This window comes from Vanellus vanellus (assembly GCF_965231255.1).
Source record: "Vanellus vanellus genome assembly, chromosome: 6".
In the NCBI taxonomy this organism is placed as follows: Eukaryota; Metazoa; Chordata; class Aves; order Charadriiformes; family Charadriidae; genus Vanellus; species Vanellus vanellus.
In genome coordinates, this window is record NC_138911.1 from 13,956,600 (window position 1) to 14,100,778 (window position 144,179).

Sequence of the window (144,179 nt, forward strand, 5' to 3'; positions counted from 1 at the left end):
CAGCGAGGCCCAGGGCCCGGCCCCGGCCCGCGGCGAGCCCGGCCCCGCATGGCCCGGGAACTGCTTACTCACGGCCCTGCTCCCTCCTTCTCGCCCTCCCCCTTCCCCCCGAGCTCGCTCGGCAGCCCGGGCAGAGGGCGCGGGGGTGCCCTGCCCCGGCCCGGCCGCCCCTCACCATCCTCCTTCCCCCGACGGCGGCGTGGGCTCCGGGGCAGCGAGGGGGGACCGCTCCCTCAGCGATCGCTCTGGACTGGAAGCGGCCAAGCAGCGCTAGTCGCACGTCGACTCATCGATCGAGCGCACAGAGGCTCGCCCCGCCCCGCCCCGCCCCGCCCCGCCCCCTAGGCCCGGCGACGCGCGCGGGTCCTGCCCCGCCGGCGCATGCGCGGTGCCTCAGGGACCGTTGGGCGGCCGTTGGCGTAACGGCCATTGGCGTAACGGGCGGCCGCCGCTACAGCGCGCCGGGCGCCCTCAGGCGCGGTGGACGCGGACCAGCTCTCGTTTTATGGCATCGTCACCTCACAATTTACAAAACCCCGGCAGCTCCTCTGGGCGAAAGGTCCTGAATGGCTTTCTTCAGCCTGCTCCGCCTGCGTTTTTCCTACTGTTCGGTATCTCTTACTTAAGACAATGAAGCGTGTCTCTTAACGTTGATTCCCGTGTGCAGTACAAAAATTTCATTACTTGAGGAAAACTTGCATTGGGTAATTTGAAATTCAGTTTTTCTTACTAAATATCAACCGTAGCCATTTTACTGGTTTTGAAAAAGCTGTAGGAATTTTAAAACTGCTGAAGATAAAGGCACTGACGTAAAATAGGATGCATGTGCTATTGCTTGCCTTTTCTTTGTGCTTTGAGAAAAACTCCTCTTTGTTCTTCGTATTCACAGGATATGAAGAGCATGGGAACAAACACAATTGTTACAGCCACTGTTACAAGTATGTTTTACGTTACATCAAAACCTTGGCTATGGATAGGAGTATGTATGGATAAATCCAATCACAGTTACTCTTTAAAAACTGATTGGAAAAAAACCCACCACTGTCAACTTCACAAAAGCTACCTCTAAAACAGCTGTGAAAATTTGTTCTCTGAATGGTGATTTAGTGCACAGATGCACACAGGCATGAAGAATGATACTGTAGAACCATCAGTATTAGGTTTGTTCTGTTTCCCCCCTCACTTATTTTTCCACTGAGGCAAACTCCATTGCTGTTGTGAAAGGACTGTCTGTAGTGGGCATGTGCCGCACCATTCTTGGGCGCACAGCGAGGATACGAATGGGACCTCTTGCTTCAGGAGGCTACAGAGTCCAATCCTATCTCTTCTAAAACTACTAGAAGAAGGTTTTAAAGCTGTATTTCAGTCATTGCCCTTTTATCACAAGCATGCCGTTTATGAATTGGTGTGCTTCCCAAAACTGCAGTTAAGTTTTCGTACAGCGTCCAGGCTAGTAAAAGTTATAAGCTTAAACAGCTCAAGGTAAAAAACCAAATGAAGACAGTTTGGTAGGAGTAAAACAGCAGCCACTGTTAATCAGATGTAGCAGACTGGAAATCCTCTTATATTTCTGTTTGGAAAAAAATAGGGTACGGGAAGTCTCTGAAATTATATAAAGCTAAATGAGAAGCACTGTTATGAATTATAGTAAAGAAATATTACTATGTCTTAATTACAGCTAAAATGTGATTAAATTTCTAAATGGGTCTTTTTGCTCTCAAAGATAAAAAACTACAAGAGCTTAATAAAAATGAATTGTTTACTGGAGCTCTTATTTTGTGCAATGTAAAATATTTTTATATAGTTGTAACTGAAGTGAGTTAAAAATTACTATGAGAACTCTTGTATAGGATTGCATGACTCAGGCATTAAAACAAAAGAGAATCAGTTAATACTGTATTGATGTGTTTTAATTTTTCAAACAAGCATACAGTTTCTGAAGTCACAGTCATTAAAGTCAAACCAGTATTCTAACACCTTTTGATTATTGCAGGATCATTCACGCGTTTCTCTTACCACTGGAGAATTTTCTATTTTTCCCTAGAGGGCTACAGTGTTGTCTGGGGGTGGGAGGTGGGGGGAGGTGGGGTGTAACCTAAACAGACTAATTTAAATTATCTAACTTGTTTTGTTATTTTTAAGATTTCTGATTAATAAAACCTAATTTGATCTGAAATAACTTCCTTTCTTCAATATTGTTTGGTGTGCACTGAAACAGGATATATAAACATTTTATTAAGTGAGCTGAACAGCTTTCAAGTTTCACTGAACTTTCAGTAAATATTCCCATAGTCTCTGGTATAATGCTATTCTGTAATAACTTCCCACAGCAATAAGGGACTCCCTAAAGATCTGTTTTCTCCACCTACAGTAACAGAACAATAGACAGATATTTCCTCTCTTTTGGCAAAAGCGTGTTAGTTTTGATAGAACACTACCCTATGCCAAGACTCTCTATTGTTCTGTATACATACAGGAAATAATGTTAGGAACCATGATTTTAGTGATAAAAAGGCAGGATTTGTAAAATTTCACATAGAAAAATGGTAAAAGCTGTATAAAGACCTTTTGGAAGCTATATGAAGTATTGTATAGGTTTATTAAATAACAACTTAATTATTTCCCTGAGTAATCTTTTTGCTTTTGTTACATGGGTAGACAAATATATTCAAAACCAAACTAACCAGATGTCCAGCTATTAAAAATTTATCCTAAAGCAAACCGATTTAGGTCATGTGACAGCAGGAAGGGTGACATGGAATGGAGTTCCAGCTGCTCTCCAGTGCTCCAGGCAGCATAACGGTTACCATATTTCCAAGGCAGCAGCACAAGAGGCAGGAATAATCTCTAGAAAGGGGAAATGCTCACAGTGGAAGGAAGTCATTCAGTTCCTTCTGCATGCTCCTGCTTGCCCTTCAGGCTCAGTATGAGCCCTCTCTAGGCAGGGCTAAAGCCAGTGGGTTTGTCATGTATTTCTGATGACATCTCAGTGCATTGGTGTGAAAAAGCACCCAACCTATTCCCCACTGATGTATCTGAACTAAAAGTATAATATTTAAATACAATATGAGAGAAAAGAATGAACAAGGCAAAATCAAATAGCTCTTTTTCAGATAACAAAGGCATCACATCGGAAAGGAACCATTTTACATATATTTTGCCCAAATGTGGCAAAGTTACTGAAATTAGTGATGTGGTTTGTCAGTCATCCAGAGTTCTTAGAAGGTTTGAATGAAAGCCTTAAGTGACAGTTTCAGTAAAAATTAAGTGATGCATAAGCATTATGTTGACCTCTGCACCTGAGAAAATGTCACCCTTGCTATATTTAATGGTAGTACAGTGGCCTGCAGGAAATGATCTGATGGTTTGAGACAGCTCATAGGAGATAAGATCCACATGACAAAAGGCTAGGGTAACAGACGCAATTGATAGCAGAAAAAACGGTGCTGAGTGACCAAGATGGTCAGAGAACTGCTGTTTTCTCCAAGCCGTGATATGAGACTCGGCGGTGTGGCAACGTGGGACACAACTTCACATTGATTTTGCCACTGCTATATCTGAACCATTATCAAATATCTACAAAACTATCCCAATTATCCATGTCACAGGTATTAATTTTATAATACTAAAAGCTATAGGAAAGTGCATCAAATGTTTTCTTTGGTAACAGTCCTAACACCAGCATTACGATATGCTTGCATAGGTGTGTAGAAGGTTTAAATTAACAGAAAAAGAGGATTAAAGAAATACAAATTTAATTGTGGAGAAAAAAGTGAATGACAAGCAGCAATCAGCATATTGCATCAAGAAATCACACTACAGAAGACTACAGGACTGAAAAACTACAGGACTAAAACTATCCTCATATTTAAATAATCTACTTATAAAACATCTGTTACGAGAAAATAGTACTTTCTCACTTTTAGTTTCACAGTTGGCAGCCTGATAATCAGGATCACTTCAGAGAAATGAATACACAATTGATAGCTCTATGAAAACATGTCCAATGCTCAGTAACAGCCAAATTAAATGTTAGGAATTATTAGGAGGGGGAACAAAACGTAAAGCGTTACTATGCCACTAAACCCATACTGCATCTGACACCATTCAGCCTTGAATACTGGCTGGGATTCTTGTTTCACACCTTAAAACAATGTGGCAGTACTAAAGGCACTGGGAAAAGTGGAAAGAATGATTCAAATTATGGAATAGCTTCATATAAAGACAAACAGTAAGGAGTAGAAGTCTTCAGTCTAAATAACATAAACAAGGAAAGGTGACAAATGCTTGTTAAATCACAACTGGCACAGAGATGCTGCATAAAGACAATACTTCTCTCTGTCCTCTAGCACTGGTATTGGGTGTCGTTAAAAGCAGCAGGTTCAAGTAAAGACAAGGCGGTACTTCCTGAGGCATGTCATACCTGTGCTGTGAAAACTTTTGCCACCTGAACACGCTGCAGTCTTTTGGTCATGTATTCAGAGAGCAACTGGACAAATTCACAGACAAAACAACTTTTCAAGCCACCTTACCATGCTGCTGATACAATGTTTAAACTAAGTGCAGCAGTGAAAAAATAGCTAACCTAAAACATGCATATACAGTCTCAAGAGAAATTAATGATACTATTTTGTTCTATGTTATGTTTCCAGTGTAGTTATAAACAGCATCTGACATCTGAGTGATGGCAGGCATTGCTCTGGAGAGATTAATATACAGGAACTAAAAGGCAAGGCCATTATGCCTCCTCTGCTGCCGATTCACTAGAGGAAACAACATTCCACCAAGTCGCCTTTGGGATACCACTCACCGTCAATCTATGTTAACCACTGTGTTGCTGTGTACTGTACTCCTGTAGTTGTGTGGAGTTTTTCTGGTAAAAGGTTGGCTCCACTGGAGCCAGTGGTAACACTCCCAGGGACTGTGTGTTTCATGCTACCTAGGCACAGCAGATTGCAAAAGAAGCAGCATCAAGAAAATTCCGTTGTGCCAGAGTAAGAGACAGACTAAACAACGGCAGCATCTCCATCCCTGTGGAGAAGGGAAGGACAGGTCCGAGGGAGATCACGGAGCCACTCCTGTCAGATGGGCTAGTGGTTACTGGCAAATAGCAGCGCTGTTACTGCTGGGCAAGTAGGAATGGGCGTATTACTGTAACATTCAAATACCCTACTTTAATTTCTTTGGCCTGTATTTCATGACTCACGTAGTGTAGCTTCCTGCAGTAAGCAGCTGTTTATAGATAAGAATAAAAGTGTTACCAATTAATCTCAATCTCCCTCAAATTAAAAAGAAATCCATTGCTTAATATCTAGCAATTGTTGGGAGTTTGACTATTACTATTGGGGGAAAGAAGTGGTCAATACTAGCCTCAGGAGACTTGAAGGTACTACTTGTGCTAAAGAGGAAGGATGAAGTAAAGCTCACCAGCCAAATAAAAGTCAGACTGCTCCTAGAATAAGTAGCATAGGCAAGGACGTGGTAACAAAAAGTGAGCTGCATTAGGCAAGTAACTCTCAAGGGTTTTATAACAATGCTGTCCCTATTTAAAATAAATGTGGGACACTGTAAGAAACTAAGGACAGCAAAATCCTGAGACAGAAAGAATATAATTTGTACAGTTAGCTCCCTTTTTTGTATTGTATAGTGAATGCCCATTTGATGATCAATCATCTAGGCCAACATGAGAGGAGGTGGATACCTTCTTCTGGACAGAGTACAAGACTTAAAAATGATAATCAGGAGAATGAACGACAGAAGAGAGACCTTAAAATGGTGGTGTTCTTGTCCACTGTAGTCTACAAATACTGTAGGGCAGAAATGGCAATGACATTTGTTTCAGAAGACCCTTCAATTTGACATGCTGTATTTAGTTTGACTACATTTACAGCTAATTTAGTCTCAAGTCACCATGGTCGATAATCACTTTACATTAAATGCCTCTTACACTTCTCAAGTCATTGATTTGTGTCTTTTAACACCACAAACCTGGATCTTAATCTCTAAAATAAAACTAGGTTTAAATAGTGGCCCAAACACCCAAATTCCAGACATACAAACATCTCAGCTTCAGGTGCACAGGTTGGTTTCGTCAAAATAAGATTACTTAAGATTAGATTAAATTGGATGGTGTCATAAAACATTCAGGACTGAACATTTTGACTATATTTTTTTGAGAACTGTCTTACTCTCTCGACAATGTGAACAGCCCATATTTGGATTTAATGCAGGTAATAAATTTACTTCATTAATAGATATAAGGTGAAAAGGCTACTTAATTGTAAGCATTCATGTACAACAGTGGTCATATTTGATGACATTTTCATGAATTAGGTTAAGACTGAGGGCAAAAATTTGACAGCTGCTATAATGTACATACTTCTCTTTAGAATCATTTAAAGATGATCTCAGAAGTGCTCACAAAGAAAAAATAATCTATTCTTTTGTATTTAGTACTGTAAATAGGAAAAAATAACTTGTCTCTATAAATGATGCCAAATTCTTTTCTTATTCTTTTGCACGTTCTCAGTAGGGATGCAGACATTTCTTTCTCTACAACAGCCTTGCATTCATGTTGCCAAAGGCATTTCTTAACAATTTTTAAACTACTGACCAATTTAAAAAACTGGAATATTTTGTCATGAAAAATGTTAATTACACAAATTTTTAAAGTCTATTCCTAATTTTTTAAAATCCATAGTTTTTGTGAACTGACATTGTTTGCCCTTTTCAGGACAGGCCTTCAGGGCAACTAACCGTATCTGATCATCAAAGCTGGCTGGGAAAGACCCAGCAATGCTGAAAGCAGGCTAAAATAATCCCTGTGGAAAGAGAACTGCAGAGAAGAGTCTGGTTCTTTTTGTCCAATCCTGGAACAAACAAGGGGCACAAGGTTCAACACAATAAAGCCATATCCTGGTCATGGAAATAGTTTTTATTTGTAAGTTCTTGTTTGAATAAAACAAAAATATATTTAGAGAAACATTCACATGGATATTACTGCCAGTAATTTCTTGGACCTGAAATTTATTTCTTTGTTCTAAGTGAGGAATGGTTTCCGTATTAGATTAATTCTACAAGAAAAATATATTTTGAGCTGTAAATTGCTTGCTAACCTAGAAGTTCTGATTTAAACAGTGTACATAGTATTGTCTGAGTCATCAAATGATAACTGAAGAACTGTTATCAGAACTTATGGGAGTATTATATATTATTGGAGTTTTATGAAAATTTGTTAAGCTTTTTATTTCAATAAAAAAGAATGGCAATTATTATTTTAAGGTTCTGAGGATAAAAGATTAATTTCAATGTGCACATAGCTGCATAAACTGTTTCAAATATATTAATCGCTACTGTTGATTTGCACTGTTGGAATTTTTTACTATAACTGAATCAAAACCAAAATGTCATAAAACACTCAGCAGTAGATATGTAACATCTGAGACAGACATCTATGAATGATACACGAGTTCATGAACAAATACTATATCAGTTATATTAGTGACAATTTTTTTCAAAATTTCTACCCATGAAAGAATTAAGTATAATTGTCAGCAAAGGTTGGAAATCACTGATAGAGTGATACAGAGATAAAGCCTTTGTAATCCATGAGACCACTAATGGATCCCATTTCCTTACAACAGACATTATCATCATATTAAATTAATGGCTAGACACAGTATTACCTTCTTAGTTATGCATTTATACTCCATAAATATTTTACAATGAGTACTTGTATGTAGATCACACAATAAAATGTTCACAATGTGTTTCTGCCCCATCTATTATTGCCAAAAGTTTCTTCTTGAAAAATGGAAATACATTCATATACAGAAATAAATTTGCCAGAGGCTATTAAACTAAGTACTTAAAAAAAAAAAAAAAAAGAAAAGAAAAGACACGAGAGAGAGAAGACCCTAGGAATGACTTACTATTCCTGGCAAGACATTAAGAATTTCTGTGACACTTCTCTTTACAGGCATTTTCAAGTTCTATGGGAGCGTTAAACTTTCTGTAATAGTCAGATCCTATTTAGGCAACAATTCTGGTATTTGTGGACCCCACTTTTCAAAAAGTGACTCAGCCCATTCTTAGCATGGATTCAGTTTTTGATTAGGAAAGACTACAATGCAGAATTAATATGCACAAAAAAAATAGATGTTCGAGTAAACTTTAGTCTTAAAAAGTCCTGCTGTCATCAGCCAGTTGTTTTGGTTTTGGTTTTCTTTTTTTTTACTGTTTGCCAAGCTCCTAATTTTGCTACATGGATTTTAACAGCTTTGCTGTCATGCATATCCCTGTTTTCATAGTACAAATTTTATTTGGCACTGCCATCTTTATTGCATATATTCCTAAACTAACAACAATGCAAGCAGAAATCTAAGCCTGTCGACAAATGTGAGAGAGCTTTTGGCAGTGTAATGTCCATTGTCTGCAATCGTTCTGACAGATCACTGAGCTCAGACAGTGCATCATACATGCTTAAATTATGAAGAAATTCCATTGATGTAAGGATAATTCTAAATCCAGAGTATTTGGCACAACCCTTGGCTTCTAAGCCTGGTGCATGGAAGGATTCAGTGATGGGCCTGAAGGGCTCTATATTAATTCCAGACAGCCTTGATATAACCCTGCCTTGAAACTAACTAGTGAGTATCTAAAAAATCCCTGCAGTAGCTATTAGCATATCACTATATAGTCAACACATCTGCACATCTGTTTTTGATTTTAAGACGTATATATCAAATAAATTTGTGACTACAGATGTCTCATTCACAACAGATTCTGTGGCACCAAAATATTTTTAAGCTGTGTTTATCACATCATTAAATGAATAGGAATAATAATTCTTCAGACGAAAGTTATTACCCGATGGAAGACTTCATACTTGGAATAGGGAAATTAAAAAAAAAAAAAAAAAAGAAGAGAGCGAGCATGAAATCAGAAGACTATCTTTGCATTTGCATAGACCCTTTCAACTGTATTATAATAATTAATAAAAACAGGAAGATATTTTCCAGGTTGGAAATTGAATGCATACCTTAAGATTTTGAAAAGTGACCAGTAATAAAAGGCTATCAATTTATTGTTATGCAACTTGAAATGTTTTAAGGTAATACAATTACCAGAAAGCCCTGAGTACCTCCTTGTTTCATAGCAAGCACTGAATATGAATGGATTTATATTTCTTCTTAATATTGTGCAAAATTACATAGGTGTAAGTTGCAAAATAAGCTACTCTCAAACAGAATGCTCCCTTTATCAAATTATGTATTCTCACTATTAACTTTACACAATACTCAGCACACATTATTTAGTTTCAGGCAAAAATAGTCTTCTTACCACTAAAGCAAAACGTTAAGTTAATTTGTTTGGGATCTTATCCAAAACCCACATATACAATGTAATTTGAAGTATGCCCTGATACTGCTTCCTTATCAATAATTATCAATCTTCACTCAGGTATACAGCTTGCCCTCTCATAATGTAGCTTTCTACTGAAGTGATATCAATACATATTTCTAATGCAAGTCTGACTAATTAAACATTTCTTCAGAATATATTCAACCTGAGTTTTAAATTCCAGGTTTTGAGTTACAGTGTGTTTACATCATTATCAATGATTTTTTTTTTTTCACTGACTTCAGCATAGCCATAGTTTTACTGTGATCTTGAACATGTACTCGGTACTGTCAAATTTAAACTAGATTAAGAAACTATATAAAATACAGTTTATTTCTGTTTTTATTGAAAACTGGTGGGTATGTGTGTCTATATTCAAATTTCACATCATAGCATTTGCCTTGTGAATTTAAAGGATTAACCTAGATACTGGGTATCAGCCTGCAGCAACATATTTGTGAATGGTCTTCTGGGTTTTGGCACGAATCTGATTATCCACAAAGAATGAAAGAAATTGAAAAATATAACAGCAATTGACAGAATAACAACTTTATTAGGCACATTAGTATTTCTACAAAAGGTTTCAATAATACAGCATTGTGCAACTGTAGCATGCAAGTAAAATGACAGCAGTACTTCATTGCTGAGGAATGGTTTACCTCTCCTTTAAGAGACTTTTGAGCATTGGTATCAAATCGACCAACTTTCTCTGGTTTCTAGCCAGGGATGAACTCATTATACGATCACTTCTACAAAGTTAAGTGAACATGAATTTCACAGAATGTTTCTCAGCTCAGGAAATGCCATTTCTTAAGTTGCACTGCTGTGCATATACATATCACCATTTTAAGGTCTTTTCTTTAAACAGTTGACAACAGTTTTTATATATATCTAGCTTTGCATGGCGTTGTTCTTCCATGCTTTTTCTTTCTCAATGCATACCTCTTTACAAGAGGAGTGGAAGTTATGAAGGACCTGTGATGAACATTCACAAGCACTTTAAAGCTCAAGTACCATTTCTGACCACTCAAAAAGTGTTCAGAAACAGAGGAAACAACTGTGATATTCAGATCCTACTTGAAAACTAGTACATAAAAAAAAAAAAAAATATATATATATATCAATAAACCCTTCAAGATACAATTACTATAGTATCAACAAAAACAAAGAAGCCACCAGCCTGGAAGTGCAGTGCTGAAACAACTGCCAAATTGCTTGAGCTGATAGAGGAACCCAGCACCAACTAGGAAATAGAGCAGAATTCCAGACAAGGAGGCCAAGTCAAGGAAAATTGTTTTTTGTGTGTATCACATGGCAAATTACATCTACTTGGCCAAATAAAATTGACTCATTTTTAATTCTATTAATTAGGGTACTTCTCTGAAGCAAAAATAAAAATTTTCTGGGCATTTAAAGAAAATGAACTTCAATAATGAAGCTGATCAGAGAAGTTCAGCAGAAAAGTTGAAATGATGTCAGATCTGCCTTATGTTCATCCTTAGCTATCAGAACGATCACCATTATCCTATTTTATCTTTCAAAACAACTCTGAAGATTAGAAAACACACGCATGGTTGACATGAATGCATCTGTCTCTTTTAACAGTTGATTACAAAATGGTCTGGAAGGCACTCTGGAGTAAAAATGCCAGCATTTCCTATTCATGTCTATGGGAAGAATAGGTCTTGGTTAACCACATTGTTATAGAAAAATCTCCAGAACATTGTCATGGACTTCCCGCTTGTGCTAGGGTTGCTTGAAATTACCTAATCTGTTTTCCAGCTCATTCAAGAACCCAGGCATATTACTATCAGAAACAACTGATACATGATATACTACACTTCTGGGGAGGAGAGCATACCTCCTTCTGATCTCAAGTCACCCAAGGACAACTTCTAGCCAAGAAAGCAAGCATGTGTTACAAAGACCTGGAAGAATGGGTAATCAGAACATTCTAATAAGAATGTTGCTCAGACTCAGCCACAAAATGTCTACACTTCAAAAAAAGGGCAAAATTTCACTCAACAACCAGTAGAAGAGTAAGCTATTTCCTACCACTTCTCCTTGCTTCTGGTATGATGTTCCAGCTTACACCCCTTTGTGGTCTGTAAAGCTCCTTTGGAATGGATGCTAAAGAATCTCTTTCTTTAGATGTGTTTTGTTCTCCCTGGAAACACAGAAGCCAAGAAAATCGCCTAAGAAATAAGGAGGAGGTGAAACCACAGACTGCTGTCCCTGCTGCATCAAGTGAGGCTTGCAGGATTGTTCTAGGTGACATATGACCCTCAATAATTGGAGTGTCAAACTTTTGGCAAAAATCTTTGGGCAGTAATCTGATAAAGGTCACCAGATGGTCAAAGATCTTGTGGATATAGTTTGAGAAGCACACAAGGTAGTTCCAAACGTGGAACTGAAGGGAGGCTGAAGAGTCCAGTCTTTTATGGAGCACAAGTAACTCAGAAGTTCTTAGAAAAGCAGCCTTGCAAAGTACTTGTGAAGCACTGAGGGGAGGTGAAGATCTAGATCACATGGAGATCTTTTCCTTAAGAACATGCTAATATGGTAATAGCCTGTGTTAGGGCTTTCTCAAAAACAGATAGTGTGATGCTGCAGGTCTGACAAACTTCTCCAATTGCCACAATGGTCATGGAGCTGACCTGCTACTAAGGTCTTGCTCAGCAATCAGATGGTCCCAGGTATGGGGTTGTGTCTTTGTCTGGAGTACAGCCCTCTCCCATCCTGACTGAAACAGGGTGTTCAATTCTCTAGTTGAGTTGATGGGATAATAAGCTATTTTGATGCTACTTGGTCCTGAAGAATCCACAAACCTAATTAACAAATATTCCTGAAGCTAGTGCTAATGATCTCAGCGGGCAAAAAGAAAAAGTTGCCCAGGAATACGGGCTACCAAAGCAATGGGAATAATTATCTGCAATTAAAAAACAACTGGCAAGAACAATGCCCTAAGCAGAACCTAAACAAAGTAGAATAAAAATACCAGCAGTAGCTAAAACTCTCTTAGCTGTAAAAAAACTAAAACAGTTAGATCAGCTTATAAAGACAATATTGAATCCTTGCATAATTCAAACAAAGCTTACTTTATGTTTAGCTTACTATTAATCATCAAGGAAGCTGTTAAAGAAAGCTAGCGCTTAGAGAGTCCCACAGCCTGACTATATGGAACAAAGGAAAAAAGGAAGGGGAAAAGGGGAAAAAAAGGTGGGGAAGTGTAAACAGACGACATTTCTTACCAGAAGAAACAGCTTTTGACTCTTGGAACTTACTGTTTGCATTCCATGTCTAAAAAATCACATTTGCATTTGTGAACTATGTTCAGTGTTTAAGTAATTAACTATACATGGAAGGTACCTGATTCTATTAGTTAAGGTCCACGTAAGTTAACATAAGTTAAATTTCTGCAAGTCATTTTGTCATTTAAGACTAACTTTCTGAGTAACTGGGAAAGCACGGCCTGACTTCACAAACATCTTACAAAATGTCAAGTCCATTTATAAAAATAGTTTAATTATGTTTCAGATTAACACAAACAGAAGACAAATGTACTTGTGCATACTGCTCAGGCAACTGGAATCTTGTTGCCTTACATACAGTAAAATAAACTATTATATACTTACTTCATTTATGTCCCAAGTCAATATATTCCTGTATCTGCTATAAAACCAAAGGCTTTTAGCTAGACCTCTCAGAAGCAAGATCCTGTTTATAGATCATTATTGCCTAAAGCCTCAATAGAAAAAAAAATATATATACCAAAGCAGCATTCCTGCCTATCCTTTCTAAGGCTCTTTTATTTTGCTGGGCAATGTACAGATTGGGCCTCTCACCTCAAAACCTAAAGATTCCTTAGTTGTTTTAATTTACAGGCCAGATTTATATATTTTACAGCAATTCAACGTTTTTCTATTCAGAAATATGTTAATTGCACCGTTAGATTTGGTACAGACCTATTTGTGTAGGAGACCTGGCCGGGGAGGTAACCAAATAGGATCCATCCCAGGATTTCAATTAAGACTATAACTGCCCTGTGTACATTTTAACCATTCCTAAACTATAAAGTATATAAATTGAGTCTGGAAAAATATTATCTTTTTTTCACTAATGTATCAGAAAGCATTAAAATTTTAACTAAACATTTCCTTAATACTGGAATGCTGTTTTTCTTCTTCCCTCTGCCCCTTTCAGAACTTGTACGAAAAATGCATCAATCATGGGAAGGGTACGTGTTAAAGGATAGATTCCTCACTTTCACCATTAAAGAAAGCAAACATCTCAAGTACGTAATATTTTAACAAATAGGGCGATTTAAGTAACTTCACAGTAAGTAACCAAGGCCAAAACTGAAGAATGCAAATTCTTGTTTAAATCCAACCCTTTAACAATACTACCTGACATCTGATGTTCGCTTTTTAATATAGAAGTGCCTCAGCATTAACAGCAGCAAGTTGACTACATGATATAAGCAACTTCAGTTAAAGTATGTCACTCAGCTTCTTTGGACTTGGCTAACCCCCTGGTACACAGCTTTTTTGTAATTTTTATATATCTGATAATGAAAGCAGTGTGTCACGTTTTAAATTCCAAAGGCTGCACGCATCTAGGAGACCCACATTTAGGAAACTACTACATTGCAATAAACCTTACAATAATTAAGTACTAAAAAACAAAGTGGCCAAGAATCACAAACTTTCAAACCATTATCAAGCACACATTGGTACTAAGCAGTAATTATTATGAATCTTAGAGTCTTTGTAATTAGCAGCAGTTGCAGAGAAACAGATTACAAATCAGCAAATTTTACAAATCAGCAAGCAAGTAAACAATAATAAAAGGTAATATGGGTACATGTTCACTTCATTTACTAATTGTACTGTTTGTTCACTATGCTTTTTTCTCTAGTAATATATTGGCATAATGTTCACATTTAATAAACATTCCAATTCTAGTAAAGAAGACCTTTTGAATATAGCAATACAAATAATCAAGTAAACATAGCACTGCAGTTTGTTGTAGATCAGCGCTATGTTTATATAGCTGTATCAGTGAAATTTATTATGCAATATCTATTCCTCTTGAAAAAAATTACTTGCATGCTAAGTAAATAACAACCTCTGTAACTCAGTTATGTTATGGTCAATGTTACGCTAATAGTTATAATAAAATAAGATACATGCATTTCATGTAACTTGCAATCGATAGAACATTTCTTCCAAATGTAATTAAAATTCCATCAAGGTTGAACTCGGCAGATTTTCAGGTCTCAAAAACCCCTCAAGATTTTTTCCCATGTTTCCATAAACTCTTACATAATTTAAACAATCACAACAGGAATCATTATGGAATGGTATAAATGATATTGCAAGTACATGATAAATAAGAAATCAGTTAATAATGTAAACTTAAACGTAGTTCTTCACTGATACAGTGTTTGAGTTTGTTATATTAAGCATCAGTCATTGCTACCTAGTTATTACTAACTGAGCATAAGTGCAAAGATATCATAATGTAAACTTCTGGTTTCATTAATCAGCTCTAGTAAAACCTGTTGCCGTGTCCAGTTTGCTCTCCTTCAAGGCCCTTTCCTCTCAGATTGTTGTTAACTCAAACACAAAAACTCCAAAGCAACGGAAGAACCCTTCTAAATGTGTTGTTTTTGTTTTTGCTGATCAATTATTATTCTTTCATTGCAAGAAAGATCCAACAGGTGCACATGACTGATTGTTTCTGCATCATTACTTTGTACCCCAGTATGCTGGACACATTTTAGCTATAAATAAGCACATAAAATTCAATCAACTGAAGTTAATACACCTGCATTATCTAGATTCAGCATTTGTAAAATTTCCATAGCATACCCTCATTCTTGCTTACATAGTCAATTCAGGCACATTAGCAGTATTTTCTAAAAGCTGCTATTTATTCTTACTCATAAAGAATATTGCCTAACAAAAATTAACATCTTTGAAATATTTAAATACTTTTTCACATCGAACTGTTCTTCTTCCTTTTACTGTAGCATCATGCCTGAAGGTAATAAGCACTAGTTTTGAGCACAAAAATAACTGATTTAAATGATCAAGCCACTTTTCTGGTACTCGACCTTGTGAAACTGCTGTCTGTTTTACCTACATTTGTTTGCCTCTGGCAACTAAATACAATCCCTCCATGTTTGTAAATAATCACGATGTATCATTATACCATACAGAGGAGACATAAGCAGCAAACCCATCAGTTACAAAAGCATTTCAAGTCTTTAGTTGGTGTGCAGTTTCTGATGTGGTAAATTCAGGCTGTGTGTTGTCTTCAGCCCAAAGCAAGCAATGGGTACTGCTTCCAATAAACTGCGAATGGTGAAAGGGAGTGGGAGCTTCAGCTAAGATGCTAAGAGCAGGCCGATAAATTACTGCAATTGTACGCAGTATTGATGATGAATGCTAAACAGTCCTGTTGCATTACACGAGGAAGTAAAGTAACTTTTAGCTAAATAAGTAGACTTAAATACGAAAGATTACTGAGCCAAGTTGGTTGAAATTGGAACACTTTTCACTGTGTGTCATGACTTCCTGGACAACACATAAGGCTCATATTATGTATGATGAACAACTTGGTCTTAACAATTAATAAAAATAAAATTAACCTAAGAAATGCTGGTGCCGTGCTTAGGTTTTAGAGGACAAACATAAACCACATAAATTTATCATTTTAAAGCCAGACAATTTCTGTCTCCTACCACAATTTATTCTTGTCTGCTTTTTTACTCAGATGAATTCCTTCTGTGGTTCGAAGGACAAAATACTTCCACAATAATAAGCTGATTATCTTAATTGCATAATTTTGCTATTTTTTTCATCTCATGTTGAATCTCCAGAAGTAGTAGTTACTACGTCACAATTACAGGATTCTGCTACATTTCTCCTTCTTTTGCGCAGAAAAAAAAAAAAAGTTTTGTTCTGGAGACTTGCTTACATAGACTGTCTTATTAGACCATCATTACTTTGGATGCTAAAACAAAATTAATCTCCAAACATTTTAGAAGTCAAGATAATGAAACAGAATAGTTTATGATAATTTTGAATGCTTAATATTCAACATATTTTTTTTGTATTCAAGAGGCAAGATATTGTACATATTTCCACATATTTTCTGTCAAAGCACTATTATTCAGACATCTGCAGCCTGATACTTCAAGTCAAAGGTTTCAGTTTTATTTAATTACAAACAAAACAATTAGTGAATATGTTAATACTATGTTCTTCTAGGCGCAAGCTTTTACAATACTTACCATAAGAAAGCATTAAGTATGATGAACTTCTGAATACATTAAGGCCTTTAAGGGTTTCATACACACAACTGAATGAAATAAAACTGCCAAACAAAATAGTTGAGATTATACTTAAGCATGTACTTAAACACAGGCCAGACCCTGAAGAAGTATAACTCAGCACAATTTCTTTACTGGGTTGTTTTATGCCTGCTGACAATCTAATGTAATTTTAGCAATTTAACAGAATTTAAATACATGTTAATTAACAAGGACCCGTCTTAATGATTTGGGGTCAGTAAATTGGGTATCTGAAAGACACGTAAATGTGAGAAGCTGACTGAATGATTCAGCTCACTTTTTTCCCCCCTCTCCTTCCCAATAAATGACCTGATGGACTAATTTTGATCTTTTTCAGAATATATCTATGTGTCTGATGCTCATGCATTAAGTCAGACTTCTCTGAAAAAGCAAGTTAGATTTAATCTTTAGTACTATTAATGAGCAGAGGCCATAAAATGCCTCTATTTCAATTCAAGATAGAAATTTCAATTAGCAAGTTAAAGACTGAATTGCCATAGAAATATCAGTATGCATTCTTGAGTTTAATGCTATTTCACTGAAGTTGTAGATTTTATAATAAAACATGATTCAGCATGAAGTACACTTTTTACAGAGATGCTACAGATGAAGAAAGTCACCCGTTTTCTGTTTTGTTGATTAATCTTTAGTTTTGCTCATACCATAGGATGACATATTATACTCAAATAATCACCTTTGGAAAGGTGAAATCTGGCAAAAAATTCACATTTGACAAGTTCCTACATTTTTATTGTAAAAAAATTAAACTGTTCCGCTATTTTCCAAATAAGCTCATGTAAAAAAATCAGTACGATATTTAATTACACAATTCTCTAATATCTTAAAGACAGAATTTGACAGCTATTTCTTGAACTTAATAGCCCATTATCTTTATTTTTATCAGGAGATAAGCATCCAAATTCACAACACCTTGGGGAAAAAAATTCAGCCACAGAAATCCTCATTTATTTGAATGGGTAATTTCCAAACCACTCACTTCTTCTATATCGCATAAAAATTATGTATTAAAAAGTTATGCAATTCTAAGAAAACTTTCCATAAAGCAAATATGAAGTGTTACACTATTAATGTTACTTGAAGGAATACGTAGATTTTACATGGCCTGACTATTGAAACTGCATCAGCATCAATGGATTCTGCTGGCAAAACACTAAAAATCGTTGCCTATTGACAATTTTACCTTTAAAGTCAAAGCTAGGATATGACCAAAATATATTTGAGCTGTAGAGGTGCACATCATTACGTGCTTATCAGGAGATGCAGATGTTGGTCCATTTGAAGAGAGTCCAAGTTTGTTCAGATTAGGAGGCTGATTGCTTAGATTTGAAAAAATATGGTAGTAGAAGCATTTGGATACCGTATCAGAAGTCAGCACGCTGCTGCTTCTCGTCATAAAACCAAAAATATGGTCACCAGAAAAAACTCGAGAGACCAGATAAAGACTTGTGTTCTTCCAGTTTGTAAAGTGTTTAACTAGCTTGATACAATATTTATGCTACTCACGGATTGTTCAAGTTTGTGGCTGCTGAGCTACAGCTTGGAATCTGCCATTGCGCTGTTACTTCTGTTCGTCAGAAATGGTAAATCTCATCTAATAATGGCATATCATAGGAGCTCCATCTTTTTAGTGCTATCACCCACGTTTTTTAAACTGACAAGTGCTATATCCATTAGAGACATCTTATCATACAAGGAGCAATTTTTTTTCCACTACTCCTTTCCAGTTTTCTTTGTCATGTGCCTGTTTTTGACAAATTAAACTAAAAGACGTAATTTGCAGTAACTTTATCTTTGCTGTGATAGGTTGAAAATCAAAATATTGTGACTTACCTTTGAAACTGACTGCTTTGCTTGTGGAATGCAACTGGACCTCTTTCCCACCCTTAGACATGTAATGTCTAAGGGTGGGAAAGACATCATCACAGTCATCAGCAACACCTTATTGCAAGTACACTGACATCAAGCATAGTGAACCCACTTCCATAAGAAGCTTCTTTTACCTGTGTTTTTTCTTCCCTTAGTAACACCACCTTGGTATCCTTCAGTCATTTGTTTCCATTACATCTAGTTACCTACAAACCACCACAGATCTCTCTAGGCCTTTAGCGCTGAAGACATACCAACATCTTAGCAGTTGATATCATAGCCTGCTTTTAACGGACAGCACATTACACGCAACTAAATCTGAGATCACCCAGGCAGTCCTAGCTGCTAGCTGCAGTACATGTTTCTACAGTTTACCAAACAGAGCAGCCACAGTGTTTGCCACAATACAAACTTAGGAAGATAACAGATAATGCTGGTGTTTCTCCAAACGTTCATTCAAGTTTGGTTACGAATTGATTTCCCTAAGTGAACTACACTTGCATGGGTTTTCTGGAAGTGTAAAATTTGTTTGGTTTTGGGTGGGGTTTTTTTTGCTTACTGAATATGGCTGTAATAACGCCATTTCTTTATTTATTCAAACATCTGATGTAAAACTGGTAACGAAGTTGACGTACACACAGTTACTGCCTGCACCACCTTAATTGTCTTTATATTAATTTACAAACTAATTTCTCAAACTGTAGTATTCAAATAAGAAATAATGGAAAACATGGTATTCAAACATCAACTTCCTCGTGGATATGAATGAAAGAAAATCAGTAAGTGCAATTAACTCAGTGCTCCAACACAAGATATGTCCTCTGTTCTCACCTTTTTTTTTCCACACACGCTCTACACCATACCAGTAGCCAGGTAGTAGAATATTGTTCCCTGAACAAGGCATCAATTCACCCATTCTTCAGTTATACACAAGAATTTCTACTCAAATGATCCCAGATTATGATTAGAAAGCCAAGCTATTTCAACCACATAGCTGGTTTAAATTTCTTCTGTTTCCAATTTCAAAATATACTTTAAGAACTTGATTACATCTAAGTCTATTATTAAAAATGAATCTCAAATACAACAGATACATTTTGGCGAATATAAAGTTCATTCCTCGAGAAAGCTATCAACCGTATCTGAGACAATTTTGTCACAGAAATACACAAAAAGGACAACCTAGAAAGCACTGCTGTGTCTTATAATTTCCTGAAATATTACCCTGTGAGTGTCCAAGTTAGGCACTGTATTGTTAATCTCTTTCCCCATGTAAAAAAGGCAAGAATTAAAGTCAGGGCACAATTACATACAATAATTATTAGATCTAATTACTATTACTTTGATGAATACAGTATGGAAGGCTTGAAGAGAAACTTTAAAGACAACTTCCTAGAATTTGATTAACCTTTCCGTGCTGATACAAGTGAAAGCACAAAATGGTTTTCTGAAGCGAAGAGCTGGACAACTGTGTCCAAAGTTATTAAACAGATGCAAAAGTTGTCCACATGGTGAGAAACTGATGGGAATCGCAGGATTAAATTAGAAAGGAAGAATCAAATGCTTGCATTTGATGTAGTTGAAGAAGATAAGACAACAAAGGTACTTAGAGGTGAAAAACACAGCAATTTTGAACATAGCTGATCCCTGCGCATACCAAGATTACAGGACACACAATGGCCAGAGCATTGACAAAAAAAAAAAAAAAAAAAAATGGGCAGTGCAAACAGAAGGGAATGATTAAAACTTAGAAATATTCAAGTGGATGTGGTAAGACATGTTCTGGATGTGTAGGTCAAAAGAGAGAAACAGGCCAAAGAAGATGCCAAGATTACAGCCTTGATTGAAGACAGTCGTGGTTATACTCTCTGTTCTTTCTAGTTACTCTGTTTTGGAATGGAGAACAGACAATGAAAAAAGTAATTCAGTATTTTGAAATACTATATCCCAATTTTCATTTAGAAACTTACCAAACAGCAACTGAAGACATTTATTGGTACGTAGAGACCACAGTATCAATAGCCACTGTTAAACAGATGCAGGTATTATATCATATGGTACCTTAAGAATCAAGCAAAATCACTGAACTATCCATTTTCTTTTGTCAGTGAAATTGGAGGATGACAAAAAAATTACATTACCCTAAAATTAATTTATTTATTCCAATTTAAATAAAACACTTCCTATTTTGCTTTTTTCTTTTTTGTTTAAGGAATATGGATGTACCAGTAGCAAATGAAAAGGTATTTCTTTATTCTTAAAACTATTCTGTCACAAGGAGAAATTTAGTTAATGCTCTTCTAATTTATGATAGATGCTATCCTACTCAAACCAAGTTTTCCTTGTACTGAAATTGTTCATCATTAGATTGTAAACTTCTCAGGACAGGGGCCTATTCACAGCCATAGCCTTTTACAATGGAATATGCTAGGAACAATACTGTTAGCAACAGGGATGCTACTAAAGAACAACTATTTTCCCATTACATTTTGGAATGAATTGCGTATACATTTCCTCAGGGTGTTTTTGCACAGACATACCACTGAAATAAAAGGTAATTATTTCATGATAAATGATCTGAAAACAAATAAACAGTAAGGTGGTGAAGTATGCTGTTGATACTAAGTTACTGAGGGTAGTAAAAATAGAGCTGGCTGAGGGAATCTGCATCCAGCCTCACAATCCTGAGTGCATAGGCAGGTGAAATTTAATGTAGATAACCATAACATAAACACAGAAAAAAATCCTGTCTTTACCTATAAAATTATCTAGTGGATGTAGATGTCAACACTCAGAAAATACATACTGGGATCTCTATAGTTAATGCTATTAAAACAATTTTCAATGTTTGTTCAATGTTCAACAGAACAACATTCAACAATGCTCAGTCTGTCTGCTTTCTGCTTCCTTAATAAAGCAAAAGAAATAAATGACAGGAATTATAAGGAAAGAAACACATAATGACATGAAAACCATTATTTTGACTGCTCTTGTATCCTGAATACATTCTCTGAATGAAGTGTTTAACTCCTGGTCTCACCTCCAAAAACATACAGTAGCACTCAAAAAATATAAAAAAAGAGAGATTAATAACAAATGTGAAAAATCAAATAGACCTAAATTCTTTAGCTTGGAAAAGATGAGACTGCAGAAAGGTATAAAATCATGAGTTGAAGAGAGAAGGTGACCAGAGAGCAACTGTTTATTGTTTCTATCAAAACAAGAAGACAAGCACCCAAGACAGATAGAAAACTGAAAAAAAACAAACCCAAAACATTTTACACAATGTATAGTTAACTTGCATTGAGCAAGGACCTCCTCTTGTAGTACACTGCAGATGCCAAAAGCCTATGTGGACTTAAAAAAGGAGCGAATTTTTTGAATAAAAATCTACTGAGAACTGTTAAAAATAAGATACCACTTCTGATTCAGAAAATGCTAAAGCTGCAGATGGTCGGATTCAGGGTATTATAGGAGCATATGATGTCCTGTCTCTGTACTCTTCCTTAGGCACTTCCTAGTGTCCACTGCTACAGACATCTATACTCAAATATGGTATTTTAATGAAGACTACACTATCTAATTATTTCTGAAATGCATTTATTTGTAGCTGAATTCAATGGAATCAAAATATAAAGGATATGCATAACATATCAGATACATCTCAGTCTTGAAAACATCTACGTATACACTTGATTCTGGTCCAACTGATGTCAATAACGTATGAATAAAAGTAAACGTAAGAATATAATCCCCAAAGGAACTTCACATTTTCTCTTCTGAAAACTTTTTAACAAGGATTCTGTACTATCACATCGGTACTATATGTACCAAGTCAGGAAAGAATTTCTTTTTCTTTTTTGCGGAAGCGCGTAGGAGTATTTCTAAGAGAGGAAGGTGTACAACGGTATTAAAGTTCCATCGGTTTGGTCTGTCCTTTGAAAAGCTTTGAATCTCCATCTTCTTATGTACAGAAGTTACTTTGTCACCGCATGTTCTATTTTCTGTTGGTAATCACGCTGGACGATTTCTACACATTGTCAACTTTGAGGCCCGTAGCCTGCAGCACCACTTCCTGCTACACCAGGGCCGCCCCAAAGCAACTGCTTCTCCGCGGCTATTCAAATGTCGCACATCACACAGTCATTTCAAGAACTCCTTGTTTCACTAAGCAAGCAAAAACTGCAATCCCCAACTTACCTGATCCGATTTCTAAACAAATTTAAGTAAAGCAGTACAATATTATGCGGAAACATGGCTCAAAGGGCATTTATTTCATGTAACGAGGTAAAGAGGCACAGAGTTATAATGATAATTTCTGAAGTGCTAAGCAGTTACTCTTCCAGAAACAAACAGGATGAATGAGGAAAGGCATTACTCAAAATCCCATTAGCCGCCTATTTTCACTTACAGCAGTCTAAACACTTTCAATAGGCTGGTCCGAAATAATTATTTTGATCCATTCCGAAGGGATTAGCTGTGCAAATAACCAAACCTGGTCGAGCAATGTGATCTAATCTGTAACTCAGTTAACAAAGACTGGAAAAAAGTGTAGAAAATTATTCTAATCCATACTTACTTTTCAGGTGTTTAGAGAAAAAAAAAGAAAAAAAGAAAAAAAGGAAAAGAGAGAGGTGGTCCTTAAAGGGAAAATACTCCGATACTCTTTGTGTGCTTTAAAGCCCACATTAGCAACTTTTCCGTGGTGTTAAAACAAGAAGACGAGGGGAAAAAACGAGAAAGTTAAGGCAGCTCTGCCTTTCCGTCCCGAAATCGCTTCACCAGATGTCCCCTCCCGCAGCTGCGGCGCGGTGGTGAGGGCGGTGCGCGGCCGCCCGAGCTCGCAGCAGCCCGGCTCCCCCGCGGGGACGGCTTACTGTCGCGCGGGATACATATATACATACACATTATTGTTATTTTTAAAAGATCTGTTTCATACACACGGCAAGCGCGGTTCCCTGGGGCCCGGGCGCCGCGGCATTCCTCCGCTGGCCGCGGCGGCAGCCGCTCCGGAGGGAGCGGGAGGCCGGTGCCGGTGCGAGCCCCGCCGGTCACCTCAGCCGGGCAACCGCTGGGCACAGGGCGGCGGGAAGGAGCAGGCGGCTCGCGCCGGGCGCGGAGCGCGAGCGCGCCTCCCCGCCCCCCGCGCTACCGGGCGGCCGTTAGCGCGTGGCAGTTAGCGCGCAACCGCTCCCGGGGCGCGTGCCGCCGCAAGGGCTTCCGCGCGCGCCGTGTGCAGCGGCGTGAGGGAAGGCGGGCGGGCGGGCCGCCGGGCGGGGGCTGTTCCTCGCCCCACTCCCACTCCCGCCGGGGCTTCGCCGGCGGCAGCAGCCGCCGGCGAGCGCTGGGAGGCGACAGCGAGTCCCCACCGCTGGATCCGTTCGGGGAAAGCGAACGAGACTTTTACCTTTTCTCTCTTTTTTTCCCCGTCTTTACCCACCATGCTGCGGACGCCGCTGCCCGCCGAGGAGAAGCGGCAGCTCAGCCCGGCGCCTTTCTCCTGAGGAGATGAGGGAGGCGCGGCCGGGCCGGAGCTAGCGCGACCCGCGCCTCTGCCCCGTCCTCCCCTCTCCCGCCTGCCCGACCACCATGAGGGAAGAGAGAGAAACCGCCGCGGCCGCCTCCCACCACGGACCCAGCAAACCTCCGCAGCACTCCCAGCAGCCGGACGGCGGCGGGGCGGCTGCGCCCCTGGCGCTCCCCGGCGGCGGCGGCAGCAGCCCGGAGAGCCTGCGGAACGGCTACGTGAAGAGCTGCGCGACCCCCCTAAGACAGGACCCCCCGAAGAGCTTCCTCTCTCTGCTGCTGTTCCCTACCGCCGCCGCCTCCTCCTCCTCCTCCTCCCGGGCGCTGCTCAGCCTGGGCGCCCTGGCCGCCGTTGTCCTCTCGCTCCTGGCCTTTCACAGCCGGGGCAGCGCCGGGGGCCAGCAGGACGGGAGCAGCTGGCGGAGCCCCCGGCTGCTGCACGCCTTGCTATGCCTGTCCCGCTGCCTCAGCCCCCTCTTCAGCATCGCCTGTGCCTTCTTCTTCCTCACCTGCTACCTGGCCGGCGGCAGGCGCGGGGAGCACGGCGGCGGGGCGACCCGCTGGTGGCTACTGGCGCTTCCCGTGTGCTGCTACTCGGGGGACTTCGTGGCGCTGCAGTGGCTGTTGCCCGCGGAGGGGCACGAAGAGGAGCCTCAGCCCCCCGCCGAGCCGCAGATGGTCCTAGGCAGACTCCTGACAGTGCTGGGCTCGGTGGCGGCGCTGACCCTGCTGCAGACTTCCCTGAAGTTGCGTCTGAGCCTCCTCGTGTTGGTGTTCACCAGCCTGGTGTGGCTGGTGTCTCTCAGCAGCCTTTACTCGCTGCCCCCAGTCCTCAGACCGCTGCTGGCCGGCTCGGTCGGGGTGGCAGGCTGCCTCCTGGCACTCTGTGGCGGGGAGCGCGGCATCTTCTCGGCTCAGAGCCGAGGAGAGCACCACCAGCATCATCACCACCCACGGCTCCCCAACGTGGAGGAAAAAGTGCCTGTGATCAGACCCAGGAGGAGATCTAGCTGCGTATCCTTGGGGGAAACTTCGGCCAGCTACTATGGCAGCTGCAAAATGTTTAGGAGACCCTCGTTGCCTTGCATTTCCAGGGAGCAGGTAGGTTTCTCCGAAACTGGAGGGAGAAACTTTCCGAGGAATGAGCGCCGCTTGCTTTTCCTAACTGCTGTATATTTCTGTGCTGGAAGTCTGCTAACTGTCAAACTCCTGTTAGAGGAGTGGAGGAAAATGCTAGTCCCTTGGCGGGTTTCTCAACTGGGTTCTGCAGAATCGATATAATCCTTTATGTCTGTATAGAAGCTAAATCATAATACTGTATTTGCTATAGGACAGAAGGCTCGCTCGCTTTTCATACGATCTTAAATATTAAAAAGTAATTCTTATTGATTAAAACAAAACCCCCAAACCAAACATCTTCCGCTATCAACTGCCTTGTTATTTTGATTGTTTCTTTTCCAAAGCTCACCACCTCCGCTTCTGGCAGACTTTACAAGAGAAAGAAACCACAGCTTTCTAGCTGCTCGGCACTTCAGGTTCTTCCCGCTTTCTATCGACAAAATGATTGCTAAGTGCTAAAGAAAAATCAGTTTTTGAGGGATGTTAATTATCAAATGTTGGCGTTGTGTGAGTGGCAGCTGTCCTGCCCTGCAGATTACTCTCTTGTTCCTCTCTCTTTCTCACCCTCTCCTCCTCGCTCCACGTAAATTGACATTAGGTTTGGGTTGATGGGATTTAAGAAACTTCTTTTTACTGAAGAGAGAGCTGTTCAGTAGAGTCTGGAGGGATGCCCGAAACGCTCAGTTTTCTTGAATGGAACTCTGTTGGTTTCTACCTCCCGGAAAACTTTTCAATGAGTCTTGTTTTTTGTAGCGCAAACCCCCGCGTGGGAGGGGAGTTTGTTTATATTTGGGAACTTGCACGTGAACTGCAGGAACATCACGTTGCGTTGCCGGTGGAACTGGCCCGAGGCTGCTGGAAGCGGATTATCAGCCCGTTACAGGAGGGAGAGTAAGGGGAGTGTATATAATAAACGTGCAAGCGGGCAGTTTCTGGGAAGTGTTTGTTGCTGCAGGATGCCCCATCTACTACTACTGTTGTGGCTGAAATTAATGGATAGCAAATGAAATTTTCTAATTTCGCTTTGACATGTATTCCGCAATATATTTCTTGTGATTGACTGTGAAATAGGTCTGAGGAAATACGAGGTGAATCTGAAACGGTGGAGTAGTTTTCGAGCATTTCTTTCCCTTCATTTGCACAATAGAATAATACAGCAGCAATTATTTTTGCATAAAAGGTTAAAATGCAAGTGTGCTGTAACAGGCTTCAGAAATAACTCATTTAATAAGTTTCAAATTATCTAATGCATACTATGAAAGAAACATTAAAATATTGTACTAGCAGTTAAGATATGTAGGGAATATTGTATAATAATTTACTTCCTCTGTTCCTTTCTGGATAGTAAATGCTCTCTTTTGCTGTCACATTTGTCTGCAGTACAAAAAAAATCAGAAAATGTGATAACATCTTTCATTAGCCTTTCTAGATGATGGAAGATATTTACTCTTATGCAAGTTACTAAATGCTTCCTTTGATATTCGGCTCACTTCCTAAAAGCATGTGCATATTTTGAGTTAAGGCATTTATTATTCTTTAAGTAACATAATAAATGTCAACCATAACTAAATATGTAGAATTTATTGGCAGTACTTAAGTCATACGTGTTCATAATAAAATGTAACTGCTTGGTAGACTTCCAGAATTTGATATCTTTGTTATCACTAGAAGTGAACAGAAACAACAGAGAGATCTGAAGTTCTTTATTTTCCTAATAGTCTATTATGCTTTACAATAAATATTTGTGCTTTATTAAGCACAGTTTAAATGGGATTCACAGACGCATGTTCCATGTAGTATTTTATAAGTGATTTTATAAGGATGACACAGGTTAAATCCTCTGATCTCGTGTCTGACTTGGAGAGAGATCAGACATTGCAGAGCTGATAAAACATCAATTGTTTGGGCGGGACAAGTAAGCTTATAATGTGTGACTTTATTTAAATAAACACTACTAGGTTTTTATATTGCTTCCTTGAAACAGAAGGAATGTATGCACTTAATGCTTTTCAGAGACCATTTATTATGTTAATCGTCTTTAAGGATCGATTGCATGTTTTGCAGATCTTTATAAAATATTACAATGATTTTTTTTCAATATTAGTATTTTAAGATAGTGAGTTTAATAAGCTTTGTTAGGAAGATCAGTGGAGTACCAGGAACGTGCTACAGGTCCACCATGACAGGAATACTTTGATGAATGAGAGCTAAGTTGCTATTGGGATTCTATTAGATGTATTTTGTATAATTGTTATAAACCTCTTGCATGTAGAGGTTTGTATCAACCTCTGCAAGCAGGGGCACATAAGAACAAAAAAGGCAGATGTAGATTTTAGTTACTCTTTGAGGAAAATAGGGAATGCTAGTATTGACCTTAAGTTTTGAGAAATTATGCCTGACTCTCTGTCTAGTTAAATACATGAGAAAATAATTACATTGAGTTGGCTGTTTTTTCATTAATAAGCTCAAGCCAACAATTCTAAGGAGTCTGTGTGCATGAAGAGTGTGTGTGTGGGAACAGGTATGTGCACCCAGTTGTGTGTGCCCACTGGAATCAGGTGGAGCTATTGCTGTTTCTGGGCTAGAAGTGGAAAGAGGCCCTGTGAACATGATTTTGTAAATGCTTTCTAATTTGAGAATTCCTAATGACAAATATTTAGATTATTGCTTTCTTTACTTGAACAGGTATGACAACTAGAATGTTGGAAGGTTGATAAAATCAGATTACCTTTACTCTTATCTTTTATATAAGTATCCATGCTTACTTTAGCCACCAAAGTCTACAAATTTGTGCTGTGTGTGGCTTTTCTATAGTGCATATGGCTAGCAATGTAGTTTGAGGTGGGAGGAAAGAGTCTTGAATAGATTATAGCTTTAAATTTTTATGTAAGTATATTTAAATGCCATTATCAAAATATATAGACACACAGAAGGAAGCAATGTGGCTAAAACCAAAGTTAAAAATTGTGCAAATGCAGTGTCTTTTCTGAACTCTACTATATTAACACTTCCGCTCACAGAAATTCATATGATTTTAGCAGTAAACAGGCTTTTTGTATTCTTACTTTAGTATTGATCTTGGACCTGGAGAGGAATTGCTTAATTAGCAGTATGACTGCAGTATTGGATTGGTGTTACAAATTTTGTGTAGATTATGTTTACATTGCACATATTAATTGGATGCTAATCTGTTAGCTGTACCTATTGCTACTGGTATCAAAGGATTTATCTTCATTGACTATTGCGTATTTAGCACCTTTTTTCCCATGAAAGCCAAATCCGAATTGGGAATCTAAAAAGTGCTTGTCAATATTGCAGATCCTGTAAACACTCTATGTGCTGAAAAATACTGTAGTTAAACGTTTTTTTTTTCTTTAATATGATGGTGAACATGTGTATGAGATCTAATAACTATGTGTAGGAACTCATACATAGGAACTTCTCAGAATCCAGAAAGAATATGTGATAAATATACAGGATTTGTGTCTGCAAACAAAGCTGATATTTTTCCTAGCTAGCTGACTAGGTTAAAGCACATAGGAAGGCTGCAATATTTCATGGATAAAGACTGCTTTCATTTTGCACTCTGATAATTACAGGAAGAATTGTCTTGTGGTTAGTTTGTTGGATTGACTGCCACCTCTCCCCAGTTTCTGTCCCAACCTATCTTGTACCTTTGATGCATTACCTTAGGAAGATAAGGACTCAATTTTAAGAGTTTAAAATATTTATGTAACTTAAAATTAATGCAATTCCTTATTTGCTTAGACAATTTATATCTGTTTCTGTTACCTATTTGTGAAACAAATTATACTTTGTCCTTAAGTACTCAAGGTATAAACTCTCTAGTGCAGAAGCTGTCAGTTAATATGTATTTCACAGTGTCTTAGAATTGTTAACTTCTAATACTGTTTGCAGCCTAGAAACATGTGAGCCTTTACCTGTTGATTGCAGCCAATAACATAAAAGGTAACTCTTCTTGCAAATATTTGAGAAACTAGCTCTTTGAAATTTTAAGTTTTCCCCTAATGGTGACAATGACTGGAATCACAAGTGTACCTGCATGTCAAAATTTGTTTCTGTTGTTAACAGAATCTTCATATCTCTTGGGTTTTTATTGTTTGTCTTATGGGGAGAATCGAGGTAGAAATGTGGGTTTGTTGACCTGTGAATCTAATCAATTTCAATGGGATGCAGCTGAGTATGAGGAATATACAAAGAGAATGATTACACAGTGAAGATAACAGTCTTGGAAAACTGTTTTTGCAACCATATTTTGGATAAGTTATATTGTTTCTGTCTTGTTCTCTCTGATCCTGACAAAATTTTTTGCACTAGATGAAATGAGAAGACTTTTGGTAAGAGTTGCATCCGTTTGTTTTTTGTTTGTTTGTTTTTCTCTCTCTCTTTCTTTCTTTTTTGTCACCCTGAAGTTATATTCTTGAAAGATTGTACCAGAAAGAAAGGATGATTTGAGCTTGATTTGCCTATAGAGACCTGTTGAGAGGTCAGTCTAAGATGGTATCCTCTGGCAAAGTGACCACCAGGACTATACAGTGGTTCGCAGAGAATGACAAAGAATGCTATTGGGGAGACTGAGTGCAGTCAAGAGCTCTGTTAGCTAAGTTTACCTTATGCTGGTTTTTAGATATCCAAGACCTGGTGGCAATTCATGTTCTGGACAAAAAAAGTGTACTAAAAGCAGGTAAACATGTCTGTAAGTCATCAGTGTAGCAAAGGAGGTTGACTGTTTCTGCAAGCGTGGTTACCCAGAAAGAAAACATAAAAGGAGAAAGGAAGGAGGTCAAAGACAACTGCTGTGGAAATGCTGGAGACATTTGGAGGAAGGTGAGGATGGCCTATTACAAGAGTGAGGAGAGCACCAGTAGGAAAGAAAGGGAGGAAGCTGGGAGAGAAGGTTGCAAGAACTGTGTGACTGACTGTGTCAAAGAAAACTAACAGGACAAATTGGATAAAGTACTAATTTTCAGCTTTGACTAGGAAGACATTTTAAACTCATGAAAGAAAATTGTACAGATGAGGAATAAACGTTCCCAGGAGGGTCTCTAGAATGGCAAAGAGGACAGCCTCTGCACTGCAGTACTTGAACAGTATATTCTGTGAGGTTAAATATGAAAGGGAAGAGGATTACAAGGAGTCAGGTGTATTTTCCTCAGGAAAAGACTCGTTTTTTTGACACAATGTATGTGTGTGCATGTATATGCCTGACAGTACCATCCTAATAGTTGAACTTGACCAACTGAACTGATTGAATACTATGGCCTTAGAAATTTCAAAGATATCAAATTCCAGCAAGTTTTATGAAAAAAGGTGAGTGGCAAGTGAAGAGACTCTATGGAATATGCCCCAATGCAGGGCAAGTCTGCAGTGTGAGATGAACTCTAAGAATCCATGTGAGAGTGTGTCTCATGTCATGAGTGAATACCAGAACTGGGTGGGGAGAATTCTGTTAAAGCCTGGGCCTTATATGACATTTGATAGGAGAGTTATATTTTAAAAAAAGCCTTTTTTCCCCTATTTTGGTTTTCTGATGCCTAAAAATGAAAACTTCATGCAGCCTTACCCATCATTTAAACGAATCACTGAGAAAAGGTAACTGTAACTGTCAGGTCTGGTGTTTAGAAACTAGTTGATGAAGATGGAAAAGAGAAAATATTGTACCTTTGTGCAAAGATAAGGATTACAGGCAGGGAAACTGGGAGATGTAGTCTGTTCTATCATTGATGCAAAAACTTGTGGAGGAAAACAGAGGAGAAACTTCTGCCTGCCAAATGAGAAGAGAGGGCAGATCATGGGAGGCTACAGCCATAGTATTTCTTTTTAGAATCTCATCTATTTTCCTGGGATAAAACTATGTGGAGAGAAAGCCGAAAAAATAGTTTAAGATGAAAGTAAAGGGGAGTGAAAGATAACGTTGAAAACAATGCTTAGCACAATGAAATGCCACAACAGAATAAATTTTAATGGAAAAAAAAATAACGGGAGATTTCTGCAACTCAATTTATGGTAATAGTGAGGGCTTGGACTGGTCAGGGCAGACTGTGTAATATACGAGTGAATGTTAGTGAAGCATAAAAAGGATCAATAACTTTAAGGATCCAGTGGAAGTAAAAGAATACTAGAGCCTTCCAAACAGACAGGAACCACAGATACTAATAAAATAGGGTTCCCACAGTAATAAGTAAACTGACAGATGATGGTGGTATTTGGGAAAGGGAAGTGCGACAGAAACAGATCGGAGATCTGTCCTTAAGGAAGACCAGTTAGGTGAATGGCCTTATGGGTGAATGTGGCAAAACGAAGTCTTCTAGGAACTAGAGATGGCATAACAACAAATGATTGCTGAAATAAAATTATAGTTTCCAGGGCAGTTGTATATTTGAAAATGGATCATACAGCTTTGGGAAAGGATGCAATTCATATAAATACAGGCAGCTGCTGACCAGGAGTAAGTTTTGATGTATTGGGCCATCCCTACTTTTTCACAGCTTTTATACGTAGCATGTTCCTTTGAAACAAGTGCAAATTTACTAGGATAGGGCATGGTTATCCAGGTAATTTTTTTTATATCCCTCTATTTGTTTGCTAATTCAATATTTACAAAAACCAGTGCTGCTACGCAGAACATTCATGACTACCAGTGCTAACCTTGCATTGTACAGGAGGTGTGGAAAAAGATGACATATTTCTAACTAAATGACTGCTTGAATGGTAATCCTGATAAGTTTTGTTACCCAGTACTGAGTTACGAGCCTTAATGTTCCTTTATGCAAACCCAAATACCTTCACTAAGTTAAAGGCATATTTGCAGCAAATGTTCTATTTGTTATTCATTTGATAAATAAAAGTTTGTTTTGTGGAATGTTAAAATTATCTTTTTCATATATAACTTACTATTTTTAAGCTATTCAAGATACCATAGAAAATGTACCACGTGAAGCTGTGTTTGAGTGCTTTGGATTTGGTTTTGAGAGATCTTCCCTCTTTTATTAGGAACGTTCCAGGCTTATTGGTATGAATTAGCAATATAGGTACATTGGTTTAGCTATATCCATGCTGGTAATAGTAATTAAGGAATATACATGGGGTTTAATCTGGGGTGAATACTTTCAGTATGCTCAAAACAGGCAGTGCTGCTCCCCCACCCCAGAGGAACTGTACCACTGCTAGATGGTGATACAGCAAGCCTGTGTCACACCTGCCTGTTTACATCTATTGTCAGTACAGTTGTATCAGTAAAGTTCATAATATAGCAAAACTCTTCTGAAAGTGGCTGAAACTTAAGGTTTGCAGAGGGAAGTTTTATCAGTTTTATGGAAGTCACAGCTTAACTATAACTCCCACCAAAGGCACGATGGTATTAGAGTGTCTGTCTTAACCTTAATTATTAGTGATGTTACATTTTCTTTTTGATTAAACCCTTTTAACAAGACAGGAGGCTAAAAGGCATTCTTATACCAGGCTCACTGTCCACATCTTTAGCATGATTTTTATTCCTATATGATCTAAAATTAAAGGCCTGTAGTTACTTTTAGGGTCTTTTTATTTTTTTGTACAGTCAGCTTAATATTACAGATTCAATCATAACTTATTTTCCATTTTTTAATTTTTTTTTTTTTTTCTCCTAAGCACTGTTGTGTGATACCTGTTTACCACTTCAGGAATTTAGTTTTGTTCCTTCTGTCTAGTAGATTTTCTGAAGGGAATTCTAAATTTCTGGGTATGCTAAGTTACTAATATAGGATAGGAAGTACAGGGTTTTTTTTAAGAACAGGTGTCAGTGAGTTTTTCTAGTACTTTTGGCTCTCCAGTTTCCATCCTTCCACACAAATTGCTGATACACCTACTGGTTTTCAACATTTAATGACCGATAAACACTAATCCTCAGATATCTCTTTATCTTCTGTGTGAGAGATATATGGTGGCCAAGGAACCTTACAATGTGTATGCTTTACAGAAGTGGACGGCCTCTTAGCTTGGCTTGTAACTTTGGAAGGGATAGATATGAACAGGCTTTTTGTGAGCTCTCTCTGAGGCAGGGATTAATCTCTCTATTTATAGGACATCATTAGTAGTTAATAAAATTCAATGTCATGCACATAGTTTAATGATGCTAACTTTAAAAGAATGTATTTGAGAGAAGTCTTAAGTGATTATTGTCTTGATTAATGTCCACACTAGCCTTCATTTCATTTGATTTGCCACCTGGACAGTGTAACGTATAAATGCACTCACAGGCTTTGATACCTGTTCTTGCAATTCCATGGTATCCTACACATTCCCACTCCCTCAGAATTATCTTCATTATGTAGTATGAAATTAAATTTCAGTTAATTTAAACTGTGCTTTTTTAGATACAAGCAGTTATGGTCTTACGTGTGGGTAGTAGGGGAGGGAAATTTGTGTGGAAACCTGAAGGTGTGATTAGCAGATTGAGAAAGTTTAGATCCTGCTGTGTCCGTGAAATGCCATCTGCTTTGGCACTCCCCTGAAGGAGTTGGCTCAGACTGGAAGAAGTAAAAGCACACTAGCACAGTTTTCCTCTTGACTAGGTGGATCTGCAAGAAGTAGGCTTTATTTTGCTCAGGGAAAGATGAATGTTGATCTAGGTTATACTGTATCCATTGAGATTGTCCATACAAATGTGCACTGAAACACAGATGTACCTACTGTGTGTTATAGACTGGGGTAAATACATCAATGATGACAGGGGCTTGGTTCTTCCTAACATGTTGGTATAGGGTAGAGCAATATATTTCATATCTTAACTAGAAAACATAAACAAGGTTGTTGTCCACCCTGCATGTGTCCCCTTTCTGTCCTCGTTTCAACTAACTGCATTTTTGAGGCAGCATAATATCCATTTGGGGATCACTGAAGCATGCTTACAAAGCAAATTTCAAATGGAACTTGCGATGAGAGAATTTCGATTGATTATGCACACGGATGTTTAACTAGGCATCTTCTAGTCTTTTTTTTTTTTTTTTTTTTTTAATAGTAAAATGCTGAGGAACATTGCCTAGAATCTTTCGAACAATTAAAGAAATGTAGTATGTCTAGTTGAAGTTAAGATGAGCGATCACCGTGATGTAAATAACAGCTTTGTGCTGTTATGGCAAAGCACAATATAAAGTATTTTGATTACAAGTACCTGTTAACTTATTTTTATGTAGTTATAGAAAAGCATTAATTAAAATGTGTATCAGAGTTTCTTGCTGCTTTTTATTGACCATAGCAGAATGTTTCCATGCCATGGCAATACTGAAAATCATATTTTTCTTTCTATTTTGGAGTTTCTGGTTGAACAAGTTTGATTAAGAAAGAAGAGTTTGGAACAGCTTTAGTGCTAATGACCAGTCTTTTTTATCATTGCTTTTAATGAACTGGAAGCCTGTTTATTAGATGTCAAATAATTTTTCAAGAAGCTTGAAAAGAATAGGTTTGCAAGTGATTTTCTATGATGTCAAGATGAAAATAAGAAAATGGGAGTAGATGAGCAGAGGCAGATGCTGGCTATTGCTTTTAAGGGTGGCCTGTTTTCAGACTCTCTGAGACAATAACTGTCATATTGGAGACATCTGCAAAATGCTCTGAAGAAGAAAACTACTTCAGTCTATGCGTGAAGGATAATTTTTTTATGAAGAGTAAAAATCAAAACTAGTTAAAAGACCCTAAGCTTCAAACAATCTTGTTAAAACTGAATAAAACTCTGTGCTTACGTATGAAATTTGCGTAGCCAATTATTAAGATCATTAAAGATAAAATTTCAGAACAAATTCATTTAGAAACTGATGTTATATCTGTAAATATGATATTGATGTCTTGTTCAGGAAAGTATCTTACAACTTTAGAAAAGATTCAACCTGTGTTTCATATAATAGAGATGCCATTTCAGTTTTAACTGTAAAAGTCAATACAGCTTTAATAATGGACTTATAAAGGTATATAGTTAGTCTTATGTCATTTTTCTTGTATGAGACTAGTTGCTGTTAAAATCTCATTGCTAAAGATTTGTAAATCTTCAATACTTGCCTTACCACGTATTCTAGTAGGAAGCTCCCTAGAGTCAGCAGAGCACTTAAGCTTTTGAGTGGAAAAGAACATGTGTTTTACAGTGTTTAAGGATTGAGATTATGGTCCTTACTTGTTTAAAAATTCACAGGGTTTGATGTAATTTATAACTTTATCTCTCTAGTAGCAAGTGTGAAAATTCTCAAATGAATACATTCATAAAGCTGTGTTCCTTTCACCTGTCTGGTGATGGACAGGATTCAGAGAATCGTAGAATAGTTTGGGTTGGAAGGGACCTTAAAATCAGCTGGTTCCAATCCCCCTGCCATGGGCAGGGACGCCTTCCACTAGACCAGGTTGCTCAAAGCCCCATCCAACCTGGCCTTGTGCATGCCCCATCCCTGGAGGTGTTCAACTGGTCTGGGCAACCTGTTCCACTGTCTCACCACCCTCACAGTAAAGAATTTCTTCCTAATACCTAATCTAAATCTACCCTCTGTCAGTTTAAAGCCATTACCCCTTATCCTAACACTACATGGCCTTGTAAAAAGTCCTCCAGCTTTCTTACTGGCCCCCTTTAGGTGCTGGAAGGCTGCTGTACCATCACCCTGGAGCCTTCTCTTCCCCAGGCTGAGCAACCCCAACTCGCTCAGCTTATCTTCATAGGAGATGTGCTCCAGTCCTCTGATCATCTTCGTGGCCCTCCTCTGGACTCACTCCAACAGGTCCATGTCCTTCTTCTGTTGGGGCGCCAGAGCTGGACGCAGTACTCCAGGTGGGGTCTCACAAGAGCAGAGTAGAGGGTCAGAATCACCTCCCTCATACTGCTGGCCATACTTCTTTAGATGCAGCCCAGAAAGCCAACCATATCCTGGGCTGCAGGCGCATGTTGCTGACTCATGTTGAGCTTCTCATCCACTGGGACCTCTAAGTCCTTCTCCTCAGGGCTGCTCTCAATCCGTTCTCTGCCCAGCCTGTATGTGTGCTTGGGATTGCCCCACCCCATGTGCAGGACCTTGCACTTGGCCTTGTTGAACTTCATGATGAGCCCACCTCTCTAGCCTTTCCAAGTCCCTCTGGATGGCATTCCTTCCGTCCAGCCTGTCGACTGCACCACACAGCTTGGTCTTGGCAAAATTGCTGAGGGTAGCACATTTTTATTTTTAATTATTTGGGCTTTGAAAGTGCAAGAAAAATGATTTCACAGGAGATTAATGTTGAGTAGTAAATTGCTTACTTGCTTGTCTTGTCTTTTTTCAAATGTCGTTTTTCTTTTTCTTTCCCTGTCCTTATCTGTTCTTAATTTTACAAGAATTTTAACACCTCTTCCTACCAGTGTGTTCTTTCTCTTTCTACATGTTACAAGATCAGTAACATAATTTGGTTCAACATTATAAGTATCTTTCAGTAAAGACAAAAAATGTTCTGACTGAAAACATTTTACCTTTTTAGAAACCTAGCAATCAAATTATTGTTTAAAAAAATGTGTAGAACGTATAATTTGTAAAATAGAATAATTAAATATTTCTTTGCATTTACAGGATAAAGAAGTTTCTAGAATCCCTTACTTCAGTACCATATAAATGTCCGGTACTGAAAAATTTTACATAAGTAGACTGCATTTGAAAAGGCACGTACATTTATTTTTGACATGCTCATACCTACCTTATCCTTTACCTTGACACTATACAATATTGTAAAGTTCTTTGGTTTTTCCTTTTGTTTTGTTAGTTCTGCAAGTTAGATGCTTCATTCTCTGTGAGCATAACTGCAAATTTATTTGTAAGATCTCTGCTCTTAATATGTAGGCTTTTATAATTAGGAACTTATTCTTTGCTGCCCAAAGAGAACCTGTATGTCTTTGGTAGTTTTGAAGCTGAAAACAATCCTCTGTTTGTTTGTTTCCTGGATAGAGGGGACAAAGGTTTTCTATGTTGGTTTGGTTTTTGTTTGGTTGGTTCATGGTTTGGTTTTGGGTTTTTTTTGAGAAGTCTAAGCTTTTAGCCGTCTTGTTTATGTTTTGCCTAACTCTTTCCTGTTGTAAGCAAGTGAGGAGGGACAAATAGGAGTAGTATTGGCTCAAGTGCTGTAGTTGTAGCAAGAGTAGCTGTCTGACAAACCATAATAGGGAATGAACCATGCCTCAAAAATTAAATACTGAACATCTTACTCCCTTCACTTCTCCTCCATTCAAAATTGATGGAAAGAACTAGAGGATTTCTATTTGTTCAGTGTACCTTCCTGCAATGTTTGAGAGGTATAAGAAAGCTTTGCCTCATCTCTACAACACTGATATTCATATACAAATTTAATTAAGGTATTTTGTTCTGATTACAACTTCGGTTGTAACAGGGTCAGTAGGAGCAGAGCAATATTTTCTGTCCTGATGTCTTGAGCTTTATTTTCCTCCACAGGGCAAACAGATTTAACTGGACTTTTGCAGAACTTTTTTTTTTTTTTTTTTTTAAATGAAATTTTGAACTTTATTTCCAATTTCTGAGTAATACTTTGGCTCAGCATGTCTGTTAGATTCCCAGCTGTGTCCCAGGTCTGTCTTTCTCTTCCCATCAGCTCTGCTTCACTTTTTGAGATGTTCTGCAGTGGTACCCCTGCAGATTTCAGGAAAAGGGGTAAGCCAAGAAAAGCCAGAGTCAAAAAGAACAGTGAGTTCCCTGCATCTGTCTTGTCATGAGCGTCATTTGGGAGGTTATCCAGCTTGGTGGACAGAGCTTTATTTTTCTTCTTGTGTCCTAGTCAGAGTATAGCAGGACACAGAGCTGGAGAAAAACTGTATATCATGATGGTGGATTCTGTAGTTGGTGGATTGTTACGAGGCAGGTAACAATTCCGAGTATTGCAAAAGTACTAAATCATTAGTATTTGGATAGACTGCCAAGCATCATAGAGGCTAACCTGTTATGCAAAATGTTCTTGTTATATATTAATTACATAACCAAAGTGGTTAAGTAATTTGGTGCCTATGTTCATATTTAGATATAAGTATTTTTTAGTGCCCTCTGACAGAATTTCTATGTGGATGTTCTTCCACTTTGTTCTAATCCAGGCATCTAAAAACCTCATTTTATCAAAGATGTCCTCAGCAACCATTGTATGGTTTAGTTTTGGAGAAGCTGTCTGAACCGTGAATCCCATAACCTAAAGCTGTCACATGGCTCATGATTTTTCTCAAGGCTGCCTGATCCATTGTTGAACAGGGTTGGGGTTGGGAGTCTTTTGTATTCCAGCATAACCCTGCAACAATAGTCTTGCTAGTCTGTGCTGGTTTGCTTCCCTCCCCTACAGAGATATTCGGGTTCCTCAACATGCCTTGTGTCATCACAGGTTTTCTGCCTGTCATTGCATCTTCATCCCTGAAACTTCTTGATCTCTTTCTGGAATTTCCGTAATCACATAGCAGACTACTTACGTTATTTTTTTCTTTCTGAGTTGGCTTTCTATTCACTTGCAGAAAATTGTCTATTGGTGAAGAAAGCATTTCTTTTTCTATTTTCTGCCTTCCTATCTACTCTGTGTGTACTGCAACATCAGAACAAAGAGTAATCCAGGTGTATAGGAAGAAGCTAAAAAGTGATGCAGAGGAAAACTATACCAATAGAGTCGAAAAGCCTGTTGACAGAAACATCTGCATTTAGAGAAAAACATCACTGAGATGCCAACAAGTAGTTAGTTGCTGACTAAGCTGAGGCATTGATCATACCGTGTAAACATGGTAGCCCTTTTTCATTTCTTATTTTCTAGATAAGTATAGCTGCCAGTGCATACCTGCATACTGTTCTTCAGAGTTTTATTTCAGGCCACTCATTTGTACCCCTGGGCTTTTTGGCCTAACACTTCATATTCTGTGTTTTGGGATATGGATAAATATGATACTAGATTTGAGCAGGAAGGCCTCCCAAGAAACTGGAGAATCCATGATGTGTTTGAAGGAAGGAGACTTCCAGTTACTGGAAAATCAGGACTGGTTTAGATCTCCTTTTAGAGCGGTTCTAACTTGATATGAACGTGGCCTCCTGAGTGAGCAAGTTTTTGTGAAAGAAATAGTGAAAAGTCCTTAATGTTGCTGCCTCCCTGCACCTTCAGCTTTTCGATACTTAGTTCTCTTTAGTGGTCAGGAAGCTGCTGTGACAGGTTGTTTTGGCTGTCTGTCATCTGCCTATTTCAGAATGCTTTAGGGGATTTCCCACTTAAAATTGCATTGGGTAGATCAGTCAGTGAAGGTGGGAGACTTTTTCTCAGCAGTAAATTTCATGTGCATTTTGCCTTGGTGGAGCATTGCCCTGAATTTTTTAACCAAACAATATTACTTTTATCTTGCCTTTTTTCTTTCTTTGTGCTCCATAACTATTCCATAGTACAGAAAAACAGTTCTGTTTTACACTGTATAAGCACCGATATCAGCACATTAAAAGCACTATGCTGGAAGTACTTTGTTTCATGTTTATTCATGTCCTGAAATGACCAAATTCAAATTTAAAGATAAACCCCAAAATTACCCATATTTTTTTTGTGCAAAATATTGTCAGAAAGGCCAATATTTGCCTTTACATTTTTATTATTGATTGATTATTTTTTTTAATTTGCTCTAGAATCTGTGGTTCCCCTGAAAGATAGCTTACTGATGAGATCCGTGCTCTCTACATTTTTTTAATCAAAATGGGACTTTTCCTTGGTGTATACAGTAACTGTTTTGTGATACATTTTTAAAACATGCTTCCTACTTATGTATGAGTACACATCTATTTGAAGTGAATGAGTAGTAGTTTGATAGATCCTCTTGATGTTTATACTCAAAGTAAATTAGATACAGTATAAAATTAGGAAAATTCTAGAGCTATAAATTTAAAATCAGAGATACAGCTAATTCAATGTTTTATGTAAAATCTGCAGGTGACTAATTTTTTTAAACTTAATTTGTGGCAGAAACTTTCAGTAGTGCAAATACAAATTAAAAGATATGTTACTTTTTTTATTTTAGATGAAGTTTTCTTTCACATGTTTTCCTTCTTAATTAAAAAGAAAATGCAGTGTGGACAGCTACTGCAAAGATATGAGAAAATTAAAAATGCATGCAAAAAACGTTGCTGTTAAAGTTAATTTATAGATATGATAGGTTAACTGCAAAGATGTCAGTCAAGGGTTAAACTGTGTTTCGCTGGCTTCTGAGTGAAACAGGATGCAGTGACTACATTGTCAGACTGCTGGTGTGAGTGCAAACAGATGAGGAAATGCTGGATCAGGCACTTGAGCAACTTGGGCTGTTACCTAGGAAACCGCTTGCGTCATACTTGCCAGCAATTAGCTTACAGTTCTTTTATTTTTGATAGTGTTGCAAGCTGAACTCGACTGTTACAAAGGAAAAGACTGGCTTCATCTCAAACTGTTCAGTTGTGACTGTGGCTATGGCGCTCATGAGAATTTGCAAAGTGCTACTTTGGATAAATTGAGAAATTATTTAAACTATCCAGCCTACTTCTCCAAAGAACGTTGTAGTTGTGCTTGAGTCTGAAAGATGTACAAGCAAATTTTTGTGATCTATATGAAAATTAAGTTACCAAAATTAAGTAGTATGCAAGTTTCACCAGTGTTTTGGATATCAACCGCCTTTTCTAGCAATTATACTGAAGTGTTCTTGTGTGTTACATATTAAAACAGAGTTTTTGAAATTAATATTACCTGGGGTTTAACCTCTAAAGCAAGCAATTCTTTTTCTAAATAGCTTTTTCCCTGTGTTGATTAAAAGTCAGTAACTTCCAGTGATGACCTAGCCATGAAAATAAACCAGTTAGTGTTGGAAGCAGTGTGTGTTTTATCTCAGAAAATCATCGTCTTTTGCATTTCACTTAAAAAATGTGAACAAATTCACAGTAGACTATTTAATATTGATGTATTTTGTTGGTATGGGTATTGAAATAAGGCTAGTTATTTTTTTTAGGGAAAAATCATGTAGTGACTGACAGGTTAAACCAAGAGTGTTAGTTGCTGTTTTTTTACTTTTTTTTTTGTAACGTAGGCAAACACACAAACTTAGATTTTAACAAACTAGTATTATAATACGTAGTTAAAGGCTAAACTTGTTAAAATGTCAATGTTAATACAGAATATACTTGTGTTCCTGTGTTTGTGTGAAGCTTAAAAAGTTAATATATTTTAAGTGTTTAAATACTAGGATTTTCAAATTACTTTGGAAGAATTCTTCCATATAAACCCCCCACATTTTCTTGCTTGTTAAAAGAATAACTTTGACAGATCATCAGTTAGAGCTGTGTTGGTATCTGAAGCTCCTGGGAAGGAAAAAACCCAACCAACCTCCCCCGAAAACATCCCAGACAAAAAAAAAAAAACACCCAACCATAAAAAAAAAAAAAAACGAACTCCAAACCCAGCTCTTCCCCCCACCCCGAACCCTTGAATATAGGCTTAGAAAAGTTAAGGATCTCTGTTCCTGAACATTTATGATAGATTAACTTGACATTAGGAGTCTAGCAGCCCGTATTTTTGAATTGTGAATCTTCTTTATCCCTTCAATTCCATGCAGTAAAACGGAGGCTGTGGTGTCATCAGATCACCATTGGGTTCCATGAGTGTATTTTCAGTGACTTCGCTGTTTATTTAGGGCAATACCTGCAAGTTATGCAATATATCAAACATATTGAATATTTTGTTTTATCCTCATTTAGTATTTTAGCCCTGTAAGCCTTGTCAGTCTTCCTTAAATGAAGGAGATGGGGGTTACATGATCACACACTTATTTTTCTGCCTAACTTTTAATGATTTTTAATTATCTGAATTTAATCTTCTTTCTGGCACTTGTTAATTTCTTTCAAAGTGCTTTTATGAGCTGACAACTTTCAGTTGTTGTTTCCTGAATGTCATATTCTCAGCCAGACTGGTATACACACATGTTTCAAAAGATAAGTCTGTAATAACAGATGGAGCTGCAACTTTGTGGGACACTACTTGTCTATTTAATCTTTGAGGCATTACAGTAAGGGACTGCATTTTTTTTTTTAGCAAGGTCTGTGAAGTTTTGTATGATTTCTGGGGAAACATTTGGTTTTTAAGTGTCGTAGTATTCTGACTTTGTAAGTCAACTTGTCTATTACTGTAGGTTCTGTAACTTTTAGAAACAGTCAGATAGGTGGGTACTATGAAAGAGAAAAAGGGTTAAGGTCTCTTCCATCTTCTTCTGATTGTGATTTTTACTGAGGAAAATAAATCAGTAAAACGTTCTTTGCAACTCTTATGCTATGATGTATTATGTAGAAAATTTCACTGAAAATATCAAGGAAGTGACTGACAGTCCATCGTATCTCTTATCTTATGGCTAAAATGGCCAGCAGTCAGATCACCTTGCATGGATAGTTTTGTGCATCAGAAATATTGTTAGGGTTTTTTCTTTGTTTTGTTTTCTCATCATATGGTTATGTTTCTAAATGATCATTAGAATTGCCTAACATGGTCAGGCTTTTTGAAAATATTATTATTCTCATTGTCTCATTTGAAAAACTGTCTTCCAGGTCTTTTTGTTTTCAAACCATCTTTGCCAGTAATGTTTTTTTGTTACATGTCATCATTAAGATCAATACAGGAAATTACTTACTTCTGTTCACCAGCCCCTTTCTCCTGATATTAAAATCTCCCTCTGTCCTCTGAATAGGAAGTTTCTCTACAGCTCCACCCTAGGACATCACAACTTCATTTAGCCTGCAGTAAACCTGTCATTGGGCTGCTTTGTTTGTTTTGGATTTTCAGAGGATAAAAGCTAGAGGGAATTACAGAGAGGCATGCCTTAGCTATCTCTAAATTTTCCTGGCATGTCACAAGTTTTCCTTTACTATTTTGTGATTTTTTCACCATTTATTTATTGTCTGTGTACAAGTAAGTAACTTGTTTCCAGTTTCTTCAGTGTCAGGCTTTTGATGTATTTGGTATCCACAAAGAATTTGAGTCCTTTAATTAATCAATAGAATGTAACAGTCCCCTAAAATCTTGTGAAATGGAGAGCTTGTTTCTCATTTTCATTGCTTTAGATGAGAGTTGCAGGTGATTTCTCTCAGTCTTCATATCCCACTACAGTTTTCTTCTGGGATAGTAATTTTGTAAACATTTCTGACTTAAAATGTTGTCCTCTGTGTACTGTAACTATTTAGAGGAAATGTTTTTGCTATGTTGGAGGCGGAGACTTCAACGGCTTTTAAGGTCGAGTGATATAGCAATATAGCAAATCTTTTCTATATCTGCCTCTTTTTTTTTCGTTGTTTTTTTTTTTTTTTTTTTTTTAATTTTGGGATACTAAACTTTTGTATTTTCCTCTGATACCTTCTATTACTTTTTTTCCCCAGCCTTCCTTATTGTGCCTTCACATTTTGATGTTTTTTTGATTGGAGGGTTGCCTTGCTTTGCTGGTAATACCAGCAGCAGAACTAATGAAAATGTGTGGTGCAACACCATCTTTTGTTGGCTGGGAAGTACAATTGCAGTGCCAGTCTTGATTAAAATTTTGAGTTCTGGGGTCAGAGCATGATAATTTTCTGATGCTAAGAACTATGTCCAATTTAGATTAATTTTTATGTTGTTACAAAAAAGGATATTTTTTTTTTTACCTTTGGATGTATCCATTCAAATCTGAACACCTCTACTCAAATGTTCCAGTTCCCTTAATGCTTTGTGGTGTTTCCACTGAAAGGAGTGGTCATTCCCAGCACTGTCTGCTCGTTCCTGTCCTGGCACATCCCCCTTTGTGCTGACACAAGCATTCATGAGACTACACAGTGAACTAAATTGGGGAACTAATCCATGTTAAAACTAATCTGTTCTTTTTGTAGATCCTTGCCACATGTCTGCATAAATGCTATTGCTTCATAACAGAGGGAGAGACACAGGGATGGGAATGAGCAGCTGAGGGAGGGCTGGACTGCTCCTTTATTTTGGCAATGCTAAGTTGTGCTGATTTAAGAGAACTAATGGCGCTGCAGTGTAAAGAATGGATGTGTTAGAACTTCCCAATAAATCAATCAAAATAGCATCCCCTCACACTCAAAACTCTCTATATTTTTTCGATGTCTTGAGTGAACTTTATATTCTGCATTTGTCTACTTGACGTAAAAGGAACAGAATGATTCAACATTGGATAGCTGAAGTATGGCAAATAAGTACTTAAAATATAAGTTGTTAAGCAATTGCAGTCAGGTGTGTTACCATGCTTGCAACATACAACATTGTATACAAAGTTTTCACAAAGACCTTGAATGGAAAGATGCAATTTAGATATCTGTTAGACTTGTACAGTAATGAGGCAGAGGGTTCTTTTGAAAAACAATTTAAGATTCTGTGGTAACAGAGAGAATCATACTGCATTAATATGTGAGAACAAAATGAACTGGGAAAGGACACAGGTGAATCAGATTCCTCCTAACACCTGAGTATTTGGCACTCATTTAAAACAGTACTTTAAAACTGTTGTGTTTGTGTGAAAATTATTCATTATTTTCAGAGTGAAATAAAATGAAAACATTATAAAACTGTAACAGCACTTTTGCAAGTCATCTTATGAGTCTTGGACTCCAATCTATCATGCTTCCATGTACAGGACTGAATATGTAATATAGTAGTGGAGAAAGTCTATTACTTTAGAATGTAGAAGTGGAAGTCCTCTCATGCTGGGTCAAGAAGTATGTCTGTCCCTTTTTGATGCTTCTAGGTACTTTGATGATTTTTATGTCCATCCTTTTGTGGGTACCCAAAGTTTCTGATGAAATAAGTTGCTAAAGTAAGGAAGCTTCAATCCAGCTCTTTGCAGTAACCCTCCTTGGTACTCAATTTTCATGTTGCCAAAAGTTCACATATATGACAGCAAGAAAAAGGAAAATATGATTAAAATGACAGTTTCTTATTAATAGTTGAAGCCCAGACTGAACTTCATGGGACAAATATGGGTCCTATGACTTTGTTCCTGCCAGTTTCAGGGTTCTATCAGGTTTACAATTTTGTATAGTAGGAGTTGTGCAATCCAATCATGTATCACTTATTTCTTTCATAATAACTCTTAGTCTGTGGTATGTTCATTTTATAGAGGTATTTGCTTATGTGTTCTGTCCATTATCCCTGTAGGATCACCAGTGTAAAAGGCATTAGCCAAAATTATCATTTTTTGCACAAGGGATTGGGAGTGGAGAAATGGAAGCAGGCGCACCACATGTCTCATTTCAGCTTTTGAATAAATTCATCTGTTAAGGAGTACACACAAATGACTTCAGGTATCTGTTTCTGTGGTGAACTTTTTGAGTTTTCTTCTACCGTATGCTGGAGGTTTGTGATCAAAGAGAAAATCTTGTGAAAACACCTGCATCCCTGCTGCTTTGAGTTGTTAGCGCTACCCCTTTACGAAATCTGAAATATTAGATCTTGCATTGTGAAACTAATAATGCTTTCTTTCCCTAGTACAAGGACAGTTTCTCATCACCTAATTAATTATTTTTTTAAAATAATGTTCAGGAAGATAAAGCAGAAATTTGCCCTTGATTAAGTTCATTTTTTTTTTTAAACCAAAACATTAACAAAATTGTTAATTATATGCATCCTTGACAAAGATAAAACTCAAAATAATAATAAACTGGAGAGCAAACTTTAATCACATAAAGAAACAAGGGTATAGAAGCATAAAGTTTGTAAGTAAAGCCTGATGTCAAGCTGAATTCGCTTGATAATTGTTTTGATCTTTTGATCACACCAATTATTCCTAGCCAGAAGGTGGAGTTATAACACTTTCTTTTTTTTTTTTTTTTATTATGTCAAACTAAGGATTTAGCAATTCTTCGGGCTTTATCGATTTGCTAGTGATTGCACAAGATAATTTGTTCTAGACAATGCTGTATGGAGGATGTGCAGGGTCCTCTGTCACTGGAATTCCCAGAATATGGTCTGTAAGACCTTTAATAAGTATGGCTGGTTGGTAGAAATATAATGAAGACCTAAAACAGTACAAAGACTTTTTAACTGAAAATGTTATTAAAAAATATTGTACGAAGCAGTTGAGGGGAATTATTCATTGACCGAGACAGTTTGGCAAGCACTTTTGAAGAGTGTAAGAGTGGTCCTTAGTAGTCATCTGCTCTAATGACTGCAAAAAGGTATAATGAACCCACAACATCTCAAGAAAAGGGGTACAGTGACTACTGTTTGTAATGGCTTTAAAACAGCTATTTCTAATGCTTCTAACAGTACAGCTGAGACAATCTGCAGCATACTGTGAAACCTGCTCAGGAAATGGGGTGAACGTGGGTGGATATTTTGTGTTGAATTCCATTCTGCTATTAATCTTTTTTGATTAATTGAACATTCGGAAAAGTAGCCCTCAAGGCGTAAATATTTTGCCAAAACTCCTTGTTGTGGCTGATGAACTGTCAAAAGTTGAACGTTCTGTGAAAATTAGCCAATGTTTTCTGCAAATGGTCAATGCTGACAAGGATATAACGCAAGGCTAGACTAGGCAATTCTAATCCGATTCCTCTGCCTTATTTTCTATGCCGCACTATCTGGGGGCCTCCAGTCAAAAACTTACCTTTCTAATATGTTAAAGGCTTTGCTGTCAATGCAAATGTACTGTGTGCTAATTTAATTAATTAATTAGCTTGGTTACAGTCCTGTATGGGTTGAGGAAGATTAAAGATTACCCTTTTATCTGTTGGTCAGAAACATGCATCAAACAGAAGCGATTTCAGAAGCGATTTCAGAATCTCTTAAGTGTTTGATTATATTGGTATTTAATACAGCTTGGTCCACAATAAGATTACAGATTTTGTTGCTATATTAGAATGCTAAAAAAGCTGTAATGCTTTTGTATTTATTAGATTTCATTATATAAAACAGAGCTTGAATATCTCTCTTCTTGGAACACTTACAAAGCCATTTACTTACAACACTTACAAAGCATTTTGACATTTAAAACATGTTGCTTAGTATTCTGATGAGTTTCATAACCTATATGAACTGTATGGTATGCTCCTGTTTAAGCAGCTGTAGTCATTTTTGGTAACCTTTTATACACACTGAGAAACTGCATTCTCTAGTTTGCAAAGTAGTAGATCATTTTCTGTATCCCAAGGCAATTAATTAAAGCTGTTTAAGTGTGATAGTGAGAGTTAACATTGTTTAAACATAATAGTGTGAGTCAGTCTTATGGTGTTTGTAATAACAAGTTTCCACATCATTTTTTTTTAAGCACCGATATGATTTTTTTTCTTTGACAAGTAAATCAATTGAACTATTCAATTCTGCAAATGAATCAGCGTTTCTTTTATAAGTAGCTTTTTCTAGTCTTAACCATTTTTGTGAGCTCCAATTGTTTCCTCTAGACAACATCTTTCATCGTTAAAGCTTTAGTCCTGAACTTGTACTACTTCTTGAAATCATAGTCCTTACAAGAAGCTAAAGCATCTTTTAGCTATGTAAATGTGTCCTAAAGTATATGTTACAAGACAAAAAGTGTTTAAGAAATAATTTTCTGTCTCCAATTTTATCTTCCTGTTAAATACTAATAGAAGACATTGTCCCGTGCTGTCAAATATCTGGGATTGGTGAGGAATTTTTGTTCCTTTACCACAGATGTCAGTTTTCCAGGTCATCTCTAAAGTACCTATTCTGACCTTTTTGGGTGTACTTCTATAGGTCAATTTATTGGCAATGTAACCCTGTATTAAATATGACCTTAACATTTTGTAAATGTATACAAATTTATGTATGCGCATGTGTATGTGTGCACACATCACAGTTTAATTCAAGGACCTCTTTGTCATGCGATCATCCATCCCTAGTATCTTTGAATTCATTGGCTTATTTCAGTTAAATTTGGTAGAGGATATCATCTTGACTGATACATTTCCTGTAAATTTCATGAAAATCAGTAGCCAGCAAGAGAACAGAGCCTACTAGCACCCTCATTACAAAAAAGAATGAGGAAGCCATAAAAGACAAATGGAATGAGTACTCTAAATACAGGAAAATGGGGCATTTAGAGCTTGCAACTCCCAGTTTCCAGGTAATCTAGTCATAAGACAAAAGTTCCGAGGTTTTCATCATTTGTGCTCCTCATAGAGCTACTTACCCCCTTTTCGAAAAAGTGTGTTTACTGTTCTGATATTCCTTGTTGAGATGTTTCATTCAAGTTTTGGGAAGATGGTCTTCTATGTCGTGAAACATGACAGTGTATTTCCTGTCATGTTACAGGGCTTAATTTACTGTTCTTCACTCTTTACCAATTGCAGAAACAAGCTGTCTAGCGATGACAGCTCCAAGATAAATGAAATGCTGTCTCATCTATTGGCTGATTTATTTATGCTCTGAGCCTTTCTTGCAGTAGACTGTAACTTTTTTTTTTGTTTGTAACAGACTACTAGGTGGAATGGCAATGGCCATTCTTTGAAGGAGGCGCTCGAACAGGTTTTGACTTAGCATGAGACATGCTTCACTGCTGTTGCTGGGATGTGAAAGCAAGTTGTCTCACTGGTATTTTATTTTGCGTTGTACCTATTCAGAAGTCGAAGGATAGGTCACGGTCTATTCTTGTGGAGCTTGAATAGTAAAATGGACAGCAGTTAAAAGTATGTAGCAAAGAAGCTTGTTTTTCAGGGAAAAGATGAATTTTCATAGAATTTCTTTTCTCGGAGTGACCAGAGAGCCTAAAGTTTTATTAATGTTGATTTCCACTCATTTTCCTCACAGTCTTTTCTGATACTCCAAGTTTTTTTTTTTCCCCTCTAAGAAAAGTAACTTATGTGTGAGTGAAGTATGTTTCTCATTCTATCTCCAAGTTCACCTTTTGTTTGCAGATAAGATAGTTTGTATGTTTATTGTTATTACATGGTTTATATGTACGTGTTGTCTACTTCAACAAGAAGGTGATTATTTTTTTAAACTAACTAGCTAACATTCATGAAGGAGAGGGTGAAGAAGGAAAAAGATGCTTACTGAAAACTTGGCTGTTTCCAAGATCAGTTATTGGAACAACAACAGAATCGATCTCCCAGTGACCCTTGCCTCTTTATGGGGTACAAAGCTGACTTTGTAGGAGCATAATTCTAACTAGAATTCTGCAAGTGTGTGCTTAGTGCATTGGCTACATTTTTGGTAACAACTGTACATTTGCTTATGGGTCTTTGCTTCCTATTACAAGTTATATTTAAAAGATTATCCAGATGGCTTCTGAATGTCTCTGTATGGGAGGTTTACCAGCAGTGAGCCTTGGACAGCAGCGTCTCCTGATGGTGCTGTCCATTGAAGCACCGTTGAACTGTGTTCTAGCCCCTCAAAAATTCTCAAAGTATAGCAGTCTGAACAGCTAGTTGTTCCCTTCAGCACCTTGATTGATCACAGATAAAGCAGCAGAAAAATGATCCTTTGTTTCCCAAGGGTATTAGAAAACTGGCAACTCAGTTCTCAGCTGTCATGGTGGGAGGTGTGATGGGAAGTGAATTCAGATTCCTGGAAAAGACTTAAGAGTCCATGTACAGGAATATAAATCAGAAAGCAAGCTGAAGCAATTTCTGAACTGTAACAGAATCAACAAGGAAGGCTTTGCTGAGTTTAATAGAGCCAATTTTTTCTTCAGATCTCTCTGCTTGATTTCCAGATAAACTACTTAGATCTTTGACTGGTGTCGGAATGTTTCAGTTTGGGATCAAATAGCTATTCTTGGCCCAAATCACTTCTGGACATTTTATAGAGACAATATTTTTTAGGGGTGCACTGAAATCACAGAAACAGCTTTCTCCCACTCCCAGTAGCAGACTAAAAAAATACTACGGGATGAATAAAACCACGCATTATCCGCTTCAGATCAAATTGATGTTACTTGCTCATTTCTTTGTTTGGGTTTTAGAGAATTTGTGGATGAATTGTGTAAAACTGTTTGCAGGTCAGGAAGTTAATATTTTTAAAAAGAGGATTATCCCTATTGACTGTATTTTATATAGTTTTTCAACTTTGCATATGGATGTTGAGTTTCTTTGGGTGGGGTGAAGGGTGAATGTTCCTGACTTTGATCACTTCCATTTGATAAAGCATATGTTCCAGTTAGCCCTCCCAAATTTATAGTAATTCTTATGTTAGCTTCAAGGAAGAGGTAGATTGTGTTCTCTTTCTATGCAATTTTTTGAATGGAGATGTGTACAGCAAAAAACTGTGATAAATGCATAGGCAGCTTCTTGTGTCTGAGTAGCTAATTATAGTTCAGGGGTTGAGAGTGACTGTTAAATGTGAGGTTTCATATTGGAAATATGTCAAAACAATATGAAAATAAGCATTCTGGTTTTTTGTAGTATTGACTCATTTTTACCTCTCTGCAATGTCCTTTTTTTTTGGCCATTCCAGTTTTAACTTCTTGCTTCGTGTTTTCTCAGAGCCGGCAGGAGGAATGTGAGTACAGAAGGTACAGACTCTCTCTGTTATGTTGTCTGACATTATAGTGCATTACTTATAGGCCCAGGTCTGGTGAGAAAACTGCTTAATTTCCATAGCCTGAAGCTGGATAATGCCTACTAGAGGTGTAATACATAAATCTAGCACTTAACTTCAAATAACATTTTTTGAACTTGTGCAAACTATGCAGATTTTTGTTCTTCTTCAATAGCTTTCTAAAAGTGTACAAGTGGTTCGAAACTTTATAATATGTTGTTATAGAGTGGAAAGTTCTAGGCTATTCAAAATTTGGCCTTTGTTTGTGAATTACCCTGGACCAATAAATAAACTTCTACATACAGTTTTCACACACATTCTTTCTAAATTGAAATTCTGTAACTATAAAATTAAGTTTATTTGGGAAACTGTCTCAAACAGCTTTGCAGCTGTATAGTTTTATGTTGTTTATTCTTGAGGATCTTCAGAATAATTTTTGTATTGAGTTATTTAAAGTAGAGCACTTGTAAATTCCTTAAATGCTAGACTTTCTAAACATTTGACTATTTAGAAAATAGCGATGGGATGATTATATCTACTGGTGCAGGTTGTTTTGTGAGATCTTTTGTTTTCCTGCTGTGGGAACAACAGGGCTTTGTCCCTGTAAACAGTTACCCAATGAAGTTGTTACTGGATTGGAATTTTTGTTTACAGATTAAACAGAAGTGAAAGAAGCTCAAAGCTTGCATTCCAAAACTGATGACTTTTTTTTTTTCGTGTGTGTGTGTATGTCTTGATCAGAGTGGAAATTGTGCCATTTAAAATATAGAAAAATAAATCTATTAATCTTGGTATTCACTGCAAGATATTTAAGAAAATAAACATTCTTTGAAAAATCCCATGAAGTTTTAGAAAAGAACATTTGTAGTTTTTATTTACAAATTTGTATCTCTTTTCCTGAAGCTATGGTGAGCCCTGCATACTGTCATTCTTTTTCAATTGTAAACATAGTTTCGGTACTACCACTTTTGCACCAAACGCTGTTCCTAAGCGACTGCTGACGTCAGTTGGTGCAGCACAAGAAGGTTTGTGTGTTTATCTGCTGTGGGCAGACTTAGAAAAGACGAAAGTATGTAACTAGATTAGGCCAAAGAGATCCTGCTTTAAATAAGCATACATACTCTTTGCAATGTCATACTTTATTTTTTCTGCATTTTATTTTGATTAGCAGTTGTATCTTCTGTTGCACGTGCTACAGTATCTAGTTTGCAGGAGATGATAAGGAGGGGTATATATTCTCTTTGCTGTTGCTTTAAAGGGGTAGCCTTTTTTCGTCTTTTCTATAGCATAGTTAGAATGAGAATTTAAAAGGAGCATGTGTTGTAGCTGTCATGTACCTGATCTCAAAGTTAGAAGTAGGGCTATTAGAAATGAAAGCAGGCATACAATTTCCAGTTCAAGTGAAATGTATTTACTTAGAGATTTTTGGCCAGAGTCTATACATTTGGAAAAACTGGAATGATATTTTTGGAATATTTTACTGCATGCCTTTGTGTCAGAGTTGGAGTGGAGCTGGCTTAATGACTTTTGTGATTCTATTTTGTCCTTGATTATACCAGCAGCAGGACACCCACACTGAATAAAAATTACCTGTAGCAAAACCTCTTTGTATGAAAATCTTTTTATGAAAGTGAAGGGAATAGTATTGGTATTGTAGTCACGGTAGGCTAAAGAGTAAGGCTAAAAGATTTATAGGAAGTAGTAGTACCAGATTGTTTAATAAGCAGGAGGAAAAATGACAAGCATAGAATCTCTTCTTCAGGTTGAAGAACAGAAGCAACTTTCAGAACTAAATAAAAGCTGAGAACAATTGCTCCAAATTAACTTAAATTAGATTAAAATTAAAGAAAATGTCTGTGGGACATAGGAGGGCATTGGCAAGCATAAAGGTGAAAAGGTCAAGCTAAATAAGGTCCACTTTGATGTGGCTGTTGTGATGGTCTTACTGCTCTGGAAGTCTACATCAATCTTTTTATGTTTCCTGTACTGTTGTATTGTGTTAGCCAGTCTGGCCTTGAAAACCTTCAAGTATGGAGACTGCATGGCCCCTCTAGGCACTCTACTTTACCTTGCTTCCCTGCTTGTGTGTCCTCATAGTTAGAAATTTTTTCCTTATATCTAGTCTGAACTTGTCTTGTTTCAATGTGGCCTCTCATCTTCCCACTACACATCACTGGGTACAGCCTGGCTTTGTGGTCTTGATAGCCTCCTATTAGACGCTGGAAGGCTGCTGCTAGGTCCCCCCAAAAGACATCGCTTCTCCAGACTGGACGAGCCCAGCTCCCCCAGCCTCTCCTTACAGGGTAGGTTCTCCAGTTCTGTAGTCATCTTGGTGGTCCTCTGCTGAACTTGCTCCATTTTATCAATATCTTTCTTGTATTGGGGAGCCCAAAACTGGATGTACTGTTCTAGGTATGGTCTCGCAAGAGCTGAGCAGAGAGGGCAATCTGGCCTAATAGCTGTGCTGCTGTGAATATAGATCAGCATAATGTTAGCTGCCTTTGCTGCCAGGCCACACTGTGGTCTCACGTTCAGCCTTTCATCCTTTTCAGAAGTGCATCTCAGCCTGTATCATTGCAGGGGACTCTTCCTTCCCAGGTGCAGGGTTTCATGTATGTTGCTGTTGAATTTCACATGTTCACGTTCAGACTCATGTTCACTCATGCCTCCAGCTTGGATGGTCACTCTGGATGGCAGCCCTGCCCCTGCTTGTACCATCTGGTTCCCCCATTTTGGTATCATCTGTAAACATGTCTTGTAAAATTCCATTGTTCAGAAGAACATAGTGGGTTTTAATTCAGGTTAATAAAAGTTAAATAGTTGCAGGTGCTATTTCTCATTTACCCTTACTGTGGCTTCTTCTAGGTCATTATTTAATTTTCATTCTCTTTAACCATATTTTCTTATTATAAGAATCTTTTATCCATCTTGCAATAGCAAAAGTAGAGTTAGGAAATGACATCTAATTCAGTAAACTTCTTAAACAAATGTTGAAGTTACTTGTGAGTTTCATTAGGAGTTCATTTATGCTTTTATACTAATCTGAGCCATTTTTAGCATAATATTCTGTCTCTAATCTCTGATCTTTTTCTAAGGTCAAGTTTAACATCTGTTTTTATCAATTAGATGTCTTTTACATCCTTGACTTGAAGAAGTCATATTAAAGAGATTTTGAGGGCCAAAAGATGGTTAGAACTTTTTCTATCTATTCTACGCATCTCTCTTGGTGCAGCACACCAAGGGGAAAATCAATAAAAACAGTAATTGCAGTAATTGTAAGTTGCTGCTTATCATCTTCCCGTCCATTACAAGGGCTAATGTGCAATTAAATGCATTAAAGATCATGGGGGGAAAAGAAAGTAGCCATAATCAGAGGACAATGGAAGGATAAAAATGTGATAACATATGATAGTCTTCCCTCCTCCTCTTCCCCCCCCATACCACCTTCCTACACTCTCCCAACTTCCACCTGTTTTCTGCTCAGGGGACTTCCTAATGTGGTTTAGCTATTTAGTTGTAAGTGCCTGTTCAGTCTCCTCTTCAACTTACAGCACTTCCTCCTTTGCCCAGTTTCCTCTTGAACTTACTTAAACTTCTTGCATCCGCAACTTCCTTAGACAGGGCAGGTTACTTACTACCTGTTAGTGAAGAACTGCCTCTTTCTGTTTTGGACCTGGCTTGTCCTAGTTCTTTCTAACGGCTTCTGGTTCCTGTGCTGTAAAAAAAAAATAGTCTATTGAATTTAACTTTCTACTGACCAGTTCCTTGGGCAGCATCTGTAACAATCATGAGTTCAGTGTAGCAATATACATGACAACTAGCACTTGTTTAAAAATCATTTTAAGGTGATTTTAGAGACTGGATTGATATGTCAAAGTTCATGGCTTGGTATATTCTTACACTGAATATATTGCAGTAGGATACAGTTTTGTTTCCTGGAGGTTGATAACTGTCTGCCATTAGGATTTTTCATTGCAGGATGATGCCACTCAAAGTTCTGTCCAACAATAGAAGATGTTCTTGTGCAAAACACCTGGAGAGAAATGAACAGCAGAAGATCTGCTCACTGAGAAATTATACCATGCTATTACATTCATGTTCTTTTGCAGGGGAAATTTTTTGATTCTGTGTTGTGTGAGATAGTTGGAATTACTATAACTGTATTTGCATGCTTACAGAGAAATGGCTTCATCTTGGATATATGGTTTGGATTTTTACAAGTATTTGTTCTACAGGTTCTGCTCATGTTCACAGAGAGCAAACTTTGTATGTTTTTGTAAATAAACGGATTATTCAAAAGAATATTCTTTCAGTGTTACTGACTTGAAAAGGCAGCCACAGCAGAGATCCCAAGTACAGTTTTATAGACAGAGAAAAGATCACTCTTTCCTTGTTAGGTCAAGTGTTCACAGTAAAAATAATAATAATTAAATAATTTTATAGAAAGTAACTCATTGTTTATGACTTATGATCTTATGACAACCCTATTCCAAATTTTAAAAGCTATTGTTCTGCGATACTGTGTAAAATACACTAAATTTCTGTAAATTTTTTTTTAAGATGGACCTGTTTAATTTGTTAAACAATTTAAACATTTACTATAAGCTTTAAACATTAATCTTAAACATTATAATTTTAAAGAACACCTGTGGGTTAACCATAATTGTCTTAAATTGAGACAAAGCAACAAGCTTTTATTACATTTCCTAATTGCAGTACAACCTATAGCAACCATTCTTGTCTCGGGTTTCTTAGTTGCCATTCTGTATGTTCTATTAGTTTGTGAAACTGTAACTGGGCTCTGATCCCAAAACTTCTCTCTTTAAATTTATAGTAGACAAGCTGAGAAGCATTTCTCTCTAGAGTTGCAAGAAATATCCATGCTGGTGCTTTATAACTTTTTGATAAGTTATTTGTTGGATTATTTTTAGCAGGCCAGTGTAACTATCCAAAAAGCTACGTTTTCAGAGCAGTATCATAATATATTAAAGCTGCATTATTTTATCATCTAGGTTTTTTTCATAGGTTTTTAATACATCTTAAACCGGCAACCACAATTTTAAAATTCTGAAACACAGTGTAGAGTCAACAGAACTTTTCCGAACTCTTTTGCTCATTTACATAGGATAATCAAGTTTTAATAAGGAAAAGGAAGATGTGTGATGTTAGTATGAGATGCTGGAAATGGAATAATCTTTCACTGATAATTGGCTAATGGGAAGATTTTGTTGTTTTGCTCATTGTTGATACAAAGATTATGAAAATGTAAATTTGATCTAACTTTGATCCTGTAAATTTCTTCTTCCTATTTTTCATTTGACTTTTGCTTTTATTCCAGATACAAAGGCAAACAAGTGTAAAACTAGTGTCTTCAGAAATATTCTGGAAAGCTAGGAGACTTCAATGGTTATAACTTGATTTTGGTTAGCATGTCTTATACAACAATTAATAGGAAAGTTGGCTGATAAGGTGCATTTATAAAGTTACAAATGAAATATATTTCTACATAAATGGTGAAGATGCTTTTTGTCTCTGTAGCCCACAGTAACCACATCTATGAGGGATAGTTCACGTATGGCTGCCAAGAAAAAGGAAAGGTTTTTGATAAACTGGGCATGATGTCTGAAAGAATTAGTTTCAACTCAAATATGGTAAAGCCTAATGTAGTCTTTGGAGGCAATTTGGACACTTAGGCTTTATTTTGTGATTTCCTTTTGAGTTATTCTTTTTTGGAGGCAATTACTTTAACGTGCTGTTTCTAGAGTAGATTCATAGCATATTTTGTGAAATATTAGTTATTCCCTTTCTGCTTTGCCTCATTGCCGTATTTCAGAAACTGACTGTTCTTTTTTGCCAAATAATTGATTCTCTTACAAGTTGTACAGCAGTGGTCCCAAAACTACTTGGGATGTCTAATGGTTACCATCCCACTTAGGGTTACAGCAGTTGGAAGGGGAATTCCACCCCTGATGTAAAATCTTAACTGCTTGTTAATATTTGGAATTCTAACCCTAGCAGAAATTAGGTTTGAAATGGAAATTATCACAAAAAGGGAAATAAAATTAGCAACTATTCCTTTTGGTATAAAGGTAAGATTAGGATACAGGATAACATCTATTCTTTCATAGAAAACATCTACTATTGACATATTATGACTCTATGACCTCTTGAGGTCCTTTCAAATGGAATTATCCTAGAAGACTATGTACCTGTTGGTGTGAAATTTTGTGTAGACATAGCTAACTAGCTCAGTTACTGCTGAGGGCATGTTTGCAGTAGCACATAATTCTTCTCGGGCTGTGAATCCTGGGAAAGGAGCTGAGCAAATATTTAAGTACTGAGTCAATGGTGAACTCCAGCCACTGTGGCTACTGAGCTAGTACTACCTAAGTATTTTAGCCTGTAGTTCCCTAGGAGTTTTCTAACATGCTCCTTGCTAGCTTGTATGAATGAACTAGAAACATCTCAGTACCTTTGACTACTACTCATAACTCTTCTCTCGTTGTAGAACAGGCCGTACAACTTTAAATGTTGATCCCTTTTCTTGGGATTTAAACTTGCAAAAAACTTGCAAAAAAGATTCTTGTTACTATAACTGGTACCTCCAACAGTCTGTTATCTTACTCTGTTAATGTAAACTTATCAGCATGTATAAAATCTATGTTTCAAAAGGTGGTGGGAGCAGACTAGATGTTTAGAGTTCTGAAACATGCATTTTAGAGGCCTGTAATATGTTCTCACTGTATAGCACAGCAGTCATAGCAACTGTGTGTTCAAATTGTATTATGACTTTAAATATCATTGAAACTTGAAAAATTCTGCTAACGTGATGTAAATCTTATGTTGCATTGATGTTTAACTTAGCATTTGGGTTGTGAATTTTGGAGAAAAATGTTCACATGCTTTAAATATATGTTGCAATGCTCTCTGCCTGCAGCATTAGTTGCCTTTAATGTCAGTGACCGAACTCTTCAAAAATTAAAACCTCTTGTTGATACTTTTAATTTAGTTCTCTTGCCTCCACACTGGTATAAACCTTTGTTGGTTTTGGATGCTGCTGTTTAATGCTGTTGCAGTAATGAATGATAGAATGAGCTTTGAAATACATTTTGTTTAAAAGCATGTCTGTATCTTCCTTTAAATAACCATGTTCTGTATGGGGGAATTATCAGAAATTTGCACCTCTTAATCTGGGGAAAGAAGTGATACCATACGATTCTCGTCCTTCAGTAGATTACATCAGCAATGTATGTAATATAGAATGAATAAAATACATACATGATTCACATTAGACTTTTTAAACTGTTTTACTCTGTAAGCACAAAATCTATTTTAAAATTTTCAATTTGTGAATCATATAAAATTTTGTTGTCTTGCATAAACAGATTACAGGTAGATTTTGAACCTACTGGTCTTTAGTTTAACTGCTAGTACTTGAGCTAAAGAAATAATTCTGAAATCCCTTTGTAGACCTGTTCTTCAAGAAAGATTTGATGCATGTTTACCCAATTAATTAGTGAATCTTGGGTTTTTTTGTGAGTGAAGAACCATGCAGCAGAGCAACCCTGGAGTAGGGAAGGTGCTGGATCACACAGCAAGCTGAGATTTCAGTGCCTGAACAGGTTACTGTCTGGTAAGGCCCTGCTAGATGTCACACTCCTCCATTAGACTGAGGTGCTGCAGTCTCTTGGGACTTTGATTTTTGAAGCTTGTTAAAAGCTTTATTAACTATTATAAGGGTTGAAGCAACTGTTTGATGGACTGGACCACTAAGAAATCATTACTAAAAATTCTGTAACAGAAAAATGTACTTCTAAGGTCTATAAGAATTCCTCATTGTATCAGCAGTATATTGGATTTATGTTGTAGGACTTTAAAAATTGGGTAGTCCCTTACACCAAGCTTTATCAAAAAAGTTAGAAATTAATAGTGGTATTATGGGTAGAAATAACACTGTAGAAAAGTATGCAAAAACTATCTTAGAAACCAGTCTGAACAAAAGAAAGAACAATATTGTTGTTTTTTACGTGTTGTCACCTGTGAGATTAGTGAAAATCTCACAAGTCTAAAGAATCCAGGTAGTTGTGAATTGTTGGATATTGAATGAGTTGGAGTTAATATCGATGTTAATTTTAACTGCTAGATAAAGAATCAGTTACATATCATGACAGTTAAAGTCAATAATCTTGGAAGCTAGAAGCTCTTCATGAAGCTGTACTGTGCAATGTCAATGCTGTCAAGAGTTATTACCAAATATTGAAGTAGATGGCTTCTGAGAGTTAAAACAATAAATGTTTTGTGCAGATAATGTGGATATCTTCAACTGAGTATACATGTGAATAGTTATGGAAACTCTTGCAGGCGTTTGTCTGTTCCTCTGCTGTCAGCTAAGAAATCAGATAAATAGCTAAGAATGTTTTTAAATGTTTCAACAAGACTTTTTCTCCCTTCAGAGATCTTGCATTTTGTGGCACCTTAAGAATTTAAAAATGACATCAATGAAATATATCTTTATGTAGATTGTTTAGGTTTTGCGTGAGGGTGGGGTGCTCAGATTAAATCTTTAGATACCATCAACGATTGTTTATTGAAGCATCCAATCAGAAAAAAACAGAAAAGGAAACACAACTGTTAACTTATTCCTGAGGAATAATTAGGAACTGCTTCAAAATAGCAATTGGAGAGCATCTCTGTAATGATGATTGCAATGTCTGCAATCATTCGGAATTCATATTGGAGCAATGGAAACCAAAACATCCGTTTCACTTGAGCTCAGAAAAATTGTTAAAATAAAAGGGGAAGGTAAATAAAGTAGAATCCCTACAGGTGGCATAGAGACTATTCAAAGACATCATACTGGAAACTTGAGACAAATGCATGCCATTTATCAAAACAAGATATAGAAAGAAAGATGTCATGATTAAACAGGGTGGTAAAAAAGCCTCATAGGAAAAAGTAAGCATTCTTGAAAAAAGTTGAGATTTTATCTAGAACTGACAGGTTAAATGTTATAGTCCAAGGCAGATCAAAAATAATCTGAAGAGCAACTTGTAGAAAATATAAAAAATTATTAGTAATATTTATACAAATGCATTAGAATCTTGAAGCCTCCCAGAATGCCTGTGGAACTGGTAGGTTCTCAGAAATAGAAGGAGCGTTGATACAAGATGAGGCCACAGCAGGTAAAGAAAAGATTCTTTTTGACGTTTGCTGTGGGAGAACCTGGAGAAAATTCCTGTGCTGGAAGTTTACAGGCAATGTTTCAGAGGGTTTAAGTCAAATGTAAGTTTTGTAAAAGAAATTTGTTTATAAGGAAAAAAACAGCAAAATGTCAGGACCAGATGACACATGCCCAAGGTTCTCAAGAGACTTGAGGATGAAACAACCAAATTGCTGAATGTAATGTTCAGCTTTTTACTTAAAATTGATTAGGTCCCAGATGAATGCAAGTTGGCCAATGCCATGTCACTTTATGAAAGTTCCCAGGAGACCTCTAAAGAACTGTTGGCCAATAATCATGACTCTCATAGCAGGCAAATTTGTAGAAAACATAACAAACATTAACGTTACTCATTTCAGAGAAAGATAATGCTTTGGGGAAGAGTCGACACTGCTTTTGTTAATGAGTCTTGCATCAAACAAGCTTACAAGGATTCGTTGAAGGAACCAGCAAATTTGTAGATAATAAAGATCAATCTGATACAGTCAGTTTGGATTTCTAAAAGGCAAGATTGGAAAAGGGAAGAGAAAGAGTTAACAGGGCTAATCAGAGCTATTGGAAACGCTTTCATACAAGGCACTATGAGGACTGCTATGGGGAAAGTTAGCTTCATCCCAGCCAGGCTCAATACTGTGAAATCATGAATGGCAGAGAAAGCCATAAGAGGCTAGGGGTATCAGATGTTTGAACCTGCTTGTGACGGTGTGTATTTTAAACTATTGAAACTTCTTTCAGTAAGACACTGCAGATGCCAGAAGATTAAGGAAGAAAATTTGTTGAGAGCTATTCAATACAGTGTCACTTTGAGGAAGCACTTGAGCTGCAGATTGCTGGATACTGGGAAGGTTCAGGAGAACAGATTTTTTAATTTATCTGTAGATTTTTTTTATATCTTCTGTTGACTTGTCAAAGACATGATACCGGGATAAGGAGGTTTGTGGTGTGATCCAGTGTAGCTAGTTTATATTCTTGTTTAAACCAGTAAAACAATGTTTGTTACTTCTTTTGTAATTTAAGTGGGTATTATGATTCTATGATTTTTTTATCTGAGTTAGTAATCAGTAAAGTACTCTGATGTTTTACAAGCATTTTATAACCGATTTTCTAAGAATGTCCGAATATTCAGGTGTTATCGTGGTAAGCACTATACCAAAGCCAGAGGAAGTGAAAAAAAAAAAATTGTTGAGTGTTTTTGAACTGCATTCAGCAAGTATGGGGCCATATACTGAATAATCATAAAATCATAGAATGGTTTAGGCTGGAAAGGACCTTGAAGATTGTCGAGTTCCAATCCCCCTGCCACAGGCAGGGACAACTCCCACTAGACCAGGTTGCCCAAGGCCACGTCCAGCCTGGCCTTGAACACCTCCAGGGATGGGGCCTCAGCAACCTGTTCCAGTGCCTTACCACCCACAAAGTGAAAAACTTCTTCCTAATGTTCAATCTGAACCTGCCCTCTTCCAGTTTAAAGCCATTCCACCTCATCCTATCGCTACATGCCCTAGTAAAAAGTCAGCTCTCCTGTAGGCCCCCTTTAGGTACTGGAAGGCCGCAATAACATCTCCCTGGAGCCTTCTCTTCTCCAGGCTGAACAGCCCCAACTCTTTCAGCCTCTCCTCATAGGAGAGGTGCTCCAGCCCTCGGATCACCCTTGTGGCCCTCATCTGAACACACTCCAGCAGGTTGATGTCCTTATGTTGGGGACTCCAGAGCTGGATGCAGTACTCCAGGTGGGGTGTCACAAGAGTGGAGCAGAGGGGCAGAATCACCTCCCTTGACCCGCTGGCCACACCACTTCTGATGCAGCCCAGGATATGGTTGGACTTCTGGGCTGCGATCGCACATTGCTGGCTCATGTTGAGCTTCTTGTCAATCAGCACACCCAGGTCCTTCACCTCAGGGCTGCTCTCCAGCTATTCCCCGCCGAGCCTGTATTTGTGCTTGGGATTGCCCCAACCCAGATGTAGGACCTTGCACTTGGCTTTGTTAAACTGCATGAGGTTGGCTTGGGCCCACCTCTCCCAGCCTGTCCAGGTCCCTCTGGATGGCATCCCTCCCCTCCAGTGTGTCTACCTCACCAAAGAGCTTGGTATCATTGGCAAACTTGCTGAGGGTGCTCTCCACCCCACTGTCTATGTTGCTGACAAAGATGTTGAACAGTACAGGCCCCAGTACCAACCCTTGAGGAACACCACTCATCACTGGTCTCCACTTGGACATCGAGCTGTTGACTGCAACTCTTTGAGTGTGACTGTCCAGACAGGTCTTTATTCACCGAGTGGTCCATTTGTCGAATCCATATCTCTTCAATTTAGAGACCAGGATATCGTGTGGGATGGTGTCAAACAGTTTGCACAAGTCCAGGTAGATGACATCAGTTGCTCTTCCCTCTTCCATGGCCGCTGCAACTGCTTTGTAGAAGGCCACCAAATTTGTCAGGCATGACTTGCTGTTGGTGAAGCCATGCTGGCTGTCACCAGTCACCTCCTTGTTTTCTATGTGCCTTAGCAGAGTTTCCAGGAGGATTTGCTCCATGATCTTGCCAGGTGCAGAGATGAGACTGACTGGCCTGTAGTTCCCTGGCTCTTCTTTATTTCCCTTTTTGAAAATAGGGGTTATGTTTCCCTTTTTCCAGTCGGCAGGAACCTCACCAGACCGCCACGACTTCTCAAATATGATGGCTAGTAGCTTAGTGACTTCATCTGCCAGTTCCCTCAGGACCCGTGGATGTATCTCATCGGGTCCCATGGACTTGTGCACCTTCAGGTTCCTCAGGTGGTCTCGCACTTGATCTTCACCTACAGTGAGTGGTTCTTCATTTTCCCAGTCCTTGCCTTTGCATTCTGCATCATGGGCAGTGTGGCTGCAGTCCTTGCCAGTGAAGACTGAGACAAAAAAGTCATTGAGTACCTCAGCTCTGTCTCTGTCCCGGGTAACCAGTTCTTGCGTTTCCTTCTGGAGAGGGCCCACATTTTCCCTAGTCTTTCTTTTCTCGCTGACATACTTAAAGATGGATTTTTTGTTTGTCTTAATGTCCCTGGCCAGATTTAGTTCTATCTGGGCTTTAGCTTGTCTAACCCGATCCCTCGCTGCTTGAACGATTCCTCAGTATTCCTCCCAGGCTATCTGCCCCTGTTTCCACTCCCTATAGGCCTCTTTTTTCCATGTCCAGGAGCTCCTTGTTCATCCATGCAGGCCTCCTGGCTTTTCTGCCTGCCTTCCTCTTTGTAGGGATGCATCGCTCCTGAGCTTGGAGGAGGTGATCCTTGAATATTAATCAACTTTCTTGGGCCCTTCTTCCCTCCAGTGCTTCATCCCTTGGCACCATACCAAGCAGATTCTTCAAGAGGCCAGAGTTGGCTCTCCCAAAATCCAGGGTGTTCAGCTTGCCACGCACCTTCCTTGCTGCCCTGAGGATCTCGAACTTGACCATTTCCTGGTCACTACAGCCCAGGGTACCCTTGAGTTTGACCCTGTCTACCAGCCCCTCCTTGTTGGTAAGGTCCAGCATAGCTCCTCTCCTCATTGGCTCCTCAGCCACTTGGAGAAGGAAGTTGTCATCAATGCAATCCAAGAACCTCCTGGATTGCCTATGCCTGGCTGTGTTACCCTTCCAACAGATGTTGGGGTGGTTGAAGTCACCCATGAGAACCAGAGTCTGTGAATGTGATGCCGCCCCTATCTGTCTATAGAGGGCTTGATCCGCTCGGTCTTCTTGGTCAGGTGGCCTGTAGCAGACCCCCACTGTAATGTCCCCTGCTCCCGATTTCCCTTTAATCCTGACCCATAGGCTTTCAGTTGGCTCTGTATCCATCCCTAGGCTGAGCTCCATGCATTCCAGCTGGTTGTTGACATATAAGGCAACACCGCCTCCTTGTTTCCCTTGGCTGTCTCTCCTGAAGAGCCTGTAGCCTTCCATGCCAACACTCCAGTTGTAGGAGTCATCTCACCATGTTTCTATGATGCCAATGAGATCATAGCCATGGAGGCGTGCACACATCTCTATCTCCTCCTGATTGTTCCCCATGCTACGTGCATTTGCATAGAGGCACTTCAGCCATATCTTTGTTGAGGCTGACTTGGCTGGAGCAGCTGTATTACTTTGCGCTGCTCTCCAGGCAGCATTCCATTGCTGTGTATTAACGGTGCCTCCCCATTGGCTCCTGTTGCCCCAGGAGCTCCTGGCTCGTCTAGGTAAGACTTTGAGCATGCTGCAGAGTAGCCAGCACATTTCGGAGCAAATGGCTGCAGGCCCTCACTAGTACCCCATTCCTCTTTGCTTGGTACCAGGCAAACCCGATAATACCCCTTTCCCCTGTTGAGTCTAGTTTAAAGCCCTGTTAATGAGCCCTGCTAATTTTTGGGCAAAAACCCTTCTCCCCTGTGAGTGAGACAACCCCCGTCTGCTGCCAGCAGGCCTGGTGCCGCATAGGCCATTCCATTGTCAAAAAAAAAAAAAAAATAAAAAAGCAGAGTACTGTGCGGTTTCTGTGGACCTGATCCATTGTATTCCAAATGTAGCAATTCACATTTGCTATATTCCTTGTTGACAGACAAAATTTCCATCTCATTTACCTATCTGTAAACCCCTTAAAACTGTCATCTTAGTATATTGACAGTGTTTTGCTTATTTTTCTATTTATACACACATTAGCATGATGTTTTCTAAACATAATTATTGCATCAAACATGAGGCTACCTTATGAGACTGCGAATTTCAGAGATACATTTTCTACACTGAATTTTGAAAAATGCTTTCCATTCGCTTGAATAAGTGATGACGAACTACTTACGTACATCACCAAAAAGGAATGTGACAGCTAATTAATTGTTCTGCTGCTATAGAACAAGTTCTGTCAGTCATGAATTGAAATTTTTGTTTCTCATACATCAGCACGTGGCAGTGGTACTGGGGTCTTAAAACATTAATCACAATATTTTTAATGTCTAGAACACTGTGAGTGCTGCTTATATATTATACAGCTCTATTACAAATATATGTATGTATATTATACATTACTGTATAGCAATTTTTATATATTTCAATTCACATATTGGAGTTTTATGTACAGTAAAGTACTGTGATGCTTTTTAAGAAACCTGCATTTCTGCTTTGCAGTTTTGCTTGAAATGTTACAATACTAATAGACCTCAATTCACTTCCATTGCATGTGGTTACGATAAAGCCTTTCCTTTACCAGCAATCATTTATCTTTTCTCCAGGTACAGTCTGGATGTGTTCAGAGAAAATAATCAGTGTAGATAATTAGAGATATTCAATAAATTCTATAGTTGATAGGACTTTTTAAGGGCTATGCCTTGTTTTGTTTCAGAGTTGAAACTATCCAGGGAGAAAGGATCATTTTATGGTTGTAATAGCTGAATGACAAAGAATCTTTGCCTGATACAGTGTTGTTATGCTGATAACCAGTCTATTTCAGCTGTCTTTGTGTCTTGGTCTGTCTTTAAAATATTTATCATAATGCTTTCATCTGTCTTGGAGAAGATGAAGAAGGGTTTTTTTTGTTAATAACACTATAGAAAACTCATTAGAAAATTGATTTGTATTCTATTCACAGTTTGGAAGGTTTATGGTAAAGAACATATGAGGTCACACTAAATGCATGGAATAAAAAGAAATATTGAATTGTTTCTTTACTTAAAATGGTCTAAGTTAACCTTTTATCCCATAATCATTTAGACGTGTGGGTGGGTATGTTACTGTGGCTTGGCTCGTTTACGATACATCAGCTGTTCTGCAGTAATTGCTGATGGATTTGCTTTTATTTCCAGTGTTAGTAATACATTCCCAGTGTATTTCCTCTGAGGGGTGATAACTTGAAGTATTTTGTTTTTTGAAAACAATAAGAGGCTTCAGATAGAGCAGCTGAAAAGTAGCAGCTTGCATCACACTAATTGCCTAATGGACAGGTCTGAGAGGACCTAATGGTTAGAAAAATGTCCCATTTCACTGGGGTAAAATTAACTCTGCGTGAAACTGCAGCAATTCTCATATATTGAGTCATGCATTATCAATCTATTTCTACCAGTTGAGAAACCAGGTAATTCCTGGAGTTGACATGTATAAATTGAGAGATTCGGATTTATCGGATTGCTTCAAAGGATTATAATAAATTTAGTGTTTTTATTACTTTATTCAAAACTTCAAAGACTTTACTTTGCACTTTAGTTACAATACTACAAAGAAATTAGGACTACCACTTGCACACACATATGAGAATGTTAAATGGGTTGATTTATTTTATTACAACATTTAATATTAGGAATCTCAGCATTTATCTTTGGTTTGAGTACAGGTTCAGCTAACATAATTTCTGTCCCCTTGACTTGACCCAATAGTTTCACGTGCTGACTGACAGTTTTAAACTGGTGATAAAAGTCTCTTGAGCTGTTTCTTCAGAATATTTCACCATTTTGCATATATTCTGAGGATTTAGGTTAAAATTGCTGAAGTCCAACAAATCCTTAGTTGGAGAGCTGTCTCCACTGCTGTGGCAGGCAATTTCTGTCATTTGCTCCAGTGGCATCCAAATTTTTATAAATTGTGAGTGAAAAACCAGTCTCCCAGCCTTTCACTGCCTATATTGGTGTAAACTTATTGTTAAGATTGGCACATTTTATCTGCTCACAATGTAGTATGCTGATTTCTCAGCAGTTTAACTTATTTTCCTTTCCCACCAGCCTGTAGCAATTTGGTTCAAGCATTTGCATGTTAATAGTATAAAAAAAGTCAAATTTGCATCTTTTACCACCAGTAATCATTTTCTAATCAGACTTATGATGCAGTAATGAACCAGTTATGAGAGGGCAACTCATTAATATAAATAGTCCCATTTTACAAGTATTTTGCCAAGGTCAGTGGGAGAGAAGAGGGAGGTCAGAAGTAGCTCCTTAGTCACAATCACATCTGGAGCTGAAACAAACTCTTCCTTTGTCTGTAGAAATTTGGCAGTGTTTTAGGGTTGCCAGAGTTTAGATGCTAAAATGTGGGACAATGTCAGAGAACTAAACTGTGCATACATAGATTAACTGTGCATGGAAAGTACAATTTATCTGCATAATAATAACTTTTTCTGGATGCCCCATAGCCTCGATTTCAGCATGTTTGAAAAAACAACTTTTACCACAGAGATACAGGAAAAGCTATATCCTATATACTGTTCAAGAGGCATCAGGTTTGACCACTAAAACATAACATCTTCATTATACAGGACATCTGGCAATCCTATGAGGTTCAGTCTGCATTTTTCCCTCATCACAGAAAAAATATTAATGCATCAGCAGAAGCATTCTTTGGATATAGTGATTATTGTTCAAGATATCACTACTGGTACTTGGTTTTGAATTCTAAACTTGGTTCTGCTTGGCAGTGACTTTCAGTATTGTCCAAATGCAGACTGGTTTCTTCTCAAAGAAAAAATATTTTTGTTTTCTCTTATCTGTCAATCTGTCCATTTAAGTAGTCCCTGTTATTGTAATATTATAAAATGCGACTCACAAATTGCCTCTGAGTGGAAAAAAATCCCCAAACGTGTCTGCAAGTTCCAAAAATTGTGGTGGTTATGTGATTCTTTTTTGCAGTTTCTCAGTTTAATACTGGATTTTAAGGAAACTTTGGTGGGAATGTAAGCTCTTCAGGAAAAGAGGGCACAAGTTGCCTTAAAAAAAATTAGAAACTCAAGAGGACAAAAAGTTTATATTACTGCCACAAAGAACACCACAACCAAGGGACACGGTGGTGGGCGTTTTCTAAAAAGTTTTTTCCAGCCAAAGTAGTCTCCTTTTTGTAATGTGTACAGCAGTTATTTTTCTTCCATATCCAAGATGTCCAACTGATGGAGTACGTAAAATTTTTCTGTAATTCCTGACCAATCTTGTAGTTTCACTGAACAAATATTTTATGTTTGACAGTCATTATACATAATCAGTCTAGAATAATGCCATAAAGAGGAATCACTGAACATATGCTTGAGGAGTAAGGTCATTGGCCCTTAGCTTTCCACTGATGAATAAACCAAGCATTGTGTCCTCATGCTCCCTGAAACATCCCCACAGGTTTGAAGTACTGTTTAGATATGGGACTTACCACTTTCCAAATTCAAGGCCTTTCACATTACAGTTCAGTGTAAAACTGTGGTGCTGTATAGTTTTGGGAAACTTGAGGTACTTTTAAATTACCTAATGGCCATGTTGATAGATGTCTGAAATGAGAGTTGTGGTAAAAGGTTTTAAATGTATTTAGTTTTTTCTGCTGCAGCAGATGAGGAATGGTTCATAATCTGCTATTATCTGAGCTGGAGTAAAGGCGGGAGCAACTTTAGCTTCCTGTGGGCATCATCTGCCCAGTGCAGTAGCCTTAGCACGTTACTGATGAGTCCAGAGAGATCATTAAGCTACTTGAGATATTTCATTTCTGGTATCTCCGATATTTTATCAGAATGGTAGCTTGAAAATAGGATACATCCTTGGACCTTTAGAAGTTTCAAATGATAACGCTGTTTGAAGTTAGTGTTCAGTAATTGCGTATAAGGTTGTGACCAGCACAGATACTACACTATGGCGCTAGCCTCAGTAATATCAGAAGCTCTGACCATTTTGAAGTAGGAAAGCTTTTCAGGAACTTCTTTGGGAAAGGCATTATTAACCTGCTTCCAAAAAGGCTCATTCAATGATGAGAAAGCCATAGTGTGAACCGTGTGGATCTAATAACTGTAAGCCATCGAGTAATTTATTTTTTTTTTAAGCTATTTTGGATCAATGCAACAAATAGTGGAAGGGGAATGGTGGAAGGAGGTATTGAAATTTTTTATTAAAATTAAGAAATTGATGATGGAGAAATCAGCCTGTAGGCTTTTTGTGTATATTTTCATACCACTGGAAGTATCTATTGGTTGCATTTGTTTGGGGTTTTAATAGCGAGTATTTATATACTCTCTTTTTTTATTTCAAATTGTAATGCCTGGTATAGAAAAGCAAACAAGGCAAAAAGCTCCTATTCAAGCAATGTGTGTGTGTGTATATATATATCAGCGGTGTGACCTCTTACATGGTGTGTCCCTATCCCTTCAAAAGATCATAACTAAGAAATCAATTTCTATCCTAATTCTAAAGTTTTTCAACATGTTCAGGTATGGACATGCAAGCAAACTATTATAACTTTTCTGCAAAATGATATGATGAAGCAAAAAAATATTGGAACTTGCTCTAAAGTTTAAAAATCTGTTTGATCTCATCTGGGACTACAGACTTGTGCACCAATCTTAACTGTGCAGTTCATAGGACCACACCATGGTTGAGGATGGACGGGACCTCTGGAGGTCACCTGCGTCGACTCCCTTGCTCAGGCGGACCCACCTAAAGCCAGTTGCCCAGGTAGAAAATGACAGCTGAACTGAATGTGGCTTTTTGTCTGGGAAAAATAATAATAGGAAAGCTATTTCTGTTGTGGATTTTTGTAAAATAGACTAAAGATTTTCTTCTGTTCATTATTTCTTATGAAGATCAAACATAACATAGCTAGAAAAACTAGCTAAATATTTTCAATCTTTATTTTAAGAATTAATACCTTTTTGTTGTTGTTACTCTATTTTAGGAATATTGTGCAACTCAAAACGTACAAAAGATAGAGCTAAACTTGTAGATTTTTAAAAAATATATTGGCTCCTACATTGAAAAACTAACTGATAAAACTTATTCAACTGGTTTGCATTGAAATGTGATAGCAAGGCTTAAAAAGTGTCATTGTAGAATAAAGTTAATTTCTAATGTAATATTTTTGACCTTCCTCTGTTTCTAGCACTTTGATTTTCCTGCAAATATCTTTGTCATTGTTTTAACTTCTTTAAACGCACAAGTACTCATCAGGGGGGTGTTAAAAAATAAAAAAGGAGCTTGGCATTATTACAGATAAAAAAAATAAAAAAATAATTCTTTAGTCATTTTATACACTTAAGTTGTATTGCTACATGTGAATCATGTAACTTGCTTTTCACTTTTCTAGTTAAACTTGATCCTTGCTCAAATGGACTTCATTACGAAAACGGATATCTTACTCTTTTTATAGATTATACAAACCACATTTATATTGCATAAAAATGCATTTTCTTTTCTTTGTTTATTATACAAAATGATTATTTATGGGTTTAAACTGCCCATAAAATCAGAAGTACTGTGAAGTGGAATGGAAAGTTTCATAGCTGTGCCCTGATATGGCTGATTAAATGTGTTCATATGGCCCTTCAAACACTTGTATTATGTTAGTGGCTGACAAATGACTTCTTGTTTGTCTAAAATGGTCACTCCTCAGCTTATACTTCATGATTCTATTACTGCCATTACATTGTTAAGTAAATGGCAGGCCTCAATATATGCATTTCTGTGCTGTCAGGTTCATTTGCTATTCCTGGCAAGTGTTTATACTATATGCATAAATAATGAAGTAATACCATGCTTACAGGAGGTTTTTCTAAACTCAGTTATTAGTTGGGTAAATCTTGTGTCATAAAAGTTTGGAGAGTTATCTATCTAAATATTTTTTAAAGGTTTTTTTTGGTTTGTTTCATTACTTAAAGGTGGCAAATGCATTTGTAAGTATTGACAGTGCACCTTATATCAAAAATTATTAAGGCTTACAAAGCTAAATTTAGGATGGTACAAGTAACAAAACTGTACTATGGCTGAGGTCAGAGATAGCTATTGTCCTTATCTGAATCTGAGGGGTAACTGTGCGGCCTCAGCACTTCTGTGTGATACGGGAATAGAAAGATGGAACAGTGGCAGGGGAGAAACTGCAGCTCCTTTACATCCCTTAAATGTTCCTGGGGAGGTTACCTGATGCTACCATGTCATTCACAGTTTTGACATTCTAGTTTCATGCAAAAGATAGATTTAAACTGTTATCTTTCATTTTTAAAAAATTAGTAGTGCAGAAAGAACAATTCCTGTAGAGAAAGTATGTTTATTCAGTAAATAGTATTGGAGGTATAATACATATTTTAGCTCAGTTTCCAACAGAATTGAAGCTTATATGATTCTGTCTTGCAGGCAGAAAGGTGCAGGAGAATGTTTGTGCTGTCTATATTTGCCTGTACCTCTGTCCCCTCTTGCCTGCTAGCTTTTGAATCTATTGCATCATTTCAAAAAAAGATTGATAGAGGAGTAGTTATTTTACTGATGATCCAGTTCCTCTAAGTTTTAGGATTGTAGGTATTAAGGATTTTGTTGTAAGCTTCTGTATGGGCTCTATTACTTGATAGAGGTTACCTGGAGAGAGACCTCACAAGCATTTTAAGTGCATGGCAATTTCAATTTCAACTTAATTTTTTAGTGTATTTTTTTGGCTGTTAATTTTTGCTTTTTTACCATCCGATATTTCATTGAATGAACTTTGGAACATTCATACTGAGATTTGTTTTTTAACTTTCTCACTTTAATAGTGTGCCATTTCTGAAAGATTTGCTAAAATTATGAGAAGCAGAATTCCTTTCTTTAAATCTTTAACTACATTGCAGGTACCAGGTAGTCAAGCAGGAGTTTCCCTTCTGCCTTGTTATCCTGAGGTTTATAAAGTTGTAGAGTTCTTTATGGTTCTGTTTTACCCCAGCTACTCCTTTTCTATTCTAAATATTTGCTTGCTACTTGTAGAACCAAGTAGCTTGTTTGAGTAGGTGTATGACTCTTACGTACCTCTTTGAAGTTGTTCGTATTGTTGGAATTAAGGTTTACTAAACCAATTTTGTTCTTATGATTTCTGATATACTACTTCATTAAATGTAGTTATAATGATTTTTTTTTATTTTTGCTACAAGTGCAAACAAATTACTAGGCTTTATGGATAATTTTATCTATTTGGGGGGGGAAACGGTAAGAAGGTAGAGAGATTACTGATTTAGGTGACTCCTCAGTTTTTCTAGTTTTGAAACCAAAATGTAACTTTTATACACTTATTTGGGTAAGTAATGTTGGGATAAGGCTTGTAACAGAGGTATAGTTGTATTCATTTTAGAGTATCTTCTTCTGTAGTGATGGTTGCCAAGCAGTGATACTGTAATAATATTTTGGCAAACAACTATTCCTGGTATGTTAGGAAACAAAACAGAAAACCACCACGAAATAAGGCATATTTACATGCTTAATAATGCTTCTGGTTTGATTTTTCTATTATGCATGTGGATTAGTGTGTGTTCCCTTATAGAGATAGTCTCCTAACACACAGTTCTTCCAGTTAATCTGTCAAAATACAAAGCGTGGACTCATGTTTTTATTGCTAACATAGTCTGACTTTTTCCTGGTGAAGAGAAGGCTCCCCAGAGACTGAAACATACAGACCTTAATTTTCATATATTTTGACAATTAGTGAAAACTTGCTGTGAACAAAAGAGCATTGAAAAAAATAATTTGATATGATACAACTGTCAAAATTTACTCAGATGTGCTCAGCTTGAATCTTGCTTGCTGTCTGCCAAAAAAATAACCCTGGCTGCTTTTCAGTTCATGACTGGAGAGGATTTCTTTATTACATTCTTAAACTATTAATTTTTTTAAAGAAAAAAAAATGAAACTCAGATGGTGATATTTGAAAGAAGATCATAGAAATAATCTTTGCTTTAATTCCCTAACATAGGTAGGGTAAAATAATGTCACTTGTGTAAATAATTATTGACTCTCTCTTCTTGAATAAGTACCCTTCGCTTTTTGAATGAAAGGTAGCATTGCATGAGTTTTGGGATTTAAGCAATTATTTAAGGTATCTTCCTGCAATTTAAATATTGTCATTTGGTTTCATGTTTTTAACAAAGCTTGCTGGCTTCAAGGTGAAATTTAATTTCCCATTTTATCTTGTGTACAAGACAATAAGAAGGAAAGATCAGGTGGTGTTACAGCATCTGTACACTGTAGCTGAATGCTGAGAGTTCCTTCAGGCTGTCTCATACTCTCTCAGCCCTGTTCTGAGCCCCAAGACTCAAAAATGCTTGCATAATTGGGTACTGTTTTGTGACTTATTAATTGCTCTCTTGGGTATATAGTTGCATGTGAGCCAGATTGGCTACTTTCCCAGCTTGCATCACTGGCAGCTGTTTTGCTTGGGGCAGATGGCTTGTAAGAGAAGCACCCATAAATTAGGGTATTGCTACTTTTTTCAAAGCATTCTGTGAGAGAGAACCTGATAAGATGATGTTTCAAAGTGTTTTTTGTACCCCCTGCTAAACTTCTTTGTAAGTGTCTAAATAGCATGTTTTACAGTGTTCTCTTTTTTTAAAAGATTTTTTAGGGCAGTACAGACACCTACAATGTAGTCAGCATGAAAATGTTAAATTCTATTAAGAACCATTGGTGATGTTTTCTATATGAAAGAAGGTTCTGAAAAAAGAATTCATATCAGAAAGAGGAAAGAGCCTTAATACCCTTTATATAATGAGAGTAAGAGCATTTTTAAGGGCAGTAGCTAGAGAGGAAATGGAATAGTATACGGTAGGAAAACTTCAATGGTCTACTCAAGTGTTTTAGGCGTATTTGTGTGTAACATTTTTCTTCTGGACTTCATGCTCACAGTTCCCATATAGAAGAAAACTACTTCTAAGGAGTAGTGTGAGACTTGTGCAATTTCCTTGTAGTTAGGAATCCTATTATTGTGCTTCTTCATCCATTCTGTAGGTGTACACATATTACTACTTTGGAGACTGGAAAATTTCTTGCATGAGCAGGATCCATGGACACATACACATACACACATAAACCTTGCCTTTCTATGTGTCTCCACATCAGCATAAACCAAAAAAATCTCATCCTAGAATCATCCTTTCTTAAAACTACACACCAATTTTAAGCCAGAACAGTTTACTACTTTTGCTGTCTGTTTATGCTTTTGTTCCTGTACTGCTCTATTTTGTTAAAGCAAATTACTTTTGGTTTTCTCTATTTTGTGCCTCAAAGATTCTTCTTTACTGTTGACCATGCCTGCGATCTTCCAGTGGTTTTTAAGGACCACCTTTATAGAGACTTCTTCTGAAATTCATGTCTCTGTGTACATCTTTGCAATAAAGCGTGCATTTGAGGAATGTGATATTTGATTTGGACTCATACTCCAGGAAATAAAAGTTTATTAGAGGAATCATCAATAATCTCCTCCAGTGAAGTTCTAAGCTTTCATGCTACAGTGGCAAGTTGAGAAGGTTTCTAAATGTAACTTAGGCCCAGTTAGGACACGCTATAAAGGATGGAATAATAGGTTCTGAAAAAGAATTGGTCTCTAACCAAATTTAGCTTGGAGAAAATAGTTTTTCCTTCTTCCCTGGGGAAACAATCCGCTTCAGTTGAACTGTGTCAGAGCTTTTGATCTACAATATTGGTGCAAGCTGCCTTCGTACATGGACTACTGTTAAATCTGTGTTTCGCTGACTTTTTGCCTTACTGTGAAGAAGTACTTCGGAACAGCTCTGCTTACAAACTGGCCACAGAATCAAAGTCTATCTAACTTTATCATGCTGTTATTTATAAATTGCCTTTAATTTGTTAGAACATTTCACGGAATCATGGAGTTTTCAAAGTTGGAAGGGACCTCTAGAGATCATCTAGTCCAACTCCCCTGCTAAAGCAGGATTGCCCAGAGCACATTACTCAGGACTGCATCCAGGCGGGTCTTGAAAATCTCCAGAGAAGGGGACTCCACAACCTCCCTGGGCAGCCTGTGCCAGTGCTCTGTCACCCTCACTGTAAAGAAGTTTTTCCGTGTGTTTGAACGGAACTTCCTGTGTTCTAACTTGTGCCCATTACCCCTCGTCCTGTTTAGCTTTTTTCGTTTATGACAAGCGTCTGTTGATTCTCCCCACCCTGAATATTTTTAATTTTCTTGAAATGCAAGATTTGTTCATTTTACTACTGACAGGAAATGCTGAAATGTAATGGTGATCTTCCTGCTTTGCTAAACTTGTTATATAATTCCTCTTTGTACATGCAAAAGATCACAGAATCACAGAATAGTAGGGGTTGGAAAGGACCTTTGGAGATCATCTAGTCCAAGCCCCCGCCAAAGCAGGTTCACCTAGAGCAGGTTGGACAGGAATGCTTCCAGGCAGGTTTTTAATATCTCCAGAGAAGGAGACTCCACAACCTCTCTGGGCAGCCTGTTCCAGTGCTCTGTCACCCTCAAAGTAAAGACGTTTTTCCTCATGTTGAGATGGAATTTCCTGTGTTCCAGTTTGTGCCGATTGCCCCTTGTCCTGTCTCTGGGCACCACTGCAAAGAGTCTGGCCCCATCCTCTGGACACTTGCCTAATTTCTTGCTCCTAGGGATGCACCTATCTTGAGCTTGGAGGAAGTGGTGCTTTAATATTAATCAGCTCTCTTGCATCATGCCTCCTTCTAGAGCCTTAGCCCATGGGATGCCTCCAAGTAGGTCTTTGAAGAGGCCAAAGTTAGCTCTCCCAAACTCCAGGGTTGTAATTCTACTTTTTGCCCTGCTTCTTCCATGCTTCTTCCACTCCACCATCTCATGGTCACTGCACTCAAGGCTACCCCAACCTTCACATCCCCAACTAGTTCTTCCTTGTTTGTCAGCATAAGGTCCAGTGGCACACCTCTCCTCATTGGTTCCTCCACCACCTGTGTCAAAAAGTTATCATGAATGCTCTGCAGAAATCTCCTGGACTGTGTGTGCCTGGCTGTGTTACCTTTCCAGCAAATGTCAGGGTGGTTGAAGTCCCCCATGAGAACCAGGGCCTGTGACGGTGAGGCTATTTCCAGCTGTCTGTAGAAGGCCTCATTGACTTCCTCTTCCTGATCCGGTGGTCTGAAGTAAGTTCCTACAACAGTGTCTCCCATATTAGCCTGCCCCTTAATTCTTACCCATAAGCTGTCGATGAGTTCTTCACCCACTCCTAGGCAGAGCTTGATACATTCCAGCTGCTCTCTCACATAGAGAGCAACTTCACCACCTCGCTCCGCTGGTCTGTCTTTCCTAAAAGGTACATAGCCATCCATGACATCATTCCAGTCATGCGAGCTATCTCACCGTGTCTGTATAGTTGCAATGAGATCATGGCCCTGCGACCATGCACAGATCTGTGGTTCTTCCTGTTTCTTCCCGATGCTGCATGCATTGGTGTACAGGCATTTCAGAGGGTGTACAGGCATTTCAGAGAGTGTACAGGCATTTCAGAGAGGTAATCAAGCATGCAGGTTTCCCTGGAGGGGAGCAAGAGGACCCACCACAGCCATACACACCCTTGAGGTGGTTGGCCTTCTGGATCTCATCTTGGGAGTCAGCTAAGGAATATTTGTCCCTGCTCTGGTTGGCCTGGCTTATTCCCCAGTTGGGTAAGTTGGGGTGAGCATTGCCACCTTGGACCCCATCCCCCAAGTGCTTCAGTTTAAAGCCCACCTCACCAAGTAGGCCAGCCTGCTGCCAAAGATTCCCTTGCATCTTCTAGACAGGTGGATTCCATCCCTCTTTATACTGTAGGTATGTGCATATTCTTTTAAAGGAGAGAAGGAAGTTGGAACCTGAAGACAGATATAAATTATCTCTTGCTGTAAGTGTTCAGAATTATTTTTTATAATAACATTAATTTGAGGAGGATGGGGTTTCTGTGCTCCTGTGTAGTCCATAGAGATGAGGTGATTTAGAGCACTCCTACTTAGGCTGTACATGAAATAATCTAGAGGAAATATTTAAAACATTCATTCACATGTACTCTCTTTCAACTAAAATTAGCTTCTTTGAAAAGACCCAGACATTATCATAAAAAATAGGCTTTATAGTAAACCACTTGGTAATTATGGGATGGGTGCAGAAATTACTACAATCTGTTCTGTCCTATTCAAGTAAAGAATGAAATTAATCCCTTTGGGCCTAATATTTCATAACTTTGTGTGTATCCTGTTTTATCTTGTGCTGTTAAAACTTATCCTGGCTGCACTTACTTCTTCAGTGTTAGAAGATACTTTCAGCAATTGGTAGCATAATTGAAGCACAGGAAACACAGGCAACTGCCATCACAGAGCTCCAAAGAAGTATATGCTGCCTGTTTGTATTAACCTGGAGTTAGTAATAGGTCTTTAATGAGCATTACCATTTCTGACTGATGCCCACCTAACCATCTGCACTGACCAAGAAAGCACCACTGCATAGGTAGACCTGGAAGGGTTCAGATCATAATGCTCTGAAGGAGAGAGGGGGTTGAATTAAAGGCAAACCGTTGTGTGGTTTTGGTTTTTTTTCTTGTAAAAATGTGAAAGCCGGAAAAAAATCAACAAAGGCTGATGGCAATTTTCAGGTGAGTTGCGTTTGGTTTTTGGTTGTTTTTTTTTTTTTTTTTTTTAAAGTCTACCTTCCTCAAAATTTGGGAGAGTTTTTTGGTTGGTTGGTTGGTTTGTTTTTCCTGCCATCTGCTTCCTACTGACTGATCTCTGGGTCAGAAACCCTGGAAATATGTATGGCAATTACCCTGTGTCTTGCTGATCTAGTTGCCCTTAGAGGCCAGCTGCCTGTCCCTGACAGAAACAAATGCAAAAAAGTTGGATAGTATGAACAGACAGATTGAAATGAGGGGTTAAAAAAAAAAGGAAAGGTAACATAGAAGCAATTCCTTCTTTCCATATATTTCAGACAACGTTCTGTCAATCTGTTTTTGCGTTTCTGAATTTATGGCTCCCTGACTTTAATCTTTTGTTTCAAACATTTGATCTGTAAAGCATCTTTATTTTCAAAAGCATCCATGACATATAAATTTACATGTCAGTGATTTTCTTTCCAGTTTCACTAGCATAAATAGAGCTTTTTTTATATAAATTCTGTTTATTTCTGTCTTAAGTACAGATTATTTGCTGTAATATAGTTGCAGTGAAGAAACAAACATTCTGTATCAATTTACCACTATTTTTCAGGGGATTAAGATGTTGGTTATTTTGATTATCCTAACTTCAAAACATTACGGCTTGAATATGAGAATAAAAGTAGTTTAACCTTACATATGCTATTTGCAGTTGGGCAAAGAAAATGCTATAGTGATAGGCATGAAGAAATCTAGCATGGTTGAAAAGAAAAAAATCTTCACTTGAAGATTTGCTGTTCTCCGCTTTCCATATCATATGACCATCTTTATTTAAGAGGACATGTAAACTTACATTTATAAACTGTTCTTTCAGGTTATTTGATCCAGTACAGTGGAATGTGCTCATAAGATCATCAGCCATCACCATCAAATTAAAAAATAAGCAATTATGTAGGTAGAGCAGATCATGGACCTTTGTATGACAATCTGAGCAGTCTGTAAAATGCATTTAAAATATGAAATAATCCTTTTGAAAGAAAAAAGCAAGTTAAGTAATGGTAATTTAGACTCTCACAGAATATTAGTTCTTCCTTATTTCTCTTCTCCTCTCCCTCAAGCTGCTGCTCATCTGCTTTTTCTCCAAGCAGTAATAGTAAAATTATTGGAGGGTGAAGAAGAGGGAAAGAACTGAACTTTATTTTATTTAGGACTGTAATTAGTAATAAACACCTTTTAATTTAAAATTTCAAATACAGCTTCTGAAGGTCACTAGCTCGTTTTAAGGAAAGTGCTAATCTCAAGAATTCTTACACATATTTTCTGAATTTGGGTTCTCTTAAGGTATTTGGTGATACAGTGTTCAGTTTCGAGGCGTATACCTTTTGCCTTTTAAAGCAAGTATAGTTACAGTTGTGACAGGGCCTGTCATCTTCAGTTAGACTTGCAATTCACTCTGATCTTCAAAAAGTAGGTTCTAATTGGATGTGCTGATAATAGATTCATCAGTGTGTTCATTTAGTTTAGTATAATTGTAAGCAAGTTCTCAGCTTTATTGGCTTGCTGTCTGCAGCTTGGTTCAGTTTTGTGTTTATTTTAATATTTTACGTTGCATTCTATTGCTTGGAGAACTGTGCTGCTGGAAGTGCTGCTCTTCTCCTTATTTGTCACTATTGAACCTTCCTGATTATTTTTAGTTACCAGCTTGATATTCACATTTTGAAAAAGTAAAGAGAAATAAAGTTGAGATGCTTGAAACGAAAAAGCAAAAGTTCTGTAGCTTACTTTTTCAATGGATTTTCTGGGCATTATGCAAGATGATATTTTAGTGTTTCTTCATTCATTTTGTTGTGTTACTGAGTTTGCTGATGCTCTAGTATGACAGAGGTGATAATACTGTTAGTGCAATTATATGTTTTAAGAAACTTTCGTAATGTGATTAGATATGTTATATACCCATTTCTGTAGAGTTTGTGTGTATACATGTATGTATATGTTTGTACAAACATGTATATACATATATATGTATATAAAAAGTCTGGAAAGGAAATGTAATAAAGGTTTTCCAAGCTCTTTGATCTGTCTTAAGTTTTGAAGAAGGTACATAGTTATTAGTGGAGGAGGGCTAGCTCATTAGTGTCTGTTATTCACCAAATGGAACAAATGGATTGTCATATTTGCTGTAATATAAACAAATCTGGTTGATAGTGTATTTCTTTTTAACTATATTTCTTTTAAAGGGAATGACTGTGTCATGTGGAGCTCTCTAGAGGGAGTGGGAGATTGCTGCTGCTCTTGGGAGCATATTGGGTGGGGGGAAGAGGAGAAGCTTCCAGATACAAGAGTGGAGGAAGAATGAGATTTACAGAAAGGTGCTGGAGACCTGTAGTTCAAAGACAGGTGGATGAGAGAAGCAACTCCATAACCAGGCCTCAGACGAAACTTTCCAAGGATACAAAAGGATAGTACAATTTCCTGCAACTAGGAAAATTGCTAAGATGGGTCCATTTTTATAATTACTCATTTTATGTTAATTGGAGATGATCTCAAACTGGTCCACCCAGACCAGGCTTTTTATCTTTAACAACAGTCAGTAGTAGCGTTTATTTCAGAAGTGGATTTTTTTCCCCTCTGGGGTTCTTTGCCATGTTTTGTCATCTTACAGTTTGGGCCATCCTTAGCTAGAGGATATGTCTGAGCTGTGGTGAGTAGCCATGGATTGATCAGTCTCTGAACTTTTTTTTAGCATCTTTGGTTACATTTAGTTTCTGTAAAAACCTGCAGCAATGACTGCAGTAATTTAATTATGTAGTGTGTGAGAAATACCTACTTTGAGTTGCTTTAAGCCTGCTGCCAGATGATATAATTACATGGCCCTCATTCATGTGCTTGTGAACAATACTGACTAACCATTCTGTATTTACCTTCTTCATAACTTTCGTAACTATAGAGCATTGTTATAACCCTCTGTTTTCCTTGCACTTGAGGGATCCCAGTCTATGTAGCTCCTGACAGTAGAAGCTGCTCCGTATCTTTGATTTCTCTTACTATCCTGTCCTTTTTTATTTCTTCTATACTTCTATATCTACATGCAGCACTCAGACTGTGGGTGTAGTATGGATTTATGCAGTGAAACTGTTTTTTCTGTATTGTTTGTTCTTCCTTTTCTAACTCTTTCATTTAACAACTTTGAGAATTGGGCTGATGCAAATGACTTCAGGATCTCTTTCCTGGTTACTATTGACGTAATATGAGCCCAGCTTTCTATATAGTTTAATTTCTTTTTTTTTTCTGAGTATTTACTCAGTAGTACTGAATTTCAGCAATATCTTATTCCCTATTTACTTTCTATATTCAGATCTTTTGATGCTTTTGAACAATCAGCTCTATTTCTGACTATCCTCAGGAATTTTGTGTTGTCAATGCATGTTGACACTTCAGACTTCTATTGCCTTTTCAATTCATTTTGAGTGGGTTGATTAAGATAGATCCCAGCTTGAATCTTTGAGGCAGTCTGTATTGGCAATTTTTTTTCTTTTTGTGAACTTTCTACTCTTATTCTTTACTTTCTACGTTTTAAAAAATTGCTAATCTAGAGGAGAGCCACCCCTACATTCCCATGTAAATGTGATTTCTTCAGGACCATTAAGGGGAGACTGCCAATTTTTTTTTTATTATTATTATTATTATTTGTTTGCTTTATTTTGTCTTGAATCAAAGTACACTTGTTCACTTCTATTGGTATGTGTAGTCTGTTTCAAAGGAGTCCAGGAGTTTTGTTGGGCATGGTATCCATGTATGAAAACCCTACTTATTTTTTTCAATGTTTCATTTAAATGGTGCATCTATAAATTCATTTTGTGGGGTTTCTGCCCCCCCTCCCCAGTTTTTGTCGATTTCCTCTGACAGTTTCCCCACATTCTTCTGTATCCCTTTAAAAGCTGATGTTATAGGTGCTAGTTTCTAGTTCTGTTGTACAAGACACAACTTGTGATTGGTTATACCACACTGTACAGATTTTACTCCTTTGAAGGTTACTATAATAAAATCTTATCTTTCATGTGTTGGATCAGGCATGATTAAATATTTGATTATTTTTTTTGGCCAGTCTATCTCCTATCTCCTAGTTTAGTTTGTATGTGCTTTACGAGGGTATTTGACTAATATATACATTTTGAATGTTGTAAGTTAACTGATACATTAAAAATACTCAAATAGAGAAAAAAATTCCAATTGCTACATTTCAGTGTAAAGATAGTAATTAAATGCTGTAGAATATATTTCTTGTGTGTATTAACTTTAGAACAAAATCTATACTTCCTGTAATGGAAAACCGCTTTGTTTTTAAAGCATAAAGTGTATAGCTTTCAGTTTAAAAAAAAAAAAAATAACAAAAACACCACGCAAAACTATACAACTATTTGCCTTTTTCATAAAGATTATGAGGTTGTTTTTTTTTTTTTTAAATGGAATAGCCAATTACAAAGGTCTGATGGGTGTTGTAAAAGCTTTTCTGCTTGCCTTATTGGGGCAGTATTTTTCTATGCAGATATTGGTGAGCATCTTGGCATCCCATCATTTTTCTATGGTTAGTGTTAGTTTTAAATTCTAGATATTTTCCCCCTTTCTGCTTGAAAAAAAAAAGATATGCAAGTTCTAGGAGATGCTAGTTAAGAGTTGAATTTAAGAACATAGAATTAGTCGAAGATGAGTGTAGACTTGGTTTTGTTGGGTTTGTCTCATTAATAGCTATTTTGAAAACATAGTCTGAAAGAGACTTGATCGCAAAGACATTAAAGGCTATTAGAAAAAGGCTGAGAAATTAAAAAATAGTGGTGTTCCCAAAGGAAAAGTTACTTTGCATGTATTTATAATATTTGATGGATTGATTGGGCATGCTACACTGCATCTTTATTGTAAATAATACTTGTCCCAAATTGCCAACAATATTCTCACTGCCAATGTTTTTCTCTGTAGGCGTTGGTGTAACTTTCACTATTGTGATGATTTTGCTACAAATTTCTTGCAGTTTAAAAGAACATCCCGATACTTTTCTGCTTGTATAGGAAAGGCTGGCAAGCTATTCTTATTATCTGACATTCAGTGGAAGACACTTGACCCATCTTGACCTCTTTCTTTCATATTACTTTCTCCATTTTAGTCATGCTGCCAAAATGAAAGAAAAAAATAATTGTGTTAAGATCAACGCAACCTGATATATCATCGGGTTTGATTATTTGGGGGTAGGGGGGGGCATTTCAATTTCACTCATCAAAATGATAGGAAAACCTATTATACAAACAAAAGTCAGTAGGTTACTTAGCATAAGGAATGAATCAACTTCACTATTTTTCATTATTCTCTTTTTGTGCCAGAATTTCATATGTCTGTATTCAGAAGCCTTTGCAATAAGAATGCCGTACATAACTGTAACTTGTGCTCTATGAACAGGATAGCGAGGTGACTTAGAGAGTAAGTCAAAACACTGGAGTGAAAACAGGCTTTTGGATATGATTTTCCATTACCTTTGCATATAGTATAGGTTATACAGTTATGTCTTCAAGTATGGCAGAGTCCCGTGATAGTTTGAACAGCAGAATGGAACATAATTTATTAAAAGGCCAATGAAGAAAAGAACCTGTAGTTTTGGAGATGTTGATTGTGGGACAAAGATGATTTTTCTTCCCTGGAAGTGTACCTTTAGTTACCATCTTAGCAGAGTGTGAAATATGGCTTATGTCTACATAAAGTTAATCAATTTCAGGAGGATGTGCTGTTAAATGTTGTGAAAAACATAGCATTTTACAATGACTTCTGGAATTTTAGGGTGTTGGGGATTCTTTTTCCCTCTTAACTGAAATCTGAGCTTGTTCATCCCTCAATCTTTTCGTTGAGAACTTTTTCACAAGATTAGTAACTGGTAACAACTACTAGAGGTGTCTGACTGCTTGCTCTCTTGCTAGACGGATGAGTTTATCATGAGTCAAGGTGGAACAGTGTATGTGGCCCTCCCCGTACTGCTAGTGGTGATTCCTTTGTTCATGTTGCACATGCAAGATAAGCCTGTCATAAACAGCTATCTATGCAGGACTTGCTGTTTGGGGGACAAAGTGGATCTCCCCAAGTAGTTTTATTTAATCTAGGCATCATCTAATGTTACAACAAGTGGGAAGTCATCATTGTTCTTTTTTTTTGTCATTTACAACAGCATCACAACATTACTACATAGAAAAAAAAATTTCTACGATTTTTCAAATCTGCTGCTGTTTGAGATTTCTCTCAGCTGCTTACAAAGCTGCCAACTAAAGTACTACTTAACATGAATACATTAGAGAAAAGTAAATTGGCACTTTCTGTAGAATGCAGCAATTTGCATTCCCTTGTTCTTCTCTGTTTCTGACAGCAATCTGTATTACGTTCTTCAGAGTTTCAGTATTTTTTCCACCAAGAGATCTCATCTCGTGTTTCCTGGCACTTCAACCAGAAACTTGTCCATTAAGAGATTTCTTTTTTAGTACTGATTTAACTTTTGCTAACAATTGCTCTTGTAATCAGATTCATAATTGTACTTTCCTATCTGTTTTTAAATTATTGCTTTTAATTCTTTAGCTTGAGCAACTGAGAATTTAGTTAGTTCAGTCCCCGGGTGTAACTTCCAACCACAGCACTGCAGCAATATTTACTTTCCTTTATGACATAATATCTTCTTTGGCTTCTTGACTATTTTCTTTCAGCTTACTTTCCTAACTTCAGTCCCTGTAATGTTTCTTTTTCGTCATCATCAAGTTGTTGAAAGAAAAAAACACTGATTTGTGTAAAGCTTGAACCTTGTGGCAATTTTTAAAATGAAAATCCTTAAGACAGTAATTAATACAATCAAAGAAAAAAGTGGTGGTGTTTAGAGAATTAGAGGTTTTGCTACTCTGAAGGTGCAGTGCCTCTGAATGAACTAGCCTGAGGGGTTTGAAAATACAGCTTCATAGTCTGAAGAAAATTGTCTTGTGCCTGCAGTTAGCTGGAGAAAAACCTTTTTTTGGCTTTTGCAAAACCAAATTGTTCAGTGGGTAGACTGCATGAATGTGTTGCTGATTGTTTGCTTCCTCACTGTACAAATTTGGCGTTGACAGATTCAGAATGAAAGGGAACTTTGCATAATCTGTATTTAACTTGTGAAATGCCTACATATATGATATTGGATCTGTCAGAAGTTTACGTGGATTCTGAAAAGATGATCAGAGAAATGCAAAGGTGAAAACTATTGACCTTTGCAATATACAAAGGCATACAACATAAGGCTCCTTGAGCTGTGTTGCTGAGGCTGAAAGAGCATTCTGAGAATTAGTACTGCTTACTTCAGAATATTCTTATTTTGAGGTGGCTGCTGTTGTCAGTGTCAAGATACTGGACTAGATGATCATTTGGTCTAATTCATTTGATGGGAGCCGTTCTCACATTCATGTTAATTTTTGGCTGAGAGAGCTTAATTTTATGCTGCTTATTTTAGAGAGGGATTTGGGGAGAGAGGGTAAATGTGTTTTTATGAGATTTTAAAGAGAGAGTAGTGATAAAAATCTTTGTGAAAAATTCGGTATCTCCTTTTCCTTAGCTCAGTGCTGATAAAAAACCCAAACGCTTATCATGTGAAATAGTTTCTCTTTGTTTGCTGAAAAGAAAAAGATCTGAGTTTCATTTTTATATCTCTAGTGTAACAGGTGGAAAAAAAACACTTCATTGAAAAATTTAAGTCAATAGAGGGGAAAATAGGTTCTCTGGTGTTTTTAGTTACTGCATTAAGAATATATCAGCATACAGTAAAATGCTCCAGTGTAAGATTTGTGCACATCCTTCTACTGCAGAAAGATAAAATTTAAGTCTCTGTTCCAGTATGATACATTAACAGTGTATCAACACGGCAGTGAAGGCTTTTACTATGTGTAATTGTAAAATAATGCCAATAGGTAAATGTGAAAAGGATGTTTTGGGCGCAATTTCTAGATTTTGCTTTTTGTAAAATAAACACAATTTTAAAAAATGGTTTTAGGCTTTGGATGACAGTAAAAGAAGTACAGAATGCCAGAACACCAAAGCAACTGTACCAGATCAGAGCAATAATCCACCTAGCACTATTTCTTTTCTTTGATGGTGATTAGAACCACATGCTCGAAAGGAAAATGCTTATAATGGGCAATTAAAGGATCTGCACATAGCAGGCTTTTTCCCTCTGCCCTCCCTCCCCCAGTTGCCATAAATTACTGGTTGGCCTTTACTCTGATGTGCAAGTCTGACAAAACCTAGAAGGAACAGGAAATGACCTAAGTGTGGTTTTAGCCAGTTTTTTTCATTACCTACATAAGAAAAAAACCCTACTTTCCCTTGATAGACAAAACACCTTTTAGAACCTTTTTGAAACATTTGAAGATCGTAAAAAATATTAAAAGGAAGATTGGAGCAAACATAACAAGCAATAAGAAAACTAAAAACTTTCTACAGTAGACAAAGTAGAAGCTGACCTGCTGATACTCCTGGTTACAAAGCAGAAGTGGCATGTGTTTTTAAAAACAAACAAATGAAACAAACACATAAAAAAGAAACAAAACCCCAACCAAACAAAAAATATTTTTCCGCTTGCGGGGGGGGTAATGTTAACTTTAAGAACCTGCTGAAGGTTTATTTGAAACAGTGGAGCATTTTTGCTCTGTTTTTGTATCTGTGCTGAGGACAAAGTTACTGAAAACAGTAACTAGACATGTGAAGACTCTAAAGTGACTTGTTAAAGTTTACTTAGGTGCAGCTCTTGTATTTGCAGGGGAGATCAGAATACTGTGGAGTCTGGTGAAGATGTTACAGTGGCCAAACACCTGTATGTTCTAGTGTTGTTCTTATGTGCCCAGCCAAGTAAGACGCAGGTACTATTCAATGTATAGAATAGTATTTACTAAAGCAATTAACTAGAAGCAAGTATCTTTCAATTGAGGGAAGATTTTAGATTTCTGAAAAAAATGAAGATAACGCCTTTTATGAGAGAGTTCAGTAGAGTCAATGACAGAGTCTAGGATAGGGAATATGACTGTTTCCTTCAGTACATGTATCCAAACCTCAGAACCATGAAAGCACACTCAGTTTCTGTTTAAAGATTGTGGCTATCTGCTGACTTCACAGCCTATTAGCCATTTTACAACCTTGGATAAATAAATTGTATGGAGTCAGGAAGTGATAAGTATTGGGAATCAAAAAATATCCTAGTTTTTTCCTGTCCCATTTATTTTCATGGGAAGGTTTAGGGGGTAGAGAAACATCATCATGATTCTAAATGCCTTAAGTATCATATTGAATGCTTTTCCAAGTGCTGTATTTTGTCTTGATTACAATAATCTACTCAAGTGGCTGTTGTTTTGGACTGCAAGATTTCACAACAGAACATTGTCTGTGTTAACTAAATATTGCTACCTCTACTTTGACAGACTCATTCTTTGGTTGTATCACCTTTAGTTTCATACTGAATACAATTTAACCACTTAATAACATATGTTTTTTCAAAATCTACCTTTTCTGCACAGGGAGGGGAAAAATCATAATAAATAAACAAAACAAGACTTCTAGCTTGTATACTACTGTGTTTGTTTATGTATCATTAAATTACGTGGGTTTAAAAAGATAATTGATTGTAAGCTGTTACAAAAGACTAATTTAGAAATAAAAGCAATGAATCTAGTATCAGTCTTGTTTGAAAAGCAGTCATGAAAAGGAATGGATATGTAATGTAAGCTTTTTCATATTTTACCATAAATTAGTTTCTCATCTGGTTGTAGAATTTTGCTTTTGAATGAGGTGATTTTTTACAGAGTTGATTTCTGAATCAAGTTGCTATGGTGTTGGTTTCATTGTTTGGTTAATTCTATGCTTGGTTGCTATGGAAATACGTATTTACGGAGCTAATGCCTAATGGTGTCAAACAGATGCTACTAGCAACTAGGAATCTTTTATATTTGATCAATGAAAGACTTGGTCAGAAGTAGAAACTAATTTTTGTACTCATTTTTTCTCCATTAAAATTTTGGAACATGTAATGTGAATGGGTGTTGTCAAATAGGACAAATAGTTTCTGAACAAGCATTAAAGCACATGCTGAATCTCCTGAATAGTATCGTCACTGAAACTAAAACTTCCCACTTACCTAGTTTAGGAAATCAGACAGCAATATTACAAATCTTAACATTGTGTAAGGCCTTAGATGGTGTGCACATTTCAGCTTAGGCTATGGAGTGTATGTAGTATTTATATTCTAGTTTTAAAATTGACTTTTAGATTTCTAAGCTCTGAAACATTTTTTTTTATAGCCATGTATTTTAAATCTCAGCATAAATATGAATATGAGTATAAGTTTACACAAACACAAGTAATTCTTGAGTAGCTGGGATGATATGATTTTGTATTTTATAAGTTAAATTATTCTGCAAATATCATTATGAAGTTACCTAGCCAAATAGAGTTTGAGTTAAGCATTAAAGCTTTTTTTTAAAAAAAGTGTTTAAAAACACTTAGTGTACTTTTATAGTAATTTTAGTGGTTCATAACCTCAGAGAAGTAAATCCCATGAGCACTTAAACCTTTAGAAGTTGAAAATACTCCTCAAACATGACTTGAGCCAAATGGAGCTGTGGCACTCATGCAAAGAAGATCCAAAAGAGCTCCACCCTCCTCAGCATCAACTCGCTTCTGAAAGACATATCTGTTACAGGCCCTGGAAACACTGGCTGCCCCATGCTAGGAAAGATAACTTTTTATATAGACAAATCATTAAAAACAAACCAAAAAACCCTGAAGCTCTGTCGGTTTTTGTTGACTGTCTTCTGCCATTTCTCACTGGTTCTAGTTTATTTAGACTATAAGCTTCTCAGAGGAGTGCTTTTTTCCTTTTTCTTTTTAGAAATTAATATTACTTGTTCCTGTTGCTGTTTGAACTATAAGCTGTATTAGGGAAGGCCTTTTTTTCCTATTACCTTGTGTACTTTTTTTAACAAATGTTTCTGATGTTGCTAACAACATGTGCTTTGCAAAAGTGCCATGCTTAAGTTTTGGTAATTCTTGGGTTGATATTCAACAATCAGAACAATCAGGGCCTTCGCCTCTTCTCCCCCCCCCCCTCCCCCCGTGAATAGATGGATTAGAAACAGTGTCAGATAAGTTGATTCTGAAATTCATGTGTTCAAGTTGCATGGTAATTCCTCTGGAGTATATGGAAATATTGTTTTCATTGTTTGAGAAAATATAAACAAAGGGTAATAGCTAATGCCTACTGTCAATTTTCCTGTGTATTTCCAGTGATATGTATTTAAAATCTCCTTAGATTTGATGAGACAGCCATATAACTGAATATATATATATTTTTTCTTCAGAATAGCTACACTGTGGAGAATTTGTTGAGATTTAACAACTTTTTTAGCCTTAAAAAAATATATTTCCAGTGATGTTAATTCTTTCTGTTGATATTCTTAGCCTGTTTTGAGTGGCATGTTTCAGTCTGAACTAAACCCATCACTGGCTGATGGTGACCAAATCAGAAAAGGTCACTTGTACTTAAAGGGTTTTTGTAAGCTGTCTTGTCTTCTTTTAACTGTGTTGAAATTTATTCCATATGCTAAATAGATTCAATTATTATAGTTAAACAGAATACGGTCCCTGACTGTTAAAGAACAAGGCATAGTACTGGGTTATGTGTGGGTTTTTGTTTTGTTTTTTATTGACTGTCCTTCAAAACCCCGATCAACTTGACGGGCAATTATATAAAACCAGGAAAGTGTGATTATTGCTCTTTGGATGGGCCTGGTAGACTCTGGGGTTGGAGTCAGGCTGTTACGAGAACTTCTCCTCCAAGCTGACTGGTAGTTTCGTATACGTGTTTAATGGGGGAGAGCTATACATTTCTTATCTCTCAGAAATTCATCTACAATATCAGAGCCTTCTGCAGTTTTATTTTCAGAGGACCTCCCAGGTGTGTGATTGTGGTGATGTTGGCACTGACAATGGATGCTCAAAAGCCAAAGCATGTGACTTGCTACCACAGAGGTTTAAGTTGTAGCTTGGAACTTCTATGACTTGAGTCCCTCCTAGGTCAGGTGTTTCTTGTTGGAGGAGGTGAGGAAGAACATTATGTGCAATGGATTACAAAATCTTAGTATTACAGAGTACAGATCTTTCTGCAACAAGTCTTATGGTTGCAAAATCAAAAATTGCTCTGCCTAAGACCTATTTTAAGGTCTGTTTGTCTGTTCACATTAAGTCGAAATAAACTCTATCATTTTTACTCCTGATATAAGATTAATGCAACTCTGGGAATACTTTCTAACTTCTGTTGATGATCCACAGTAATTAATTAAAGCTTTGACTGCTAGACTCTCAACAAAAATAATGCCAAAAATGCTGCTTTTTTAGTATTCCAGATTTAACTCCCAAGGCATGGAGTTAGGCTAATTAAACTAAGTCTGGTAGGCAGTGAGAAACAAAGTAGAGTTTCCTTACAGTTAGTTTCTGAATGGAATGGTAAGAAGTAAATTCTTTGAACAGAGAAGTTTTTGTCAAGAAGCAGAATTTGTCAGCTGTTAACCTTTGAAAGTGTCACCCCCCCCCCTTGTCCCTCAAACCATTTCAATTCTGCAGAAGTTCTGTTAAGGAGTAAGTATGCTGCTCGTTTTTGTTCCTTTCTCCCGAAATTGTTTTTGTGGGGGAAGCTTTCTGGATTTGAGTGCCATCTTGTGGTGTGTTGTAAGCATCTAAGAAAAGGTAATAACCCCCCCCTTTCATTACTAACCAGTGAGGATTTGATTAGTATAGAGATGTACCAAGTTGTATTTACCATGGAAAAACATTCATTGTATAGTGATCTGCATTTTTTCCATTGTGCTTAGTAGAAGAGATTGCTACTTTGTGCCTAAAATTTTCATTTTATTTACTTCAATGTGTGGCACACGGAACGAGCCCTGATTATCTATTACAGCTAACATAGACTGTGGTATCCTGCTAGCTGTGGTAATATACTACACCTGTTTTCTCTCAGAAGGTATGTCTTCTAATTAATGGTCATGTATAGTGAATTAAAAAAAAAAATAATCTTTTGGCAACATAGAGGTAACCTTAGGTTCTGTTATTTCAAAACTGTTTTAGTTTCTTTGCTGTAAAATCGGTGTCAGTGGAGAAGCTTAAATCTTCTGGTTTAAATGAAAGCAGAAAGTTTTCTGTCGTGAATCCAAGCTGTGAAATTTTTCATTTAAATAAAATTGTGTATAAAATGATGCCCTGCCATTTAAAATATCAAACCATTATTTGCATTGGAAGTAGATTTTGCATGAGCTGCGTACATTATTTTACCTTGTGTATACTGGGTGACACAAGATATAGCAGTAACAGTTTCCGTTGAATGTTTTCTGTCTCTGCAACTTTGAGCCTATTTCTTTACTGTAGGAGTGTTAAAGCCAAAAGGAAGGTTTTGAACATTTTTAGTCATATAGATTACCCCCCACAATTATAACAGTATAGCTTATGTGAGCTTGCATGTGTGTACATACATGTACACAAAAGCTCCCAATGGTTTAAAGGATGAATAAAGGAGGTTGTATCAGTAAATGTAGTTGCAGCTAAAGGTTTGGTACAGCAATATGCTGGAGTTAGCAAGAGCAGAGGTATTTTATTAAGATGTCATTTATGACAAATAAATAAAATCAGCTAACATACCACATATTTAAAAGAAAAATAAAATATTAGAAGAGCCTGGGGGAAGGGAAACCTCTTTTGTGTCCGCTAATGGAAGTTGCAAGATTGCAAGCAAACTGACGCAATTTCGTGGACCATTAGTATCAAAGGTTGCTAATACAACTAACTAAGCTCATGTGGACATCTGATCTTTGTTGCTGGTTGAGTCAAAAGTCAACAAAGCAGATTAATGCAGTCTCTGTGTCTGAGCTTAGGAGGACAGAATGAAATCAGAAGATTTACCTGTGTTTGATACAGTAAATAAATGTCAATCTGGAAAGAGAAACTTGAGAATGAAGAAAAACAAACAAACAAAAAAAACCAAAACAAGCAGCCCAGGTAGACAACTCATTCTAGTTTGTTATGGAAGAAAACCCCCTTCATCTTGGCAGTGATCATGCTAAACCCAAATGTATCGTGCAAAATGCATATGGCCAGATAATGTTCGTCATTATCTTAGTGCTTGTCACTGACAGGCTAAGAGTCGTCATCTATGCTTAGGGTTTTGGGGGTTTTTTGTTTGTTTGTTTGGAGGGGGTTTTTGGTTTTGTTTTCATTTTGTTTTGTTTTGTTTTTAAAGAATGAGGAGATGGTAGCTAGATTAATCACTTAAAGAAACAAAAAAACCTCAAATTCCCAAATTCTTAATTCTTGTTTTAGATCAGCTTGCTCTACACAATAGGACTTTCTGATAGAGCATAACTTGCTTGCAGTTTAAGCACATGCTTAATGATAGACCTCTTCACTTTTCATAGCAAGTGGATGTCATAACTATTAACTTTAAACATGGTTTAAAGGTATCTCTATGAAGATAACAGAAGAGAAAAAGAGCCTTTAAGTGGTGCCCTTGCCTGGGTAGTGCTGACATGTCAGCCTGTGTTCCTTTATTGACGTTTTCTGCACCTTCTGCTGGACAAGTGCCAGCCTGGAACACAGTGTTTTCTCCATGAAAGAGCTGTTAGTCCTAGAGGAGCAAAACCAAACATAGTTCTCACCTATAAAAATAAGCAGAAAAATTTACAGGACTGCAGAATATGAACTACCAAGGGGGATATTGGCACTTTATTTGTGCTTTATAGCTGCAGAAAAGAGGAAAAAAAAAAAGGGGGTTTCTTTATATTTGTTTAATTTGTGAATGTATATTGTGCAAATGAATTCATTTATCAGAGAAAAATTAGAACCTGTCAAGAAGCCATGACTGAACACTTTTGAAACAAAACAGACGTCTGAATTTCATTTCTTGTATGTTGTTTTTATTTTATGTCAGTATAGAAGAAAAATTAAGTGAGTGCTGTTGACGCACTTGAAGCTGATAGTATCTTCAGATTGTGTTGCTGACGTTCTTTTGTGGGTTTGGTGGGTTTTGTGAAGTTATTCAGAACATGTAGATTTGTAACCATATTCAAGGAAAACCTAACAAAACCTCCTGCAAGAAAATGCTTTTAATATTACCAGTTTTTTAACCTGAGATACTGGGGAGCTTTTAGCCTTTTTAAAAAATAGATTATGTTAATGTGGTGCTTTCTGCACTTTATTTACAAAATCGCTACTGTTTGAATGGTCCTGGAAAGAAAAAAATTATAAAATATATTGGAAATTTCAGGCTAGATCTGCTTTTATAGTTTGAGGTGAATAGAAGCAGGAAAGCACTTTCGCCACCTAATTTAGTGTACATGTTAAATGATTTATAAACAATCCAGAAATACTGAAATAAGGCCATATAATTATTCTGTCATCAAGATATCTGTGTTGCACGCAACTTCTTCAGACTCTTCCTTAGGACTTTTACTGGGGTAGTGTTAACTGAGAAAATGGCCTAAGTTACATATACGTGAAGGAAGAAGCATTTTATGTTACATCACAATCAAGATTTATTCCATTGTTGTTTTTCACCATTCACATATCACCTATTTATCTTCTTTTTTTTCTTTTTATTTTTTTTTCTTTACAGATGATACTTTGGGATTGGGATTTGAAGCAATGGTACAAGCCCTATTATCAGGTCAGTGTATCTAATTGTTCTTTTGTGAAATGTGATTGAGTACAGAGCTCACTGTAATCTGTCAGATTTAAATTTTTCTCTTGATGTTTTATTTACCTAAGTTGTCCTAGTACATTCTAGCTCTATATAGCAGAGACTTGATATTTAGCAGTTCTGACAAAGTTGACAGGGAGCTACTTTCTGTGGTGCGTATGAGAACAGTCTCATACCTAAGATGGGAGTGGGTTTTTTGAAATAGCCATTAGCATAAGGTTAGGAAGTGATTCCCCAGCAATATCACCAAACTCAGGTGTACCAGGTTCTCACCTTTTTTCTTGATTGCTTGTTTCTTCCCCTGTCTCTTGTATCAGCGGTGGCATCTAATCAGCTATTGCTGTTCCTGTTCAGATAATTATGCCAAATAAAAACTAATTACTTTTTTGACAGAATTGAGGATTTGTTTCAGTAGAATCAGGGTTAATAAAAGTTATGAGGCTGCGCCAATTGCACCTCTTATAACTGTTTGACCACCAACATTTCTGTTGATATTATTGGAAGAGATAAAATACTAAGTTTAGTTCTGAGACAAAGTAATGAAAAATTGAGATTAAAAAATTGGCACCAGATCTTTCTGTCAAATAGAGAAAAATAAACTGAAAGCTAATGTTGAATTCTGAAATACTTTATTTTGTGAAAACCCCTGCAAAAATTGATGTCTGTATATGTCCATATGTATATATTTTCTTTAAAAGAAAAATACATTGCATTGATTTTTTAAATGTATTTTTTAAAATTTGCAATGGATAAGATGCTTATTTAAAACTTAGAATGCTGTGAAATGTTTTTACGTGTTAATAGTTTGCAACATTTCCGTTTATTCTAGAATGCTGGCAGTGGAAATGGAGTTGATCTTTCAGTACTAAATGAGGCTCGGAGCATGCTAACAGACCTCCTGACTGACCCATCCCTTCCACCACAAGTGATTTCTTCCCTTCGAAGCATTAATAGCTTGATTGGTGCTTTCTCAGGCACGTGCAGGCCAAAGACTAGTCCATTCACACCATTTCCTGGTTTCTTCCCCTGTCCTGAAATAGAGGATCCTGCTGAAAAAGGAGATCGAAAGTTGCTCAAGGTCAAATGACTAATTTTCGTTTATGTGTGTATTTCAATTTTAGAAAAAAATTATCAAGTAAAATTCATCTGGAAAGACTGTTCCTGTATGGATAGTAGCTTCTTTACTTGAGTACCTTTGAACTATGTTTAAGATCAAAAGAGAACAGCTGTGAAAACACGTTGAGTGAAATGTAGATAGGTAGCAAAATGCAAATTCAAGTGGTTGATGCGTAGACAGGTAAAAGCACTGGTCTGCACTCTGAACATGATTCCTCGAAATAAACACAGGATTAGAAAAACTAAAAGCAAATATAGAATGTAGACGACATATTCTGATGATACAGCACAACCAGGGCTGTTCTTGATTCTCCCACATTCTTGATATGGCAATTACTGTCAGTGTGGCTTTTTCATTGATAGTTTTCCCCAAATAAATTTACTCTTGTGAACATCAAACTAGCCATCAGACAGAAACAAATCAACTATGTAGAAGGAAAAATGTGTCTTCTTTCTGTGCAGCACATCACATTATGGGACCAGTGTGTAAATCTACTGTCGCGTCTCCATTATCTAGGGTAAATAAGTGAAAGCAAGTATGTAGTTACTATATGACATGTTAAGGAACATGGTGGAAAAACATTCAAATATAGAAACTCATCTACAGTGCACCAGAGCTAATAATTCTAAGGTAGCCCGGTATTGACAGCTTACGGCCAAATTGGTCAACTTGTTGGTTTGGTACTTTGGAGCCAGATAAACTGCCTTGAGCCAGATTCAGCCAGGAAATGTCTGTTGGGAACCATTGTCAAGACAAAAGCTTAGTGTCTACAGAATACTCTGTGGAAGATCCTGCAGGATCATTGCAGTATGAAATTCCTTGGAATGTCACATGGATATCTGCAGAAATCAGTTGGGTAGGGATCATAATCATTCACCATATGTTTTTCTTTGTGGATTTTTTTGAAAACTGCTAAAGCTTGGTATACCAATGTGAAAAATATAATTTATTTGAATGTGAAAATGTAACTTACAATTTTTAAAATTTCTATATAGCTAGTCAGAATTGTTTGAAATGAAAAGTATTCATTACTCAAGACTGGTTATAAAGATTATGTGAGATTGAAAGATTATGTTTTTTCACAGCTATTCTCTTTTCCTCTTTCCTAAAAGTAATTCTTCCTTTAAGTTTGGGTTTTTTCTGTATATTAATTTACTTGGTGGATTAAACAGTGCTTGTCACTATTATTCAATTAACGTTTGACTTTGGTAGATGTTTAGGGGTAAGCCAAAAGTTCTACCCCTATGTATGTTACTGCAAAAAAGAAAAAGATTTCTCTTTCTTTCAAAAGTCAGGTAAGTTGGCACAAAGTCTAGATTATGACACACCAAAGAAAATAATAAGAAAATATTTCTTCAAAATGGGACCTTTCAGACTATATTGAAAGGTTCCCATTCCCTCTTTCCCTGACTTGGAATATAAAAGGTCTCCTCCATATTTCAAACAAGTTGTTCCTTTGCCGAGGATTATGTACATCTTTATTTCTCCTCCCTGACTGTCTTCCACAGTGCATCCAGTTATAACTGATGGGGATCTGCTGGTACTCTTTGGTAGTTTTTTTTTTAAAAAAAAAAAAGTAGTCAACTACTTGGAAATTATAAATGGCTCAGTTGGTGCTATTCACTGATCGGTCTCTTTAAATTCCTAAAGTAGAAAAAGGAAACCTTAGACAAAAAACATCTCAGGGCTGCTTTGCAATAGAAAGACTTTTCACTTCGATCATGACTGAACTGTCCCCAGATTTTCTAGAGCATAACAGTAGACTGCTTGCCAGCTTGGTGGATTTCTGGTGTTATCAACAGTCATGATTTTAATAATTTTCACACTTTAGGCAAGTAAAAGTTGTCTAGGCAAGCACTTGAGTATCCACATCCCTTGTCTCCTGGCCTTGTTATTGCTGGAAAATAAAAGTCTTTTCATAGAATCATAGAATGCTTAGAGTTGAAAGGCACCTTGAAGATCATCTAGTTACAACTCCCCTGCCATCGGCAGGGACGCCTTCCACTAGACCAGGTTGCTCAAAGCCCCATCCAACCTGGCCTTGAACACCTCCAGGGATGGGGCATGCACAACTGCTCTGGGCGACCTGTTCCACTGTCTCACCACCCTCACAGTAAAGAATTTCTTCCTAATATCTAATCTAAATCTACCCTCTTTCAGTTCAAAACCATTACCCTTGTCCTATTACTACACCTATAAAGACCTATAAAGAGTCCCTCCCCATCTTTCCTGTAGGCCCCTTTTAAGTACTGGAAGGCTGCTATGAGGTCTCCCCAGAGTCTTCTCTTCCCCAGGCTGAACAACCCCAACTCTCTCAGCCTGTCTTCATAGGAGACATGCTCCAGCCTTCTGATCATCTTCATGGCCCTCATCTGGGCTCACTCCAACAGGTCCGTGTCCTTCTGTTGAGGGCTCCAGAGCTGGACACAGTACCCCAGGTGGGGTCTCATGAGAGTGGAGTAGAGGGTCAGAATCATCTCCCTTGACCTGCTGGCCACGTGTCTTTTGATGCAGCCCAGGATGCAGTTGGCTTTCTGGGCTGCAATTGCGCATTGCCGGCTCATGGTGAGCTTCTCATCCACCAGCAGCCCCAAGTCCTTCTCCTCAGGGCTGCTTTTCATCCATTCTCCACCCAGCCTGTATTTGTGCTTGGGCTTACTGCGACCCACGTGCAGGACCTTGTCTCTCCAAGACAAGGATGTCCTGCGGGACAGTGTCAAATGCTTTGCACAAGTCCAGGTAGATGAAGTCAGTTGCTCTTCCCTTATCCACCAGTGCTGTAATGCTATCGTAGAAAGCCACCAAAGTTGTCAGGCATGAGTGACCCTTAGAGAAGCCATATTGGCTGTCACCAATCACCTCCTTATTTTCCATGTGCCTTAGCATAGTTTCCAGGAGGATCTGCTCATAACAACTTTGATTTCTGGCACAGTCTAAATTTTGTTTCCAGAGCAACTTTTCCCCTTTGTATAGTGATTATCAGTGACTTTGCAAGCATAGTGATTTGGAGTTCCTTAGTCCTTTGCTACCCTTGTGTTGTTTATTCTCTGCTTCTTTATCTAGTAGAGGAAAGTTCTGGAGATTTGTTGTATCCCCTCGTATTCTTAGAGTAGCCAGGAAGAAGAAATAGTAAGTGCAGATGCTGGGGCCATCTTTCCATATTGTGGTAATGTGCACTTCTTTCAGGGAGTGGACCTTTCTTCTCTGAAGTCAGGGATTTTCAGCTGTGCTCCCCACGTTGTAGAGAGCATGCAGGTTAGAATGCGGTCCACTAACAGAGGAGTGCACTCTAGCCTGAGAGCACTACCATTGTATGACAGCACACAGAATACACTCCTCCAGTTCTATTTCGGGTAGAGCTGGTTAAGGACTGCTGCATGTTTCTGTGGGAGATGTGGTGGTCTTATTCTGCCTGTCCAATTCCACCTTTCTGGCTGTGACTACAGCTTTGCAGCAAAGCGAACAGATTCAAGGTACATCCCATATCAAGGACTCAAAGCAGTCTGATTTTTCAGGGTAGGAGATAGGTAGTAGCTCTGTGAGTTAAGTATGATCTTTGACCACCTGACGAAGCTTAAAATTGCAAAGTCGTTATTTCTGCCAGATTTTTGAAGTGGTAGTATCCAAGGGTCACCAGTCCTCACACATGACCCTGTAGACCTTACTCAATACTGCAAATATTGCTTTGGATTTTTTTGTTTTAAACATTTTTTTCCTTTTTACTTTGCAAGGTCTGATTACACACATCTGTATTATGCAGAAGAATCTCTCCCCCCACCCCCATTGAATGGACAAATCTAGGGATAAGTTAGTAAGTGGATTGTGGACTGAATGCAGTGAGAGAGAGATAGAGATTATTTTTTTTATTCATTTGTTTAAAATACAATGTATAGGTTATTTGTGGAATGGATGCAGATACATTAGAGCTGGCTTTGAAGTTTCAGTTCAGTGATCTATCCTTTCTATTAGTTAGGTTCTACTAGTTGCTATATAAACATGGATTTCTGGGGGGATTTCAGTAAGGCAGAGCTAGTAAGTCCTGAGTTATTTCTATACAGGACTATTTGAGTGCCTTTGCGCTGCTTTGCAGAGAGCTTTGCATTCAAATACAACGGAGATTCCCAGTGTTGTGCCCAGACTAACAGCTCCCAGGGTGGGAGTGGAGAAGTGCCTGGGAAGCTTTCCAGGTGCTGCAGGGCTGGTATGGAAGCAGAAAAGGAGCTTGATGGACCAAAACTGACCATGTGCATTGTGTGTCATCCTTTCCACAAGTTCCACAATACTCACACTGTCAATATTTAGCATCTGAGCTGTCAAAATCTCAGGCTATCCTGAGAGCTGGAGAGCTGACTGTAGTCGTATGATTGGGATGTGTAGAAAAAGAATCTGTAATCCTACAGTAGCTAGCTCTAGAAGATCTCCATTTTTAAAAGCTCTGAAGAGTAATTGTTGGACCACATGGATTTCGGTGCACAAGTATCTTTACATATTTTAATTTGGGGAAAGAAAAAAAGACATATGAAAAAAAAATATTTCAAGTAAGCATAATAGTTTGATTGCGTCTTTTTTATTTTCTTGAGCAATAAGAGTGAATGTAAGATACCATACTTACTGTTTTACTATAAAAAATTAACAATAAATAATCTTGACAAAAAATTAATGCGATTTTAATGTCTGTTTTAAATTATATAGATTTTAACCATGGTTAAATTACTCAACAGGGATTAAATAGCAGGAATAGCCTGCCAACATCACAGCTGAGACGAACTTCAGGAGTTTCTGGCATTCCACCTATAGAATCAACAGCATCTCGATGGGAACGGAGTAACAGCAAGAGATCTCATCAAGAATATAGCACATCCAGGTAAGCACTTAGGCTACATTTATAATTGCCCTTCAATGTGGTTTTCTAAAATGTTCATGCCTGTAATGCTGGAGCTTGGAAGCAGAAGTATTTAATGTAAAATCTTGTGAATTAAGTGTCCAAATTCTGCCAGCATAAACTGGAAAATGTTTCAAGTTAATCATATACTATGCTTTGTAACTCTGATCTCAAGTAGAAATCAGGTCATTTTGAGGTTGAATGGTATGCTATGTTATAATAAGTAGGCCTGCATATCAGTTTTAGTAGGAAATGAAAAAAAAGCCCAACATACACGATTGCAAAACAAACTAGTTTAACCTCTAAACCTTTACTGACTTCCTCCTCCTTTTTACTTAAAATATGTATCATTTTCTGACTTCCACATACCCCAAAATTTGTTTTCTAATTAAAAAGACGATACAACTTTCTTGCCTTGGTAGTCACTGTTGTGTATATTGCAACATTTATTATTCCTATGGTCATCAAGCAAGCAGTAAGGTGGATTAAGAAAGTCATCTCTTCTCTACTTTTTAGTCAATATGGTGCAAATAGAACTTTTACTTCCAGAATTAAGGTTACATTTTGAATTAGAATTAAAATAAATGTAGATATTTTCTTTTTCTTTAATGTATATGAGTGAAACTTTACACATTTAGTTTCATTTAAATTTAGTTTTATTTAAATGTGTAAATATGTATGACTGCTCAATATCTTGAAAGAAAAGTACAACAGATAGTTGAAATTGTGTTACAGCTTAAATCCATAAAAATGTATGAGGTTTTGCTATTTTTTTTATACTTGGTATCTTGTAAGACTTATAAGAAAAGTATAATAGATGCAATTTTTTAAAGAAAAAAATAGTTATGCTGTTAACTGATAATTACTAGTAGTGAATGAAAGTTTATATACACGTCCAAGAATTTGTTTAGCAATATTATATTTAATTTTAAAGTGAACCATTTAAATAATTTGGCCTTTGTCAGTGGCTTTTTCCTCTTGAATAAAATATGCTTTTCAGGTTAATTGTGGTTTGTGTATAAAATATAATTGAAGATGCTAGTAGTACCAGTAGTAGTAGTTTAAAGACTGTGTTTTCATGCTGATTTGCTTATCAGTGTTTGAAAGAATCTCCCCAGTTATATCCACTGGAAATATCCAGAGACCAGAGAAATTGCTTTAAACTTACAAACCATGGGACTTCAGTTTGAGGCCCGGCACTTCTGGTACAGACACAGTGTACGTTTACAGAGGATTTCCTTACAGGTCCTACCAAGCAAAGAGCCTACTCAAGCTCACCTGATTAAAAGTAGTAATATAGAAAACACCCTTGCTCATACTCCATCACTTTTAAATTACCTCTACAACTTCTGGTTAGTCATGTTCCCCTGCCTTGCTCCTATCTACTCCCATGCAGCCCTAGAATATGTTTGCTTTTTTGTGGTTTGTGTTCTGCCTTTTGGAGTTCTTGCCAACACTTATACTGTCCCTGTCTCCTTGCATCTTCCAGTGATTGTTCTTAATGGTTTCCCTTTAACTTCTGCAGATAAGGTTAGATGAGATAGCTGAACTTTCCTGTTGCCAAAAGAGGCAGTCCTGCATTCCTAGAGCACTTTGTGCCATTGGCTTTGGCCCTTGAGCCAGCCCCTTAAATTGTCAGAAAAATAGCAACAATAAGACGACAGTTTTTCCTGTCTCGGGGAGCTGATTCAGCCCAATGAAGGACCCAATGAATGTTAGAAGAGAAGCAAGGAGAAGCAGGCTAGGTTAATAGTAAAAAGGGAGAGTAAAACTGGGAGGAAAGCTTATAAAAAATCAAAATATTATACAATGACTGCTTTCTACATGCTAGCCGAGTTGAGAAAGGTAAGATATTACATAGTGGTAAAATAAATTAATATTGCTACAAAATTTGATTTCATGTTCCAGATTTTTTTTTCTATCCATCCAGACAGTGGTTCAAAAGCAGCTCTTGAGAGCTGCTGTTTTATTTGCATGCAAATTCTTGATTTGGTTTCTTATTCAAACACTAGTTCAAGATAAACTGACCTTGCTTAATATATTGTCTTCCTACACTAAATACTGCTGCAGCATTTGTATGTGCTTTAAAAGAATACATGTAAGCTATGATAGCTAAACCGTGTAGAAGTAATGAAAACTTTAATCTGTCCCAGTCGTCAACCCAAATGTGTTTTAAAGTTGACTAACATGTTAGCATCAGACTTCAGAAGAATAAATCTGTGTTTTTTCTTTAACTCATTTTTTATATTTATATATTTAAACAAATTATGGGAGATCAAGTATTATTTCTGTATTTGACTTTAGTTTGAAATCTGATTAAACAAGATTAAATCTGTTTTGGATAATACTGTTTTCCCATACTGAAATTAAATAATTAGTTTTCTGTAAACTATTTTCACTTTAGAGTACATCTATACAGTTATATTTAATTGCATATCGCATTTTTGTTTACTAAATGAAATATATAATTGGAATTTTGGAGTGCAATTTCGTGACTAGAACAGCAGATGGCATAATTCAACAACCAAGTTTAACGATTTAGCTACTGATACAATATGACTGTTAAGAACAGCTTTAGTTTTAAGATGATAATAAATAAAATGATTAATTAAATATGCAAAATTGATTTGAAAAACATGCCATGGCTGCATAAGATTGTCACAGTATTTCCAAAGTAACCAATCTTTTAAACGTTCTCAGATCTGTTAGAAAATAGCCTGCTTTGTTTGAGAGAAGTAAATACCATGTTAGAAAGTAAAACCTATGGCACGTGGTCTGAATATATTTATTCTGTCATTTTAGGACTGCATAAAGTTTTCTGTTACTTTCACCCAGTACCCAGCAGTTTTTAATTCCATATAATTGCCATATATTGTCTAGCTGATCTTGAATTCGACTTCTTTCTAGTAGTCTTTTTCTTGAAAGGTAGTGGACCTGTAACAGAGCAGTCTGGCCATTCTGTAAACATTTTGTTTAATAAAAATGGAAGACAAGGTAGGAAAGAAAAAAAAATTCTTACTGTTTTATTTTCAGCCAAGGATCTCATTCAAATGGGTCTTTTGGTGCAAACTTGCTGACGATACCAAAACAAAGATCATCATCTATAACATTAACTCATCATATAGGTCCCAGACGAGCAGGTAAGATCATGCCATTTGTATTAGCTTAGTGGCAGGACGTCAAGGTAGTAGTTAGTACATCGTGTATTAGAATTGTTTTTTTTCATATAAATGTAGTAATAAAATAACATCAGCATGTTACATATGTTCAAAAAATATTTTATTTTTAATCTGCTTCTAAGAATACTCAAAATTACAGTTCACATCAACATTGTAGAAATCTGAACTATTCACCTAATGCTATGTAGCTGCAAATGTGATGTTCAGTATGGTTGTTACCTCTTGACTCCTAAATACCTGATAGCCCTCTGAGATGAATATTAAACAAATTTTGGGAGGAGTTGGAGTAGATTTTATTCTAACAATGTCAGCATAATAAGATAGTAGATACTGTAGCAGCAGTGCTGAAGTAATGTGTGTAGCAGTAGCTCAGAGATTATAATTTGTCTGTTTGCCCATATTAAGTGAAAACTTGAAAGCTGCTTCTTTTGACGTTTATTCCTATCCATTTTAGCATGATTTAAAAATAACAACCTATCTAATAGTGTTGTTTTATAAAAGCTTAAATATGCAGGTTAGATTGAGAGAGATGAATGCACTTTTTGATTTTTTTTTTTTTTTTTTTTTAAATCCCAAACCTCTCTGGTTTTCTCTGTATTACTTACTGATGGTTTGGTTCTTTCACTTACAGTCTTCTAAACACGCAGAGATGTGCAAACTCAGGTCAGATCCACATGTAAACACATTGCTGCACATTCTCAATGGTTCTGTCTTCATAAAAAGCTGGGCTGCCTTCTGCACTTTTCTACTTTGAATCTTGTGGAAAATACAGAGCGCAATGATATGCATTAAAACCTGCTGAATTTGTACATGTAAAAAGGATGAACTTAAGTAACCAACATTAGAGCATTAATCTGTTTTAGTTCTGGAAGCAAGTTTACAAGTTGCTTCTCAACTTTCCTGATCTTTCTTTGCAGCAGTGAAGTGATGTTTGCTTTCTAAAACTTGTGTTGCTGCACCTAGCAATGTAGACTTCGAAAAATCCTGTCTTTACTGTAACAAAATGTAATTACATACTACTCTTAGGGTGTGTGAGTCAGGTCAATGTATCCTAGGACACTGTTGGAAGTGTATCATCTAAGCATTCCTTATTTAAGGGAAATACTCTCTTAGTAATTTGTTATCAGGAACTGTACAGTCATAAGACTTATGGTAGAGTTTTTGCTTCATAGTTTGCAGCAGAATAAGTGATTCAGTGTTGGAAAGTCCACAGAATACCTCAATATTTAGTTCACAGGCACTTTATTCTTTTTGATCAAAGTATGTTTACAATGGCTATAACTTACCCTGGGCACTTGTAGACAATCTGTCTTTTGTATATTTTCACAAGTGAAAGAAGTGATGTTTTGGCTTAATGCAAAATTTTGTTGTAAATTCATGTTAGGCACAGAGTAGCCGAAGTCCAGATTTACCAGCTTGCTTTCCTAGATTTCGCAGGCAGGAGCCTGAAGTAAACCCTAGCTTACTATTTGAACAGGAGTTGGGAATTTCGTGGATCTAAGGAAGATGGAGTTGTTCGTTTGTTTAGTTGGTTAGTTTTTATCTCTAATTACCTGTAAGCAAACTTTAGATTCCCCCCCCCCAATGGCTTATTAGACAGATCTAGATAGATAATCATACCAATAAGAAAAAAATCATAGAATTATAGAATGGTTTAGGTTGAAAAGGACTTTGAAGATCATTGAATTCCAACCCCCCTGCCATAGGCAGGGACACCTCCCACTAGACCAGGTCACCCAAGGCCACGTCCAGCCTGGCCTTGAACACCTCCAGGGATGGGGCCTCCACAACCTCTCTGGGCAACCTGTTCAGTGCCTTACCACCCTCAAAGTGAAAAACTTCTTCCCAATGTTCAATCTAAACCTGACCTCTTCCAGTTTAATGCCATTCCCCCTCATCCTATCGCCACATGCCCTAGTAAAAAGTCCTTCCCCAGCTCTCCTGTAGCCCCCCCTTTAGGTACTGGAAGGCTGCAATAAGATCTCCCCGGAGCCTTCTCTTCTCCAGGCTGAACAACCCCAACTCTTTCAGCCTCTCCTCATAGGAGAGGTGCTCCAGCCCTCGGATCATCCTTGTGGCCCTCCTCTGTACATCACTGTCATCAAAATGTACATCACTGTCAAAAAAGGCCAGTATCTGCCCACTTTAATCCCTTGCTTCAAAAATATGATTATAACATTTTGTTTCTTTACTTTGTTTTTAAAAATGTCTGAGGAATATTTTCTCTTTATTGCAAAACAATGAGGTAAAAGATTTTTGTCTATGTCAGTTATCAATAGTGAATTGGTTTTGGTGATTATTTTTTTTCCTGGAAAAATTAAAAAAGCAATCCTGAATCAGAAATGAATATGGGAATTTTTAGCTACTGATTAAATTTTGCCAAACCTAAAACCAAAATCAAAACTTTGAAAGCCAGATGTTATAAGACATTACATAGTTTGCCTATTCAGATGTGTAGCCTAGACTGCTGCATAGTTGTAGATCTCAAAACTTGGAATAGATCTAGGTACTTTATATGTCTTTAAAACTGTGAACTATCTACCATGTTTTGAAAATTCTTTGCAATTGATAAATATCGATTCTTGCTGTTTAATTTCAGTCTTTCCAAAGAGTAATGTTTTTATTGTAATCTGAACTACATGTAATGTTTGTTTTGGAAGGTGCTTCTCCTGGCCTGAGTCCTGTGGGTTCGCCTAGTCATGGATCTGTCTCCAGTGGGGCTTTCAGCAGCTGGTCACCTGTAGAATTTCCTGATACTGCTGATTTTCTTACAAAACCGAGTATTAATATACATAAGCCTCCAGGATACACATTTAGCTCTCCAGATTTTCAGCAGCAAGTTAAAACACCTCTAGGTTATATGTGTAGCAGGTACTGTAAACTCTGTGACATTTTTAGTAACTTCATATGCGTTGAAAAGAAGACAATTAAAATGAAAAAAATATAACAAGACCGATACATCTACTGGTATTGACAAAAAGGCATATGATCTCATAATAATCTGTAACTATACTACCCAGGAGAGACTAAAGAATGCTGTATGTATGCCACTGATTTGAAATGGCTCATCCTTGAAAGCAGCAGTTATTGTAGAGTAACAATATTTTACAGATTTTTAGAAAAGGAGGAATTCCTGCCTGGGAGTTGAATTCTGTATTTCTGAATTCTTTATAAATAATTAGCTCTACTTATTAATTCATGGAGGTGAGTCCAGGGGAGGTGATGTGTGATTATTTTCTAAGTACAGGCTAAACCTGTATGTGCCAAATTTAGGAGAAAAATACTAAGGTCATTTGATGGAGGAACATTCAAAAGTATGCCTTTTTAAGGAAAGTAATTTGCAGATATTTTTCAGTACAACACAGCAGTAGGACTTACAAAAATTACTGAATGTTGTAAATATTTTTCATGTGTTCTATAAGCTGTGGACGTCAGATACTCAAGCCTGTTCCAACACCAGAACCAGAATTTGCAGAATATAAAGACAGAAAATCAGGTGGGATTTCAAAATACACAACTATTTGATATCAGCTTTTTTTTTTAAAGCCAAGTAAATGAAAATTTTTATATTTCTACATTTTCCCCTATACTTTAAGTTACTCATATGCGTGTATTTTGTGTTAGTTTGTGACTTAGGATAATCAAGATAATCTAAAATATTGCCTGCTTTAGAGTAAGGGGTTTATAATACACTTCCACTCACAGCTTTGTAGTTCTGTACTCCATATATCAAACAAGTTCTCTGCCATCTCAGCTAAACTAATCACTTTATCAATTTTTGCAAGTAAAAAGTTATGCTTCCATCTTTTCTCAATCTTCAAATAGGTTTCGTCTAATAAATTTTGTCCTTTGTAACATTTTTGTTGCTAAATTCTTAAATAAAAATGGTTTCGAAACAAGCTATTACTTATATTTCTGTGAATAATCTGTATGATCAGTTCAAGAATTAGTAGACAGTAGTAATTTACAAATAAATTATTGACACAACATTTATGTATGTATTTTCTTTAAGGTGAAATTGGAAGTGCTAGTGTTTCAAAAGAGTCTTTCCACCATACAGAGAAGAAAAAAGATGAAATGAAGGAAATGATCGATCAAACACAAAATAATCTGCTTGTAAGCATGTAATTGCAAAAAAACCTCGCAATAACTTTTATCAATACAGTATTTCTTTATCATTTCTAACACGCTGTAAAGACGCCTTTGCATTGCTAAGTATTGTAATTTATGAAGGGAAATGGTACATCATTGGAATTCAAATTTTCATTTAATTGTGTATTTCCAGCTTGCATAAATTTCACTAGCAAATGACAAGAAAGGTAGTGATTGTATTGTTTGTTGATCAAACTAATTTCTGCAGATTTAGTGTTCATAGTATGCTCAAACACTGATTGACTAGTATTTTTTCTTGAAAGTTTATGAAAGATATGGCAGTTTCAGTGAGACTTACAAATGAACGTTTGTACAGTGGTATATTGGAAGTGCAGGGAGACTAATGGTTTAAGCTTTACTAACATTTTGGGTTTATACATAGATTTTTTTAAAGCTCATTCAATTAATGGACTGTTAAAGCTCAGTAAATGTTTTGTTAGCCTATGCATGCTTTTGCTTTGTTTTATTAACTCATCTTGTTTAAAAAAAAAATCAGAATGAAAATTTAGCATCATCTCAGAAAGCCCTGGAATCTGCTGCCCCAAAAGATGAAATGTTAAGCCCTTAACTGTCCTATTTGTACTATTGATTTGTGATTTTCTCAGCCATAGTTACAGCGCCGTTCAATAAGTTCAATAATGATTTATCATTTTCATGGCTTTTTTTGCCAATACAACTGACAAATTAGTTTTTGTTGTTATTTTAGAGATGATAAAGTATCTTATTCTTGCATAGGTGGAGCAGAGTCCTACATTAGAAACAATGTTATTAGACCACGATTCACTAATAGAGAAGATGAACAATTGGAATTTCCAAATATTTGACCTTGTACAAGAAATGGGAGACCAGTCTGGAAGAATCCTTAGCCAGGTTTGTTGTCTTTTATTATATGAGGGAGGGTGTGTAAAGCTGTCGTGCTTATGTATTTTATTTAAACCATGAAGAAGTTTTGCAGTCAACATATATCTATGAATGCTAACTTGAAAAGTAGAAATAAATTTCTCATGTACTCCATCTCGTTGTAAACCAGAAAAAGTGATTTATCTATAGACAACTTGCTCTAAATTTTCTGAATTTTATTCTCAATGTAAAAATAGGTTTGGATTCACACTTACTAGGTTTTGCAGTAATATGCCATTTCCTATGAAAAATTGTCTCCTGCTTTCAGAATTACTACCTTGTTTGTCAACCATATCTTTTTTCTTTATTTCAGTAAAATATTTCTGCCAGAGCTACACCTGTGGGGGAAGAGAAGTGATCTTTTAGGCAGTCTTTTGCCTCTTGATCCTACAAACAATGGGATTTTTTTTCCATGCTGCTTTCTGCATGTAGTATCCCTTTTATCTCTTTCTGACTTATTACTAAGCTCTTTCATGCAGTTTCATGTTGTGCTGAAGCCAGTCTGTTCTGGCAGGTGCCAAAGTATGATCCTGTTTGCTCTTTCCCAGCCTCTCCTATGCATCAATGTCATCTGGAAGCTTCTGTCTCTTTCTTTATACTGGATGTAGCAATCATGCAGCCATAGTATGAGCTGGATTTGCTTCTGATCTGATCACATAGTAGTTTTATTGTCAATATCTTAGTTTTCTATCGTGGAGTAGAAAGCATGTTAGTCTTGTTCAAGGGTAGTGTTGGGAACCATCAGCTGGAGGGAAGGAAACAGATCAGAAGTACTCAGGTGCAGTTGGAACCATAAGCCTGCATCTATACTGAAAATAGGAAAAAACAATGGGGATAATTTAATTTTTGTCATTAAACACTGTCTTTTCTTTCATAATACACAATATTCTGGGTATTGTTTTAAATCTGCAGTAAGTCTCGTTTAACCAAATGTTTTTGGGTCTTTTGTCACCTCAGTTAGTCACAACTGTTAATGTACAGACTAGAATGCCACAATCCACTTTTGAGTGGTGCTCTTACTGTAGTATACTAGTATTTTGTGATCCATGTTAGCTTGCATTTCATTTGTGTGCAATCTAGGGAATAGTTCAAACCTGTAAGTACTTAAGTGTGCAGGTTCCTACTTAGCTCTAACAGAATTTCTGTATCGGTTCTTCTTGATATTGTATCTATGTGTACTACTTGTCCTTCTCCTCCTCCCACCCCAGTCCTTTTGTCTGTTGTGCTGTAAGCATCTGATACATATCTTGCTTAGGAGCCAGATAAAAACTATATTTTACCATCACCAGCTGTAAGGTTCTCAGATTGGATATGTTTGGAACTTAATTTTTCTCTCAATTGTCTGGGAAAGAAGCGATAAAAATGAGTAGCAGTGACTGGTTTTGAAAAGCTTTCTTAATATTTGCAGTCTTGGGAGGGATTAGGTCCTTGTAGTCACTAAGTTCTACTTGTAAACCATAATATATTTGCACAGTATATACATGTGTGGGTGTTCTGAGTACACTTTTGAAATATTTTTTCACTGACCAGCTGGCTTTGTTAAAAATACCCAAGATAAGTCATAAAGAATAACAGATACAGGATTTCTTTGCCAAAGTCTCTAAAATAAATACAATGTTGGGGTTTGGTTTTTTATATTAATGGCTCTGCTACTGTAGTTAAATAATTTGAATTTTTGAATCATAGGATGGTTTGAGTTGGAAGGGACCTTAAAGATCATCTAGTTCCAACCTCTCCCTGCCATGGGCAGGGACAGCTGCCACTAGACCAGGTTGCTCAAGCAATAATGAGTAAGAATAATAAGTAAGAACAAAGATTTCTTCTTTTTAGGTCACTAATGCAATAAAGCATGAGTTCTTTAACATTCTGAAAATTTTGGAGAATATTATTAAAAATAATCAGTTCTGAATAGATTTTATCACTAAAGAAATAAAAGCTTATATGATTCTCTATTTGACAGGATGGTAACAATCCTCATTTTTGTGCTAAAAAATCATTAAACATTTCTACAACAATAGTTTTCAGATAATCTTTAATGGAATTTGAGTTATTTCCATCACTGTCAGCAAGTAAAATTTTAAAAACAGGGATATTTTGAAAGTTGAAAAAGCAGGATATTCTTAGGTATATTTTTCAGACTAAAATTCATTTTAATATGTATTTAGGTAACTTATACATTGTTTCAAGACACTGGTTTGTTTGAAATTTTCAAAATTCCAACTCAAGAATTCATGAATTACTTCTGTGCACTAGAAAATGGCTACCGAGATATTCCCTGTAAGTACTATCCAATTACATATATTTTTCTCTTATATTAATGCATCTCCTTTAGTGTGTGTATTAGTTTAATGTTTAATACAGAGGTATACAATGTCTGAACTTAGTATATTTTTAATTAATGCATTTGTCAGAATTTAGAACTGATTTAATGAATTGCAGCAAAGAATTAGTGGACTACAAAACTGAATTTGTTTATATGTAGGTTGAATATAATCTTAAAGAACTTGAATGAGTACTTGACTCGAACATTCTGAAGTCAATGGGAGAATATTTGTTGATGTAATAGAAATTTGGTTTATGCTCGTAATAGAATAATAAGAAAATACAGAATTTTGACAGTAATTATTCATCTTTCTGTTTAGGACAGCCAAATGTATTGGAAAACAAAACGCAACAAAACAAAACAAACCAGCTCACCCCCCCTGCCCCCCCAATGTCACCGATGTTTGCACCAACCCAGGTGCTTGTAGGTATCATATTGGAAGCAATGTTAGTGGCTCACCATCGTTGATTTAAAAGCCTACTTAATCCCTTCTGACTCTCAGGCAGGATGAAGTATGCTTAGAGGATGTTTGATGTTTATCTAACTTGTTTCTTAAAAACGTTTGGTGATAGAGCCTCTACTAACAATTTAAATTCAATTTTTCTTTTATATTTAATCAAAATCTCCCTTAGAGTGTTTGGCACATACTTTTTTTTTTTTAATTTTTTTCCTTTTGATTATATTTCAGATAATATTTTTATTATATTTTGATAATTTTCAGATCACAATCGTATACATGCCACAGATGTTCTTCATGCAGTATGGTATCTGACAACGCGGCCCATTCCTGGATTTCAGCAAATGCATAATGAGCATATAATGGAAAGTGATATGGGTGTGTATTCACATAGGTTATTTTTTCCTTTTGCTGTGAGAATGTTTTTTATAAAACTACAGTTAGTAAAAAAAAATAACACTCTGGAAGAAAATATCTAGTTATTCTTATCACTCAGAATTTTTTGTGTGTTTTAGTATAAGGCAATAGAGATATCACAATGTTAGTACGCACCTTTCAGAAATATCATGCAGTACATTTAGAAAAATTATTAGATGAGTTAGTTTGTTAGCCAAGAATACAGATTCACTTAATAAATTTTCTGTGCTGAATGAAACCTCTGTATACTGCTACAGTCAGCGTATTTTTAGCATTTGAAATCCATTAGACTAATATTTATCTTTATTGCAAAATTAAATAGATCCAAGAAAAAAAACCCAAAGTCAAAGTATTTCACTTAATTGAAGTTCTCAGTAGTTTTAGTGTAAAAATGAGTATTTCAGAATTCTGTGTTAGATATCACATGCAGACATTCAGGCATTGAACTGACTACCCTAACAATAACTGCATAAAAGCATCCCTGAAAGAGAAATAGACTTCAAATTCAAATTTTGTATGACATGAGTTTTAATGAAGCTTGCTTTTGTGTTGTCTGTGACTTCATGGAATTAACTTTTAAATTTAGATTTATAGTTTTTACTAAAATATATAGTGCACGTAAAGCATAATTATTCTAAATATACAGTTTTTACTAAAATGTATGCACTGTTTTCACCCTATTGCATTTTCTTTCTCTAAGTGTTTAAAAGGGTTTGGACTGGAGACTTGACTAGAGGAAAGAAAAATGATAAAAATCCTTCTGTTTCCCTTTACAAAAAAATAAAATTAAAAATGAGAAATTATAGTCTTATTGCTTTGGATCTGTCCCAGTTGGAGAGAAACAGTAGTGAAGGGAATGAAATTCTAGGTCTGCATAACAGCAGGAAGTCTTTAGCAGCAGCAGCATGACAGTAATGGGAAAGCAAAAAAGTGACAGAAACCTTAACAGTAATGTGTAACTATTGGTAGCCATGTGGATTTTCCAAGGTCTGTAGTTTGGACTCCGAGATGTACGTTTTTGCTAGTTTTTCTCCACTTCATTCCCTTCCATGGAACAAATACCTACAGGTGCATTTTAATAATTAAAAGCATAGATTGTTATGGTTGCTTTCTAATCTAAATGACAACTTTACTGCAATCAAGAGACAATAGACTAGATGGCCAGTGTCCCTTTTTCAACTAGATTGCCTTCTGTGCTTGCTGAAACATTCCTCTGAACCAGTCTTCTACAGGAGAAGTGAACTGTAGCTGCAAAGAGAGTGATTCCCTCTGTTTTATATCTTCTAAGGCACCACACAGTTTCAAGGACCAAGGCAAATCTTTGCTTCCTTCCTCTCCTCTTCTGACGGGCAGTGTGGATATATGCCCCACACATATTGCCAAAAGTGTAAAGTCTACATTTCTTTTTCTAAAATTGCATGGCAAGAGCAAGCTCTGAGTGTGGTGAATTAAAAATATTTCTTTTTCCTGATCATGACTGTACAAATCTCTTCTGAAATCTCCTTTGTGTGAATGATAGTTGTCCCTCAACATTGTAATGGGAAATCTTGTCTGAAAAAAAAGGATCCTGAGGTATATGTGTATCTAGTAGTAGGTAAAGAATTGGTTTTAGAACAGGAACATTCTGCTTTCCAGTTTTGGGACACTTCTTACAGGCTCCACGCTGTCCTGTAGGATTCTGCCTTTCTTGTGTAATGTCATGAAACAGCTGAAGCTTTTGATGTATTTGTAAGACTGCATCTAACCTTTTGGATAACCCGTGTGGCCATGACAAATTTATGACTTACTGGCATTTCAACTTTTCTTCAAAACTGCTGGTTACCTATAAACAATAGCGTGACTTTTTTTTTTTTTTTTTTAAAGTATAACTCCTTGCCAATTATTAGCTCCACAATTACAAGGATAACTATATTAAGATTATGTTCACAGTAGTATCTGGCTGAGTAATTTAAAATGCATTAAAAAATATGAATGAAATAATGTTCTAAAAATATTTTATTTGTGTATTTTCAATTTTCTTAGATGAAGACAGTGGTATTGCCCCTGTTCAAGTCAGCTATATTTCTTCAAAAAGTTGTTCTATTGCTGATGACAGTTATGGTTGTCTGGCATCAAACATTCCTGCTTTGGAATTGATGGCTTTATATGTAGCAGCAGCCATGCACGATTATGATCATCCTGGTCGTACAAATGCTTTTCTAGTGGCTACAAATGCACCTCAGGTAAGAAATTTTTTAAGCAGAAAATTATTTATCAGTATCTGAAATCAGAATAATAAAAATTTTTCTCTTCTTTGTCCCTGCTGTAGCCTGTTTAGGATCATTTGCCCAATTGAAGAAACTGGGAAATTAATTTGTACTTAACTTGTGTAATACTTTTTTTTTTTTTTTCCTGATAAAGAGTGGAATATTATCTGGGGAAGAATATTTGTGATGGCTCTTTGGATTTCTCTTTATAAATTAGAGACAAGGAACTTAATAATAGTAACAACATCAGCAACAGCCATAATATAATAGTAAATCGGAAACCAATAAAACTTCTCAGGAGACGGAGACCTTAAAAGTGAACTTTCCAGCCAGTTTTCAACAATGCCTTAATGCAAAAAAAAGTTTAGGATGCAGACAGTTATGTATTTCTGCTGAAAACAGTATACAAGGAAGAATAAAAACAAACAACGCAGACATTCATCTCCAATTTTCAAAACCAAACACATTCATTTTGTTAATCATCTCTTTGTTTTCTCAAAACATAAAGATTAATCATTTTTGCAATTTTCCAAGGATTTTTTTTTCACATCCTATTTAATCTCTATTCAATTAATTATTTTCTAGGATGTTTTGTGTAAACATGGGAGTTGTGAGTAAAATCTACTACTATTTTAATTAACTCATTTGCAGTTAAAATGTATTCATCAGCATTAAACATAGCACATTGAAGAGTAGTGGTACTCCACACCATTTTGTATTAACCACAGTTCCTAATGCTTTGGAGTTCTTTTCATGGGCCTTTTTTTTGAGTGTTGGTTTTTTTTGGTTTTTTTTTTAACAATACTGAAATTAAGAGGAATTAAAAGCATACACTTAGACACTTAGATCTGTTTCTTTGTTTTGGGTTTTTTTTTTTGTATTGTTTTATTTTGTTGTTGGGTTTTTTTGTGTCAGTGTGCGCGTTCCACATGTACTGCCAAGAGTGCAAAGTCTATATTTTAAGTGGTTTGTGTATGTGTGGCTACAGTGTGAATGTAGATGTCACTAAGACATCATTAAGCTCTTTTAAGGAAAGACAAAACTTTGCTAATTGGTGTTGGTTTTTTCTCATCTGTCATTTTTGTTCCACTTTAACCCTCAAAACTATAAGGTAAAACATAATTTCCAGTAGTTGTTTTGTCTTTTTTTTTTTTTGTAAAGACTTGTTTCTGACTAGCCTTTAATCTTCAGAATATTTAATTATAAATTTAAATATTTACTCTGTAATTAATTTTTTTTTTTTTTTGGTAGGCTGTTCTCTACAATGACAGATCAGTCTTAGAAAATCACCATGCTGCTGCTGCCTGGAATCTTTTCTTGTCACAACCAGAATACAACTTCTTATCAAATCTTGATCATGTAGAATTCAAGCGTTTTCGTTTCTTAGTGATTGAAGCAATCCTTGCCACTGATCTCAAGAAGCATTTTGATTTCCTTGCAGAATTTAACGCCAAGGTTTGTTACATTTTGGTGTCTGCACTGAGCTGGTTATGATATCACAGAATCTCCTAGATTGGAAAAGACCTATAAGATCATCTCATCCAATCATTAACCTAACACTGACAAGCCCACCACTAAACCATGTCCCTTAGCACTGTATCTACATGACCCTTAAATATCTCCAGGGATGGGGACTCCACCACTGCTCTGGGTAACATGTTCCAATGCCTGATGACCCTTGCAGTAAAGAAATTCTTCCTAATATCCAATCTAAACTTCCCTTGGTGCAACTTGAAGCTATTTCCTCTTGTTCTATCACCAGTTATTTGACAGAACAGGTCGACTCCCACCTCTCTGCAACCTCCTTCCAGACAGTTGTAGAGAGCCATAAGGTCTTCCCTGAGCCTCCTTTTCTCCAGGCTAAACAACCCCAGTTCCCTCAGCCGCTCCTCATAAGACTTCTGCTCCAGACCCCTCACCAGTTTCGTTGCCCTTCTTTGGACATGCTCCAGCGCCTCAATGTCCCTCTTGTGGTGAGGGGCCCAAAACTGAACGCAGTACTCAAGATGCGGCCTCATCAAGTGCAGGGTACAAGGGTATACTGATGTTAGTGTTGCAACTCGCTAATTTTTAGTATTAATAACTTGCATTTAAAATTTTATATTATTTGAATTTAAATTACAAAAAAAAAAGCAAATACAGTATTTCTTTTTTACAAACCAATTGTAGTTTGTTTTTTAGGTTGCCTAATAAGCCTAGTAGATGTGACATGGGGGCCGACAGGAGACCCCGATCATATCTCACATATCCATCTTCTGAAAGATAGTAAATGAGGGGTTTTTTATTATATAAGAAAAAATATTATATCATAGAATCATAGAATGGTTTAGTTTGGAAAGGACCTTGAAGATCATCGAGTTCCAACCCCCCTGCCATAGGCAGGGACACCTCCCACTAGACCAGGTCACCCAAGGCCACGTCCAGCCTGGCCTTGAACACCTCCAGGGATGGGGTCTCCACAACCTCTCTGGGCAACCTGTTCCAGTGCCTTACCACCCTCAAAGTGAAAAACTTCTTCCTAATGTTTAATCTGAACCTGCCCTCTTCTCGTTTAAAGTCATTCCCCCTCATCCTATCACCACATGCCCTAGTAAAAAGTCCTTCCCCAGCTCTCCTGTAGGTCCCCTTTAGGTACTGGAAGGCAGCAATAAAATCTCCCCGGAGCCTTCTCTTCTCCAGGCTGAACAGCCCCAACTCTTTCAGCCTCTCCTCATAGGAGAGGTGCTCCAGCCCTCGGATCATCCTCATGGCTCCCCTCTGGACACACTCCAGCAGGTCCATGTCCTTTTATATTGGGGACTCCAGAGCTGGATGCAGTACTCCAGGTGGGGTCTCACAAGAGTGGAGTAGAGGGGCAGAATCACATGCAAGTGTCTGTTGTTGAAGGCCTGAAAAAAAATAACGTTGATGAATAGTTTTAACTTAATTTTTAAAAATGTATGTGCTCAACCCAGGTCAATGATATCAACAGTCATGGTATAGAATGGAGCAATGAAAATGATCGGCTGCTGGCCTGTCAAATATGCATCAAACTGGCCGATATTAATGGCCCAGCAAAAGTTAGAGAGCTGCATCTGAAATGGACAGAAGGCATTGTTAATGAATTTTATGAACAGGTGGGTATGGAAAGTGTAATTTTCTCATTTTTTAATGACAGGCAGATGATTAATTCCTTGCATTACCAAACATATAACTAAATTAAACATTATTTCTTGCGTTACATCTTCAGGTAAGGTATTTCCATCTTCTCTTTCTGAATACTGAAAGTTTCTTTTTATAGGTAGCATGCTAACATAATCTTTTACTTCCTATCAATTGTGTGAGAAGCTTGAAAACAAACTCCCTGCCAATGTTGTCCATTTTCCGTATATTAGTTTATTTTCTTTTGGCTTTTTTTCTTAGGCTGATGCTCATAAACCAAAATAACTTCTGCTTTGGGAATATAAATTCACCTGAATGTTTCTGGGCCAAAGAGTATGGATAGAATCCAAAAGACTGGACATGTATATTCAGCTAACTCTTAGTGCAAAGGCAAAAGATATTTCAAAACTTTCATATTTAAATATTAAAAATACACATTAGTAACTAACAGAATTAAAATGTAAATACTATTTTTGCAGTGGAACTTTGATAAATAATCCTATCAGGATTAACTGGAAAAAAAGTCTGATTTTTTTTTTTTTGCCTATTTTTACATTTATAACTTCTGTAAGTCCCCCCAAATATATTCTACATTTCTACTCTGTTATTTTTCTGCAGTCAGCTTTCTGAGAAGTTAACTATTTATGAGGCAACAACCAGGGATTGAAAAATATTTTTCAAACTAGGAAAAGTAAACAACAAATCACTTGAGGGATTTAAGCAATAGCAATAATAATCTGAAGTTCTTATACTTACTGTAAGACCTTAGTATTCTAAGATGCTCCTTTAGGAAAAACTTTTTTGTAAAACAATCAGGTCCATGGATGTGCTGAGATAAATGATTATAGCCCAGTTGTGTATGAGCAATTCTTCAATTTTTCCTTCTCCTTTTTATAAAATGGGGAAAAAAATCAAACCACTTTATTCTGGATGTTATAGTTCTTTTCATTCTATGACTTTTGGGGGAAGCCGTTACCCAGAATGCCTTACTCTAGCTGATTACTTTCCTATTTTCTCTGTTCATCAGCTTAGCAATTGAAGTCAAATCTCTGCCTACTGTGAAGCCATCCTGTAAAGGCAGAGGAATAGGAACCCCAGTAGAACTAGGTCTCCATCCACATGCAAGAGTATCTTGCAGCAAAGCTGAAGGGAGGATTATGGGCTATGCAAGTCTGAGTCATAATGTGTCTTTATTTTAAATGGGCCTAATTACATTTTAATTCACTTAGTCTATACTATTATTGCCTCTAGTAAAAAGATAAAATCTATGTGATGTTTACTTGGTTCCCTAAAAGTAATCTTTAGAATAGAAATTTAAAGTTAATTTTGCGAGAAGTTTTGATACTTTTTTTTATTTCTTTTTCAGGGTGATGAAGAAGCAAGTCTTGGATTACCTATAAGCCCCTTCATGGATCGTTCTTCTCCACAGCTTGCAAAACTGCAAGAATCTTTCATCACTCACATAGTTGGCCCCCTTTGTAATTCCTATAATGCAGCTGGGTTGCTTCCTGGGCAATGGGTTGATGAAGAGGGGGACGATGCAGAAAGTATCGAAGAGGATGATGGAGCACAGTTAGAGAGTGATGATGAAGAAATGGAAGATGATCTCATTTTAAGTAAGTTTCTGTATTTCAGTTGGTGCATATAGTTGTCATTTAATAGATTCAGACATAGCAATGATGGTTGAAATTGTGTAGTACAAGTATTGTAGATTTTGCAATTACGCTGCCTCATAAATTTTACTCTTTTAATAAAATTTTTGTTCATACCAGATTAGCGATTTGAAACAGAAGCTCATTGTTATCCTTTGCTGTGTGACTATTTAAGTATTCTGAATAACCATCCATGTTTTTTGCTCAAATTTGCATCTCTTACAATGTGCCATTGTTTTTGTATGTGTAAAATATAATTACTTTGAATCTCAGACAATCAAATATGCTTATAATTTTACAGAAGCTCAAAGAAAAAAAGGTAGACGAATATTTTGCCAGCTAATACACCATCTCAGTGAAAATCACAAAATATGGAAGAAAGTGATTGAAGAGGAAGAAAAAAATAAAGCCGAAGGAGCTAAACTGCTGACTGAGATCTCGTCTTTACCTCAAGCAGATGAAATTCAGGTTATTGAAGAAGCTGATGAAGAAGATGAGCGACAAGTAGGAGAAGACAAGACATGCTAAGAAAACTTCAGTAGTGTCCAGTATGGTGATAGTCTATTTTTTTCACTGTGCTGACTTTAGCCTGACACAGTTCACATGAAGTTGAAAGGCCTTAATACTGTGAGAGGATTCTTTCTGCTCTACTGGAATCCCACTCCTATGCACTTTCGCCACACAGAATATGAAACTTTATTCAAAGATTAAGTATCGTATAACCTGATGCAACCTTCTTTATGCCTTATTTGGTATAAAATATCCTGATATTATGCTGCCTCGCTGAATACGGAACTCTTCTTTTCCTTGAGGTACCTGCAATTTTTAAAAACATTCAGTGACTTCAGTTACCAAAGTGGCAAGAACTTTTGCTCACAAGGAAATGTGGGATGAATCCTAATATTGTCTTGAGTTCTTTATTTCATGTTGGTTTTGAACATGAATAAGAAAAAGTCTGTGCCTATATGAAAACTGTGTTACTGTTGCAGTGCAAGCCTGTTGTGGGGTGTCTACTTAGTGCAGTAGGGTGCTTAATGTAGTCATCTCAGAGCAACTGTTCAAGGACTGTGACAAAAATGCTGAATTCTGATATTTGTGGTTTGAAAAAGGAAAAAAAAAATCCAGGTGCATCTATTTCTGATGCTTTTTATTATTGTGCATAATATGATGTTTTATTTTTGCAGAAAATATTCAGGTTTGCAGTGGGTGTTCATGATAATTCATTGAGTACAAGGCCATTATCATCTTTTGCCTTGCTGTTTTATGGTATAATATTAAAAACCTGTTCAGCTACTTAAATTATTAAGGACTTTTATTCTTTTAGTCATAATGCTATACTTTCTGCCCTTACTCAGGTTCCTGTTTAAAAACAAGTCAACCACATCATAGATTTTTATCTTGCACCAACTTCTGGTATTAAATTTCAAGGAAATAAGATCGTATTTCATTTATTCTTTGTATGTAAAACTTCGGGAGAATTAAAGATAAAAAAAAAAAGACATAACTACTGTTTCAGAATGGCTAGTGTATTTTAACGTGCCCCACATCTTTTCTCCCATCACAGGCATAGCTTATATTGCCTTCAAGGTTGGTATACATCCAGAAATATACATAGGGAAAGCCGAATGTGAAAACTTAATGTAAAGCCTAATAGTAAGATAAATATCATTGTGCTATATTACATTTTTAGATTGTTGAGGTTTTTAAATAAGAAACTTAAACATTCCACACAAATGTATTTTTAGGAACACTACCATTGTAAGTCTAACTGAAAACAACAACAAAAAAAGCAAGCATAAATTGGGCTGCAGGTATGTAAGCAAGCCACAAACAAAGCTAGTTTTAAAAGTGCACCTTTCAGTACTAAACATTTACATGCTGTGCAGTTGAATTGAATTAAAACAAATGCACACATGTGCAAGTTGCTAAATGTATCTTAGCATATTTGTGTCTACATTTACATCAGTTGACTTTGAAAAAAGTTAACATTCCCAAGATATCCTTGTGTAAATTGTATTGCGCTATTTTACACAAACAAATTTTTATTTTGCTATTTGGCCAGTTTAAATAACTAAAAGGAATTCCTTTTTTATTTTCCACTTATAAGCTTTTTGTTGATCCATTTAGAAGACCACTGAGAAATGCTTATGCTATTTTATGTATTCAGTGCCAAATCCCCCTTTGCTGCCGTTATTATTATCACTGCATTTTTTTGTAACATGAGCAGTGTCAAAACCAGATATTTCTGTCATTAATAAAATGTTGCACTATTGAAGCTGGCACTTACTGATCATTCACGTGTATTTTATATTTGTTGTTCATATATTTTCCTAACAGATAATTTGAAGACTACAGAAATTATACTTGTTTCAGTGTGCTGTATTCTCAGCATTTTGTGTTTAGCCTGTATGGTTGTACATAAAAAAAATATCACTTTAATACTGTTTAGTTTGATTTTTGCTTTGACTTAAAAAAGGATGCAAAAGAGCTTGTCTAAAGTTACTGTTATATTATTTTACATCACAGTTTTCCGTTAAGTTTCCTTTTTAATAATATTTTTTAAAGCTAATATAAAGAAAGAATAAGAAGGTAAAAATAACATTTTATCTTTTACTAAAGCATTGGCAGCATTTATATTTGGTGACAACATTGCCAGCAACTTTTTTATCTCAGGTTTCCCTAAAACTCTTTAGAAATACTGAAGCAATTTTTTAATTCAGAAACAAGTAACAGACCTCAGTGTTAAACTATAATGATAATATGTATCAGATATTTTCGAGTTACAATAGCTTGCTTCAAAGATACGTTTAATTATGAATGTATTCAAAATCCACCTTAAAATGTTTGCTATTTATGTATACATAATATGTGACTGTGTTACTCTAAGAGCAAGGGTAAAAGAATGTACAAATGTCATCAAAGGTTGGTTCAGGGCATGTTTGCAGATTTGGATGTAACTGTAACTGAGGGTGTCTTAATCATTCAAAAACAGTGATGGAGGGTCATTTGAATGTTGATTGAGCTGTTGTGAACAATAATATATCTTCCATATAAGGCATATCATTCTTACTCTGGTAACAGCCCACTGAGAAATTACAATCAAGTTAAATGTGTGATCACACTTCAGTTCACAGCTACCAAGGGATGATAAGGAGCATGGAAAAGCACACAAAAGAGCACACTTAAAATACTTTCTAAAGCAACACTCACCACTTTTTTTTTTTTTTTTGTGAAGAACTAGGCCAAATTAGGCTACGCTGATGTTTATGCTGCTATGGCAGACATACCTTTTATGGATAAGATTCTCAGGTTTAAGTAAAGTCTTCAGCCCCTTTCCTACCAAGAGTGTCCCATCTCCTCATTTCCTTCTTTTACAATGTGTATTGGATTACTTGCTCCTACGCATATGGCACGTACAGAATGAGACTACAAAGTTTCCCGTAAGGGCCAATTCCCTCCATGCCTCTGGAAACTTCTGGATGTTATGGTGGTGCTAAACTAGTCAAAAGGAACTACTGGGATCCTCTTCCTGTGAGTTCTTCCTCCATGACAAAGTTAAACAGCAAGATTCAAAATGAAAGGACTGGCGTAACATTACTTAAGGTAAGTCCAAATTAACAAAGTTTGAACAAGACCTGATTTGCTCTGTGCATAGAACCATTTCTTCTCTGTAGTTCTTGCATTCAATTTTAACCACAACCAGTGGCAGGTGAATCAACAAAAGGAGTCAGCAGAATTCAAGAGCTCGCTTTCAGCTCTGGTGCTTTCTACTGGGCAGGCATAGTTGAGGTTGGGCTTCTGGTTCCTCTTAAAAGTATGCACAGAATTCAAGATAATCTGGTGTGTGGCACTAACATTTGCAGGACAGTACTTTCCCTTTTGTCCAAAAAACACTGAAGAAGGTGTGAGAGGTGCAGAATTGGAAGCGTCTTATACGCTGGTGAGTGTGAGATCAGGAATCCCAGCCTGTGAGACATACTTGTGGAGTAAAAGGATGAAATTAGCTTAGGTGATGAGAATTAGAAAGGAGAAGTAGGAATGGCATACACACACACATAAAAATATGTTCTTATTCAGAAAAGAGACACTGTATTGTTTCAAGCCAGTTATTGTTTTCAGAAGAATGTGAAAAAAGGGTATCTTTGGTAAGTCGGAATATTTGGATTGTTAGAAATGAAATGAAAATAGAAATTAAAATGAAATTGTACTGCTAATAACAATACAATTATCATAACTTAAGTTTGATGCAAGTTTAAGAAAATTGATTTTTCTGTGGCCAATAAAGATTAGATGAGAGAAAATAAATCTATGAAGTTGACTAAATGAGGTACAAAAAGTATGATTGAGGCAGTGTTTTATTTTGCTTTTTTCCCTCCAGCTTTCTTCAGAATTGTGTTTCTGGACAACTTGCCTCTTCATGTCTGTGTTAAGGCAAATGCAGTAGTGAATTGCTTTCATTTTTGCAATGAAGAATTTTCCTTTCGATATCTTCTGAAGTAAGCCTTTAACTTGGTATAAGAATCATACTGCAGATTCTCAGAGATGAAGCTGACAAAAGAACACAATTGTTAACTGGTCCCTATCTGATCTTAATAGGGCTGTAAGCAATTAATACTTTTGTCCTCTGCTAAATGAGAAAGAATAATGTCTTATATTTCAGAGGAAACAGGAAAGAAAGCTTATGGACTAAGCTGCTATAGGTTAAACATCCCAGTGCACTCGAGTTTCTAATCGGTAGTGACCCTCCTGGTGTAGTGTACATCCCCCACATCCTTATGAATCCAGCTAATAGATACATAACTCTTAACTGAGCAATCTGTCTCAGTGGTTTTGTTGTCCATTTGTTACTCTCATTTGTCTAAGACATTTCTGGCTTAGACTTGAAATAATACTTCTGGTTAGTCTCATTTCTGTTCTTGAAATACTTTGAAAAGAATTAATAGAGTAACTAGCAATTGCTTGTTTTGTTAATAATAGCATTAAGATATAGAAAGTGGTTCCAGTAAAGAAGAAACTGTTTTCCTTTGGTACTGAGATTGAAACATCTGTCCAGAAAGTGGCTGACTTTAAATGCTATTGGTGTGGTATGGTCAGGATACTGAATAATGGACGCTTAATATATTTAAGTGATTGACACTTATTTGGTTCTGTGTGACACTACAGTCACCCTTTAAAAAGGGCACACCACAATCAGAAATATTTGGCTGGAAGTTTTCTTTTGGAATCTGTACACCATGAGTCATCTTCTCATTTCTGTACTTCAAAAGATCACAGGTGATAGCAACTGGTGTCTATGATAGGTTCTGCTACGCAGGCTGTATTACCTGGCAGGATGTTACAATCTGTAAAATCTAAGTAAAGAGAGTAAAAAAACTTATACAGAAAAGAAATCTTCTGCCTTTTGGTTTATCTGTGAGGTTTCAGAAAAATAGAAATGTGTAACATAAAACCAATAGAGCCTTTAAATAATGGTGAGACACCATGATGTTTTAAATGATTCCTATCATTCACCTTGTGATTTGTCCATGTTCTAAATATCTTGCCAAAAAACAGGTGATGAGTCACTTCTGACTCATCTCTCCAGATCAGCAGAACCCCTTGCACCTTGAATGAGATCAGTCTTTTCATTTTACTTGCATATAAAACAAAGACTAATGCTTATCTTAAAATGCAAGTATTATACCAAAATCCACTGGATAAGTGTGGCATTACTTATTGCACATGGGGAGCAGACTACAGACTTTGTCACCTGCGCCAGTTAGATATGAAAACTTGCTCCTATATGTGGTCATTCAAATGGACTTAGTATACCCCTCTTTCTTTTATCGTGACATTCATCCTATTAGAATTTATTAATTTCTGTGGTTTGCCAATTTATCTGACTCATATATTAACTAAACTTTCTCTCAGTCAGAGAAGTGAATGAAGAAGCCTTCTTATTTATCTTTGAGAATGGGTTTGTAATCATTTTGTTATATTCATCATAAATAAGGCGTTACCAAAATACTGTTTCTAATTTCAGATGTCACACCCCAGGAAAAGTATCTGTCCATTAGATAGATTGCAGAATTCCAGTACAGACCAGTGAGACTGACCAGAAATGTGGAAGATGTGGCCTAAAGAGAAGGCGAAAGATTAAATTAATTCAAGAAATTTTTCTGAGTCTAGAGAAGAAGAGACTTCAGTGAGGTATTCTAAGATTTTAAACGCTTAATAAGGTTGCTTCAAAGAGCAAAGTAATCAGAATAATGTTTTTAGTGTTCATAGTGTTTAAGACAAGAACTAACAGCTTTAGATTGCAAGAAGGAAGATTCCGGTTCAACATGGCTAATTGTCTAAGGATCGAGAGGGCTGTGACTCACTGAAACAGATTGCCTTGGAGTATTAAGGAAATCTTTAAAAATAAAAAAAAAGTCTGAAAAACGGCTTTCAGAAAAACATATTCCTGGGTCAGATGAGTGAACTGTATAACTTACTGAGATCCTTTCTGGACCTATTTTTTTAAATACTAGTAGTAGAGATGAGATGAGATGAGATCTGATATGGATCACTTTAAATACCAATAAGAAAATGTGCACAATGATAGAAAATAGTCAAATAATAACATTCACCATAGGAATTGGATGTGTCAACTGAATCTCTATTTCAGTGAATATTAAAAGCTTTTCATTCACTGAGTATTTAGCTGGTAATACATCTCCCACCAGAAATAGCCTTTTTATTTGCTGAGGGACAGATCTAGAATCCTTTTGAAAAAACAGACAAGGTTTGGAGCTCAGCCAGAGTTAAGATTCTGTCTAGTTGTCAGCTTATGAATAAATGCAGTAGCCAAAATGTTTTAAAAAAATGTGATTGTCTAAAGTTAGTTTGCAGAAGTTTATTATATTTTAAATATGGTCCTCTCTAAATCTTAAGAAAGTGCATACTTAAGACATTGGGAGGTGTTGGATGCTTACAAAGAGGATTAGTTTAAGCAAGCGTGGTTTTTAGATAAATTTTAGCCCTTAGCACTGAGTTTCATTGCAGTCAACATCAAATTATTCTTACAGTCTCTTTTCAAATATATAATCATGACATTCATTATGACATGAAGAACTTGAATACTCTGTAGACTATATCTACAATTTGTGATGAAGTAAATGTGATATTAAGGTATGTTGCATTTCCCTCTATACTGTGACAGTTTAGACTGTGCATTCTTTGAGAGACAAATAGTATGTCTTTATACAACGTAAAATACAATGGAACAAGATCTGAAGATGCCTTTTGAAGGGTCTTTAAAAAGCAACATTTATGCTTCCAAAAAGAGCAATTAAATTAACTTCCCGACCTATGTAGGCACAAGAAGGGGCATAAGTATCTATGTTTTTCTTGGAAAAATTAGGCATGTTCCCCTTCATTATTATTGTAACTGATCTTATTGTGCAAGTTGAAGAGAACCAAAAGGGCATTTGGACCCCTTAAATAGGGGTGCATGTGGAGAAAGGAAACTTAATTACCTGAGAATAACTGGAATTCTTTAAGATGTTTTATCTATAGTGATTCTATTACCTAACTTTCATTCCTTATTGGTATTAAACCCTAGCTGGATTACCTATATTAGTGAAGGACCTCAAAAACAGTTGAGCCATCTTTTATTCCCTCATTTTAGTGAGGGTATGAGTGTCCATGGGACATACAGCATGGACCCTGTTGTCTAGATGCTAACGGTGGGACTAATGTGGTTAAGCATGCTAACAAATTAACTGTAATGTAAAAAGCTCATTTTTTTAATATGTAATTTTTTTATGCTTCTGATAAGTTGTAGTTCATACAAATTAAAAGTATTTATTTTAAGATTTTTAGTACGAGCTTAGAAAAGGAAGTCAGCGCATGAAACAGCAAGGAAATACATAGTAAGTTTATTCTGTTTTCTGGTATATTACTGTAGGCTGGTTTATATCACATGTAAAATTTTAGGCAAGCAGCCATCTGCTGCAGTAATAGTAAACTATTGGATTAGATTGCACATTCCTAATATGCTCCATTATTTTAATGGATTTAATCTATTTGGAATGTTACTTATTCAGAAGAATGTAACAAACGTAATGTCTCCTGGAGTCTGGCAGTCTTCCTAAGAAATGACCACTTTGAGTATGGGTTCTGCCTAATTCTAATCACATTGACATCGAGATAGCTGACAGCCTTCAAAAATATCTAAAGGGATAATCTAGAAATGGAAGAATCTGCTGATCCTCAAATTGTATTGTATGAAAGGACAGAATAAGGCATAATATTTCCAGAACAGAAGTTTAATTTGATCTTGATTAGACAAAGGGTTTGAATTATGAGGCCCAATGCCAAAAAAAAAAACCACCTCAGACATCTAGGTGCTATGAAAATGCATGTCTGTACCTTCACAGACCAATTTATACTGAGAGTTTACCTTTCAAACTCTTACTGAATAGTCCACTGTATTTGGCTGTGTTATCTTGTGTTTTCATCATTCCATCTGTCTCACTCAAAGATAAATTCTGATCTGGCATCTTCACCATTATGATATTTTTTTTCCTGTTTATCCTTAGTCCTTATATTTTCCCATTCAATGCATTGTTGCAAAATTTACCTAATACTGTTTTCACCCCTTTTTCAAAGTAATTGGATTATCTTTTGTTGTGTTCTCTCTGGACTTGCTACTTTTCAGGTGAATGTGCTATCTTAAGGACAACATAATCTGCCTCATCTACTCACTAGTACTTGTACAAACCATTAGGCTCAATTCGAGCTAAAAAAAATAATGCAGATTAATGGTTTATTTTCACTATTTGGACATCCTGAGTCAGCATTAGATTCAGAATCTAATTGTGTAGCAGAATAACATACTAAATCAAGAAAAGACCTGCTGGCTATGTGAGCTCAGGCTGCTTTCACACTTGAATAGCTGGCAAAGGTTTGGAGTTCAGAGAGAACAGTAAATTATATAAGCTTATGATTGAGACAGGAGGGAGTACTGTAACCTTCTGTAGTTTACTTCTCATGCTGAAGACACTGCAAATTAGAACCGGCACACAGGAGGAAGATCTGATAACTGATTTTAAAATTTCTGTAACAATCCAGGAATAACTATCCTCACTGCTAATCTTAAACTGTTCAAAGTATTCACCTGGTTCCTAGTTTAAAAATATTTCACCTTGACTTCTATTCATATTCTTGTCTACTTACTGAAGAGATCTTTTATCAACTTTATGTTCTCTGATTAGATAGCTGTAGACTGTAATAAAGTCACTTAATTACATGTTTGGTAAACATAGCAAATTAATTGTCTTGAATGTGTCACTAGCCAGCAAGTTCTACAGTACGTTTCTGTGGTGTATATTCTGGAGAGCCTCCAATTTATCTAAAAACTTTCTAACAGTGCCAGTGTGTCACCAAGTCTGAAATAATAAATCATTCTGAAGTGGAAGCATATTAGCTTGGACATGGTGCTGCCCTGATATAATGACACACTATTTGGTCAGCTTATAAATCAGTAGAAGTACCTTGCAGCAATCCAGAATATATAGCATATATACATATTCTTAGTCATTTCTACAGCTTTATAGGAACACTACTGATTTTTTAAATGCTCCTTCAGTTGTAGACAACAGAACAGGACACAGTACTTAAGGAATGCTTGTGCCAGCACCAAATACATATACAGCTTCTGTATCCTAACTCAATATTCTATCAACACGAGATCTTCTGGCTGCACAGTTAAAGTTCATGTTTAACTAACAACCCACTACGAATCCCAAGCTCTTTTAGAATTACAGCTTTTCAATATAGATTCCCCTCACCTTATGTCTGTTTTCTGTGTCTTTGGCTCATAGACATCTGAATTTATATTTGGACATGTCCAAAAAGGCCAGAGTCCAGAAGGAAAGACCTTCCTTCTGTTGATATTGGATCTGGCCCACAAGAGGTCAAAAACATACTCTGTGAAATTAATAGATTGTAGCGTGAGTATATGAAATGAATGTAAATCAATTGAATTCTTCTCAGGATTACAGTTTTATCACTTCTGCAACATTACTAGAAAATAGAGTGATCTTGTATTGGAAGCATGATGATGATGCTTAAGGAGGGATCACCACAACAAATGCACAAAGATCCATGACTTCACCTCAAGCTCTGGTCAAGTCTAGTTATGGGCAAGGCACATTTGGAGAGAGATGCTGAACACCACTGAATAGAGACAATGCTAAATTCCTGCAGCGTAAAGCCAGTGCAAGTCAGATTATCCTGTGTAGTACTGCCTACATTGTGGCTGCAGAACTATTCTCCCAGTTGGAGTACATTGAAGATTCCTTTGCAAGAAAACCTGGTGTAGAGGAAAGGGAGACGTGCATGTGTTCAGCAGTTTTCCTCTCAGTTGGAAGAAGAAAGGGGAATGAATTCACAAGTACATGGTTGTTTAAGTGTAGGTTGGGTTAATAAGCAGCGAAACTGCATTAGTGTGATTGCCATTATACAGCAGGTACCAATTAGGCTTTTCTTTCCTTGCAGTCTAATCTCTGCAGTTCTGCAAGAGCACGTACATCTTTAAAGCTAACGCCAGTATGTCACCTTAGACGCTACTAGGAGCTGTTTTGCTATCCTACCTGGACTGTTTGGTTCAACAAGTGTTGTTGAACATGATCTGCAAAGAAATGAACTCACCTTAAGCATCTTCATGCAAAGTCACCTAGTTTATCCTTGGCATGCTGAGTAATTTTGGAGGTTTGGACCACCCAGTTACACATTATTTTGAATAACATGTCTGTTCTCTCAACATACACAGAAACTACATAGGGAGGTATTTCTGTCTCTGTGGTGACAGCTATCCTCAAAAAAATTTACCAGCTGTTGTCCAGCCACCCAAAGACTCAAGATGGCATTGCCGTGGATCTCCACGGTCCCACATAACCTAAATTATTCTGGGTCTACAGAGAGCATATTCATTTTGCTGTCTTTAAAGACATCTAGGGCTCCTGGGCACCTCATTTCCCTTGACCCATAATACAGTGGCATATGCCCCTAGCAGAAAGAAATATTGGTTCTGCCCAATGAAAAAGCAATTTTCCTTGCACGTTCCTTGCACATTCAGTTCATGTTTCCTGCTGTGATACTCAAACCATGGACAAGGGAGATCATGTCTTCTAGGCATATTTTAGCTCTTAATTCACTACAGATCTGAAACATGAGTGAATTGTGCTCCTTTCCAACCCTGATTCTGTACAGAATGAAAAATTACCGCAGTTCTATGACACACTTAGTTTAAGGATGCAAGAAGCAGGCTTTTTGTAAATTCCAGTCTGAAATAGCACTTTGGCTGCTACAGATACAGCGATTTCTGGTACTTGGTCTGAAAAATTTTGCCAATTCAATCTAGAAATGTCATCAAAAGAACTGTAATTATTTTTCCAGATAAATCACTCATGCTCATAATGACTTGTAAATAATTGCAAAAATTAGAACACATTGTCTTTTTGCTTTCAATCTACCATTTTCTTCCCTATTTATAATTTTTCTCTTTATTTAACTTTCTCTTGTTTTCCAGATGATATGACCAATTCTCTGGGCGGTTATTAGTTCCCAGTTAAAACGTTACACACTTGACAGTATATACATAACATTAAAATACCTGCTATATTATGAACACCAGCTATAATGTTCTCCTTTTCCCGTCTCTATTTTACCATTCCTTTATTAAGAAAAATTAAGATCAAAGACATGATTGTTCACTGAAAAAAGATATAGCTACATCCTGGCATATAGTCCAAGTTGGCCAACTAACAAAAAAGCATCAGTATGATTCTCTCACAACATATTCTGGATTAATATAAAGACTACATCACAATAAAAAAACATTTACTTTCAGAGAAGCAGTAATGTTTCTTGAACTTCTATGAAATCTCACTTTGTATAGTTAATTTCTGAAGGCATAAATTAATGAACCTTCCTGCATTTATTAGGTTCGTATTAAACTTATGTTCACCAGTATCACAGAAACTGGTGGAAGTTCAGGAAATTAAGTGCTAAAGAGTAAGATTTTCTTCAGCATTCTTTCAGGGTCATATATGACATGCTTGTAGTGTTCCCTTTTCAGTTTCTGGGGATGTTGGCATGGTCAAGATTAACCCAAAAACTTAAGTTTAAGGGTAGGGTTTGAGAAAGGATTTAAGATATTGTGGAGGTACTGATTGCAGCTCTTGCACCAGTATTAGAAGGGAATCTCCTGCTGTCCTGGGCCTGGACTTAAGTCTAGGAGTAGATCTAGGAATAGATCTGTATCTGAGAAATAGGGTAGAAAGCACCCATTTTCATGGTACATAAATGACACGAAAGAGCGAAGGCACAGAACCACCTATAGAGTTTCTGGTTTAAGGCAAATATAAAAAAGCAGAGCCAAGATGGAAAAAACAGATGTTGGAGAAACATACAGCAGCTTATAATCTTCCTTCGGGTATTACACTGCAGTTGGCTGTAGAGACCTTTGAACTGGATACAGTAAACTAATACAATGGTGAGTTGACTATATTCTCCTCCAAGTAGCAGAATTTCTGTGATTATACTCGGGAAAGACAACTAGTTATTGCTCCAGGAGAAATTAAAATAATTAAGTAAAGAATATAAATTCAAGTCTTAATGCTAAAATTCCTATTCCTTAGGAAAGACTGCTGAATCTAGTCTGCATTTACAAATACTGAACAAGACTGAAAAACGGTGCGAAGAACATTGTAATAATCTCACAGGAAGGGGGAAAAAGTTGAAGTGGATTTTTTCTGGGACAAGCTAGAAAAAAGAACGATTCAAATCTGTACAGGGATTGAGAGCAGCAAAGACAAGCTGAATATGCATTTTTAGCTACTTTTACAGCAAAAAGTCTTTCACTGGCTTTCGGAACGGCACTGGAGCTACAGAGAAGGCACGTGAAAGTTTCTTCTTGTAGTTGTGATACACCTGTATGTGGAAACAGTGCTTCCAGTTCTAAACTATCAGTATGAATTCGAAGAGCTAACTCTGAAAAAGACAAAAATGAGAAGACTATACATACTGGAGGAGATAAAACTTAGGAAAATGGTGAAACCGAGAGTGCAATAAGTGGCATTAATATACAGAAACGGAGAGGTTACAACTTAAATTTCAAGAAATCTTTCCATCAGTATCTGGACACGCTATTTTAATCCAAAACATTAGGACATTTAAAGCCAGATAAGAGAAATTTCTGCAAACAGGAACAATCTTACCTCAACACATTTCTTAATGTTTTTTTTTTCATCCTTAAATTCTACAACCAGAAAAAGATATACTGGTTAATATATCAACCTTTAATCCCAAAACAATGTTAAATAGAAGCTAGCTGTGCTAGATATTTCAGCTGTAGAAAAGTCTCACCAGAAAATTCTGAACATCTGGCTGGTTGCTGAGGTTCACTACTAATCAATCTTGATACAATGAGGAAATTCCAGAGGACTGGAAAAACCTATTATTATATCAATATTTCAAATTATCAGATTGGATCATTAGGATAATTCTAAGTCAGAGGGAAAATAGGGAAAAAATGGATACAGAATGAAACGTAGATATAACTGATACTGATATAGATTTATAGAAAATACAGTTTGTCAAATGTATTTAATTGCTTAAATGAGACTGTAAGTTGGCAGATAATGGTAAAAGTTTGGATTGCTATTCTGAGGCTTTTATAAGGCGTTTTGATTTAGAAACCAGCATGACATATAATCAATATGATTCTCATTAAATGGATTAAAGACTAGCCAGGAGTTAGATCTCAAAATACCTCAGCAAAAGGGAATCATCCTTGGCCAGCTGCATTTAGAGTGTACCCCTGCAAGAACTGGTTCTTGATTTATTTTTTTTTTAATTTTCCCCCCACTTCAATAAGTATTATTTGAACCATGTTTTAACCAAAAGATGTCCTAGAGTTCTTACAACTCAGAAGGCAAGCCTAGATACTAAGTAAACTCTGGCTGTCTTATCCAAGAGCACAGGGTGGGATACAGGAAGAATTAGCGTGAGCTCAGAACTGAAGCACTGAACTCTTCTGTTTGCTTTGTACTGAAGGCACCTAAATTCGGTAGATTCCACAATTTTTATTTAAGCATTTCAGAAGCACCCAACATCCACTTATGCAAATATCCAGAACAGCCTCAATCTTGACTCCTAAGACCCACTCTCTGCTAATATCTTAGGAGCGGTTTATTTGCAGCTTTCATGGTATGCCCAATGCACAGCAATCAGGCTTCCTTCCTTCCTCTCCTTTTTGAATCTTAAATCTTCTCTCCAGAAAGGCAGTTATTCAGCAAGAGGAGCAGCCTGCCCACCCTCTTCACAGCACCAGGAACACATGTTTGAGATGCTCTCTGTGGGACGTCTGACTCCCCTTAGACAGAGTAAGTAATTTAATTTGGACCTGCTGCATCTTAAGTCAATAGGCTATTATGTGAGTGGACTGGTATTAGCTCTGTTTGATCCTTCTCTTTTGCTGTTTCAAAAGAAAGGAAGTATTTGCATTCAGGATAAGCTGAAAACATCAGGTCAGCAGAAAAACACCAATTCCTGCCTTTCAGCTTTCCTGCAGCTCCAAGTTGAAGCATAAGCTGTATAAAGAGCAAGGTCTAATCTTCAGCTCTGTCCTTAAATAGCTGTTTGCTCAGTGTCTGTTATGTTCTGAACCCTATTCTGAGGCCCTACTTCTCCCCACATATTGGGGACTGAACATACAATATTTAGACTGTCAGACTCTCCTGTAGGACCCGCATGCATAAATTTTTATCTTCCAATAACCATAAAGCAATAGCTGTCAAGAATAAAAACTGAAGCTGGCAGAAGTCAAGAGTAGCTGGTATGCCTAAAACTTGTGCTTAAAATCTATTTAAAATCTGTTTCCCCCCACCCTGTTCCACTCCTCCTTCTCCCAAAAAGGTCTTTTCTCTGGTTGGACTCATGAGCAGCTTACTTTCTTGACTCGTAGTATAGTTGCATGGGACTCTGGGAACACAAACACATTGTTTTCTAGTCTACTTAGGCTGAGATTAGTCATTACATAATGCTTTCTGTTAGGAGGCAATGGAGGATATGTGTCTGGAAACATAATAAACTGGCAAAAAAGATTGCTGTAATTATCAGGAGTATGACAACAATTGAACACTTTGTATATGTTACGAAATGAGAAGCAAGCCATAAAAGACCTTAAAAGTGAAATCCACAGTTATCTGATTCACTAGAAAATTCTGACCAAATGGGAAGATAGGGTAAGGAGAAGGGAGGATTAAAATACTTTAATAGACAATTTGTTTTTCAAGGCTGGAAAAGATTTATTCTGAGTTACACAAATTTAAATAGATACCTTTAAAACCTTTTTTCACTATGTAAATTTCATGGATAATTATAAAGAACAGCTTAGCTGGCATAATGTAAATGAGATTTCCCTGGATGAATCTGAGTATAAACATTTTGAGCCACATTCTCCATGCTTATAAAAATATCCTTTCAAAGTAAAATGGCTTGCTAAGTAATTAAATATTTAAAAGCTGGATCAGAAGTTAGATTCAAAACAGATTTCTGGAGTGAAAACATCAACTTTAAACACAGGTTGTGTTTCACAGTTTTTGGTTGAGGGTTTTTTTTGTGAAAACCAAGTAAAAAGAAACTGTTAACTTGTGAACAAACAGTCAGAATTTATCTGCAATTCCTTTAAATTTTTGTTCTGACGCAAACACATTTAGAAATAGAAGGCAAAGCAGATCCTCAGCTGCAGCTTGGAGCACTGTGCCCCCCCCCGACATTCTAGCCATGCAGACTCCTCTTCACCGTCTTTCTGCACAGATGAGGTACGGCTGTGGTTGTAATGTCATGCCTAATCTTGGTTTGAGATCTGGAATCACACCATGAGGAAAACACAGGTGAAATCGTTGTAGTAATGAAGTGAAAAACAAAAACATTTCCATTCGAGCTAGTTGTTCTCCAAGACAATGTCTTCTTCCTGGATTGAAAAGAAGGTTTTGAAAAGATTTAAAATGTGTTCAATTACATTTTCACTCTTGTTATGAACAAGAATGGTCTTGTTTTGAATAAGAATGACCATTCTTATCCTCTTCTGCAACAGAGGATAGGTGATGATTTATGGCAAGAAACAGATTTTAGAGAATTTGTCCCTCTCACTAGGCAAATGCCATTGCAGTGAATTCTGTCAAATTTATTTAGATAAGCTATTAGCTACTTTATCTTATCTTGAAGTGCCAATCTAGACAGAAGATGTTTTAAAAAAAAATGATACTGTGAATTTCAGCCTTTGTCCCCTACTATTTTCTTAATTACATCTACTGCCAAGCATTATTACCTGGCAATTATTATAATTTGGTAAGTAGAAAGATATGAAACAGGTCTGGATAATGCCTTCATATATTAGTTCCCATTCCGTGTATGACTAGTTACAGGGAGTTGTGCTTGTGGAAGACACAGATAAATGCATAACAACATCTGGAACTGGTAAGGTAAATCAGGCAAAAAGAAACATACAGAATACACAGTAAAGATGGACTTCATCAAATCTAACTTTGGCCAGTTAGATGTTGTGCATTTATTTCAAGGGAATTGTCTTGTCTTTGCTCCCTCTATCTTTTGGAGAAAAAAATATCCCAGATAAGTAAACCAAGTCACCCTCTACATGAGGCTGTGTCTTTCTATGGACTGCGGAGGTAGCCCTGGCAGTTAGCTTACAAGGAACACCTAATTTTTAGGTTGATAATCGTATGCAAGGTAAATTAACCCCTCTTATAGGCATCCAAAGACAAATCCATAATGATTTAGGACTGCCAGAATACTTCCTCAGTATATAATGCAGTGCTACACGCTGACCCTCAAGCGAGTTCTGAATAAAATCTGCAATTTCTGGTGCTGATCCAAGTGGTAAAATTTGGAAGCTGGTTGTGGAAATCACCTGTATGTAATGAATTCAGCAGAAAATGACGAGAAATTGTGAAATGAATAACACTTATGTACTGCAATGATATAAAACGTATAGACTCCTCAGATAAGAAGATATTGTGCTGTCTTTTTTTGTTAATGTAATATCGAGCTCATCTAGATAAAAGATATGCTAAAAAGTGTTATGTTCAGACTGCATTATATTGAATATCTTTAAAATAGCTGTTCCATCAGAACTGTGGATATTTTATATCATTCTGTCCACTTATCTGTTATACATTTCTAGTTTTATGAAAAGAAACAGAGCAAAGAATCACTCTTACCTAGAGAAAAAGGAATAAATGCCTCTTTCTTGACAAATTGCCCACTGCTGTCCAAAAATCTCTCAGGAAAAAACACTTCTGGATTGCTCCAGTATTTTTCATCAAAATGAACGGAGTAGAGGTTTGTAATGACCGTAGTGCCTTCAGGAATAGAGTAACCACGCACAACAGTATCTTTGGATGTTGCGTGAAAAATACCTAGTGGAGCTATATTACAGAATCTTAGAACTTCATGTAGAACAGCCTCAGTGTATGGCATTTTGCATTTCTCTTCTAAGGCAGGCATTTTGTTTGGGCCAATGACTAAATCGATTTCTTTTTGAACTTGCCCTGTTAGGAACAGGAAAAAAAGCTGTTGTTTATTGTGTAATATCCTTTATTTTTTAACTTAAGCTATAAAATATATACTTTCGAAAGGATACTGAAACATGAAAATTCTTATATAAAGTATAGTAGCTTATAAGCTTTTAAATTTAGACTCTATATTCCTTATCCTGCTAGTAGGAATTATTACTAGCATATATACCAGTGATCTTCATTTCAAAAGTAATTATTCTCAGTAAAATCATGTTTTAACATACTTTTCTTTGCTTCTGTATATTTTTATTTCTGGAGGTCTTCAAAAACTAAATAAATAAGCAAAAGACTGCAAAGATGAAGTACATTAAATACTCGAGTGAACACAGATAACACTGAAATTAGCCACTTGAACTTTCCCTTCTCTAATTCCGCTATGATTCTTTAGAATCATCACAATGTAAAATCATTCACTCTTAAACTGAAAACATCTGATACAACACAGAGCAATTTAAGAGGGACGGGAGTCTAAATTTAATGGAAAAGGGACAAATTTAATCACTATTTTTTTAAGCTATTTTTAAAATTAAGTTCACAGGTTATTTAAATAATCCCAAAGGCATTCAAACTGCCTCTTCTTTTTCCTGATACACTTTCTTTGTTGAAACTGCCAAACAGCTCCGAAGTAAAACAAAGCTGGACTTTTACAATTCATGTGGAACCAATATTGAAAAGCTGAGCAATGCCAGAAAAATTCTATCATAAGGATCACCAGGTTTTTCAACCTGAAGTGACAACATTTCACATCAAAATACAGAGATGAAAAGTAGCTTTGTGAAAGTATATTCTGTGAAGTAGAGGTATATCGGTGTATATTGTAATACTTTGACAGAGAAAGTCTAAATAAATGAAAGATAACGGTAATTTTCATTTTTATCCAGATGAACTGATTTTGAATCCAAATTCAGAAACTCATTATATTGCAGGATCTGAGATCAGATTATTTTAGGTGAGTGGATCTCTACAAAATCGGCCAATGCATAGAAGACACAAAACTACAAAGTTTCCTAGATCTTTACTGAAAAACAGTATCTTGGTCAGATCTTAATAGAGAAGGAATAAGGATGTTCTTGTTTTAAGATGTAAATATTGTTTGTGAGCCAGGACAGACTAATCAGAAATTTTGATTTAAGTGGACCTTTTTACATTTGGGCTTTTTATATAATGTAAAGCATAAATAGATCCTATTGACTAATGATATATTTTAACTAAAATATGGACAATGTATTTATGCATCCTAAAACTTAAGTACCTATAAAATCAGAGTCTAATATTTTCATTTTGAAATATTTTTCTTTTTTGGTAGATTTTCTTATTATACTGTGTACAGCATACAGATGAATCAGTGGAACTCAGAAGCGTAAAAGCAACATTTAATTTTTTAAAAACTATTTGTTTTAAATGGTCTGAAATGTGCTGTCTGGTTAAAAATAGCAACTGCAGTTTTAAGCTTCCACAAAAACTATTGATTGTACTTAGTGAGCTGAAGCTACATATTTCTTTTAAGTATGTCCCTCAAAGTTGTTAATTTTAACAACTCAAATCCTGTTAGATCTTGCTTTTAATCCTACGCTAGAAGAAAGTTTTCCTATTTTTTAATCTTTAATAAGTTTCCTCGTGTTCGAATAATTAATCAACTAACTAAAATAGTCGAGCAAATGAAAATAAGAAAATATGTAAGAGGTTATGGCTCTCTGGAGATATTTCAGTGAACTTTGGTTCTACTTGCTTATCCAGATCTTTTAACCAGCTCAGTGAATATGGGACTTAAAATAATGATAAAAGCAGCAACAAAAGAGCTTTGGCATCAATTTTTTTATTTAATCTGAATGATTTTCACTGTTTATAGCATGTCAGGTCTTGACATACATTATCATCATATTTTGATTTTCATTTTTTCAACTAAAGCTGTATTTACCTTAAACATAAATATAAAATTTGATCTCTAATTTTAAAATAATAATTGCTTTTTGTCCAGCCAATTTAAATTGAAAATTATTCTAGCTGAGAAAATCAGAAGGTATAGAGTCCTGCACCTACTACCATAAGAAGAAAATACTATCTTTCATACAAAAAGATATCTGGTTCCTATGCAGAACTTCAGATCTCAAGAGCCTTATAGCTATGGGCAGTGTTGTTAACTCCATTCTGAAATGATGATGATGGTCAAACTGATGTTAGAGCAATATTCAGTCAAAGTATCGATAGTAACTGTCCAAGTTATCTAGACTGCTCTTTCTCCCAAATACTGAAACTCCCTAGTTTCCCTTACACACTGCTAAGGTTTGATAGCAAAGTGGAGGCAGTGAAACAAGAAACATGACTGTTCACTTCCAAAATCCACACTTCTACGCAAAATATCTGAGCTAACATTCAAACATCTATTGCTGTCTTACTTCAGAATGACTGTAACACATATTTTTATTTTTAAATGCTATTTTTGCTATTTTTAAATGCTATTTTTTTGCTCTTTTTTTAAATGCTATTTTTGTTCTTCCAGAAGTACATGTCTATAATACGTAAATCTATTCTGAATTGAGGCACTTAAGGATAAAAAGAAATTGTACCTAAACTGTGAATTACAACCTGATTTACATTTTTTATGATATTTTCACATCTTAAATTTAGTTTAATTTCATATTTAATTGCATTTGATTAATATTTATTAATATAGATTAGTACATCTATCAACCAATATCATGCATTACAACACTAAACTTAAATATATTAGAAACACCTTATTAAAAATATTAAAGCTTCGTAAAAACATATTTACAAAATAATATGCTAAAATTTTGTCATCAGACTTGACTTTTGATATCCTCTTCATCTGCATATCAAATAAGCTTTTCACATCTGTCCATAGTGTATTTGGTAAACGATATAATAGAACAATATATACAAACATTCCTTTTTGGTTACGACTATGAATCACCGCACCACTTTCAAAAAGCATTTTAAATCTCCAATAGGAAAGCGTGTCAGTTCCTCAAAATGTCAAAGGTCTTACCTTGAATGTTTGGATAAAGAGCCATAAACAGCACTGCCCATCTTAAAACGTTTGTTGTGGTTTCTGTCCCAGCTATGATGAGTTCTCCAACAGAGAAAATTAAGTTTTCTCTTGAATATGTAGACTCCGGATCATTTTCATTGCAATCCATCTCATCTAGATATGCATCTACAAAATGCCGAGGTGACTGAGGCTTCCTATTTTCAGAGACACGTTCAATAAGCTCATGAAGAAAGTCATAGACTTCAGCTGCATTTTTAAACAGCTGCTGGTGTTTCCCAAATGGCAAGATACCAATCCAAGGAAAAGCATTATATAAAAATACAGAAGGACTAGCAGCTAATTCAATATTTTCACTAAAAATCTCAATCATGTGCTGAAATTCAGTATCTTCGTATGTAAAACGTTCTCCAAAAATAATCAAATTAGTAATGTTTGAAACAGCATTTGTTATCAAGTGCTTAAGATCAAAGGGTCTGCCTTTGTATGTATCAATGGCATCAAGAAAAAACATAGATTCTTCTGAAATTTTGTGTTCAAAGGACCTTTGACCATATCCAAAAATTCGAAAGGTATTTACAGCTAATTTGCGATGTTCTGTCCATCCTCTGCCATATTTACTGTTCAGTAAGCCTGAAAAAATATTTTGACACAGTGTTTTATGCAACGCTTTATTTTTCCCCCCATAAGATAATAGTAATTTTAAAAAAGATAATAAAATTAGTTAACAAGACAAAAAATTACACACATCTTCTATGGAACATAGTCCGACAGTGACAATCCTTTCCAAATAATATCTTTAAAGAAGCATCAAGTATTTTATGAAAGGAGATAAAGAAGTAGAGAAACCAGCTAAAGCAAATGTTTCATGTGCTCACAAACCCACCTATTTGACAAAAATGACATTTTTATATAAAAGACATTAGCATTTACCTCCCATGTTTGTCAGCTTCTTAAACAACGGAAGAGACGGTCTATCTGCAAAAATTTCACTTTGATGAACAAGGCATTCTTTTACTGCATCATAGCCATTCAGTACGATAGCAGATATACCTCCAAGATCAAGACTGAAGATCTTTGGGAGGAAAAAAATAATAAAAATTGTAAAATGCCATTAAAACCAAACCTTAAGAACAAATAATGAAAACAATACAAGTAATGAAAAAGTGAAACATCAATGCAAAATAAAGACTTGAATAAACTTCAGTAGGGCATACAGGTAACCAGAGGTGATACAACTGTGGCGTTACACGGTAGAGTCTGTTGTGAGCTGATTTACTCTGTCAAAAGATAGAGCAAATTAGCCCGCACTACATTCTGTGCTTTGCTGTGCACCTAAAGTGACCAGCCCTTCAAAGTAAGGGCTGGGGATGCTTCCATGTAGTCATTAAAATGATGTGAATTTGGTACAACAATACCTACTTTTCAGAAAAAAAATGTACTGTCCCTTAACATTAGTAGATGTAAGTAGATATTAGTATAAGTATATATAAGGATATACTTATAAATATATAATATAACTAGATATTATTAGATATAAGGTATAATTTTTATATAAGAACTAGAAATAAAGTCTGTATGTCTACTTTCCTAATTTGCTGTGGCTATTTCCACAGGAGGGAGGAAAGCTTTACTACCATATCTGCTCCTCCTCCCTCCCTCAGTAAAGGTAAATTCCAATACCTTAATTTGGTTAAGGGCGCTATGACTGAAGCTACAAGTTCATATCATGAAAACTTCCAACATGTCACTTAGTAATGGCAGACACTGAAGTGGTGTCAGCTGTGAAAACCACCAAGTCCTTTCCATCTCTGAAACTGGACACCAGCTTACTTTGCGCAGGCTCCCAAAGAACCATCAGATGATAGAAGTGAGGGCCAGGATGACAGCCAGCAAATGACAGCATAGCCCAGATAGTCCCATCTCCTGTTTCCAGAAGTGACCAGCACTAGATGCTTTGGAGAAAGATGCAAAACATCCTGCAGAAGGCCCATACAGGATAAACAAAACAAAAATCTTAGCCTAAGTTTTAAAAACTGAATCTGAGGCTAAACTAAAGATTGAAATCCTATATCCCTTTCCATACTTTTCTTAGCATTACACATTTGTATTTTTACCAACACAAATCTCTAGTTTGTCTTTCATCTCAGAGCTGCTGACCTCCACAATATGAAATAATGTTGGCCTAATTATATATTCTGTGACAACTGGGTTGTCACCAAAAGGGTTGTCCCTGGAGGTATTTAAAAGACATGCAGACGTGGCACATAGAGACACTGTTTAGTGGTGGACTTGGAGTGCTAGGTTAACGGTTGGACTCAATGATCTTAAGGGTCTTTTCCAACCTAAATGATTCTATGACTATTTTATTTAGCAAACTTGATATTTTCACTGTTATAATGGCTCTTCTTTTTTATGCGACAAGAAAACACTCCCAAGGTATTTCTGAAAACCATTTGTGAGTTTTGTATGCTTTGACCATAGCTTATCTATCTTTCTTCCTATGTCATAATTTAAAAAAAATGCCTTTCATTGTATTTTTCCAGAGCTCCCCAAACCCTGAGCTGCTGTCTTCCAGTTCCCCTCAAATTCTGCTGGACCCTTTCTGACAGCAGGAGACTAGAACTACATACAGCACTCCAGGCAAGTAGGAAACCTAGTTGATTTGATGACACATTTTCCTTCCTATTTCCATTCTATTTGTCGTAGTATTTTGCTTGAAACACATTTACTTTTTTTTATTACCAAAATAAATGAAACAAAAGATATCCTTTTGTTTCTGCCATTTAGCATGCTTTTAATTCACACACTTTGCTTCGCTTCTCATTCGTAATAAGACTGTGACTGTTTCTGCTGTAGCTTTCATAAATGATCTGGACAAAAGCTTTTGACAGACTTAAGTTCTAGCAACAGGTTTATTTGCTTGTTAGGGGAGTTATATTTAAACAATTCTAGCAGTTTGAAGGACGTGATTTTCTAGACAAGCTATGGTTTGTTGGACACAAAGCTCCGTCCTTCACAGACCTCCAGTGATAATCCCGCTAAGTAAAACACCACAAGTGTTATAAACAGTGTGGAGATGTACTGGCATGCCAAACAGCTGCCCAGGGTGCTGCCGCCAAAATGAGTGTGTGTGTGTGTGTGTGTGTGTTTATGTTTGTGTACACATGCACACTTACAAATGCTAACACCTACCTGTCTTTCCCTGCTAGATCTAGTTCGGGCTTAATTTTTATGAAGCTTATAAGAACAGATCAGTTGTTTGAACTAGTCAATGAAAAGAAACACCTGATATTCAAGAAAGTATTGTTCTTGTAAATATATATATGCCATTCTTACATAGTTATACTAATTGACTGTAAGTAAACATTGCAAAGACCCACTGCAGGAACTTTAAAGCAACATGTTTTCATGTTGCATTATCCAAGTGCCTGCTCTTTGGTTGTTGTAATTTTGTTAATTTTAAGCCCTTTTGGCGTGTCCAAGACTCGTGGATATGAAACAAGTGAGTTACTTCCATTTGCAGCAGGACACCAGTTCGAATACTGTACCAAAAAAAAGGGAGAGCCAGGCAAGCAGAGAGCTCCTCTCCGCCCCTGCCGCCCCAGAGAGGGAGCTCTGGCATAAGAGGGGCGAAAAACTCTTCCCCTCTGCTGCTGCTCTGTCCCTGCTCCCACGGGAAGGGCTGACCGGAGCACCGGCTTTGCCAAAAAACTCTTCAGCCCCAAAGCCTTGTTCTCCGGGCGCCGCTACCCACCGGGTACCGGGCCCTTTCCCCTGCTCCCGTTAGCCGGCGGGGGAAGCTCCGCCCCCGATGGCGCTGCCTCCTCCCCGGGGGCGGCATGACCGGGGGCGGCGTGACCCGGGGCGGCCGCCTCTACGGTGCTGCTCCTCCCCCGTCGGGGCGTGGGCACCGACAGCCGGGCCGGGGCCGGACGGCGAGACAGCTACCCCGGCCGGACGCGCCGTGCTCCCCGCGCGGCTCCCAGCGCCGCGGCAGCCCCGGGACCACGGGGACAGCTCGCCCGACTCCCTCTTCCCCGGGCTCTCCCGCCGCCGGCGCTGCCCAGCCCGCCCCAGCCCAGCCCGCCCCGCCCCGGGGAGGCGGCAGACGGTGCCGGAGCGGCAGTACCTGCCCGTGGATCTGACTCTGCCGCCGCATGTAGACGTGCGGCTGCTCCGCGCCTAGGGCGTGGATGTTGCCGATGAGGGGCAGCCCCGCGGGGCCGGGCGGGAAGCCGGGCGGCCGCCGCTGCTTCAGCAGCTGCCGCACCACCAGCGCCACCGCCGCCGCCAGTAGCAGAAGCAGCAGCAGCAGGAGGAGGCAGGCGCCGCTGCCTGCCGCCGCCGCGCCCGGACCACCCCCCACTGCCGCCGGCCACATCGCTGCCGCCGCCGCGCCGCTTCCTCCTGCCGCCGCCGGTCCGCCGCCCTCATTGGGCGGTGGCAGCACCGCCCAGCGCTCATTGGCCCGCGGGGACTCCGCCCCTGTGCGTCAGGCGGGGCGGGGCCGGCGCGAAGCGGCGGCGGGGCCGGGCACGGCAGGTGGTCGCGGCACTTTCCGCCGGAGCTCTGGGCCGTGGCTGGTGCCGGGCTCACGATTCGCCCCGCCCGGGCGCAGGGCTGGGAGGTGTCGGGAAGGGGCTGGCCTCCGGTGGCCTGCAGGAGTGCAGAAAACGGGTCTCGGTCCCCACGCGGTTTGTCTTTATTTTTTTGCCTGGAATAGTATTAGAAGTTGCACACTTCGGGTTTACGAAGTGCTGAAAAATCACTGCTGGCTGCGAGCTTGAAAAGGCTTTCATACGTTGACCGTGACAACTGAGAAAAGTAACAAGCAATTACTTGCTCGTTGCTAAGTCTCTGTGGAAGCAAAAATCCACAGTTTTGAGATGTCTTCCCCAGAGCCAAGCTGTCCCAGTCTTTTCCAGGCTCTTTGGGTCTGGAATCTTCGGGTCTGGAGACCCCCGAGGCAATAAATCCCCCTGTTTCCCTGTCTGTCCTTTCCAACCACAACACAGGGAATCTGTGTATCTGACAAGATTTCTGCTCGCAGGTGGGTGGGCAGCAGCTTCATGCGTGGTGAAGCTGTGACTCTCCACATTGTGCTGTCTCACCCGGTGGTCAGCAATGCCAGGGGGCTGCAGCGGACACTGAGAAAGGGCCTGGCGTCCCTGCGCTGGCAGGCAGCTGAGCACAGAAGGAAATGTCCCCAATTCTGACCAAGCAGCAAGGAAATCACAAATATAACGTGCAAGAGCTGTTGTTTCTCAGTGGGATGAAGCCTCAGGAAAGAGGGCTCGAGTAGCTGAAGAGACCAAGATCATTTGCTGCAGAGCTGAGAAATGTAACATCCTGCTAAAACACTTTATAAAATCTCCGCTTTGTTTCCACTCACGCTGCTTTTGCTATTCCATTACTGCTGTTTTACAAGCAATTTTAGGCATAACAGAAGCATTCTTGCCCTGTTAAAACTTCTATGCTATGTTTTCACAGCTTGAGATTTTTCTTTTGTTGCACTCAACTGAGTATCTCTTCATAAATTCATAAGAAGCTTGTTAAGATCTAAACTGGTAAAGAAGGTATTCTGATGAACTTCGTTAGTAACCTGACTGATCAAAATGCACTACGTACTTGATAATCTAACCATTGAATGCTTAATTCTCAGTATTCTTAATTCCTGTGATAGGACATCCTGCTTCAAATGTGTTGATACTGACACTGACCTGAGAGTGCACAGCACAAAAGCTGAGGAGGACCCCAGATGTTACTCAGAAGTCAGTGGTCCAAGAACTCAAACAGAGCAAAGGCCATTGCTTTAAGGGTGCAGGGAGGAGTTCAGAGCTGTGGATACAACACGGGAACAAGGGGTGGAGCTCGGAAGTGACAAAATGTAGCTTTTTTTTTGGCTGGCAATCTGGCTGCAAGGCATCTGCGAGGCTTCAGGGCAATCAAACTGGCTGTCTGGTGCTGGCTGAATAGGGTACAAG

General features: G+C 37.1%; 3 protein-coding genes across 3 annotated transcripts in view; 1 reads left to right on the forward strand and 2 right to left on the reverse strand.

Annotated features, from left to right (window-relative positions):
* Positions 1–283, reverse strand: part of PSMA1 (proteasome 20S subunit alpha 1) — a 9,870-nt gene extending 9,587 nt beyond the window's left edge. The window contains exon 1 of the mRNA XM_082485689.1: positions 176–283. Coding sequence (XP_082341815.1) covers positions 176–178 — 3 coding nt within the window. The 5' untranslated portion in view covers positions 179–283. The remainder of the gene's footprint in view (positions 1–175) is intronic.
* A 23,607-nt stretch (positions 284–23,890) lies between these two features.
* On the forward strand, positions 23,891–119,975 carry PDE3B (phosphodiesterase 3B). Its single transcript, XM_082485938.1, has 16 exons — positions 23,891–25,276; positions 93,003–93,053; positions 93,916–94,164; positions 98,925–99,067; positions 102,119–102,225; positions 104,925–105,135; positions 105,687–105,760; positions 106,277–106,380; positions 107,152–107,286; positions 109,482–109,593; positions 110,361–110,474; positions 112,536–112,735; positions 114,011–114,214; positions 115,714–115,875; positions 117,267–117,516; positions 117,854–119,975. The coding sequence occupies exons 1-16, from the start codon at positions 24,239–24,241 to the stop codon at positions 118,078–118,080; spliced, it is 3,381 nt and encodes a 1,126-aa protein (XP_082342064.1). The 5' UTR covers positions 23,891–24,238; the 3' UTR covers positions 118,081–119,975.
* Positions 119,976–132,984: 13,009 nt separating this feature from the next.
* Positions 132,985–142,629, reverse strand: CYP2R1 (cytochrome P450 family 2 subfamily R member 1; the record flags this gene model as incomplete). The annotated part of the gene is given in 6 exon segments (XM_082485188.1): positions 132,985–133,558; positions 134,826–135,155; positions 138,193–138,825; positions 139,126–139,267; positions 142,325–142,581; positions 142,584–142,629. Coding segments are annotated over 6 exon segments (1,584 nt in total). The 3' UTR covers positions 132,985–133,382.
* Between the last annotated feature and the right edge of the window lie 1,550 nt (positions 142,630–144,179).

Excerpts from the sequence above, each read along its gene's own strand:
- PDE3B (XM_082485938.1), top strand. The coding sequence starts at position 24,239 with ATGAGGGAAGAGAGAGAAACCGCCGCGGCCGCCTCCCACCACGGACCC. Across the intron at positions 107,287-109,481 it reads CTGGAAGAATCCTTAGCCAG|GTAACTTATACATTGTTTCA; the intron begins GTTTGTTGTCTT and ends ATATGTATTTAG. Across the intron at positions 115,876-117,266 it reads TTAATGAATTTTATGAACAG|GGTGATGAAGAAGCAAGTCT; the intron begins GTGGGTATGGAA and ends TTTCTTTTTCAG.